The following is a 143,411-nucleotide window of genomic DNA, read 5'->3' on the forward strand; positions in this document are numbered from 1 at the left end:
CGTGCTGTGCTCTTTAGATGTTGATGTTTAAATGTAGGATACTACAGCATATAAAAGCTTTTCAGTTTTTTCTTTACTTCCAACATTCTGCAATATTTTCTCTTTGGTCAGCCATCTGGTGGCACCACAGTTTAGTCAATATTTCAGTTCCTTTAAAAATGTTCACACAAATTAAACAACTTGCAAGATAATTGAATATTCATCCAGACTATAAATCTGCCTTCATAAATACATTATTTATTATTACGAATTTACAGTTTAATCAGTCAAAGGAAAGGTTTCAGAATGGTCTTATCTGCTGCCATGTTATGTCCAAGAACTGTCTTTAAGTGCTGTGGGTCAATCAGGGTGACTAGGTTTGTTTGAAACGGCTACTCATTCTTTGCTGCCCAGTTCACGTTAATGAATGTTTTACTGTCCATGCGGTCAATGTATAGGACTCCATCCAAGTGATCCATCTCATGCTGTAGGATGCGTGCGGGCCAGCCGCTCACTTGCCAGGTCACAGGCTCTGCCTTCTCATTCAAGCCTTTGACACAAAAAATGTAAACATTAATAAAAAAAACAAACGCATGCCTAATTAATTTGATGTTGACCAGCCATGGGCCGAGAGATTTAGGTTAGATGGCTGTTTCGGGTACATTAAATCTGGGGTGTAATCATTACTCCAAACAGTTGCAAAACATAACTTGATTTTTTTTTTGCTGCTCTCTGGAACACGTTACTTATCTCACCTGAGACTTCCACAGAGAGGTAGCGTGGAACAGTGGCCGAGAACCCCGAGATGCTCTCACAGGCTTCCTGGAACAGAACTGTGCGTCCATCTAGGACTCGCAGCTGTGGGTTGATAAAGATCCGCAGAGGCACAGTGGTCAGACCGCGGGCTTCACGTGCAGCAGGCAAGCTGTCCTCCAACATGCGCTCTGGGAACTCCAGAGCTAAGATACGAAGTGGCACTCCAACTTGAGGTGCACTCAGTCCCACACATTCAAATTTCCGCATCACCTTTACCATGCTGTGGATCACCGCCTGAACCTCCGGACCCTGTACTGCCCCAGGGTCCACCGCTGCAGCCTTGGCTCGCAGCACCGGTTCACCCACTTGGCAGACATGGGGGTATGGAGGACTTGGTGGGGGCTTGATCTTCCGCTTCATGTACTGTAGGTAGGAACGAACCTTGATGTTTGTAGAATAAGACCGGTTGGGGGACATGCAGACAGGGACTACCCAGCCAATGGATCCAGTGGAATGGGGCCGTGGGGCTTTTGAAATACACATTCTGTAAGCACGAGTCAACAGCGCTGAAGAGCACACAGTTATATTCATGTCTGGGTTCAATCCTGGCACTAGTCAGTCTGCTACAGTCCTGCAGGAGACAAGGAAAAGACTGTAATGAAGGAAGTCAACAACTTAAATATGGTCAACAACAAATTGGTGTTGGGCAAAGATTGGTATAGATGCACATAAAAAATGGCCAGTTTACCAAATCAATATGTTGTGACCCGGGTATGACCAAAATAATTTCACATTATCACATGACAAGTTTACATGTTGAGCAGCTAACCTAGCTAGTAAGCTAATAGCTACAGCAGTTAGTTAGCTCACTGCACACGATACTGAAACCACGCAAATACAATGAACTCGAGTATCCTATCCCATGCAAGTGTTACACGTTTCCATAACATAAAACGTTTATTATATTGATTGCAGTAGCAACAGCGATGCCATTCTAATACTGTAGTTTATAAATTCATAAAAATACACACGAGCGTGTAATGCCTTGAAGATAATCACTTCCTGGTCAATTATTTCGTCAGGTCTTCAAAATAAAGGTTCTTTATTGTGGAAACGTGAATATATATATATTTTTAATCTAACCTTTATTTAACTAGGCAAGTCAGTTAAGGGGGTAAATATTGATTAACATATAATAATTTGTGCTGTATTGTACGCCTACCTACCATATTTTTATCGGTTGTGTTTTGTACATATGTAGCAGGTTCCCTTGAATACTTCATTTTGACAAATTCTTTACGGTCCTGGCCCGGAAGTATTTGGCCGTGTTTTATTGGCTGTCAGTATGTTGCGTTCAAAACAACTGGAAGGTCTGTCAGATCATGACGACAGTGACCTTCATTTCGGAACGTGATGACGCGTATGCCGACCGGCTTTTATGGGCAGACAAGGGATGCATTTATTTTATATAGTAAACATCCATCAATGATTTGGTTATTTATTATTTATAATAAAACCAACCGTTTTAAATGCACAGTGGTAATCCGATGTCTTATTCAAGCTCAGCTTGCAAGCCTATCATGATGTTTGCCCTTTTCATAGTTACTTGTCTTAACCAGTGGTTATTTAGCGTGTAAATGTTGGTGGGGCAAACTCCCCCAATTTTTTTTAGATGCATGCCAGCAAAGCCACTAAACAACACAACATTAACAATACGTTAATTGCACTATAACGGTGACAAACAGTGCCCACAAACTGTTAGGGCCTATGTAACAGGGTTATATTGGTGATTCCCCTTGCCACTTTATTGTTAAGCCAATGGGTTTTTGGTTTGAGTTTGTCTTGCCTTCACCTACTCAACATGGCATCTTATTGGCTGGTTTGCGTAGCTTGCTTACGGTTGGTTGCAAAGCACTGTACATCAAAAGTGATTTTTATACGCTCAGGTGATGATTTAAATGTACAATTTATATCAAATTGTTTGTAAATGTTATTCGAACATCACACATAAGATGCAGCGGTTTTTGGAGAATATTTGTTGTGCATTTTGTTGTAAAGAATTCCCGCCAGTACTAGCTAGCAACTTACTGTGTCTGGTGGGGGGGGTTCATATATTTTGTACAGTGCATGAGTGCAGAGTTGGATGGTGAGACGTGCATTGCATGACGTGCAATTTTGTGTCGTTCTTATCAGAATAAATCTACATGACTGGTGCTACATGTTGGAGTTCCGTGTCGATGACTGATTGTACACAACGCAAGAAGAGTACTGTTACACCTACATAAAACTGTCCCAACAGCAGAGCTTTCTTTTTTTTTTCACTACACCTGGCAGGCTTTTAAATATTGGATGTTTTACAGGAAAAAATACTTTTATTCATGGTTGTTTCTATTGTTTAAAAAAAAGCAACATGTACTTTAACTAATTTAAATGTAATATTCAAATGCTGTTTTTATGCTTTTATGCTGTTTTTGTGTATAAATGTTGTACAAATGTAAATGAGCTGTGTAATACAACTTTTCCACAAGGAAAAAAAAGAACACAGATACTGGGAAGAGGAACTCTGCCTAGAAGACCAGCATCCCAGAGTTGCCTCTTCACTGTTGACGTTGAGACTGGTGTTTTGTGGGTACTATTTTATGAAGCTGCCAGTTGAGGACTTGTGAGGGGTCTGTTTGTTAAACTAGACACTCTAATGTACTTGTCCTCTTGCTCAGTTGTGCACCGGGGCCTCCCACTCCTCTTTCTATTCTGGTTAGAGCCAATTTGCACTGTTCTGTGAAGGGAGTAGTACACCGCATTGTACGAGATCTTCAGTTTCTTGGCAATTTCTCTCATGGAATAGCAGTCATTTCTCAGGACAAGAATAGACTTGTCACGATATTCGTATGGAGGGGACCAAAGCGCAGCGTGGTTAGAATACATTCTTCTTTATTGAATGAAGAACACTTCATTAAACAAAAAAACAAAACAATAAAGACGAACGTGACCGCTATATAAACACTGTGCTAACATGCAACATAACATAGACAATAACGCACAAAATACCCAAAGAAGATGGCTGCCTAAATATGGTTCCCAATCAGAGACAACGATAAACACCTGCCTCTAATTGAGAACCAATCTAGGCAACCATAGACCAACATAAACACCTAGATGAAACCAACCCCATAAATCTACAAAAACCCCTAGACAGTACAAACACCCTAGAATAAGACAAAAACACACATATTACCCATGTCACACCCTGATCTAACCACAATAATAAAGAAAACAAAGAACGTTTCAGAAGAAATGTTGTTGTTTCTAGCCATTTTGAGCCTGTAATCGAACCCACAAATGCTGATGCTCCAGATACTCAACTAGTCTAAAGATGGCCAGTTTTATTGCTTCTTTAATCAGACAACAGTTTTCAGCTGTGCTAACACAATTGCAAAAGGGTTTTCTAATGATCAATTAGCCTTTTTAAAATTATAAACTTGGATTAGCTAACACAACGTGCCATTGAAACACAGTGATGGTGTTTCAAGTGATGGTGATGGTTGAGATGGTTGCTGATAATGGGCCTCTGTCTGCCTATGTAAATATTCCATTAAAAACCAGCTGTTTCTAGCTACAATAGTCATTTACATGAAAAATGTCTACACTGTATTTCTGATCAATTTAATGTTATTTGAATGGACAAAAAAACGTGATTTTCTTTAAAAAACAAGGACATTTCTAGGTGAGCCCAAACTATTGAACGGTAGTGTACATGTAGGTAGAGTTATTAAAGTGACTATGCATAAATAATAACAGAGAGTAGCAGCATCGTAAAAGGAGGGGAGGGAGGCAATGCAAGTAGAATGGGTAGCCATTTGATTCGATGTGTCGTATCTGTGACTATCATCAAATGTGAAGACTGTTATTTTATCAAATCAATTCTTATCAAATCAATTATTATTACGTGATTAAACTAATCATGTACATTTTTATTAACTATGAAGTCAGGGCACCACGGGAAAAGGTTTATAGAGTCTCTATTTCCCGAATCGACTCTTCAGATATTTTTATATCTTTTCGATTAGTCTTCAATTAATGTATCATTACTGAACGTCGCAAAACCTTGGATATCTGCACAAACCCTAGTCTCCATAATGAATCAGCGATCTACAAATTGGCGTAATTATTTATTTAAAAACTTACTAAACAAATCACAGTAATACATAAACAAATAATATTGGTTACGGACACAATGCATTGATAAATCCCTAGTGGGCTAAACCAGTATGATGGCTTGGTAGACAATGGAAAGGGTTGGGGACAGGAAAAGAGCAGGAAAGACAAAATGGATTCACTACACACAGTTGATAATTATATTGCACATGAACGGCCGCTCATTCAAAAATAATTGCAATATATATATTTACGCCCATATGTCGTTGTTGTCTCTCTGTTGGAATCGCCAGTCTGTCTGCTGAAGAGTCAGTTCATTAGAGAGTCTCTGGTTAACTTCCCCAGAAGTCACAATGTCTTTTGTGGTTGTAGCTTTCTCAGCAGCTCTGGATAGTGTCTGTTGTAATGGATATGTGAGTGTACAGATTGTTGTTGCATAGAATAGATGCTTCCGTGGTTGTCGGTATTCTCTTACTAGATTTATGTAATTTCCAGCTGCAGACTAGTAATTCTACGTCTATGATTTGCTCTTATTCTGTAGTGATTGATGGTCTCAGAGTTTAACCATTTCCAGCCGTGTAGCCAATGCAATACGCTGTATGGTCTCCATGGCCTATAGAGTTGTAGTTCTTAACCATTTCGCATGTAGCGTCAGCTGCATGTCTTCTAGTCCAATGGCCTATGGAGTTGTAGGCATTTCAACGTGGGGACTCGGTCAAGGCGTTCTCTGACTTAATGTACATTTTGTAGGAAGTGGGTTTTATACTCTGTGGAAGAAGGGGTGGTTCTATGATGCCTAATGTGATGTCTGGGCTCATTCTCAATAATATAAATATTGTTTAATTATTCAAACTTTTGATGTCCAAAGGTTGCTCTGTGTTCCACAGTTTACATTTCAAGCTCGAACACTAGAGAGCACGCTGTAGAGCAAACCCACTGTAACCTGATCCTTCAGATCGTCACAGGAGAGTTATGACAGATGTTCAGGAGTCTTATGGCTTTGGGGTAGAAGCTATTTAGAAGCCTCTTGGACCTAAACTTGGCGCTCCGGTATTGCTTGACCTGCGGTAGCAGAGAGAACAGTCTATGACTGGGCTGTGACTATGACTGGGTCTTTGACAATTTTTAGGGCCTTCCTCTGACACCACCTGGTGTAGAGGTCCTGGATGGCAGGCAGCTTATCCCCGGTGATGTACTGGGCTGTACGCACTACCCTCTGTAGTGCCTTGCGGTCAGAGGCAGAGCAGTTGTCGTACCAGGCAGTGGTGCAACCAGTCAGGATTCTATCGATGTTGCAGCTGTAGAACCTTTTGAGGATCTCAGGACCCATGCCAAATCTTTTTAGTTCCCTGAGGGGGAATAGGCTTTGTCGTGCCCTATTCACGACTGTCTTGGTGTTTTGGACCATTCTAGTTTGTTGTTGATGTGGACCCTGAGGAACTTGAAGCTCTCAACTTGCTCCACTACAGCCCCGTCAATGAGAATGGGGGCGTGCTCAGTCCTCCTTTTCCTGTAGTCCACAATCATCTCCTTAGTCTTGGCTAAATTGAGGGATAGGTTGTTATTCTGGCACCACACGGCCAGGTCTCTGACCTCCTCCCTATAGGCTGTCTCGTCGTTGTCTGCGATCAGGCCTACCACTGTTGTGTCGTCTGCAAACTTAATGATGGTTTTGGAGTCATGCCTGGCCATGCAGTCGTGAGTGAACAGGGAGTACAGGAGGGGACTGAGCACGCACCCCTTGGGAGCTCCAGTGTTGCGGATCAGCGTGGAATCCATGCTTCAAGATTGTTTTGATCATGAGGACTGGGATATGTCCCGGGTAGCCTCTGAGAATAACATTGACGTATACACGGACACGGTGACTGAGTTCATCAGGAAGTGTATAGGGGATGTTGTTCCCACCGTGACTATTAGAAACTACCCAAACCAGAAACCGTGGATAGATGGCAGCATTCACACAAAACTGAATGCGCGAACCGCTGTGTTTAATCTTGGCAAGGTGACAAGATATATGGTTGAATACAAACAGTGTAGTTATTCCATCCGTAAGGCAATCAAACAGGCAAAACGTCAGTACAGAGACAGTGGAGTCGCAATTCAATGGCTCAGACATGAGACGTATGTGGCAGGGTCTACAGACAATCACGGATTACAAAGGGAAAACCAGCCACCAACGTCTTGCTCCCGGATAAGCTAAACACCTTCTTCGCCCACTTTAAGGATAACACAGTGCCACCGATGCAGCCCGCTCCCAAGGACTGGCTCTCGTTCTCTGTGGCCGACATGAGTAAGACATTTAAGCATGTTAACCCTCGCAAGGCTGCCAGCCAAGATGGCATCCCTAGCCGCATCCTCAGAACATACGCAGACCAGCTGACTGGAGTGTTTACGGACATATTCAATCTCTCCCTGTCCCAGTCTGCTGTCCCCACTTGCTTCAAGATGTCCACCATTGTTCCTGTACCCAAGAAAGCAAAGTTAACTGAACTCAATGAATATCGCTCCATAGCACTCACTTCTGTCATCATGAAGTGCTTTGAGAGGCTAGTTTGGGATCATATCACCTTAACCTTACCGACACCCAAGACCCACCTCAATTTGCTTACCGCCCCAATAGATCCACAGACGATGCAATCACCATTGTGCACACTGCTCTATCCCATCTGGACAAGAGGAATACCTATGTAAGAATGCTGTTCATTGACTATAGCTCAGCCTTCAACACAATAGTACCCTCCAAGCTCATCATTGAGCTCGGGGCCCTGGGTCTGAACCCCACCCACAGGTGGTGAAGGTAGGAACCAACACCTCAACTTTGCTGATCCTCAACACAGGAGCCCCACAATGGTGCGTGTTCAGCCCCCTCCTGTACTCCCTGTTCACCCATGACTGCATGGCCACGCAAGCGTCCAACTCAATCACCAAGCTTGCAGACGACACAACAGTAGTAGGCATCACTGACAATCTGAAATGGTCCACCCACACAGACAGTGTGGTGAAGAAGGCGCAACAGCACCTCTTCAACCTCAGGAGGCTGAATAAATTTGACTTGGCCCATAAGACCATCACAAACCTTTCAGATGCACAATTGAGAGCATCCTGTCAGACTGTACCACTGCCTGGTATGGCAACTGCACCGCCCTCAACCGCAGAGCTCTCCAGAGGGTGGTGCAGCCTGCCCAACGCATCACCACGGGCACACTGCCTGCCCTCCAGGATACCTGCACCACCCGATGTCACAGGAAGGCCAAAAATATCATCAAGGACATCAACCACCCGAGCCACGGCCTATTCACCCCGCTATCATCCAGAAGTCGAGGTCAGTACAGGTGCATCAAATCTGTGACCGAGAGACAGAAGTTATTTTTCAATCTCAAGGTCATCAGACTGTTAAATAGCCATCACTAGTCGGCTACCACCCGGTTACTCAACCCTGCACCTTAGAGGCTTCTGCCCCATATACATAGACATGGAATCACTGGTCACTTTAATAATAGAACACTAGTCACTGTAATTGTCACGCCTGCTTCTGCTCTCCCTCTCTGGCGCTCAGGGGCGCCAGGCTTCCCTTCATTACGCACACCTGTCACCATCATAATGCGCAGCTGCTCAATATGGGACTCACCTAGACTCCATTACTTTGTTGATTACCCCCTCTATATCTGTCTGCTCCTCACTTTGTTCCCTGTGTCAGTACTGATGTCGTTATTTTTCCCCTGTCCATACTCTGTTCCTGTTCTGTTTCATGTCCGTTTTTCATTAAATGTTCACTCCCTGTACATGCTTCTCGTCTCCAGCGTTGATCCTTACGGTAAAATGTTTTACTCATTTCATGTGTATAACCTGTATTCTATTCTACTGTATTTTAGTCAATGCCACTCAGACATTGCTTGTCCTAATATTTATATATGTTTTAATTCCATTCTTTAATTTTAGATTTGTGTGCATTGTTGTGAATTGTTAGATACTACTGCACTGTTTGAGCTAGGAACACAATCATTTTGCTACACACACAATAACATCTGCTAAATATGTATATGTGACCAATGCAATTTTATTTTATCTGAAACACCATTTCATAAAGCTCCCGACTAACAGTTCTTGTGCTGCTTGCTGAGGCAGTTTGGAACTAATTATTGAGCATCCGAATTCAGATTACATTTCAGTAACAGTTTTCAATAGGCCCAATTTAACCCGGTGTGGTATAATAACCCTTTACATACCACAATACACACTCCAGATTCTTACTGACCTAGATTCTTACACAATAATGAGTGTCACCTCAGGAATGGTTGTATTTCATGCAGGGTTATGTTGAGGCAAAGAGGTGTCTGTTTGATGGCGTGACCCAGAGCTTCTGAGTGGACTGCTAAATCTTCTGACCAATCATTGTGAACCTCTTTTTCGATGACCAATCAATGACAATCACTTTATTGGAAATTGGGTACATCAATGAGTTAGCACCATGCAACAGGGTGATTCCATGCCAGCGGGAGCGGAACATATTTTTGGTATCTCAGTCAGATTGTTCTGGCAATTCTCACATAGGAACTTAAGTGGGAGGAAGGATGTTTAACATGTTTTTTTACATTTGTATCACAAACCATTTTTGAGAAAATCATGATGAAATTGACCATTTCAGTCCCATTGTTAGACCTGCAGTACCAATCAAAAGTTTGGACACAACTGATCATTCAATGGTTTTTCAATATTTTGGATATTTTCTAAATTGTAGAATAATAGTGAATACATCAAAACTATAAAATTACACATATGGAATCATGTAGTAACCAAAAAAGTGTTAAACTAATCAAAGTATATTTTATATTTGAGATTCCTCAAAGTAGCCACCCTTTGCCTTGATGTCAGCTTTGCACCCTCTTGGCATACTCTCAACCATCTTCATGAGGTAGTCATCTGGAATGCATTTCAATTAACAGATGTGCCTTGTTAAAAGTTCATTTGTGGAATTTCTTTCCTTCTTCGTGCATTTGAGCCAATCAGTTGTGTTGTGACAAGGTAGGTGTGGTATACAGAAGAGAGCCCTATTTGGTAATAGACCACGTCAATACAGAACATTTTAAAGAACTTTGAACATTTCTTCAAGTGCAGTTGCAAAACCATCAAGCGCTATGATGAAGCTGGCTCTCATGAAGACCGCCACAGGAAAGGAAGACCCAGAGTTACCTCTGCTGCAGAGGATAAGTTAATTCGAGTTACCAGCCTCAGAAATTGCATCCCAAATAAATTCTTCACAGAGTTCAAGTAACGGCTCCATCTCATCATCAACTGTTCAGAGGAGACTGCGTGAATCCTGCCTTCATGGTCAAATTGCTGCAAGGAAACTACTACTAAAGGACACCAATAATAAGAAGAGACTTGCTTGGGCCAAGAAACATGAGAAATATCAATCAATCAAATGTATTTATAAAGCCCTTCTTATATCAGCTTATGTCACAAAGTGCTGTACAGAAACCCAGCCTAAAAACACCAAACAGCAAGCAATGTAGGTGTAGAAGCACGGTGGCTAGGAAAAACTCCCTAGAAAGGCAAGAACCTAGGAAGAAACCTAGAGAGGAACCAGGCTATGAGGGGTGGCCAGTCCTCTTCTGGCTGTGCCGGGTGGAGATTATAACAGAACATGGCAAAGATGTTCAAATGTTCATAGATGGCCAGCAGGGTCAAATAATAATAATCACTGTGGTTGTCGAGGGTGCAACAGGTCAGCACCTCAGGAGTAAATGTCAGTTGGCTTTTCATAGCCGATCATTCAGAGTATCTCTACCGCTCCTGCTGTCTCTAGAGAGTTGAAAACAGCAGGTCTGGGACAGGTAGCACGTCCGGTGAACAGGTCAGGGTTCCATAGCCGCAGGCAGAACAGTTGAAACTGGAGCAGCAGCACGGCCAGGTGGACTGGGGACAGCAAGGAGTCATCATGCCAGGTAGTCCTGAGGCATGGTCCTAGGGCTCAGGTCCTCTGAGAGAGAGAAAGAAAGAGAATTTGAGAAAGGAAGAGAGAAAAAGAGAGAATTAGAGAGAGCATACTTAAATTCACACAGGACACCGGATAAGATGGGAGAAATACTCCAGATATAACAGACTGACCCTAGCCCCCCGACACATAAACTACTGCAGCATAAATAGTGGAGGCTGAGACAGGAGGGGTCCTTAAAACAGTCTTGATATGTTTGTCAAAAGAGAGATCAGGGTCCAGAGTAACGCCGAGGTCCTTCACAGTTTTATTTGAGACGACTGTACAACCATCAAGATTAATTGTCAGATTCAACAGAAGATCTCTTTATTTACAAATAGACATTAGACCGGTGGAAATCTGTCCTTTGGTCTGATGAGTCCAAATTTGCAATTTTTGGTTCCAAACCCGGTGTCTTTGTGAGACGCAGAGTAGGTGAATGGATGATTTACGCATGTGTGGTTCCCACCGTGAAGCATGTAGGAGGGAGTGTGATGGTGTGGGGGTGCTTTTCTGGTGACACTGTCAGTGATTTATTCAGAATTCAAGGCACATTTAACCAACATGGCTACTACAGCATTCTGCAGCAATACGCCATCCCATCTGGTTTGCGCTTAGTAGGACTGTCATTTGTTTTTCAACAGGACAATGACCCAAAACACCTCCAGGCTGTGTAAGGGCTATTTGACCAAGAAGGATAGTGATGGAGTGCTGCGTCAGATGACCTGGCCTCCACAATCACCCGACCTCAACTCAATTGAGATGGTTTGGGATATGTTGGACCGCAGAGTGAAGGAAAAGCAGCCAACAAGTGCTCAGCATATGTGGGACCTCCTCATTCCTCATGAAGCTGGTTGAGAGAATGCCAAGAGTGTGCAAAGCTGTCATCAAGGCAATGGGTGGCTACATTGAAGAATCCAAACTTTTGACTGGTACTGTAAGCCTTCTGTAAGGCCCTATGATCTGTGAGCCATGCATGACAGACAATTTATTGATGTCATTATACTCCGTATAATGTTTTCTCAAATATGGAGTATGTCTAGATTCTGAAATACACATACATTTATTCAACATAAAAAAATATCAATATTAATACCTCAAAACGACCCTTTTTATTTATTCTGAACAAAAATATAAATGCAACATGCAACATTTAATAGGTTTTCCTGAGTTACAGTTCATATATGGAAATCAGTCAATTGAAATAAATCAATTAGGCCCTAATCTATGGATTTCACACGACTGGGCAGGGGTGCCCCCACGGATAGGCCTGGAGGGCATAGGCTCACCCACTTGGGAGCCAGGCCAACCCACTGGGGAGCCAGGCCCAGCCAATCAGAATGAGCTTTTCCCCCACAAAAGGGCTTTATTACAGACAGAAAAAAAAACAATTTCTTGGCTCTCTTATTTTAGCTCATGAAACATGGGACAAACAGTATACATGGTGTGTTTATATTTTTGTTTTAGTGTAGTTTATTTTTAGACATTGTTTGTAACAATTATACTCTTCAAACATCTACAATTTCTCTCCAGTACTTTTAATGATATGACCCATTTATACATAGAAATTGACATTATAGGTCATTAACCAATCACAGCCCTCTTTTAGGATTGCACATTCAGCAAGTCACCAGCAGAGGGAGTTCGCTTTGAATCCATTTTCCCATTCACTGTGTTGGTGGTGCTCATAACATTTTTCCCACCTTCAGAGTTAGCAGAGTCCACTCTGGAAATGTGATGTACTGTTCCAAACAATGTCTTAAAATTAACAACATCAAAAGGGTTATTTTGATCTATGAACATATTTAATGTTGAATAAATGAATGTGAAAAATGTCAGAATCAAGACATACTCCATATTTTAGAGCACATAATAAGGAGTGTAATGACACCAATGTTTTCTGTATCACTTAGTGTTCACAGATCATAACGTCTTACAGGAGGCATGCATAGGTCTAAAAAGGGCCTAAAATGGCCACTTTCATTATGATTTTCTAAAAAATGGTTTGTGATAAAACTGTAAAAAGCATTTCAAACATCCTTCCTCTCAATGAAGTTTCTATGTGAGAATTGTCAGAACAATCTGCGATACCAAAAAATATGTTCCGCTCCAGCTGGTGTGGAATCGCCCGACAACAGATGGAGAGCTGTGAATCATTCCTGGCTGTGATGTGAGTGACATGTTAAGGGTCATCAAACTGTCAGTGCATACCCCCTATGCATTTGTGTTGACACACTCCCTTTAGAGGGGAAAGTACTGTTAGTCCATAATCATTTTGGGGTAGGTCAGGTGAGGACATCGATTTAGGGTATGTGTTTCAAGGTAAATGTTTTATTTATTCAGAATGTTGTGTATGTAGAAGGTGGACAGGAACCTGGTCAACATAGGTATGGAGAATGACAGGGTCCTTCACTGACTCAACCCCATCACACTGGCTGGTGCACGGGGCAAAGGGTCCTTAGCCAGATGATAAGGGGATGGTGGGGTACAAAGTTCCAGGGGAGTTTTGTGTGTTTTGGACTACTGCAAAATGTTCTTACTAGGATTCGTATTTATTTATCTTGAGAGAAAGTACATTCCTCTGTAAATGTTTCAGGACACAGCTCTCTCTTTATCAATATTGCACCACGAATCCTTCAGTCCCAGTTCACTGATTTACCCATCACGAGGGTAATCAACCCGAGTGAAGCAAAAAACAACAACAGTTATGCTGTAGGCTACCTGTTACATTACTGTTTTAAATAAAAATGGTCAAGTGTGAATTTAAAAAGTGTATAAATTGAAGTTTTATTTTCCACACATGAAGCAATTGCACTGTATCATATTCTACTTATCTGTATTTGACTGTATATACCTATTTAGCTTACTTGTACTCCTGTATACATACAGTACATGCTGTGGTCATTTGGGTAATTTGCCAGAAATCATAATTCACTTCAGAAACTGGATTGCAAAATAACCCAATGCATGGAGCATTGAAACACCACTGTCAAAACCAGTTCTAGAGAGACCATCGTGTAAGCAAGGTGTAGCTGTTCCATAGATTCGGGTCTATTAGCTTACTTACCCCCATTTTTACATTGTTTTTTTTTTTACAATGGAAAAAATCATGCTAATCCTAAACTGCACTCAAGATGACTGAGCCTCAACGCGTTTTTGAGAGCTCAGTTGTTAGAGGCTGAAATCAAATACTTTGATTCATCGAAACTGATTGATGCTTCTTTAGAAAAAAAAGATGTCCCATTCATGAAAATGTGCGCGTTGCGGACGAGGACAGCACATGGGGTCTCCTGTCACGAGTCTCGTATATATCCTTTGGAAAGAGTTAAATGATACAGTTAAACCCAAACCTTGAGGTGTTTCACATTTTTGGGAATGGTGTAACAGGCGTGTATGGCACAACACTCAGTCTCCACCAATGAAGTGATGGGCAGGGTTCAACACCCATTTTCGGGGGCTTGCTATAAAGCTGGTTTATAACAGACTTAAGTACATATAGAGTATTTTGCCTGAATTCCTTCATTTGGAGTGTGAAATTATTTTGAGATTGTAAAGGTATTTAAACATTATTTTGTCATTTAAATGTATGATTACGCATTTAACTACCCTTTGCAAGTAAATATCAAATGTATTAACAGGAAATTTTAAATCCTCTACGGGTCAAATGTATTATGACCAATTATTTAAGGTATAGCTCGCATGTTTATTATTACGCATGCAGAAACAAATATTACCTTATTTAAAAGAGATGCCTAAAGGCACTGTCGTTTCAGAATATTTGTTGTTTTTGTCTTATTTCAATTTTCTTATGTTTCTCATATTTTTGGGATAACTCAACGAGTTGATTAAATGATTAGATTTTATTAGGTTACATTTACGTTAATTAGGTTGATAATTTATTGTTCTTGCGTGATGTAAATGTGTTTTACTTCTTAGCGTATGGATTTTACAATGCATGTATTTATACTGGCTTGTGATAAGATAGCCATTGATAGACTTGTCCAAGTCCGATCAGTAGATGGCTCTTCATTAGGCCACCTTAATGTTCAACTGCGCGCATATCTTCATTTAATTTCAGAACAGTAAGCGCAGCGCGTTTGAGTTCAATCTGGATTTTATAGACATGGCACCTGTTGAATTTACATGGGTAATTGAACATCTGGGCTAGCCTACTTCTCTGCACTGATGTTTAATTATCCAACAAGTTTATTTGCAGTTTTCCAATGTATTATTTGTATATTCATTCATAATATTAGAATAGTATAGTATTTTATTTGTATGATATTTAAAAAAAAAAAATGCAATGCAGGAATTATTCATCGAAATCTATTTGTTTTCCCTATCCTTTTCTCCCAATTTGACTTTTCTTCCTATCACCTCCATCTGGAGCTGCAGTTGCAACATGGAGGACAATTCCTATGTGGTCAAAATGAATGGGAATGGTGTCAATGAGAATAATTCTCTCAATGGCGTCAATGGAAAAGGTCTTAATGGGAATGGTATCCAACATAAGACTGTGAAAGGCAGTGTTTATAAATCCAAGCAGAAGAGCCGCAGGCAGAGATGGAACATCCGGCCCTCAGAGATGTCAATCAACACATTGAATCCCATCCGTGCCATTGTGGACGGGATGAAGCTCACACCCAACCCCGAGAAGCCCATGATTGCTCTATCCATTGGTGAGATGCTACACCACTATCTTATTTGCATATACTCCGTGTGTTCACTTGTGATGTGCAGTTGTCCAGAATTATGTTTCTTATGTACTCCTTTGTCTTCCTGTCACACCATCAGGGGACCCTACAGTGTTCGGGAACCTGCCTACCGATGAAAAAGTTACCCAGGCCTTGAAGGATGCCATTGACTCAAACAAATACAACGGCTATGCTCCGTCTGTTGGTAAGACTCATGCAAACCCTTTATCACAGCACCAACACTTCAAAAAGCTTGTCAAGTGCAAAAAACTAAGGATAGAGTGAGATGTTGTAAAATTATAATTTTTTTGTAAAGAAAATTACATGGTAATTGAGAAGATATGAGATGAGGCACAGCTAAAAGGGGAGTTGGGTGACTTGCAAGGGGTTGAGAGGTTGGATGTTATTAATGGAATTTCGGTCAGGGAAGTTAAGAGAGCTAGGTGAAATAGGGACATTTACCTGTCTGCAGATGAACTGAATAGGTTCCCCGCAGTGATTGATGATGATTGTAGCTCTAATGACGTATGCATGCGAAATCTCCCTTTGTCCCAGCAGACTACTGAATACAGTATACAATACAAAATATTAGCTGTTGTCTTCTACTCATCGACAGGTTATCAGAAGAGCAGAGATGTGGTGGCAAACTTCTACAGTTGCCCCGAGGCCCCCTTGGAGGCAGAGGTGCGTTTACCTGACTCATCCTTTATCTGCTTTTCCTCGTTTAAACTTTATTTTTCTTCACCATATATTCACTTCTGTCTCCCTACTGTAACTTTTCCCCAGAACTAGAGGACATACAGACCTCTAAAAATCTCTTGTTATCTTCCTTGCAGGATGTGGTTCTGACCAGTGGCTGCAGCCAGGCTATAGATCTGGCCATCACGGTGCTGTGTAACCCTGGAGACAACATCCTAATCCCCTGCCCTGGATTCTCCCTCTACAAGACTTTGGCTGTGTCTCTGGGCATCCAGGTCAAACTGTACAACCTGCTGGTGAGTACTGGAGGGAGAGGGGAGGGATTCAAATGGGAGGAGGAGTGACAAAAATAGAGGGAGAAAGAACAAAATAGAGGGAAAATAAAGCAAACAAAGAAAAAGCGGGTTGATATAGATTTTTTTTGTGAAGAGAAAGAGAGAGGGAGAGAGCAAGGGCGGGTCAAAATATATTGTTGAAAGCGAAAGAGAGTTCTTCACCAGTGAGTTCTTCCTCACTGCAAATCTGGCACTTATAAATCACATTGGATACTTTCTTTACTTTAGGCTTACACACACACACACACACACACACACACACACACACACACACACACACACACACACACACACACACACACACACACACACACACACACACACACACACACACACACACACACACACACACAAACCACATACATACAAATACATAAATACTTGGAGCTGCATATCATTTTGAATTTAATTACATCCATAACAAATATGAACAACATTTATAAACTGAATTCAGGTCACTCTGGGACACAGTTGTATGTCGTGACTCTTGAGGTCATTGTGTTTACATGACAACTGCACACAATGTAAAGAGCTGCTGCTGAGCCACCTTACAGAGCTCCCATTAAACCAACCAACTCTCAAACCAAATGAGTTTATAGTCATACTACTCGTCTCAGGGTGCAGTCCTAGCTTCCGTCATTAGCGTTTTATGTCTAGTCATGGGCCTCTGCTACCTGCCACCGCCCGAGACAGAGGTATGTGTAATGAGGGAACTAAGAGATCAAAGGTCAGTTGAGATAGTTAGGGCAGTGCAGAATCTGCAGATAGGTTTGTGTGTTTTCAAGTGCATGTGCCTGCTCTCTGCCTCATAGTGGCTTTGTCTGTCCTTGCAGCCAGAGAAGTCTTGGGAGGTCGATCTTCAGCACATGGAAAGCCTGATCGATGACAGGACAACCTGCCTGATCATCAACAATCCTTCCAACCCTTGCGGCTCTGTCTACAGTAAAGAGCACCTAAAGAATGTCCTCTCTGGTGAGCTCTGTTCATTCACCCCCTGAGCCACAGTGTTCCCTCTCACTGTAGCAAAATATAAGGATTTATTCTAAAACAAGTGTGACTGTGTCTATTCTCTTGTCTAGTTGCCTCCAAAAATTGCATCCCAATCCTGGCTGATGAGATCTATGGTGACATGGTGAGTTCAAGACACACACAGAAGCCTTCTCAGAAACAAACACAACACAGACAAACACTCATACAGACTAATAGAGAACTGCCATTGTGTCTGCTGCATAAAAGGAGAGGATAATGTATTGTCTTCTGGCATTGAGGAGATATTGAGCTTACTAGGGTCTAACACAGGGTGGATTGGGTTATGGTGGTCTATGGAGGTGTGGTGGAGTACAGTAATAGCCAGGTCAATCATCCAGGAGGAGGCTTCTAGTTCTGGGGTATGGCCTACGTGCTGGCCACTGGCCCTCATGTAATACATATTACCAGCGAGGCACATTCTTTAACATTCTGTAACAGGGAGGTTTTCCCTGGCTCAGCTCTGCTGGGTATCCGAGGAGACCTGCCTGACACGTCCACATCAGCACTGGGGGGATTAGGGGTGTCACAGGCTGAATGCAGGGCTGGCAGTGGCAGGGCAACAGTGCTGGGGTTAGGTCAGCCAGGGCAAGTGAAGGATGAGCCACAGAGGTAATACTGTAGTAGTGCTGAGGGATTAGTGCTTTTTGAGGACGGTTCGGTTTCGTTTAAAAAAAATAATAATTTCGGTTTCAATTACTTCTTTAAACATTAAAAGCACTATGTGGGTTGAATGCTGTAACAACACAGAATAAAACAGTGAATCAAAGTTCCATGATGCTTATCACATATAAACCATCATTTATTCACATTACTTTAATCAAATATTTCAGTTGATTTGTATATTACATTTGTTTTATCTGATAACTTTATAATTTAATTCCAAGTCATCATCTCATCTCTATAGAGCTGCTGCTGACAAAATCACTGTATTGTAGTTCTTCAAAGTAAATAAGGCATACTTTTATGCCTGCTGAATACCAACTATCAATCACTTAGATCATGTATTTTCAGGTAGAGATACCTCGTAAAGCAGCAGGTGTACCACCTCAAAATTGTCAGTAGGCACTCCTCTGCTCTGCTTTGAGGGTTGGAATTAGTTTAGTAATTTCCGAGAGTTGTTTTAAGATTTTATGGGGATAATTTAAGGTATTGGAATTTGTTTTTACCATTGTTGGGTGTTAAACAGCATATCTTTTTTAAATTGACATTCTGTAAGGTGTTTTAAGATGTGTTTAATAGGAGAACAGTATTTTTGCAGTATTGCTTGATGAGATTTACAAGAAATCTGTGTTTTTCATGATTAGTCCCTGTGAGAATGGAGAGAGGTGGTTGGGGTGATTTGTGAATCCTTTAGGGGGGGGGGGGTGATTGGGGTTGTTGAGTGCATAAATCACATGAGCTCTGAATCCACCAATGTCTCACTCAGTACAACAGAAGAACTCAGAATAACTGTGCACTTTTTCCACGTGTTTGCGATTAATGCAGATGTGAGGGTAGTATAGTACGAGAGCGGGTGAGAGGGTGGGGGGTGTTTAGGGGCTTCGTGGAGGCATGACGTGTCTGGGCAGCATCAGTTCCATCTCACGGTTAGAGGGGAATGTTTGGCAAGCACCAGGCTCTTTCCCTAAGGGCCCCTGTGGGCTCCTCTCTGTGGAAAAAGCCTATCGCTCACGAGAGTTTAGAGTGGTGCCAAAAATGCTCTGTTTGTAAATTAGGTCTGAGGTGAGGTTTAAGATGAGCTTTTTCTGAACTGTCAGTCACTGTGCTCTGACCAATAGGATGCGGGACGGATCCCAAACGCGACGTCAAGGCCTCATCTCTAATGAAAGCCAGCTTCTAACAATTACTGTACCAGCCCATCTGGAGTTATTTAACTTCTTAAAAAATGTGTAATTGGATTACAGTTACATACTCAAAAACAGCTTAATACATTTTGAATTACCCAATTTAAAATCAAGATGAGGGCTGCAAGTGTTTGCCTCAAACACACTGAAATGGCAGATTTTGAACATCTTTGAAAGTTGTGCTGAGCCACAGATTTCCCCTCTATTCTGATCTATTTGAATCTACAAAACTGCCAAATTTGCTTTCCTTGGTTGCTTTTCGCAGAGAGGTATTTTAATCAAAAAGGTCAGTCCCACTAAACATCAGGGTCTTTGTGTCAAAAGGACATTTTTGATTAGTCGACACAGCTCTACCATTTTCCCTTCCCAAGCTGGCCTTCAATCAGATTTATCTTGGATCCGTCTCATCTGTTGCATTTCCTTTTTTACTGGCCACAATCTGCTTGGTGGCTGGGTGTATTTTTCAAGACATTTGCCCAACCCTGAGTGTACTGCTCTATAGTGTGGATAGACTATACATGTATCACTATGTAAAAACACTTTCCCTTTAGTGTAAACTAACACTGATGATTTGACATTGTCCTCTACAGTGCTTTGTATTGATATGAGCGTTTACTGTATCTCCATTATCAGGTGTTTCCAGGTTGCAAGTACCAATCTATGGCGTCCCTCAGCAGTGATGTACCCATCCTGGCATGTGGCGGTCTGGCCAAGAGATGGTTGGTTCCTGGCTGGAGGATGGGCTGGATCCTCATTCATGACCGGAATCAAATCTTCGGGAAAGAGGTAAGTCCTTCAGCCTCTCACTAATTGCATATGTAAGGTCCAGTTTATCTATACACATACAATACACTACACCAGTGTTCCCTAACTGATAGGGTGATGTTACGTGGTCCCAGAGGTTTTCTGAGCAAAATCTTTATTTATTTTTATTCACATTTTATTGTTGGACGTAAAACACTGTAAAAAACGCCAACAAGTCAGGTCCAAGTGATTTTAATTTTGGAAATCTGTTCCAAAGTATTCCCACACATCATAGAGAGATATACACTGAGTATACAAACATTAAGAACACCTGCTCTTTCCATTGACATGGACTGACCAGGTGAATCCAAGTGAAAGCTATGATCCCTTATTGATGTCACTTGTTAAATCCACTTCAATCAGTGTAGATGCAGGGGAGGAGACAGGTTAAAGAAGGATTTTTAAGCCTTGAGACAATTGAGACATGGATTGTGGGAATTCTGAGAGTGTATGGGCTGGACAAAGTATTTAAGTGACTTTGAACGGGGTATGATAGTAGGTGCCAGGTGCATCGGTTTATGTCAAGAACTGCAACTCTGCTGGGTTTTTCAAGCTCAACAGTTTCCCGTGTGTATCAAGAATGGTCCACCACCCAAAGGACATCCCGCCTACTTGACACAACTGTGGGAAGCATTGGAGTCGACATGGGCCAGAATCCCTGTGGAGTGCTTTTGACACCTTGTAGAGTCCATGCCCAGACGAATTGAGGATGTTCTGAGGGGAAAAGGGGGGAGGGGGTGCAACTCCATATTAGGAAGGTGTAATTTTTGGTATACTCAGTGTGTGTGATTGTACACAAATGTAAGCAAGGTTTGAAATTATTATTTTAGTCAAATATTAGATCTGTTTGGGCTTCTTGCGGTCAATTTGCAGTCTACAAATTATTTGTAATTTAGTTTCGTCCCCCTGACCATCTGTTCAAGAAAAGATCGGCCCGTGTCTGAATCTGCTTGATGTTCCCTGCACTACACCAACATTCACACAGTTTAATTAGTCTGTGCATGTCCTCTGGGGTTTGAATCACTTCTTATGTATCTAATGTATTTCTCTTCTGCGTTTAGATTCGTCAGGGTTTGGTTAAGCTTAGCCAGAGGATTCTGGGAGCCTGCACCATTGTCCAGGGGGCGATAGAGAGCATCCTGAACGACACGCCCCAGGAGTTTTACTACAGAACCATCAGTTTCCTCAAGGTGAGTCCCCCTCCCTTGAACCTTCCCCAATTACTTTATTTACAGATGGTAGTAGTCTAATATATTGACATATCTGGATATCTGTCTGTAGGACTGTCCTACTGACTTGTCTATTGACTGGTTTCCTGCTTCTTTCTCAGTCAAACTCAGAGATCTGTTTCTCTGAACTGTCCACTGTTCCTGGGCTGACCCCTGTGCTGCCAGCAGGAGCCATGTACCTCATGGTGAGTCTCACGTGTTCAGAATTCTTGGTGTGGAGTTGGTAGGTGGGGAGATAATAGAACAGACCAGGATACTTAATGTGTGTCTTGGCATTTATAGGTGGGGATTGAGATGGAACACTTCCCAGAGTTCCAGAATGATGTGCAGTTCACTGAGCATCTGGTGACTGAGCAGTCCGTCTTCTGCCTGCCTGCTACGGTAAAACATCACACACATCTATCCATCCATCCATCCATCCATCTAATGGTCTCATCCATCCTTTTTGTCCACCAAAGGTGGAGAAATGTCCTTGTTCTGTCTTTTACAACTCTTCTCTCCCTGCAGGCATTTGAGTACCCAAATTACTTCCGGATCGTGGTGACCGTACCAGAGGAGATGATGGTGGAGGCATGTGCACGGATCCGGGAGTTTTGCCAGCGCCACTACAGACCCTGCAGCCAAGACAGCAACGAGCTGGACCAATGAGAGACAGCCTGAGAGAGAAGGAGGGAGACCAGAGAGTATGGATGTAGTAAGGGACAAAAGTGAATGTGAAAAAAAGAGAACGGGAAGAGAGCGGGTGAAAGAAAGAAGAGGAACTAGGGAAGAGGAGTGAGAAAATTATGTTGCACTGCAGGAGCAAAGGATTTAGTAAGAAAGAAGAGGAACTCGGGAAGAGGAGTGAGAAAATTATGTTGCACTGCAGGAGCAAAGGATTTAGTAATGTAATTGGTGGTCGTCCATCTTTGGTAACTTCAATTTATGAGCAGACCTGATATTTATATTTTGTACGGCCATTTTATGTTAAACTTACTTTGACTAATTATTTGGCTTCATGGTTGTACCAATTCTCAAGGCTCCAATGTTACTTTATATGTTGGGTCGACCAAAACCCCATTGGGCCTATAGAACCAGGGACCGGGGTTTTACCCACCCCTTTGTTCAAACCATGATGGGGTTAATGGTTGGGTTGATCCTACCAGGAAAACAAATGGAACTCAAGCACCAGCAGATTACATACAGTGCTTTCCATAGTCTGTGTTACATACTTTTTCTTGCTAGGATTATGATGCTCAACCAAAACCTTTGCTATCTACTTGTTAATCTATCTTCATGTAATATTGAATGTTATTTTTTTTATGTGAAAAAGTTATTTAAACCAAAGTAAAGCTATGAAATACCTGTTTGTTTGTTGTGACTCATTAGCTCATGGTAATATAAAAACTAAATCAAAGGATGTATCCACTAATTTATTGATTATAGTTTGTTATTGAGGCCTACACCCAATCCAGACATGGGGATTTGACCTGAGCTGACCTGTCCATCAGTAAAGTCATGTAACAGCTTAAGGGTTGAATCAGTCCAGAATGGGGATGGACATGGTTAGGGTTTCACTCACTGGTCCTTTGTCTTTGACACGCCTGCATGTACCCAGTGTTTATGATCAGGTGTACATCTTCAAAAGACTTCAAGATAATTAAAACATTAAAACATGAACACGATGTTGAATGACTTCAGTCTTGAGCTGTTGTCATTTCATACATTGTTTATTCAGTACTCTTATAGATTTTCTGCCAGAACTTTCTCTTACACTAATGTTATACCCCCTAGAAAGATCTCGAATCACCTTCAGTTTCAAAGCGCTATGAAGGCTCTCTTGGATTTAAAGAAAACAAACATCCTCGCAAATAATACATGTTACATTGGAATACTTCCCATCTTACTACACACAGATACATTTATCAGTTTGACTATTTGTACTGTAGATACACTTGTGGTTCAATGGTATGCTTCTCAAGATGATTGTAAAACATGAAAAATCAGTGTGATGACTGACTAGCATGAAATCATTCATTGCTGATACTAGAGCACAATCTACTGTTTGATATATGAATTGCATCCTCGGACCATACTGAGCAGATTCAACATGGTCACATTGTTTGTCCTCCAGGACCTGCATACCGGAATGTATTTGCATTACACTACCAAAAACTTTAAATTTAATCGACACTATTGTGCAATATCACATATATCGCACAGTGCATCTGCCTATGTAATCTCACACCTTTCCTACCACATATTGTTTGGGCATGAGGATCCTGTAGTCTAGGTCTACAGTGTTTCCCCTCTGAAGAAAATGTCCCTTAGGACATTCCCCTGAGTCTTTACAACAGCCCTCGTTTCCCGAGTGTACACAAAAATACACAATAGTGGTGAAGTACTTCTTACATTGTTCAATTGTAACTGGAATGATAAGGAAGCGAGAGAGCAAGAGAAACAAGTCCCCGAGTGACCTGCAGCTGGACAATCTGGACCTGGTGCACTTCTCTGTAGGACTGAAGGTGGGATTACAGTACATTTACATTTTAGCAGACACTCTTATCCAGAGCAATTTACAGTAGCGAGTACATACATTTGAATACTTTTTTCATAATGGTCCCCCATGGGACTCGAACCCACAACCCTGGCACTTCCCATGCTCTACCAACTGAGCTACACAGAACCACATACACATAGACACTGGCACAAATAATCACATGGATGATACAGGGACTAATGGTCTCTACTGATACCGTTCTTGACATTTCAATAACAAATCTCTGTGTGAGTTCACATCTTTTAAATTGCTTCTAGAAAGTGTGTGATGAGCCCTATGACAGGTGGAGAAATGCTCACCACTGACACTATCTGGACCTGTGGAAGGTCAGAACATTATCTTATCCCCTTCTCTTTATCAACATCATTATACTGTATCTCATTGCAGCAAAACAGTTTGTCTTTCTTCGTGGTCTATGTTTGGTATCTTCAAGTGTGGAGTATTGCCATGCCTGTCCTGTAATGCTGTGCAGGATGGAGGCCTTGCAGGCCTCAGGGAAGGTGAAGAGTATTGGTGTCCAACTTCAACATCCTCCAACTGGAGAGACTGTTCTCTGTGGCCAAGGTTTCCCCTGCAGTTAACCAGGTACTCACAATAAGACTTTAACCTGCTACTAAAGCAACATTCTGATATTATGAATACCTTAATAATGCATTATACCTCACTTCTTTAACCAGCTCATGCATCCAGCACAATGTACAGTTAACTGTGTTTATGCATGGATGCTACATGTGTGGGTGTGTGTTTACCTTGCTGAAAGAGTGTGTGGGTGTTGTTAATGGGTCCGAGGGGAGGAGACAAGAATGGACAACAGCCGAAAGAGCGTTTTGACAGCTCTGTCATATCATCTCTCTCTCCTCTCCTGCAGGTGGCGCTGCATCCCTATCTGGTCCAGTCTAACCTGGCGGATTTCTGCAAGTCTCGCAACAATACCCTCAACGCCTACAGACCCTTTGGTTCCCCTAGGCCTAGAAGACCCAAAACATGTGAGTCCTCCTGATAATAACATGTATAGGGGAGAGTTTGGTAAATTGAGCCATTTTTTACATTCAGCATCACTCCGTCAAGGCAAATATAGTATTCTTTCTAACAAATACTCAACATGTGTATCCTAAGAAATAACCAGAAATCATGTAAATGTTAGTTTTGAAAACCCAGCTTGTACCAAAAAAGTGGTCTCTTAGCGCAACTTACTCCAGGTATGAGGTGAGTGGAGCCGAGCACAGGGTAAGTTAAGCCGCCTACAAATTTCTGTACTGAATGAAATATTACCACCATTCTTTTTAAAACCATGTCTATCTTTATTTCCCAAACACAATTCAACACAATCACAATCACTTTTTTTGTATTTGAATCATTTTGAGCATCTTTGAACACAGGGTTAACACCTAACAAACACTTTGTACTTTTTAAAAACACTTTCAACATATACCAGGCCCTGTTGTTATCTCATATCCTAGCGATAATGCCTTACATTACACCTGGGAAGAAATCACTTCAATTTGCTCAACTTTCAATTTGCTCACCTTACGCCAAGGCAAACATTTTGACTATATTAGCCAACACAGCTACAAGGATGTACTTTCATGCTAGGTTTAGGGCCTCATATTTATGGATAGAAAAATCTTAAAACTATCTAATTGATTTAGATACAAGCATCATGAAATCTCTTAACACAATACATTTTTTTTAAATTTAACTTGCTTTCAACTTATTCCATGTAGTTTCTTCCTTCACAGACTCCATGAAATGATGACCTCTTCTTAAATATTTGGTCAAATGATACATTTCATGTACGGTTTCCCAGAAACAAGGGAGGCTTAACTTCACCCCATTCTCCCCTACAGTAGCAACTTTACTATGATCCTGCACTATATGACTCTATCCTGCACTTTTTGACACTCAGTAATCATCCCTCTCTACCTTTCAAAAGTTGATTGTGTCAATACTTCCTGCAGTCACTGTGGAGACACTGATCCCGAGAAGCTGCTGAAGCACCAACGGAGCCCTGCTCAGGTTAGAATAGAGTTCTGGTAGAAACCCAAATCTGAAGTGTATGCGTCTTCAGGGAGTGTGTGTGTGTGTGTGTGTGTGTGTGTTGTTTCAGGTGGTGCTGAGGGATCATATGCAGCAGTGTATTGCATTGATGCCCAAGAGTGTCAAAACCAACCACATTCTGGAAAACACTAAGGTGAACTTTCTCTAACCCAATATAGATTATATTTCCTTATTTGACCTACATATGGCTCTTGCTGAATCATACTATGAGTTCATATCAAGTTCAGTTTGAGCAATATGACTGATTAAATTAGGAATCAGTCTTTGTGCTATAGTTTGATCAATGTCAGGTCAATGTCTTGGTAGATCAATATTGTTATTAACTAAACTTTCACACACACAACTAACTCACTACATAAATCTATGGAGATGTATTAATTCTGACAATCATTGAAAAAGGGTGCAGTGAGAAGTCAAATGGGAAGTGTGTTGTCTGCAGATCTTTGACTTCTGAGGACGACACTGAAAAGACTGGATTGAGGCTAGAAGTCCTGCATCAGACATGTGAGACAGGGTTCACCCTTCCTTATACAAATACTTAATGCTCTTCTACACATCAATAATTCCATGTAGAGAACAACTGCTCCTACCCTGACATAATGCTTCGGTTCTTCAGATTGAAGTATCATCCAATGACAGTCCCTGAGGATCAGCCATTTGAGACAAGAGACAGAGAAGTCACTTGGGGATAAGATAACTGCTTCTCAACCTGATGTTAACAAGGCCAGACTACTATCCAGCTCCTCATCAACATCAGCAGCATACAACTGCAAATGGTCGTCTACCAGTGTTAATTGTTTCCCTGTAAGGTGACACTTTGATGATAAATGAAAACGTTGCACTTAAGGTAAAGAACAGATGTTGCTGTTGTTTTTTAGCTGGCTTGATTTGAATAAGTGTGTCAACACTTCCCTTTCTGCCTGATTCTGATGGAACTCAGTAGTTCTTAATTCATAACTCAAACAAAACGTTTAGGTTAGAACACATAGATTATGCTTTAATTGTAATACTAAGCAAATCAAAGACATTTTTCACACAATCCCCAGTGTTAGGCATGTTGGAAGCCTTCACAAACCAGCTGATACAGAACCAGTCCTATTGTGTGCTTTTGTGCTTTTAGAGATGATATTATATGTAATCCACTGACAGTTCCATTGGTAGTTACACAACTCTTTTCACCCCTTCCATCCCCTGCAGTCCTCTGTATCCTCTTTAGTTGGGTTGGGTGGGGTGATGCCTGCCTTTCCCCTTGTGTCCTGCCCTCTTCCTGTCCGGGCTGCAGGGCTGGGGTCTCACTGAGCACACACAGGCTGAAGCCCCTGCGATGCGTTTTGGCAGGTCTGGTCCCCGCACCCACTGGCCCTTGTCAGGGTCAAACACCTGTGTGGCCTGTGAGAACACCATGCTCTCCCAGCTGTAGCCTCCCAGCACATATATCTTACCCCCCCAGACCCCACAGCCCGCCTCACTGTTAGGCTGGAGGAGGGGGGCTATACGGGTCCACTGTTCACTCTGGGGGTCAAATGCCTCCACTGCCAGGATGTCAAAACGATCAATGCTCTCCTCGTGGTCATCACTGCCCCCGACTGCATAGATGAGGTGGTGAAGTGACGTCATGCAGTGCCACCCCCGTGCCGATGACATGGCCTGGCGCTCCACCCAGATGTCTCCTCCTCGGGGGTCGTAGCTCAACACGTCTCGCCGGTATGGCCCAATCTGATAGTCATGGCCACCTGAGATATAGACCACTCCTTTATCAGATGTGCCTGCATGGCCATAGGTGAACCTGCAGAGACATGGAGAAGAGAGGAACAGGTGAGAGAAAGGGCTTTGATATGAGCTGTGCCAGTCTGCCAGCTAAGGCGGCATAATAGTTATTGTAGGTCTATTGGGAACCGTGACATAACATTGAGCTGTCCCTAGAGGTAGAGTGTTGTTCTCATTACTCTGTTGTCTTGCTGCTTAACAGGTGGAATTAATATCAGATGGACAGGAGTACAGGTAACCCTTTGGGAGATCATTATAGAGAAATAGTGTTAGTTCGCACCTGGGCAGTCCTGCTACGTATGTCCAGCAGTCGTCTGCAGGGCTGTACACCTCCACTGACGACAGAGCCCCATTATCATTACGCCCTCCCACAGCGATCAGACACTCCCCAACGGCTCCCAGGTAGAAATCCACACGCCGCTGATTCATTGGGGCACTCTAGAGTAAAGATGACACATAATTGGAGACATTTTCGAAATGTTAGGTTGGGTTGCAGCAAAGCTGGGATAACTATAGTTTTAACTATGCTCTGGAGGTGACTACAACTATTATAATACAGATCCCCCAAAAATTACTACTTTTTAAAACTATTTGAATACAGATCTGAGAAAGAAACTACTTTTTAAAACTATTTGAATACAGATCTCAGGAAGTGACTATTTTTCAGAAACTATTGGATTGGCTGCCTTCAACTAATAGCAGGGTTGTATCTAGAACTGCATGTGGAAGATAAAAATAGAAAGAATAAAACACAAATCTCCTATACTATTCCAATCTGACAGTCATAGTTGATCTAAACAATACATGCCTATCTGAACATTCTGTAAATGTCATTTATCTTGAATGTCCATTGCCTCAGATGTACATAATCAAACAAAATGCAACTATATTTTGTACAGATACAAAATAAATACGTTGTGATGTTCAACTACTGTATGAGTCTTTCGACATGCCACTGAAAAGGTGGAAAACTGCAATTCATGTTATAATACAGCAGAGAAATTCAAAGCCGTAGGCAAACATTGCAAATGGCAAGTTGGATGCTTAGCAAAAACAACTTCGAAACTCTGTCCATCTGAGGGGAAGTGTTCTTGTCTCAAACACACTACAGTCGTGGTCAAAAGTTTTGAGAATGACACATATATTAATTTCCACAAGGTTTGCTGCTTCAGTGTCTTTAGATATTTTTGTCAGATGTTACTATGGAATACTGAAGTATAATTACAAGCATTTCATAAGTGTCAAAGGCTTTTATTGACAATTAAATGAAGTTGATGCAAAGAGTCAATATTTACAGTGTTGACCCTTCTTTTTCAAGACCTCTGCAATCCGCCCTGGCATGCTGTCTTCTGGGGCTCATCCTTCTGGGCCTCATCCTGACTGATGGCAGCCCATTCTTGCATAATCAATGCTTGGAGTTGGTCAGAATTTGTGGGTTTTTGTTTGTCCACCCGCCTCTTGAGGATTGCCCACAAATTCTGAATGGGATTAAGGTCTGGAGAGTTTCCTGGCCATGGACCCAAAATATCGATGTTTTGTTCCCCGAGCCACTTAGTTATCACTTTTGCCTTTTGGCAAGGTGTTCCATCATGCTGGAAAAGGCATTGTTCATCACCAAACTGTTCCTGGATGGTTGGGAGAAGTAGCTCCCGGAGGATGTGTTGGTACCATTCTTTATTCATGGCTGTGTTCTTAGACAAATTTGTGAGTGAGCCCACTCCCTTGGCTGAGAAGCAACCCCACACGTGAATGGTCTCAGGATGCTTTACTGTTGGCATGACACAGGTCTGATGAGAAGACAAGGTGAGCGCTACCAAGACAAGCTTTTTTTGGGCTGCCCCAAACAATCGGAAAGGGGGTTCATCAGAGAAAATGACTTTAACCCAGTCCTCAGCAGTCCAATCTCTGTACCTTTTGCAGAATATCAGTCTGTCCCTGATGTTTTTCCTGGAGAGAAGTGGCTTCTTTGCTGCCCTTCTTGACACCAGGCCATCCTCCAAAAGTTTTCGCTTCACTATGCGTGCAGATTAGCGGTTGACCGATTAATCGGAATGGCCAATTAATTGGGGCTGATTTCAAGTTTTCATAACAATCGGAAATCGGTATTTTGGGCGCCCTTTTTATTTTTTTGTACCTTTATTTAACTAAGCAAGTCAGTTAACACCACATTCTTATTTTCAATGATGGCCTAGGAACGGTGGGTTAACTGCCTCTTTCGGGGGCAGAACGACAGATTTGCACCGTGTCAGCTCGGGGTATCCAATCTTGCAACCTTACAGTTAACTAGTCCAACGCAATAATGACCTGCCTCTCTCTCGTTGCACTCCACAAGGAGACTTACCTGTTACACGAATGCAGTAAGCCAAGGTAAGTTGCTAGCTAGCATTAAACTTATCTTATAAAAAACAATCAATCATAATCACCAGTTAACTACACATGGTTGATGATATTACTAGATATTATCTAGCGTGTCCTGCATTACATATAATCTGACTGAGCATACAAGTATCTAAGTATCTGACTGAGCGGTGGTAGGTAGAAGCAGGCGCGTAAACATTCATTCAAACAGCACTTTCGAGCATTTTGCCAGCAGCTCTTCATTGTGCGTCAAGCATTGCGCTGTTTATGACTTCAAGTCTATCAACTCCCGAGATGAGGCTGGTGTAACCGAAGTGAAATGGCTCACTAGTTAGCGCGCATTAATAGCGTTTCAAACGTCACTCGCTCTGAGCCTTCTAGTAGTTGTTCCCCTTGCTCTGCATGGGAAAATCATAAATCGGTCGACCTCTAGTGCAGATGCACTCACACCTGCCTGCTGCCATTCCTGAGCAAACTCTGTACTGGTGTTGCCCCGATCCCGCAGCTGAATCAACTTTAGGAGACGGTCCTGGCGCTTGCTGGACTTTTCAGATGTCTGTACAAACAATTGTACGCAAGCATAAACACCATGGGACCCTGCAGCCGTCATACCGCTCAGGAAGGAGACACATTCTGTCTCCTAGAGATGAATGTACTTTGAGGCGAAAAGTGCAAATCAATCCCAGAACAACAGCAAATGACCTTGTGAAGATGCTGGAGGAAACAGGTAAAAAAGTATCTATATGCACAGTAAAACGAGTCCTATAAATTCGACATAACCTGAGGCCGCTCAGCAAGGAAGAAGCCACTGCTCCAAAACCACCATAAAAAAGCCAGACTACGTTTTTTTTGAGAAATGTCCTCTGGTCTGATGACACAAAAATAGAACTGTTTGGCCATAATGACCATTGTTATGTTTGGAGGAAAAAGGGGGAGTCTTGCAAGCCGAAGAACTACATCCCAACCGTGAAGCACGGGGGTGGCAGCATCATGTTGTGGGGGTGCTTTGCTGCAGCAGGGACTGGTGAACTTCACAAAATAGATGGCATCCTGAGGGAGGAAAATTATGTGGATATATTGAAGCAACATCTCAAGACATTCGTCAGGAAGTTAAAGCTTGGTCGCAAATGGGTCTTCCAAATGGACAATGACCCCAAGCATACTTCCAAAGTTGTAGCAAAATGGCTTAAGTACAACAAAGTTAATGTATTGGAGTGGACATCACAAAGCCCTGAACTCTGTCGTATAGAAAAATTGTGGGCACAACTGAAAAAGCATGTGCGGGCAAGGAGGCATACAAACCTAACTCTTACTCAAGCTCTGTCAGGAGGAATCAGCCAAAATTCACCCAACTTATTGTGGGAAGCTTGTGGAAGGCTACCCGATACGTTTGACCCAAGTTCAACAATTTAAAGGCAATGCTACCAAATACTAACTGAGTGTATGTAAACTTCTGACCCACTGGGAATGTGATGAAAGAAATAAAAGCTGAAATCGATCACTCTCTCTACTATTATTCTGACATTTCACATTCTTAAAATTAAGTGGTGATCCTACCTGAACGAAGACAGGGCATTTCTACTAGAATTAAATGTCCGGAATTGTGAAAAACTGAGTTTAAATGTATTTGGCTAAGGTGTATGTAAAGTTCCGACTTCAACTGTACAAACTAACATGATTTTCCACCTTCCTTGGCTGTAGTTGATTCAAGACTGCAGTTTTTTGATATTTTGTTTCCTTTTGACACTTAATAGACATATTTTGTTACCGTTAGCATTTTTAGTAACCCTTAACATTAAACTGTTCTTGTGCAATAAAACTGTAATTACTTTGAGCAATTTCATTAGCATGTTATTACATAAAACTTTGGTAATTGCATTTTAATTGCATGGCAATGACCTGAGTTGTAACTACTGTACACAAGTGGAATTGTCACTGTTCCTTATGCTACATATGTAATAACTCATTATGCAATTATAAAGCAATTTACAAAGTCCAATGTAACAATGTTGCTATTGTAATAAAAGTTATTACACATGTATAACTTGATGTAAAGTGTTAATCTATTACCTCATCACTCAATTAAAATAAATAATATTTGCTAGTCATTTTGTAAGCTGCAAAAGGGGTCTACTTTAATGTTGAGGTGACTGATTCCATTGCCTACTTTAATGTTGAGGTGACTGATTCCATGGTCTACTTTAATGTTGAGGTGATTCCATGTATTATAGGTTATATTAAGATTCATATCCGAGAGCCCTCCAAACCAAGCGCTAATGATTATATATTTAGACTAATTCAACTAACCGTTGTAGTTTCTGGTTCTTCATAAAATATTTGGCAGCCATCAAATATATGTATTTTCAGTTTTCAAATAACTTGCATATATTCAAATACCTTTAAAAAGTACTTGTTTTTCTGAGACCTGTATTTAAATAGCAAATAAAATAGTTGTCTTTTAGTTGAAAAAATAATAATACTATATTCGACACACACACAATTCACACAGTAGGCCTTCCCCAACAGAAATCAGTCAATTGAAATACATTTATTAGGCCTTAATCTATGCATTTCACATGACTGGATATACAGATATGCTTTTGTTGGTCACAGACACCTTAAAAAAAGGTAAGCGTGTGTATCAGAAAACCAGTCAGTTTCTGGTGTGACCACCATTTGCCTCACACAGTGTGACACATCTCTGTCGCATAGAGTTGATCAGGCTGTTCATTGTGGCCTGTGGAATGTTGTCCCACTTTTCTTCAATGGCTCTGCGAAGTTGCTGGATATTGGTGATGACTAGAACATGCTGTCGTACACGTCGAGTCAGAGCATCCCAAACATGCTCAATGGGTGACATGTCTGGTGAGTATGCAGGCCATGGTAGAACTGGGACATTTTCAGCTTCCAGGAATTGTGTACAGATCCTTGCGACATGGGGCCATGCATTATAATGCTGAAACATGAGGTCATGGCAGTGGATGAATGAAACAACAATGGGCCTCAGGATATTGTCACGGTATCTCTGTGCATTCAAATTGCCATCGATAAAATGCAATTGTGTTAGTAGCTTATGCTTGCCCGTACCATAACCCCACTGTCACAAATGGACACTCTATTCAAAACATTGACATCAGCAAACCGCTCGCCCACACGTTGCCTGCTATCTGCCCGGTACAGTTGAAACCGGGATTAAACCGTGAAGATCACATTTCTCCAGCGTGCCAGTGGCCATTGAAGGTGAGCAGTTGCCCACTGAAGTCGGTTATGACGCCAAACTGAAGTCGGGTCAAGACCCTGGTGTGGACAACGAGCACGCAGATGAGCTTCCCTGAGACGGTTTCTGACAGTTTTTGCAGAATTCCTTCGGTTGTGCAAACCCACAGTTTCATCAACTTTCCGGGTGGCTGATCCCAGACGATCCTGCAGGTGAAGAAGCCATATGTGGAGGTCCTGGGCTGGCGTGGTTACACATGGTCTGCGGTTCTCTAAAATGACGGAGGCAGCTTATGGTAGAGAAATTAACATCACATTATTTGGCAACAGCTCTGGCAGACATTCCTGCATTCAGCATGCCAATTGCACACTCCTTTAAAAAACTTGAGACATCTGTGGCATTGTGTTGTGCAACAAAACTTGACATTTTAGTGGCATTTTAATTGTCCCCAGCACAAGGTGCACCTGTGTAATGATCAAACTATTTAATTAGGTTCTTGATAAACCACACCTATCAGGTGGATGGATTATCTTGACAAAGGGGAAATGCTCACTAACAGGTTTGTACTTTTTTTTTTAAATAAGCTTTTTGCGCATATATAACATTTCTGGGATCTTTTATTTCAGCTCGTGAACCATGGGACCAACACTTTACAAGTTGCGTTTATATTTTTGTTCAGTGTACATGCAAGAACGAGCCAATAGGATCGCACCAACTCGTGCTTGGCTCTGCCCACCTCTTTGTTTGTTCAGCCCACTATGGTTAATTTGCTCTGATTGGAAACAATGCAGATAAGATATTTTAGTTAGTTACCAGTATCTTTGGCTTTACCTTGATCCACTGGTTGTCGCGGGGGTTGTAGCGGTACAGCAGGTTGCTGGCAGCATCACCTCCATTATCTCGTGATGAGCTGCCTCCAGCTGTGAAGATGAACCCCCCCAGTACAGCGACACAGTGGTGGCTCCTCTGTGCCGGGATCTGGGTCTCTACCATCCATTCACCAGAGTCTCCATCCAGCCAGCTAACATCTGCAGTCAGCTCCTCCCCGCGCTCTGACACTTCCCCACCCACCAGTAGGAGGCGCTCCTCCCCTCCTCGCAGCATGGTGCGGCCCGTCTGCAGCCCGGGCTGGGCGCTGGCCCTGTTGTGGTAGTTCAGAGCCTCCTCCACCAGCACCTCACAGTCAGCCTCCGGGGGCAGCAGGGCCTGTACGGCCGGGAGGACGCGCCCCACCAGATCACTGGCTGGCATTAGGGGGAAGCGTATGTGGGAGAGCAGCTGGCGGGCGTGTGCAGGGCGGTCAGGCATGTGGCTCAGCCACTGGAGAGCAGCCTGGAGCAGAGCCTGCTCATTCTCATGCTGGACCTGCCCGCTGGCCAGGTAGGAGCTGAGCTTGGGCAGCCGGACATCCCTCAGGAAGCCTGGTGTGAAGGAGAGGGTCGCAAAGCGTTCCAGGATGAAGTGGTCAATGTAGGTGTCTAGTCTCTCCAGGCTGTAGAGCAGAGCCAGCTCCTGCAGGTATAGATAGTTCTCCTCACTCACCTCCTTCTCTAGGTACTGGCAGCAGAAGTCCACTGCCCTCCACACCTGCAGTAGGTGGGCTGTCTCCAGAACATTGTCAATGTTCCCTCCATCCAGAGGCAGCTCCCCACTGTAGAGGAAGTCCACCACAGCCTTAAGGCCGATGTAGGAAGCCCCCACCAGCTCCACCTCTGCCTGACGCTCCTCCCTCATGCCCAGGGTGAACATGGCCTGGAAGTAAGGGCTGGAAACAGCCAGCAGGGCGCGGTGGGCTGGGATACGCTGCTCATCAGCCACCAGCACCATGTCACACAGCTGGCCGTGCTGACGCTGCTCATTCAGACCCTGCAGGAGGAAGTCAGCTTGCTCAGCCCAACGGTACACCTGAGACACAGAGCAACAGGTAATATTACATGAAAAGTTAAACTTACTTAAAGGAAGTTGGTCAGGTAAGACAAAACTAACACCAGCTTGATACGTCACATCATGCAACTAACCTTGGATGACTCAATTATCTGTTGAGGCCGTGAAACACGGCTTTGTCGTCCATTATCCATTGCGTTCTATCAATTCAACACTATCTGAAAGACAGTGAAATTTGATGACGAATCGATATAATTCAGAGAAACCACAAGTGGAGTCACAACTTGGACTACACTAACTTTCGGGTTGTTTGTCAAAAAAATTAGACTGACATCATGCTACAAGGTATCACCTCACTTTGACGTGTAAGGGGAGGACGCTGGGAGACGTTGACTTCTTGTTACATTGTAGCAGCTATTCAACAACAGCAACTTTGAGATCCAACAGTAGGCTACATGTAGACAAGCAACGATCTACACGAGACGCTTTTATGTTCGACAGCTAAATGTATCGAGAAAAAATTAAATTGTGTTTAAATGTAGCACAGCATCACCCGTTGTTACAGCTTGCTTGACTCAAAAGCAGTTTTAAAATATATTATTTAGTCGTTCAGTCGCAGCCATGATCTCATCCAGGAAGTAGCCGTAGACTGTCTGTGAATCCAACCAATCACAGGGCTAGTGCATGGGGCCCACTGATGAAAACGTCAAGCTATTGAACACAGATTTAAAAGGTTAGTTTGCGCGCTGCACTGCTAAAAGTGTTTCTCACCGCAAACAAATCCCTCAGTGCAGAAACGTTTAGTTTATATGCACCACTTTGATGCCTTTTCCAATTTGTCCTTATGAGACAAGTGATTTTATTCTATATATGTTGGGCTCATCAATTCATGGAGGGATGTGGTCATGCGGGTCCATTCTGGGGGTGTAGGGTGTAACTCAGGTTCCTGAAAATAGCAGATTTATGAGACAGCCATTGTAAAATGACTGTTTAGCGAGCCTATCACGCACGCGCGCTCTCTCTCTCTCTCTCTCTCTCTGTTCCACATATAGCTTGAAATAAATTACCTCTATCACTGTGTGTTCTAGGGCTATTATGGTTTATTATTTTATTATATAATTGTATTTAATTAAATGAAATGTTATTTGTTATTGGAACGTTTCATTTTGGTTGATTGTGTTGCAGCAGGCTATTGTTCTCATGCATCGATTACATTAACATACCACAAGATGGCAGGATAGTGCAGTAAAACGGCAACAATAAAAAAGGGTGGATTTATTTGGCTGAATCCCTCAGTTGACCATTGGGAGGATGTGAATGCTGCGTATGGGGACATCGCCGCTCTAGTACGGCAACCTGATTGACAAACATCACCAACGCCCATAAACTGGATATAGGAAATGAATCGAGTAGTGAAAATAGTCTATTTCTCTGATAATTGAGAAAAGATACACCCTTTTCCGCGCACTTCTCGTGTAATAGCGCATGTTCAATAGGGGCGAGTGATTTCAGACTATTGAGTCGTCTATTGTAGAACTCACGTTCTGCTCATTTTGGATTGTTCTTTTCTCGGTGTGCTTTCTTTCATCTCTAGGCTACTGTCCATTTGCGTCCACCCAAAATGGCAACAAGAATCGATAAAGAGGCTTGCAGGGAAGCGTATAACCTCGTCAGAGACGATAACACGGAGATAAACTGGTGAGTGTGTTTAACTTAGTTGTGCATAGGAAATTGTAAATCTGAGATTTTACACAGCATCCTAAGAATTTAGTTGAGTCTACATTTATAAAATCCATAACAATGGGTGGATGATCAAAGTGTGCACTTTTCATTCATTCACCCAGTGTTCAATTTGAATCATTGTTTCTCCCCTCCCTAAAAAAATACCTATCTTAGTCTAATAATTCAGGGTACCGGGGCATGACTAACTTCCTTTGTCTATCGAAGAGGTACAGTGATAGTGACACGTATATGTTGACACAACACCGGACATGTCTGCCCCGCATTTGACACATCGGTTTTTGAATGATTAGCCTACTTTAGACTGGTCGTTACATTGTAATCCCATCCGATAGATGTTTTATGATGGACGTGGACACGCATTAGTGGAGTAGACTGGCATAGAGAATCCCTGATCTTTTTGACAGACCGGGCCCAAATATTCAATTTGACATGTCTGTAAGGTCAGTGCATTTTAATTAATGTCGTGTGCATTTTATGTTCTTTTAGGGCAGCGTTTAAATATGAGGGCCATATGATTGTGCCGGCGGGCCAGGGGACTGATTATGAAGAATTCAAGAGTCAGTGCACAGGTAAGGCCAGGATTTCATTCATTTTTGCGCCTATGCGGTTATTTCAAATTGACCACAATGTTTCTGCATAACGGCAATAAGCGCTGTAATAGATCACACACAACATTTTCACGACTTGTTGAAAAAACATGTTGACACACCCTACTTGTAGAGAAATGTCAATGCCATCCTCATCTCTTTCATGTTGCTGAAATGGTCTATGACTCTGTCATACAGTTGCATACCTTTTTTTAAGTGTTTGTTGTCCTAGGCTACCCAGCCAAAATGCTTGCTCGCTGGACTAACTTCCTTTCATGGTTAATGATGAGCCAGTTAGCTAACATTAACCTACTACTGTACATCTAGCTACATATTGAACTTCCATCCTCTACAGGCCAGGGGCACAATGTATGGTTGGATCAGAATTGCAGTTATAATCATTGGCCAGTATAGAGAAGTAAAACCACAAGTCCAAATCCCTATCTCCATCCATGGTTAATTTAGTAAAGGGACAATGTTAGCTAGCTAGCTATCTAGCCAGCCACCGGAAGACAACACAATGAGATGCAACAATGTGATGTGATTGGTGTGAAGACAAATCCAAACTGGCTTCCCTTGATGCTTTTTTCTGGTGCGCCAGGACCATTTACAGTTGAGCTCACCGCTGATTTGCTATTATTTTTTTAACCAAGGGAGGCCAAATACTCTCTGGCTTCCCTTGCATTCAACGCTACGGGCGGCAACAATATAATACTATTTTTGACTAGACGGCATCAGATAGATGGGCTACACATACAGAGACAGAGGGGCCCTGTTTCTCGTTTCCACTGCTCTAGAGTCCAATGGTGGCGAGCTTTACACCACTCCAGCCGATTTGTATTTATCTTCATTTAACTAGACAAGTCAGTTAAGGACAAATTCTTATTTACAATGACGGCCTACCAAAAGGCCTCCTATGGGGGCTGGGGTTAAAAATAAGCTATAGGACGAGACGCACATCACGACAAGAGAGACCTAAAACAACAACCTAGTGTGGCAGCAAAACATGACAACACAGCATGGTAGCAACACCACATGACAACAACATGGTACAAACATTGGTAGGCGCAGACAAAGGCAAGAAGGTAATCAAATCAAATCAAATGTTATTTGTCACATACACATGGTTAGCAGATGTTAATGCGAGTGTAGCGAAATGCTTGTGCTTCTAGTTCCAACAATGCAGTAATAACCAACGAGTAATAACCAACGATCTAACTAACAATTCCAAAACTACTACCTTATACACACAAGTGTAAAGGGATAAAGAATATGTACATAAAGATATATGAATGAGTGATGGTACAGAGCGGCATAGGCAAGATGCAGTACATGGTATCGAGTACAGTACATACATATGAGATGAGTAAGTAAACAAAGTGGCATAGTTTAAAGTGGCTAGTGATACATGTATTACATAAAGATGCAGTAGGTGATATAGGGTACAGTATATACGTATACATATGAGATAAATAATGTAGGGTATGTAAACATTATATTAAGTAGCATTGTTTAAAGTGGCTAGTGATATATTTTACGTCAATTCCCATCAATTCCCATTATTAAAGTGGCTGGAGTTGAGTCAGTGTGTTGGCAGCAGCCACTCAATGTTAGTGGTGGCTGTTTAACAGTCTGATGGCCTTGAGATGAGAAGCTGTTTTTCAGTCTCTCGGTTCCAGCTTTGATGCAGCTGTACTGACCTCGCCTTCTGGATGATAGCGGGGTGAACAGGCAGTGGCTCGGGTGGTTGTTGTCCTTGATGATCTTAATGGCCTTCCTGTGACATCGGGTGGTGTAGGTGTCCTGGAGGGCAGGTAGTTTGCCCCCGGTGATGCGTTGTGCAGACCTCACTACCCTCTGGAGAGCCTTACGGTTGTGGGCGGAGCAGTTGCCGTACCAGGCGGTGATACAGTCCGACAGGATGCTCTCGATTGTGCATCTGTAGAAGTTTGTGAGTGCTTTTGGTGACAAGACGAATTTCTTCAGATAGAGACAACAACCGATGCTTGGCATTGCCCATGGTGATCTTAGGTATGTGTGCGGCTGCTCTGCCACTTGGAAAGGTGGTATCTCATGATGGTGGTGCCACGTTGAAAGTCACTGAGCTCTTCAGTAAGGCCATTCTACTGACAATGTTTGTCTATGAAGATTGCATGGCTGTGTGCTCGATTTTATACACCTGTCAGCAACGGGTGTAGATGAAATAGTCAAATCCACTAATTTGAAGGGATGTCCACATACTTTTGTGTGTGTATATATAGTGTACATTCAGCCTCTTGCAAATTGAAGAATAATTATGAAACACAGGGATACGAAATATTATAATTTAAAAAAAAAACGTTTTATTGGTCATTCTTTTGGGGGAAGTCAGGCTTCCCTTGGCATCCATGAATACACGCCACTGCAATATTCTACTTCATCCAGAAATAGGCTACTTGGTCGTAACTAGTTAACACAGCCACAAAGTCTTATTTATGGCTAAGCCCAGCCTATTTATACAATGTCTGTTCTTAAAATCTGATTTTAAACCTAAACTTAACCGCACTGATAAGCTTTTGCCTAACCCTAACCTTAAATTAGGCTATGACCAGAAAGCTAACCTTTGTTTTCATGAATTTCTACAATAGGCCTATAGCCAATTTCGACTTTTTGGCTGTGGTAACTAGTGACAACAGAAGTACTGCGATCCCAAAGCCTACAATATGAAGATAGGCAGAAACGGCGTCTCCAATCAAATCCCCGATCACACTTGTAGGCGATGTCATTGCGACGTTGGCTACTAAGCTCATGCGCAGAAACATCATCAGGTCTAAAGGTGGTCTTGCACGCACCAAACTGCGCATGTGCAGGCGGTCAAATCAAAGACGCTCATTCTATAAAGTATTTTATTTTTTACGAAAATGAAAACGTGTCAGTTTATCACTTTCACGACGTTGGAGTAATAACATGTTCAACTACTTAAGATATTGGCTCGAATCTAGGTTGTGCCTTTAGATTTCGAGAAAATTAACAATTAAGTTTTCATTTTTCTCATCGACTTCTTAAACCCCAAACCCTGGCCTGGTGTGCTTGGTCTGTTCCCGGAATCTGTCCCGTGACTTCATCATATTCATCGTATCCCTTTCTTAGTTCTTAAAGTATGTAGGCCTATAAGCTTAAAATATCAGTAATATTGAAGTTGTTCCAACTGTTTCTTGTGCGCAGCGCAGGGTCTTATTCTACTCAGGACATGGGGTATGGACACCCCTAGTGAGCAAATCATGCTGTCGTCACCATATCAGCACCCTCCCCTCCCACACTCTCATCCCTCTAAGATACGATCCTTGCTATCTGGGATCCTTGGGACGGCTCTACCCCATTGAAGTTTAAATGTAAATTTATAAGGATAATGGTAGGGTTTAGGGTAGGGATGTCCTAAAGATTCCGGATGGCACTGACCAATTAGATGCTGGAGTGTTGGGCGTTTAAAAACTCCTGTGCTGTTGCATGCCTGTATTTCCCCAGGCTGTAGTTTTGTTTCAGGGCTGACATTCCAGTGATGAAATACAATATTACGATGTAATACAATGTATTACAATCTAGGCCTATTACTGATTTATATTATTTTAAAGAGAACTGATGTTTTGCTATACTAACTACCCAAATGGTAGGCCTACACCTGGCTGTCCAACCTGGTCTCAGAGTATTTTGTATTATCCTGTTTTCGTAAATACGAATCCTCCATTTAGTATGATATGTATGGTTTGTATAAATTTTTGGATGTTCATTATCCATTTCATATGATATGTTATGAATTACAGTTTGTATGATATGTTACAAATTTGCTAAATGTTCAATATGTTATGCATTTGCAAAAGGTATATGTCACGAATTTCAATTTGTTGTGGCTAACGTTGGCTAGGTGGCTAACGCTAACATTAGGTAGCTGGCTAACGTTAGCTAGGCTAGGGGTTAAGGTTAGGAGTTAGGTTAGAGGAAGGGTTAGCTAACATGCTAAGTAGTAGCTAAAAAGTAGTAAGTTGTTGAAAAGTTGCTGAAATTCAAAAGTTTTTGTGTTGAGATTTGAGATTATCTATGCATAAGTCACTTAAATAACTCTACCTACATGTATATATTACCGTGACTAACCGATGCCCCCGCACATTGACTCTGTACCAGTACCCCCTGTATATAGCCCCGCTATTGTTATTTTACTGCTGCTCTTACTTATTTGTTACTTTTATTTCCTTATTATTTTTTGTTGTTGGTATTTTTCTTAACTGCATTGTTGGTTAATGGCTTGTAAAAGTAAGCATTTCACCTGTTGTATTCGGCGGCATGCGACAAATAAAATTTGATTTGATAGACATTTTGCGTTATACGCTCACCCATTCAAACCAACCACCATCCTTTTGTGTTTGCCTTAAAGATGCACTATGCAGAAATTGCTCCACCATTTCCTGGTTGCTAAAATTCAGATAAATGGAAATTGGGCAAACTATGTGACAAAACAAGCAACTATAGTGTAGAGAATAATTTTACCATCTAAACCGCTGTGAAATATATTTTCCATAACCTGAAATATTGTATTTTCAGCTGTTTGAAGCTGGTGTACAAAACCGAAAGTAAAAGGGTACGGGGAAGCATATAAATAATATAAATAATGCTTTAAGTAACCTTCTGTCTTATGTAACCATACCAAACGTAACTTATCATTCTAATTTCAGTGTTCCGGATTTACATTTGCTATGTTATGTTTAGTCTTGGAGACCAGGCTGGGCTGTCCCATACTACTATAGTCTCTCCTCACTCTGGTCCTTGTCTTTGCCCAGATAATAGTTTTTCTCTAATCTTACTGTATAAAACATGATATACATTCTGATGAATCTGCTTTAACAGAAACTGTGAAAGTCTCATCCTGTCTGAGGGCTTGGCCACAGACTGCTGCACTAAGAAGTTGACAGGCTGAGTGTTCTAAAAGAAGCATCTGTCTTATCAACTAAAAGGTCTAAACTCAAGCGTTCTATTGGTCTTTTTGCGGCATCATCATAGTCACAGTAGTGCAGCTGTTTTCTGGACTGTTGTCTTAACAGCGTTGTCAGCATAACTAAAAGAGAAGGCTTTCGAGGGAAGAGATGTTGACACACCAGGAAGTTTACAACAGGGGAAGTCAGGCTTTAGCAAAATTAATTAGATTTTTTTCAATATGACAAATATAGAAACAAGTACAACAAAAGTATTTGTAAATGTTTTTATTTAAGTGCTAGAAACATTGGTTGTTATACAGAGAAACAGTATAGGCCTTTGTGTGGTCTGGTGGATATCACAGTTCAGTCTGGTGACATGTAGGGTGGGGACTCTTGTATGGGGAGGTGTTGAAACTAGCGATGGCCTTTGACACCATGCTGATCATTTTAACACTGATTCTTGTTAATGCACAACAGAGCTTTTCGAGGTCTGATAGACGTATGCTGCTTCTGAATCAGTAAGGCACAGATAAACATAGAAATCATGCCTAGATTGTGCCATCAGTGCACTATTAAGGGTAATGAATGGACAGGGGCTAGTCCAGAGCAGATTAATGTCATAAATGTGTTATTACATTTACTATAATCTACTTAGAGATGTGAATTTACACCTATTTGGTGTGCTGAACTGTAGAGAATAAAACTGCTCTATTCCAAGACAATGTAGCTAGTGATGTAAGGCTAACATGTGATATGAATGTGTGAGGAAGAGACAGAGTGAACCCAGAATCACTGCCTCCCCAATCCCCTCGGTATTGCTCACAACTCCAGACCCCTTTGATTGAACCTGTTGTTCTGAATACCTTCCCTTTTCTCTTGTACTCACAGATTTATCCCACTTTTGGATTTGGCAGTGTCGCCATAATAAGCCAATATTCCCTGCCTGTGTTCATACTTCATACAGATCAAATCAAATGTATTTATATAGCCCTTCGTACATCAGCTGATATCTCAAAGTGCTGTACAGAAACCCAGCCTAAAACCCCAAACAGCAAGCAATGCAGGTGTAGAAGCACGGTGGCTAGCAAAAACTCCCAAAACCTAGGAAGAAACCTAGAGAGGAACCAGGCTATGTGGGGTGGCCAGTCCTCTTCTGGCTGTGCCGGGTGGAGATTATAACAGAACATGGCCAAGATGTTCAAATGTTCATAAATGACCAGCATGGTCGAATAATAATAAGGCAGAACAGTTGAAACTGGAGCAGCAGCATGGCCAGGTGGATTGGGGACAGCAAGGAGTCATCATGCCAGGTAGTCCTGAGGCATGGTCCTAGGGCTCAGGTCCTCCGAGAGAGAGAGAGAGAGAGAGAGAGAGAGAGAGAGAATTAGAGAGAGCACACTTAAATTCACACAGGACACCGAATAGGACAGGAGAAGTACTCCAGATATAACAAACTGACCCTAGCCCCCCAACACATAAACTACTGCAGCATAAATACTGGAGGCTGAGACAGCAGCATAGAAACACTCTCACAAAGCTCAATCAACTCGCAGTACACAGGAATCAGGCCTTGCCAATTGCTGGCTCAAACATTGTGACAAATCAATTTATTTAAGAACTATACCATAATTTTCTGTCATATGACAGATGGGAATGGAAATGGTCTGCGGGGTCATCAGTCTCTGCAGGTTTCTGCCTGTCTGATGGTCAGTCTCATCTCTGACTGACTGCTGCTGTCTCATCTCTCTCTCACTCTCAGATGATGTGCGTCTCTTTGGCTTTGTGCGGATCACAACGGGTGACGCCATGAGCAAGCGGGCCAAGTTCACCCTCATCACCTGGATAGGGGAAAACGTAAGTGGCCTGCAGCGTGCCAAGATCAGCACTGACAAGACACTGGTGAAAGATATTGTCCAGGTTAGTGACTTTCAGTTCTCACCCATACTCACATGCTTTTTTAAAAACAAATAATATTTTTAATTAATGTGCTGTTAAAATACAGTAAATTGATTGCCAAATAAAGTACGACACAATTTTGTCTGTGCCATCTCTCTAGCTTCCTTTGTCTTCCTTGTCTAACACTCTCTCACATTCATTTTCTGTCACCTTCTCCCCTCTCCTCTTTGTCTCCTGCAGAACTTTGCTAAGGAGTTCATGATCAGTGATGCTCGTGAGCTGGAGGAGGACTACATTCGCACCGAGCTGAAGAAGGCAGGCGGGGCCAACTATGACGCCCAGGGAGAGTAGAGCAAAGTCCACAAGGGCAGGGGAGGGGCTGCTACCTTTTGGGGGAGGGAGGGGTCTCTATGCCTGGATGAGAGAGAGAGGGGGATATACACACATACACACATGCACAAACACACACACACACACAGAAACACAACAACAACAACAAAAAGCACATTGATACACACTTAGACATATGCCTACAGTCCTATCCTCAGCCCTCTTACCAGTTAGGTCATGGTTGATTATCTACTGTACTGTGCATCATCTCACTCATCTCAGCTGCGCCACAACGTTTAGAACTATCTCAATCTGTGGTGCTGTGTTTGTTACAACTGGAAAAGACACGTTACTGTACTGTATATCAGAAGGGCAGAATGATTCTCTTTCTCTCTCTGATTGGACTTATCATCATTGTGCTTTTACTGTATCTTCCTCTGTGGTTGTAGTCCAAACATGCATCATTGGCTAGTAGAGGTCTTTCCTGCCCAGCAGTCTCGTCTCCCAATCCACCCCCAAGGTATACCCCACTGTGTTTACTGCCTTAATCTCCCATGGAGAGAAGGGCATCATGGGAGTTGTGTTTGTGGACACTACACTGTTATTGGCTATCCTCCACTCGGGGGTGGGACTAAGATTCGCCTATGGAACACAAACCAATAGGGCAGGGCTGTAGCACTGTCAGTCGGCCCAACCCAGGAGCAGCCATCTCTCTGTTGTAGCCTCTTTTTATTTGGATTAAACCCCAAAAATGAATGTTTTTATTTTCTCTAAGAGTTTAACCTTTGATTTATTCTTGAGAGCAATGTTATGTAGGAGATTTACGGAGACATTTAAAAACTGAACTGGGCACACGATCAATCATTTCTGAATAAAACCGTTGTTTTTTTTCAAGCTCGCTGGTCTCTTTGTTTGTGTCTAAAGCGCTCATTGACATGGAAAGGAGGGCTGGGTGATTGTGCCGCCCTAGTCTAGAGTACACATAGTAACTGTCTCTGGGGGGCTTATGGGAGTAGCATATGTTGTCATGGTCACTACTGTCAGGCTCAGCCAATCACATTCTCAGGACAAGCTTTTCTGTTCTAAAGCTTGTCAATAAGAACCCCTCCCTGCTACTCAATCCCTCTTGGCTAACCCCTTTTCTCTCCTCTCCAACAATTTTATATTTGCCTCTATTCTCTCACCTCCCCCATCCCATACCCCCTTTCCCCCGCCATCGGTAGTTTTGTTCAACAGATGTGAACTCGACTGCCTAATTACTTAATCTAGTAATCTATAAGCCTCTAGCAGTCTGCTTTTATGACTTGTAGTTTAGTTCAGTTTATAGTGGGTAAGAGACTGATAGAGGGGTAAAGACCGATTTCATACAGAGCCTTAACCCTATGTGTAATTTGAATGTTTGTTTGAATGAGTGTTGAATGTTGTTTATATTAGGTCAATCAATCGCCTCCAGCAGTGCTGGTTCAGGTCCAGACAAGCGGACCGAGTGGTGGAGTGAGGGCAGGGGACTGAGAGACTGGTTACAGTGTTCTGGGTGAGGCCGTACTAGTCAGGTGAAGATAAAGATTCATGGCTCAGTATTAAGTCACAGTAAGGGCTACAGACTCTAGTAATTGAGGATGCAGGGTGAGATCAAATCTTTAAACTGTGCTTATTGTGATGTTTGTGTGTGTGCCCGTGTGTGTGTGATCTGTTAGGGTAATCTCGTGTGGGATGTACTGTGTGAGTATGTGACTTAGCCCAGTTGGAGCTGAGTGGAGGATGGGTGAGACAGGTGTTGTGTGGTGTCTATGGGGACCATATTAATTAGATTAGCGACTTTAGGGAGTTAATTTGTATCCTTGTCACACCGGTGGACAGACTGCTTTCTGACTCTAACATAATTTAACCTGAGATGATCATGCTCACAGGAAAATAGACACTCACATACTTATCTGCTAGCCTGTTTACAGTATCATTAAGGTGTGCATGTTTTGACAGCTCCACAGCAAGGCCAAAGGTGAAGCCAGGTTTTCTACCTTGTGCTGTGGGAGTGTAACTAAACAGTACTTGAGTATAAGCTTGAGGGAGAAAGAGAGGGAGAGTGTAAGTACATGTGTATTACAGTGAGGGAGAGTTGCTTAAGAAGTGAGTTCTAGGAGTGTTGTTCACTCTGGGATTCACAAGTGTGTTCCTGGATTCCAGAGGCCTCCCATATCCAGCATATTTCACATCCCACACATCGCTGCAGAGTCGTGTGTGTCTACGTCAGTGAGTGTTTGAATGCCTGTGCGATCCATCTTATCCCAGCAATGTTCTTCCACACTGACAGGGAGGCTTTTTCTGTTGTTCTTTTGTTTGGCAACATGTGTAATTCAAACCAGATATCACATTTGACCAAAAGACCAAGAGATATAAAGAGTATGGAGCCTGTTGTAACATCTTGCCAATATCACTGAAATATCATTTAACTGTATTATTCACTGCAGCAGTTGACATTATCAAGATCCCTCCCTGGATTCAAAGAAAAATGACAGCCCCCAGTCACTTCCCCAAATATCACAACATGGGCTAACAAAGTGACTAGCACGGCTGGATTGTGTACTTAAGGGATATTTAACCAACCCCTCGCTGTGCAGAGGAGCTCATCACTTTCTTCTATCATGTCCCCTGAAGCGCGAGAAGGGGGGGGGGGTGGCGAGGGGGGCCCTTTCTGCCAGTGTGAATGGGTCAAATCAAATCAAATTTATTTATATAGCCCTTCGTACATCAGCTGATATCTCAAAGTGCTATACAGAAACCCAGCCTAAAACACCAAACAGCAAGCAATGCAGGTGTAGAAGCACGGTGGCTAGGAAAAACTCCCTAGAAAGGCCAAAACCTAGGAAGAAACCTAGAGAGGAACCAGGCTATGTGGGGTGGCCAGTCCTCTTCTGGCTGTGCCGGGTGGAGTTTATAACAGAACATGGCCAAGATGTTCAAATGTTCATAAATGACCAGCATGGTCGAATAATAATAAGACAGAACAGTTGAAACTGGAGCAGCAGCACGGCCAGGTGGACTGGGGACAGCAAGGAGTCATCATGTCAGGTAGTCCTGGGGCATGGTCCTAGGGCTCAGGTCCTCCGAGAGAGAGAAAGAAAGAATTAGAGAGAGCACATGTGGGGTGGCCAGTCCTCTTCTGGCTGTGCCGGGTGGAGATTATAACAGAACATGGCCAAGATGTTCAAATGTTCATAAATAACCAGCATGGTCGAATAATAATAAGGCAGAACAGTTGAAACTGGAGCAGCAGCACGGCCAGGTGGACTGGGGACAGCAAGGAGTCATCATGTCAGGTAGTCCTGGGGCATGGTCCTAGGGCTCAGGTCCTCCGAGAGAGAGAAAGAAAGAGAGAAACAGAGAATTAGAGAAAGCACACTTAAATTCACACAGGACACCGAATAGGACAGGAGAAGTACTCCAGATATAACAAACTGTCACATCTCAATGCTTCTGTGTGCCACTCTATCATTGTCACAGAGCAGCCATTGTCAGGGCTTAACGAGCTGAGCTGAGCTGCACTCCATCCAAATTCATGCATCTGTCTCCTCAGTACAGTGGCAGTCGGTCCACTCAGGTCACTGTCCACCAGATCAAACCCTCCCCTATCTCTGTCATCCCTGACATATCAACACTCCAATGACTCAATTTGGGAAATTATGAAAGCAGTTATTTTCCACAAGAAAAAAAAAAAAGTAAAAAAGATTATTTGTCATCATGGCCAAAGAAATGAGGAATATGATCGAGTAGTTTAATTTTCTTAGAAACATTTGGTACAGTTTCTCATCTATTGCCATTGTCACGACTTCCGCCGAAGTTGGTTCCTCTCCTTGTTTGGGCGGCGTTCAGTGGTCGACGTCACCAGTCTTCTAGCCTTCGCCGATCCACTTTTAATTTTCCATTTGTTTTGTCTTGTCTTCCTGCACACCTGGTTTACATCTCCTACTAATTTACATGTGTATTTAGCCCTCTGTTCCCTCCATGTCTGTGTGGGGTGTTGTTTATTGTCAAGGTTGGTATGCTTCCGGCTGGTTTGCGCCGGGTTTTGTTTTATACCCGTGCTTTGTGGCAGCCAGTACTTTGTACTTGGGTTTTGTACCTTGTGCTGCCTCACTTGTTCTTTGGGCATTTGTTTTGTGACGCGTTGAGTTCTGAATTATGATTGCCCAAGTAAAGGGCTTTGTCCATTCATCTCTGCTCTCCTGTGCCTGATTTCCATGCACCAGCTACACCCACCATTGACATCAAATCAAATTTTATTTGTCACATACACATGGTTAGCAGATGTTAATGCGAGTGTAGCGAAATGCTTGTGCTTCTAGTTCTGACAATGCAGTAATAACCAACAAGTGAAGGGATAAAGAATATGTACATAAAGATATATGAATGAGTGATGGTACAGAACGGCATAGGCAAGATGCAGTAGATGGTATCGAGTACAGTATATACATATGAGATGAGTAATGTAGGGTATGTAAACATTATATTAAGTGGCATTGTTTAAAGTGGCTAGTGACACATTTTTTCCATCAATTTCCATCAATTTCCATTATTAAAGTGACTGGAGTTGAGTCAGTATGTTGGCAGCAGCCACTCAATGTTAGTGTTGGCTGTTTAACTGATCTGATGGCCTTGAGATAGAAGCTGTTTTTCAGTCTCTCGGTCCCTGCTTTGATGCACCTGTACTGGCCTCGCCTTCTGGATGATAGCGGGGTGATCTTTATGGCCATCCTGCGACATCGGGGGTGTAGGTGTCCTGGAGGGCAGGTAGTTTGTCCCCGGTGATGCGTTGTGCAGACCTCACTACCCTCTGGAGAGCCTTACGGTTGTGGGCGGAGCAGTTGCCATACCAGGCGGTGATACAGCCCGGCAGGATGCTCTCGATTGTGCATCTGTCGAAGTTTAGGAGTGCTTTTGGTGACAAGCCAAATTTCTTCAGCCTCCTGAGGTTGAAGAGGCGCTGCTTCGCCTTCTTCACAACGCTGTCTGTGCGGGTGGACCAATTCAGTTTGTCCGTGATGTGTACGCCGAGGAACTTAAAACTTACTACCCTCTCCACTACTGTCCCGTCGATGTGGATCAGCGGGTGCTCCCTCTGCTGTTTCCTGAAATCCACAATCATCTCCTTTGTTTTGTTGACGTTGAGTGTGAGGTTATTTTCCTCCCACCACACTCCGAGGGCCCTCACCTCCTCCCTGTAGGCCGCCTCGTTGTTGTTGGTAATCAAGCCTACCACTGTAGTGTCGTCCGCAAACTTGATGATTGAGTTGGAGGCGTGCATGGCCACGCAGTTGTGGGTGAACAGGAAGTACAGGAGAGGACTCAGAACGCACCCTTGTGGGGCCCCAGTGTTGAGGATCAGCGGGGTGGAGATGTTGTTACCTACCCTCACTACTTGGGGGCGGCCCGTCAGGAAAACCAGTACCCAGTTGCACAGGGCGGAGTTGAGACCCAGGGTCTCGAGCTTGATGATGAGTTTGGAGGGTACTATGGTGTTAAATGCTGAGCTGTAGTCGATGAACAGCATTCTCACAAAGGTATTCCTCTTGTCCAGATGGGTGGTTGCGATTGCGTTGTCTGTGGACCTATTGGGGCGGTAAGAAAATTGGAGTGGGTCTAGGGTGTCAGGTAGGGTGGAGGTGATAGGGTCCTTGACTAGTCTCTCAAAGCACTTCATGATGACGGAAGTGAGTGCTACGGGGCGGTAGTCGTTTAGCTCAGTTACCTTAGCTTTCTTGGGAACAGGAACAATGGTAGCCCTCTTGAAGCATGTGGGAACAGCAGAATGGGATAAGGATTGATTGCATATGCCCGTAAACACACCAGCCAGCTGGTCTGAGCATGCTCTGAGGACGCGGCTGGGGATGCCGTCTGGGCCTGCAGCCTTGCGAGGGTTAACACGTTTAAATGTTTTACTCACGTCGGCTGCAGTGAAGGAGAGTCCGCAGGTTTTGGTAACGGGCGGTGTCAGTGGCACTGTATTGTCCTCAAAGCGAGAATTTTTTAAAATGTAGTCTGTCTGGGAGCAAGACATCCAGGTCCGCGACGGGACTGGTTTTCTTTTTGTAATCCGTGATTGACTGTAGACTCTGAGACATACCTCTTGTGTCTGAGCCGTTGAATTGCGACTCTACTTTGTCTCTATACTGACGCTTAGCTTGTTTGATTGCCTTGCGGAGGGAATAGCTACACTGTTTGTATTCGGTCATGTTTCCGGTCACCTCGCCCTGGTTAAAAGCAGTGGTTCCCGCTTTCAGTTTCGCGCGAATGCTGCCATAAATCCACAGTTTCTGGTTTGGTAATGTTTTAATCATTGCTGTGGGTATAACATCGTCAATGCACTTTCTAATGAACTCGCTCACCGAATCAGTGTATTCGTCAATGTTGTTGTTGGACGCAATGCGGAACATGTCCCAATCCACGTGATCGAAGCAGTCTTGAAGCGTGGAATCAGATTGGTCGGATCAGCGTTGAACAGACCTGAGCCCGGGAGCTTCTTGTTTTAGTCTCTGTCTGTAGGCTGGAAGCAACAAAATGGAGTCGTGGTCAGCTTTTTCGAAAGGAGGGCGGGGGAGGGCCTTATATGCGTCGCGGAAGATAGAATAACAATGATCCAGGGTTTTACCAGTCCTGGTTGCGCAATCGATATGCTGATAGAATTTAGGGAGTCAGATTAGCCTTGTTAGCCTTGTTTTCAGATTAGCCTTGTTAACTTGTTATGGCTGCAATCCCGATATCGGGAAAAGTGTCATCAACAACCGCTGAATAGCATAGCGCTACATTCAATAAATATTACTACAAATATTATATTCATGAAATCACAAGTGCAATATAGGAAAACACAGTTTAGCCTTTTGTTAATCCCCCTGTCGTGTCAGATTTTGAAATTATGCTATCAGCGAAAGCAATCCAAATGTTTGTGTAAATTTATCGATCGCACTACAAAACATTAAGTACACTTAGCATCAGGAAGCTTGGTCACGAAAATCAGAAAAGCAATCAAATTAGTAGTTTACCTTTGATGATCTTCGGATGTTTTCACTCACGAGACTCCCAGTTACACAACAAATGTTCCGTTTGTTCCATAAAGATGATTTTTATATCCAAAATACCTCAGTTTGTTTGTCGCGTTATGTTCAGAAATCCACAGGAAAGAGCGGTGACGACAACGCAGACGAAAATTCCAAATAGTTTCCATAATGTCCACAGAAACATGTCAAACGTTTTTTATAATCTATCCTCAGGTTGTTTTTAAAATATATAATCGATAATATATCAACCGCAAATGTCTTTCACAGTAGGAGAGAGGAAAACAATGGCTGTCCAAATTCTGTTGTGCGAGCAAAACTCATGTGACCACTTGACGCGATGTTATTGTTCTGGCTCATTTTTCAAAATAAAAGCCTGAAACTATGTCTGAAGACTGTTGACACCTTGAGGAAGCGATAGGAAAATGAATCTGGTTCATATCCCTTTAAATCCAGCAAAGGGAGGCTATGGAACATGGAGTTTTCAAAATAGAAGCCACTTCCTGTTTTGACTTTCCTCAGGGTTTCGCCTGCAATATCAGTTCTGTTATACTCACAGACAATATTTTGCCATGTTCGCCATATTTTTGACATGTTCGCCATGTTTCCGTGAAGCAAAGAACATTACAGTCTCTGATGTCTCTCTGGAATGCTACCCTTGCTCGAATTTCATCAACCTTGTTGTCAAGAGACTGGACATTGGCGAGTAGTATGCTAGGGAGTGGTGCGCGATATGCCCGTCTGACCAGGAGCCTGACCAGAAGACCGCTTCGTTTGCCCCTTCTACGACGTCGTTGTTTTGGGTCACCGGCTGGGATTCGATCCATTGTCCTGGGTGGAAGGCAGAACACAGGATCCGCTTCGGGAAAGTCATATTCCTGGTCGTAATGATGGTGAGTTGACGTTGCTCTTATATTCAGTAGTTCCTCCCGACTGTATGTAATGAAACCTAAGATTACCTGGGGTACCAATGTAAGAAATAACATGTAAAAAAATTAAATACTGCATAGTTTCCTAGGACCGCGAAGCGAGGCGGCCATCTCTGTCGGCGCCGGAAGAACATGCCTGGTTACAGAATTGTATGTCCTAACATACCAACTAACAATACCAATGAGTGGGTGTAACGTGATTTTTATTGGTGTGCAGTGTATTTGGGGTTAAGGAAAGACACTAATCTGCCTCTGTGCTACAGAAAAAAGAAAACTATTGGATCCTGTTTCAAAGGTCATCACATGGAGCTTACACGAAGACAGAAACAGAACAGGAAGTGATGAAGATGGAATAGAGTTTGACAATCTGATTCAGAACAGACTCTTCTTCATTGAAAACCCTCAGAATGTTACGTTGTCTAGATATACAGTGGGGCAAAAAAGTATTTAGTCAGCCACCAATTGTGCAAGTTCTCCCACTTAAAAAGATGAGAGAGGCCTGTAATTGTCATCATAGGTACACTTCAACTATGATAGACAAAATGAGAGAAAAAATCCAGAAAATCACATTGTAGGATTTTTTATGAATTTATTTGCAAATTATGGTGGAAAATAAGTATTTGGTCACCTACAAACAAGCAAGATTTCTGGCTCTCACAGAACTTCTTTAAGAGGCTCCTCTGTACTCCACTCGTTACCTGTATTAATGGCACCTGTTTGAACTTGTTATCAGTATAAAATACACCTGTCCACAACCTCAAACAGTCACACTCCAAACTCCACTATGGCCAAGACCAAAGAGCTGTCAAAGGACACCAGAAACTACATTTTAGACCTGCACCAGGCTGGGAAGACTGAATATGCAATAGGTAAGCAGCTTGTTTTGAAGAAATCAACTGTGGGAGCAATTATTAGGAAATGGAAGACATACAAGACCACTGATAATCTCCCTCGATCTGGGGCTCCACGCAAGATCTCACCCCGTGGGGTCAAAATGATCACAAGAACGGTGAGCAAAAATCTCAGAACCACACGGGGGGGACCTAGTGAATGACCTGCAGAGAGCTGGGACCAAAGTAACAAAGCCTACCATCAGTAACACACTACGCCGCCAGGGCCTCAAATCCTGCAGTGACAGACGTGTCCCCCTGCTTAAGCCAGTACATGTCCAGGTCCGTCTGAAGTTTGCTAGAGAGCATTTGGATGATCCAGAAGAAGATTGGGAGAATGTCATATGGTCAGATGAAACCAAAATATAACTTTTTGGTAAAAACTCAACTCGTCGTGTTTGGAGGACAAAGAATGCTGAGTTGCATCCAAAGAACACCATACCTACTGTGAAGCATGGGGGTGGAAACATCATGCTTTGGGGCTGTTTCTCTGCAAAGGGACCAGGACGACTGATCAGTGTAAGGAAAGAATGAATGGGGCCATGTATCGTGAGATTTTGAGTGAAAACCTCCTTCCATCAGCAAGGGCATTGAAGATGAAACGTGGCTGGGACTTTCAGCATGACAATGATCCCAAACACACCGCCCGGGCAACGAAGGAGTGGCTTCGTAAGAAGCATTTCAAGGTCCTGGAGTGGCCTAGCCAGTCTCCAGATCTCAACCCCATAGAAAATCTTTGGAGGGAGTTGAAAGTCCGTGTTTCCCAACAACAGCCCCAAAACATCACTGCTCTAGAGGAGATCTGCATGGAGGAATGGGCCAAAATACCAGCAACAGTGTGTGAAAACCTTGTGAAGACTTACAGAAAACGTTTGACCTCTGTCATTGCCAACAAAGGGTATATAACAAAGTATTGAGATAAACTTTTGTTATTGACCAAAAACGTATTTTCCACCATAATTTGCAAATAAATTCATAAAAAATCCTACAATGTGATTTTCTGGATTTTATTTCTCATTTTGTCTGCCATAGTTGAAGTGTACCTATGATGAAAATTACAGGCCTCTCTCATCTTTTTAAGTGGGAGAACTTGCACAATTGGTGGCTGAATAAATACTTTTTTGCCCCACTGTAGATCATTCACCTGAGGCAATAAATGTTCTCTCTTTCTTTTGTCTCCCTCTCATACTCACTCGCCAATATGTCCAGCTTATCTTTCTTGCTGGCGTCACTATTTAATTAAACTAATATTCAACTCCATGGATGAATAACCCTGGTAAAATAGTTATTCATTTATTGATCCTGTTCAAGTTGCAAACAGACTAATAAGATATGAAACATGGTCGGTAGACAGAGGTTATAAAGAAAGGTCATCTCCCTCTATAGCATGACTGGGGTCTGTGAGTGCCTTTTAATTGGCCTTTAAATAACCCATTCGGCAAATACGATTTGATGTGTAATAACCCCACTACCAGCCTATGTAATAACACTGTCAATCACCAATGGGTCAACATGGTAACTATTTAGAACATTATCTATCGTCTGGCTTTTTCAGAGGCAACACTTCAATATTATTGACCATTGGAAAAATATAATTATACCTGGCTATAGCTTGATATACAGCTAATTGCATAGACTGATGTTGCATTAGATATTACATTTAAAATGTTCTGTGAGTTTTCTTTCAATACTTTTTTCCTGCATTGGGGAGTTTGGCATTTACAACTTGGATTAATTTGTCAGGAACATTCAAGGTCAACCCAGGACATTTTAAAACACACGAGCCAAATAAACTACACAAACATAAATCAGAATGAGGAAGTGGTCTGTGCCAGCACAGCAGCTTAAAGGGATACTTTGGGATTTTGGCAACGAAGCCCTTTATCTACTTCCCTAGAGTCAGATGAATCCATGGAGACCATTGTTATGTCTCTGCATTCAGTATGAAGGAAGTTAGAGGTAGTTTTGTGACCCAATGCTAATTAGCATTAGCATAATGCCCAGAAGCCTATGGCATCTACTAGCATGATAGCAGTTACCATAGACTTCCAGTCATTGCACTAATGCTAGTTAGCAATTATGCTAACGTTAGTTAAGAACTTCCTTTTTTTTCAACAATAGAGTGACAAACTGTGCACTTTAGTCTACAGATGATTTATATGTATTACAAAGGTATACAAACCAAAATAATTTTGGGGTCAGTACTGACAAAACCTGAAGAACGATCTGAGTGTCTAAGCAGGTCATACACTTGATACGATAAATATCCAATGCTTTAAAATAAGTTACCTGTGATTCAAAGTCTTATGAATTGCATATGTGCACCAATGTCCCCAGGCTTTGGCGATTCAAGGTGGTTGTGTGCACATATGTTCTTCAACTTGATTGTGTGTTTGATAGTGATATTATACAGTATGTTCAATAATTAACAGTGCCCTAGGGTGATTAGTCTGTAACCCATGCAATGAACTCCAAACAAGAGCACAGAGTTTTCAGAAATGTTTTACCCCAACAAAAATAGTGAGTGATACTATTATTATAATGTACAGGTAACTGACAAAATAAAAGAAATACCATCATAAAGTTTCTTAATAGGGAGTTGGGCTACCACGAGGCAGAACAGCTTCAATACACCTTGGCATAGATTCAACAACTGTCTGGAACTCTATTGGAGGGATGCGACAGCATTCTTCTAAGAGAAATTCCATCATTGTTTTGTTGATGGTGGTGAAAAATGCTGTCTCAAGCACCGCTCCAGGAAACGGCCATGGCATATGGTTTACATCGTTTCCATGCTCATCAAATCATTCAGTGACCACTCATATGCACTGTAGATGGGGGCATAACCACGGTAGCCAGAATAATGGCCAAAATAATGGCCTGCCCAATATTTTATACATGACCCTAAGCATGATGGGATGTTAATTGCTTAATTAACTCAGGAATCATACTTGTGTGGAAGCACCTGCTTTCAATATACTTTGTATCCCTCATTTATTCAAGTGTTTCCATTACTTTGGCAATTACCTGTATGTTCTTGTGTTTGCAGATGTTTAAGTGATACATTTCCTGTGCTATCAGTCAACAGTAAATATTTTACCATATAAGGCTGTGAGTAGAAGGGGGCAGGCAGGGGAAGAGGAAAGAAGAACTGTCAGAGTGGGGAGAGAAAAACCTCAAGTCTCAACTTGCAGCAGTGAGGAACAAATGAGTGACTGCAGAGATACCTATCATGTCAATAAACTTTACTGGAACATCTATACGTGCACTCAGTTTCAGAGAACTTGTTTTCCATTCTGCCTTTGTCTCTACCTGCATGAATTTCCCAGGAGCCAGATGGAGAGAGAGGATGGTAATTTCATTGTGAAACCTTGGCCTTGTTTATCATGACAATCTGAACGTAATGGCATCCAAGCACATCAAGAGCTTGCTTTAACATGGATGGAATGACACATTCACTGCCTAATCATGCCCTTGGTATGACCTACACTGCACAACTGAAAGATAATCATCAATCTTATTCTGGAGTAATGCTCGTTTTCAGATGCCCCAAAAGAGACACGGTGTATAAAAATAAAATATTGATATCAGAGAACAAGAAGTTCCCTTCAGACTTACAGTATTAGGTGATGACTGAACTGTATCTTCACTTTCATCCTAGCTTACTTCTTCACATGCTTCTGTGCACTTTCAATTTCAATGGGCATGGCACATCTGTCATAATCTATGTCAGTTGCTGTTTCCATAGTATTCCAATATAGTAGCAATAGTCAGACTTGCTGCAATAACACAGAATATCTAGGAGTAGGAGAACAGCCTACACACACCATCAACCCCTGGAAAAGAATCACTACTACTTCTATGTCCTTTAGTGTCTCAGTCCTACTGTATGTGATGGCTCACCAAAACGGAAGCTCTTTGTGTTTCTCATTCTATAATAATAGTGCGAGGTTATGAGTCTTTGTGAGATATCATTTTGCACCCTCCAGTTTAGGCCTACAGCTTTGGTACCAACCATGACCTTTTCAACACACCCATCAAATGTACACACATTAAAATGAGCAGAATAAACAGAGAGCATTTATATACGGTAATTGAGAAATCAAGTTATATCATCATCTTTAACATTTATATTAAGATATAAATGGTCCCTGAACCTGATATAACTTGTCCCTAATATAGATGAATATCAAATACAATGCTGTACTGTCATTTTTATCCGGGGAATAAGCTTTAGTCTACAGATTGGCGCAAGAGACACCTGGCGACGTAACCTACACAAATGGAGCGAGACCGGAGCAGTCGTCTGTGGATACGTTTAACACACCCAACTCCCTCAACACGGTAAATCTTATGCCCTTAAAAGGCGTTTTTCATTGCCGACTGTTTCAATATGAGCTGCTGCAAAGCACAGTGGTTCGGTTTTTACTTCATCCTTTGCGCACTCTTCTGGCGAACAAGGGAATAGTAGTGGACGTTCAACGGAAACAAATCTGCTCTTCAAAGAATGTTCTGTTAGTTTGTCCAATTATATAGAATACATGTATCGAACATGTTTGTTGATGGCTGAATAGTGATACATGTTGATAGTAAAGTAATGTATCTAAACTGTGTAATTACTATAATTTAACAAAATGCAAAAATATTCCCCACTTCGATCATGCATCATAGACTATAATAATATTCAGCAAACATCCCACAAGGCACATACGTCAACTCAACGTCTATTCAGCGTTGTTTCAACGTAATTTCTTTGAAATTAAGTGGAAACAACTTTGATTCAAGCAGTTTGTTCCCAGTGGGATATTTGACAAAAAATAGTGCTATATGTGTTTAAGAAATACAGATCTTATTTAGTACCTGCCCTAGGCCTATCTCAAGGATGGGATGTTCAAAACACATTTCTAAGTTTCCAACTCAAAGCTTGGAAGGTTACAGCCAGAGGATTTTGTGGTGGGAGTTTAGCCTACAATAAAGCTGCTTAATTTCTCTGAAGCCCTTTGTACAGTAATGACCACCATACTCTGCACTTTATTACGCTATAAGAAAATAGCCAATGATAATTATAATACAATTCTAAACATTATTTAAGCATTTTTTTATGATCAGTTTCACTAATAATTATTCAGTGCCTAGCAGATACACCATCAATTTACCTTTATAGAATTTTACCAAATTGTGCAAACAGTTCTTGATTGTACTAGTTTTCGAGATGATTGGTCCCTGACGAGGGAGGAGCTGGTTTTTACATATTGTGAACATTTATTTATTCAGAACACATTTCTGTTTGTTGGCATTGTCAAATCTAGCAAATATTTTCCACTAAATACTTCTATGTTCGCTAGCTAGACAGGCAAACGCTGCCAAGTACTAAACAGCAAACAAATCAAAACTTGTGTACTATCCAGGTTCCATTTCTATATCGTGGAGCTCCGCCCCATAGGGGAGCTCTGCTCCTAGTGGTTTACCCCGCTGCCTAGGCAGAGAACAGCCTGAGAGAAAATTATACACACACCTGCAGCCAATAGGGGTACAAGTGTCCCTATATAAGGGGACGCTTCCCTCAATCAGCCTCCCATTATCTTCAGCAACAGGACTGGACTGAAGGACCCTAGAAGAGAAGAGAGAAGACTCAGGCCTCAACGTCATCGTCTCGATGTTGTCAAGAGCACGCCCTTTCCACCCCGAAAAGCTCTTTTAAGAGCTCAGTGTCGCTTCTTCACTATGGTGGCTACGGACCCACATTACTTATGTTTTGTGTGTTTGGGTTTGCAGCACGCTAAGGACGGCCTCACAGATCCCCCAGAATGCCCTAGCTGCACCCTCCTTTCTTTAAAGGAGAGGTAACAGCGGTGGGTGTTTTTCAGGGTAGATCTGCTTCTGGAGGACGCCATGTCTGTGTTAGCCTCAGGTTCTGAGGCATCATATGATGACGGCGCCTCCGGAGATGACGAGGATGTAGGGAAGTGTCTGGGTTTTTCTCTGGAAAAACTGAAATGACCCCCTCCCTAGGGAGAGCGAGGGGAATTTCACATCCTTGGGTGAGGAAGAGACGGGCTCTGAGTTCTCAGCAGCCCCCTCCTATGCAATGGCCTCTCTGCGCTCTGACTTTACAGGGCTCATTGAGCGGGCCATGAGCTGTCTAGAGATTGCACTGCCCCCATTCCCCCCAGCCCAGAGGTGGATATGATGATGGGTGACTCTTACTCTAGACCGAGACGGGCGGCTGTGCCTTTGGCACCTGCCATACCCTCACTCACAAAATGTGTGGAGGGTGCATGGGATTCGCCTTTAACAGCCAGGGCGCCGGCGAAGGCGTACATCCCATTGGCTATGAAAAGCCAACTTTACTTCTGAAGTGCTGACCTGTTGCACCCTCGACAACCAATGTGATTATTATTATTTGACCCTGCTGGTCATCTATGAACATTTGAACATCTTGGCCATGTTCTGTTATAATCTCCACCCGGCACAGCCAGAAGAGGACTGGCCACCCCACATAGCCTGGTTCCTCTCTAGGTTTCTTCCTAGGTTTTGGCCTTTCTAGGGAGTTTTTCCTAACCACCGTGCTTCTACACCTGCATTGCTTGCTGTTTGGGGTTTTAGGCTGGGTTTCTGTACAGCACTTTGAGATATCAGCTGATGTACGAAGGGCTATATAAATAAATTTGATTTGATTTGAACCAACAGTGAAGCCACCGTCAGCAGGCCGAGTAACGTTAACTGTTGGGACTCTAACACCAACATTGCTCGTCCGAGCCGTAAATGGCTGAGGTAGGATAGGATTTTGTTACTCTCACCTGAGGGAGACGTGCCCTCATGAGAGTCGAGTCTATGTATATCCCGAGGTAGATCACCTTCCGTGAGGGGTCAGGTGACTTTTCTCCTTGTTTAGGGTGAGGCCCAGAACTCTAATGTGATTCAAGACGTCCTTGTGTCCATTGTGGTCTTGTTCCTGAATGGGGCAGACTATCCAATCGTCCATATAAGGCAGTTACTCCTCCAGTAGAATGTACCACCACAGCAAAAGGCAAAGGCCGGTGGGCCAGCCGAAATGCTGCAGTATAGGTGTCCACCATGCAATGTGAGAGTCCAGTCGAATAGGCCCTAGCCCAGAACTCTCTTACCATAGTAAACAGAAACTGATAAAGATTTTGAATTGCCTGCACAACACACTGGGGGAAGCCCTTAGTTCACCCACAACAGCAAGAGGGGCGTATATGGACAACTGTAATGACAGGTTAAGTGTCTGTCAGACAGAATCCTTGGCCAGAATAAGGGGCTAAGATGTAGGTTGACACCCCTTCATTTGAACTCATTGGGAAACATTCAGTCAACCAGGGCGTCAACACTAGAAGACCCTGGGACATTTGAGGCGCCAGAACTATAGCGGTGGCCAGCATCGGAACTGGAGTTCGTAGCCTTCCATCACTGTATTCAGTAGAACTATAGCGGTGGCCAGCGTAAAGTAATGTAACATAACTATAGTTAACCCAGCAATATACTGAAACCCTCAGTGTAATAGAGCTGAGTTGTGAGTTTCCAAGGGAAACAAACTAGGATAGTTACTGTATGTACTATAAAGTAGCGTAACAGAAACTATCGAGCACCAACCCCGCTACGCATTGTGTGAAAAACAGCAGTGTAATAGAGCTGTAATGTGAGTTTCCAGGGGAAACCAGGATAGTTACCATCTTAACTGTAAGTACAACAGACTAGCTAGAATACACTGCTGGTCTTTCCAAGGGAAACTAGGATAGTCACTGGAAACTAGCATAGTTTCTGTATGTAACCTACTGTAATTAGTGCAACATAAAAACGAAGGTAAACCCAGCTACACTCTGTGTGAAAAAAAACAGTAGTGTAATAGAGCTGTCAGTGTCCAATTAAGGGATAGGTACTGTCTGTACTGTAAAGTAGTGCAACAGAATTATAGTAAACACAGCTACACACCGAAACCCTCAGTGCAATATAGTTTCCATGGGAAACTATAACTGTCTGTACTGTAAAATTGTGTAACAAAAACTATCGCAACCCAGCAACTGTGTGAAAAAAAACACCAATGTAATCTAACTATGGTTGGGCTAACATAAACTCAGCCCAATACTGGAAAATGAAGCCAACTGTAATATTACTGTGTCTAGTACACACTGGGCAATACTGTATAGAATAAAACCTACAGCATCATCCTTCGTCTCATACACTATCTGAAGGTGAGGAGACGTGAATGGCTGTACCTTTTCATTTTGGAAATAACTAAGCCATCAGTGTAATGTACTATGTTTATAGTATATACTGCATAAAGGTAACGATTACTATGGACCCACAGTATCAGTCTTGGTCTCATGCACTATCTGAATAAAGGAGATGAGACATGAATGACTGTAGTTTTCCTTGTGGAAAAATAATTAATCCAACAGTGTAAATTGCCTGTGCTTACATCCTAGATAGAAGCAGGCCATTGGCTGGCTTCATCACAAGGGGTTTGTACGGAAGTTCTAATTGGTTCCAAGTTTATCAGTTCGGCAAATTTGCTTGAGTAGACAGTGTTAAAATATACCTTTTATGAGAATATGTGCAAGAATGGAAGGTGCCAACACATTTTATAGTCATCATAAGTATGCTTTACTATCATATACAAAAAACAGCTCCTCCCTCGACGGGGATCGAACAACTTCACGTTTTTCGGTTTCGGCCCAACACCCATTCCCCTAATTCCAGATTGGAGGAAACTCATATGACGTTGGACCAATCATATCATTATTTTGAACTACCAGCCAATATAATTGGAGTCTGTTGATTATCGGGTATTTCGATTGGTGTTTATCTTCGCCCCCTTATTTATACCAGGAAGTGTATTGTGTTTACATAGTGCCCCTGGAATGAGATAATTATCCTCTTTCAACAAGGTTAGCTAGATGTTTCATATTAATTTAATTGCCACGTTTTTTGTTAATAGATAAGTAAATAGCTATAATCATCATCTCGAGCTAGCTAACGTTAGGTAAATTATGTCACCGACACCTAGCTAGCAGTCACGATAGCTAACTTTACATCAGATCAGAAGCCCTGGATGCTTCAAGCCTTCAGACAGTTTCAACTCGTGCTCGTTTTATTGTCGATGGCTACCGACCTATCACTGATAGTGTTGTCCAATGTGCACACAGGGCCATGGGGAACACCGAGAGTGTTGTGGTGCAGAAACGGCTGGCCCGTTTTCGCCCAGAGGAGCGGCCCGTTGTGGAGGGAGTGTTCGATCGGCTTCACGGCGCCAGTCCAGCAGGTGGCGCTGGAAAAGCAGGGAAGGTTTTAACGCTGGGCATGTTGAAGGTGAGGGTGGAGTTACTATGATGATATTACATTTTATTTATCAAATCGAGGATATCTAATCAGTTAACCTCCAGAATCAAAATCTTGTTTAAAATATTGTAATAATAAATAATAATACAAATATAATAAATAATACAAATATAATAATATAAATAATAATACAAATAATACAGAAATATGTAAGTTCTCGCGTTGCAAGAAGGTTAAGATATGTAATAACTGTAATAACAATGTGTAGGAGGTGTAATAACACATATATATGTAATAACTGTGGTTATTATTTTGCAGATATTTAACAGTACCAGTATGGGAGATATAACATATCTTCTGTCCTGTAGCCCTGTATGGGAAACATTGCCTCAGACTCTATGATAAAGAGGGTCTATGCTGGGATGTGTAGCATGGACCCCGGAGTGGCCCCTCCTCCCCCTGGGGCTGGGGTGAGTCGGGAGCAGCTGGTGGTCTTCTTGGCCGATGTCCTGCGAGGCACTGCAGAGGAGCGAGCGCCCCTTTTCATGGCAATGGCTCAGGGGACAGGGACAGGTGTTGCCACCTGTGACCAAATAATAGAGGTTAGTAGACCCGCAGAAGGTCTTCTGCAAGTGCTCCTGTGTTCTTAGCAGAACATGCATTTTTAGCTCTGAACTCAAATTAATTTGGCTCTGATTTCAGTTCTTGCAGGACCTGGTTTCTGCTGTAGTGCAGATCATCATCCAGAAGAGTCGTTTGCAGGGCTGGAAGCCAGAGCGTATGGCTGACGGTTCCATTGGTGTTAAACTATTGGCTGAACAGATGAGCTCTGAACTAAAACCCTCAGGTAAAGGGATGGAAGGATAATTTACTGATGAGGTTTTCAGAATAGAGTGAATAGGAAAGGAGATAAATCTTGCTCACCCAGATTTCATATTTTTAATAATTTATACATATTATTGTATCAACAACAAAACCTGACATTCTGTCCTTCCCTCCTCTCAGACCAGCGTACCTGTGACGTCCCATGTTTGGAGGACTGGCTGTTCAGAGTTTCCAATGTGGCCATGTACATGGACCTTCTGATAGGTGAAGGCCTAAACGTGGGCTTAACCTCCCGTCCCCCTCCCACCCTACTGCCCCCATGCTGGGAAACCCCTTGGGAGAAGCTGCGCTGCCTGCTGGACCTGCCCGTGCTGATGTTCCTCACACCACAGTTACCTGATGGGTACAACATCCCCTGGAAGCTGCTTTTCTCCACTCAGCTGCACGGGGAGAGCTTCACCAAAATAGTAGGCAGCTGTAAAGGCCGCGGGCCCACCGTGCTCCTGATCAAAGACACTAAAGGACACATCTTTGGTGGCTTCGCCTCCCATGGCTGGGAAGTAAAGCCTCAGTTCCAAGGTGAGAGTGGTGGTGGATGGAAGTAGCAATCGGGAGAAACAGGCTCACGGCCTACTGAGATTGCTGCAGAGATATTTAAGCCCTTTTTTGTAATGTATGCTGACATATACAGTATGTTGTCCATCTCTATAATCAGTGCTCATCTCTGGATGTGTGTGTTTGTGACTGGATTGTCTTGAGTGTAGGAGACTCCAGGTGCTTCCTGTTCTCAGTATTCCCCTGTCTACGGGTGTACACCTGCACAGGATACAACCAGCACTACATGTACCTCAACCAGGGCCAGCAGACCATGCCCAACGGCTTGGTGAGACACCCCACTACTACACACATCTCAACTACACAATCTCACCTGAACATTTTATTTTACAATCTGTTACTATAATTCTATGTGAAGTACCACACAAGTAACTACATCATATTAACTACCACATGCCTCAATAGTATTTTATCTTAACCCAAACAATGTCATTTCTGTAATTTGCTTATGATCAGGGCATGGGTGGTCAGCATGGGTACTTTGGCCTGTGGCTGGATAGTGATTTTGGCCGTGGGCATAGCCGGGCACGGCCTCGCTGCACTACCTATGGCAGCCCTCAGCTCTCTGCTGAGGAGGACTTCACCCTGGACTCTCTGGAGGTGTGGGGGGTTGGGAAGCCCCCTGAGGAGGAAGAGGTCAGTATCAACCTGGACAACCACTGCCTTCTTACTCCTTTGATCCCATTTATTTCATCTAATATTTCATGAATTCTTTCTCTTTTAATGCTGTGCCTGTATCAGTGTGTTCCTTATTTTTACCTGCAGGTGGAGATAGAGGCACATTCAATTAATTATAGGAAGTAACTTACCACGTACACCAAACATTAGGAACACCTTCCTAATATTGAGTTGCACCCCCACCCTTTTTCAATTCATCTGGGCATGGACTCTACAAGGTGTCGAAAGCGTTCCACAGGGATGCTGGCCCATGTTGACTCCAATGCTTCCCACAGTTGTGTCAAGTTGGCTGGATGTCCTTTGGGTGGTGGACTATTCTTGATACACACATGAAACTGTTGCGTGTAAAAAAAACAACAGCATTGCAGTTCTTGACACAAACTGGTGCGCCTGGCACCTACTACCAGTGATGGAAAAAGTATTAAATTGTCATACTTGAGTAAAAGTAAAGATACCTTAGTAGAAAATGACTCAAGTAAAAGTGAAAGTCACACAGTAAAATACTACTTGGGTAAAAGTCTACAAGTATTTGGTTTTAAATGTACTTAAGTATCAAAAGTAAAAGTACAAGTATAAACCATTTAAAATTCCTCATATTAAGCATGGTTTTCTTGTTTTTTAAATTCACGTGTAGCCAGGGGCACACTCCAACACTCAGACACCATTTACAAACGAAGCATTTGTGTTTAGTGAGTCCGCCAGATCAGAGGCAGTAGGCATGACCAGGGATGTTCTCTTGATAAGTGTGTGAATTTGACAATTTTCCTGTCAAAATGTAACAAGTACTTTTGGGTTTAAGGGAAAATGTATGGAGTAAAAAGTATATTATTTTCTTTAGGAATGTAGTGAAGTAAAAGTTGGCAAAAATATGAATAGTAAAGTAGAGATACCCCAAAAAACTTTGAAGTATTTTTTTAACTTTACACCACTGCCTACTACCACACCCTGTTCCAAGGCACTTCAATCTTTTGTCTTGCACATTCACCCTCTGAATGGCACACGTACACAATCCATGCCTTAAGGCTTGAAAATCATTCTTTAAACCTATCTCCTCACCTTCATCTACACTGATTGAAGTGGATTTAACAAGTGACATTAATAAGGGATCATAGCTTTCACCTGGATTCACCTGGTCTGTCTGTCTGTCATGGAAAGAGCAGGTGTTCTTAATGATTTGTACACTCAGTGAATATTCATTGATTTATTGTATTCATGACTTGTCATGAGGACATCAGTGATGTTGGGGTGTTTTGTTGCAGGGAGCGACAGAAGGCAAGAGGAGTATCCTGGATGCAGACCCTGAGGTTCAGGCCATGATGGAGATGGCAGGGAAGACCCTACACAGCCAGGGCCTCCGAGAGCCAGAGGAGAACAATGGATAATGAGACATGTAGACATGACATAGATTTGTCACAGTTTCTTCTCAGACAAGACATGTCAAGAAGACATTTTGTAGAAAAGAGTGCACTAATTACCTAGGGGCCGATTCTGACCCGAGTTAAGCGAGCGTGAATCCCCTTTTTCTCTACACTTATTCTGACCTTGAACTTAAGCATGAGAATAGCATGCTATTCACCCACTATTATTTTGGGTTGGAGATCGAATAAGTGTGTCTACAGGTATGCTGTATTTTGACCTTGACTTAATTCCCAAATAATTTCACCACCTTTACGCCCAAAGAACCATGAATAAGGTCTAGCGAACCTACCGCTTCCAAGTGGAGAAAGCATCTACTCTAGCCATAACAGTATGAACCCGACACATGGCGCAATACTTGGTTGTGTCATCACACAGTTCCATGGTTAGTGCAGGCAATAGATTAGGGTATAGAACTCTATTGTACACTTTTCTCCCTATTGTAAATCTATGTACAGTACACTAATCTTCCAAAATCACAATGGGTTGAAGACCTGAATGTGGCAATTTTCAGAATGAATCAAACCACTTTTCTTTCGTGAGTAAAGGCTCTCCTAACCTGTTCTTTTATGATTCATAAATACTTTCCTAAGCCTAAATAACCTACAAGATCAGAGTATTTTTAAAATCTACTAATTGGTGTTGAAACGGAGACAAATATGTATATATTTAGAGCGCTTTCTTTCATGATCCCTAATATTCTGAACCCGTTCTCTTGATCCATTTTAGTGAGTCTGTGGACAAAATTCTAACTAAGGGGTACACCGTATTTAAAGGGATGGCTTAAGATAAACGTACTGAACCCTATTGAATGAAAACTCCACACGAAAATCTGTTGGCCAACAAGTGGGAGGGTTGTCAGCGGTTAACCACACCGGCAAAGCTCGTTCGTTACAGTCTGAATACCAACTACTGAGAAGTGTGTAAAAAAAGGCATGTGTAAGGAAGGAGTAATTTCCTAAATTGGAATTGGGCACCTAACCCCATAAATATTTGTTTTGTTTATCTTTGTGTGTGTGTGTGTGTGTGTGTGTGTGTGTGTGTGTGTGTGTGTGTGTGTGTGTGTGTGTGTGTATATGTATATGTGTGTGTGTGTGTGTGTGTGTGTGTGTGTGTGTGTGTGTGTGTGTGTGTAGATGGTTAAGTCAGATTTTTTATCTGTGTGAACTACAGGTACTATTGGCTACATTAACTGAACAGGACACCAGGTGTTGCCCACTCACATCAACCTTTATCTTCTCAAATCAAATTTTATTGGCCACATAAACATTTTTAGCACTTGTTATTGCGGGTGTAGCGAAATGCTTGTGTTCCTAGCTCCAGCAGTGCACTAGTATCTAACAATTCACAACAATATACACACATCTAAAAGTAAAATAATGGAATTAAGAAATGTATAAATATTAGGATGAGTCTGTCTGAGCTCATGTGAACAAGTATTTAAAGAAATATTATAATTGATTAATAATTTGTATTGTCATAAGTCATTGTTTAGCTTTGATGGCTTTTTATTCCAAAGTGTTTAGTAAGGATCCTATATGTAAACATTGTTTTTCACCTATAACATGAATGGTATGTAAAACCTTTTTATTTTTAAGTATGACACTAGATAGACATACTGGCTAATCTACTTCTTTACAGCACCAATAAATGTAAACTTCCAGGAGGCAACTTACAGTAATGAAGCCTACATAACCTACTCTGGCGGTTCTCTCATTCACTGTACTGCCTCGCTAGGTTTAGTACTCTGGTTGGCTGATCTCGCCTCTTCATATTTTTATGCAAATGATGAGGGAAAGTGACGCTACATACGCAAATCAGCAGTTTCATTTCCATGTAGACGCAGTGAATGGAATAGAACAAGAGGGTGGCTTCATAAAGTAAAATAAATAATAGATAATAGATCATAGATCAGACATTTCCACAACAAAAAAGGCTTATTGTAGTCACTGAGCATTTGTTTAATATTAGATATTGACTTCAGTATGTAATGGTGTGTATGTAATGGTAATAATAATATTTACGGTTCATTGGTAAATACATTGAAATTATGAAACTATTAAATAAACTATCAGTTGATGTTTCTCAAATTGTTATCTCTGATAGCGGTGCAGTGCTAGCCTTGTACAAACCATCCTGCTCTCGCAAGGATTATTTAAGATACTCTCAATACTTTGAAGAGGTAGGGTTTCGGAAGATGGGCCCGGACTGTTGTCCTAGCTTCATGGGGAAGCTGGTTCCAACTTCCACCAATGCGGTGCCAGCTGGCCAGAGGTGGCAAAACGGAGTACTTGGATTGAGGTATAGGGTTTGAGCAGAGCTTGGAAGGTAGGGAGGGGCAGTTCCTCTTGCTGCTCCGTAGACAAGTATCATGGTCTTGTAGTGGATGCGAGCTTCTACTGGAAGTCAGTGGAGTGTGCGGAGGAGCGGGTTGACATGGGAGAATTTGGGAAGGTTGAATGCCAGCGTTCTTGATACATTGCAGGGGTTTGATGGCACAAGCAGGAAGCCCAGCCAACAGTTACAGTAGACCAGACGGGCGATGACAAGTTCCTGGATTAGGACCTGCGCCGCTTCCTGTGTGATGTATGGTGGTACTCTATGGATGTTGTAAAGCATGAACCTGCAGGAGCGAGTCACTGCTTTGATGTTGTAAAGAACGACAGGGTGTTGTCCAGGGCCACGCCAAGGTTCTTTGCACTGGAAGGGGGACACCGTGGAGTTGTCAACCGTGATGGAGAGGTCTTGGAGCGGGCAGGCCTTCCCTAGGAGGAAGAGCAGCTCTGTCATGTCGAGGTTGAGCTTGAGGTGGTGGGCCAACATCCAAGCTGAGATATTTACCAGGCACGTAGAGATGCATGTCAAGGGGGGAAGGAGAAAAGTAGTTGAGTGTCATCCGCATAGCAATGATAGGAGAGACCATGTGAGGATATGAAGAAACCGAGTGACTTTGTGTATAGAGAGAACAGGAGAGGGCCTACAACCGAGCCCTGGGGGACACCAGTAGTGAGAGTACGTGGTGCAGACAAAGATCTTCTCCATGTCGGCTGGTAGAAGTGGCTTGCCAGGTAGGATGCAATCCTAGAGTGTGCAGAGCCTGAGACGCCCAGCCCTGAGAGGGTGGAGAGGAGGATTTGATGGTTCATAGTGTTGAAGGGAGTGGATAGATCAAGGAGGATGAGAACAGAGATAGAGTCAGCTTTGGCAGTGCAGAGAGTGACCCATCCCTGGTTAGGGCCAAGTACATCGTTCTGAGAGAGATAGCAAGAGAGTTGGTCAGAGAAGGCACTAGTGTTTTGGAAAGAAAATAAATAGTTTTTTTTTTTTTTTACGTCAGGGGTTGAATTTTGGTTTCTTGAGGAGGGTTTCTAGTCACAGGATTTCATCTGGAGAGAGAAGGGAGAAATAGGTCAAGGTGTAGGGTAGTTATGTGTGAGTGGGACCAGTGGACTCAATAGGCTGAGTAAATGAGGAGCGGATGTCATCAACCTTCTTTTCAAAGTAGTTGACCATGTCGTCCGCAGTGAGCGAGGAGGTGGAGGATTAAGGAGGGAGGAGAATGTAGAAAATTGTTTCCTAGGGTTAGAGGCAGAAACTTGACATTTAGAGTGATAAAGTAGGTTTAGCAACAGATACAGACGAAGAGAACGTAGAGAGGAGGGAGTGAAAAGATGATAAGTCCTCTGGAAGTTTAGTTTTCTTCCATTTTCACTCAGCTGACCGCAGCCCTATTATTTAAGCTCAGAATGAGTCACTCAGCTACGGAGCAAGAGGGGAGGGCCAAGGCAACCGGGAGGAAAGGGGACAGTGCAAGTCATATGATGCAGAAAGGGAATATAGTAATGTCAAAGAGGCAGAATCAGCAGACTGGATGAAGAAGGATTTAGTAGAAGGGAGAGATGATAGGATAGAAGAGGAGAAAGTAGTAGGAGAGAGAGAGAGCGAAGATTGCGACTGTGCATGACCATCTGGTTAGGGTCTGAGTGGCTAGGCTTGGAGGAGAGGGAGACAGAAAAGGAAAACAAAGTAGTGATCAGAGACTTAGAGGGGGGTTGCCATGAGATTAGTAGGCAAACAGCCTCTTGTAAAGATGAGGTCAAGCGTATTGCCTGCCTTGTGAGTGGGAGGGGACTGGGAAAGGGTGAGGTCAGAAGTGGCAAGGAGGGGAAAGAAAGAGTTGAAAATAAATTAATTGAAGGCAGATGTCAGGAAGTTGAAGTCTCCCGGTACGAAAGAGCGGTGAGCCATCGTCAAGAAATTAGCTTATTAAGATGTCAAACTCATTGAAGAACTCTCTAAGGGAACCTGGTGGGTGATAGATGACAACAATGTTAAGCTTGAGTGGACAAGTGACAGTGACAGCTTGAAATTCAAATGAGGAGATGATCAGGTGAGTGAGGGAGAAAAGAGAAAATCTCCATTTAGGAAAAATTAGCAGCCCTGTGCCACCACTGCGACAACCAGAGGCTCTCGGGAATATAAGAGACGAGATAAAGAGAAAGCAGCTGGAGTAGCAGTGTTCTCTGGGCTGATCCATGAACTCTGCATTATTGACCGCAGATTGGCAGTTCCAAACACTGCCAGAGACCAGGAATTTCACATGGGTGGTGCGTGCAGGGTACACCAAATTAGAAGCGTTGCAGCCAAGGGGCGGGGAGTTTCTGTAAAACCCACAGAGAGAGGAGCGAACTGGGATAGAAAACACACATACTTGCTAACACTACAAAAGAGCAAAATGAGATAATCTGACAATAAATAGGTAAAATACTCAAGTGAGACAGTGGTGTGGAGCCTTCCTCCAATAGGTCGATGGAACCGTCTTTAATTCTAGCTAGGTTTTCTTCCAATTTTTGACAGATTTTTATGTGAATATTCTAAAATCTGCATAAAAACAATATGCACATTTTCCCACCAGAGATGTTTCTATCAAATTGACTTGTTGCAGATAAAAGGCTGTGCGTGATGATGTAGCACACACAAAAACATTTTTTTTTAGGGTAAATTCCCATGTACCAAATAAAAAATACATGGTGAATGGCTTTCCATCACATTTCCAACACTACTGATGGTTTTCCCACAAAAGATGTTGCGTTAGACACCGAGTGTGCCCACTCCGGTATTGGCACGTGCCCATGTATGGCCAACATGATGAGATTAATATGGAACAAAAATACATTTTGATATTCTGTCAAATGACAGCCAAGCATTGATGATCCTGTCACCAAAATAAGATCCTCGATATTTACTGGAAAGAAGCATCAAGCTCATCACCGTGCACTTTCACCACCCTGCGAAGTTCATCATAACTTATTTCATCTGTAGCCTAATTTATAGAAGAGGCTACTTTACAGCTATAGCACTGATTGTTTCATTTATTGTGTAAGTCTTAAAACGTTCCATTTTTTTGTAGCTGTGCAAGTGGAAAGCAAAGTGACAGAGAGTGACAAGGGGGAAATCTGCTTTTAGGTTCAACTGGAGCGCAAAGGTGATGTCTTTTGTGCACCTGTAATAGTCTCTGGCGGGGGTCTTGTGTTAATATTCCTAATAGAATTGGCAGACGAGACAAAACACCGGTTGCACATCCGAATGTCGATCTAATTTCTAATCTATTAGTATGTGCATTTCCAAAATTTCCATTTGAATATTAATTTCCAATTCAACCAAGTGCATTGCACGGCTCTACCATAATGACAAAGCGAAAACAGGTTTGTAGAATGTTTTGCTAATTAAAAATGAAATTTCACATTTACATAAAGTATTCAGACCCTGTACTCTGTACTTTGTTGAAGCACCTTTGGCAGCGATTACAGCCTTGGGTCTTCTTGGGTATGATGCTACAAGCTTGGCACACCTGTATTTGGGGAGTTTCTCCCATTCTCTACAGATCTTCTCAAGCTCTGTCAGGTTAGATGTGGAGCGTCTCTGCACAGCTATTTTCCGGTCTCTCCAGAGATGTTCGATCAGGTTCAAGTCCAGGATATACTCAAGGATATTCAGAGACTCGTCCCGTAGCCACTCCTGCGTTGTCTTGGGTGTGTGCTTAGGGTCTTTGCCCTCTTGGAAGGTGAACCTTCGCCCCAGTCTGAGGTCCTGAGCGCTCTGGAGCAGGTTTTTTACAAGGATCTCTCTGTACTTAGCTACGTTAATCTTTCCCTCGATCCTGACTAGTCTCCCAGTCTGCCACTGAAAAACATCCCCACAGCATGATGCTGCCACCACAATGCTTCACCTTAGGGATGGTGCCAGGTTTCCTCCAGACGTGACGCTTGGCATTCAGGCCGAAGAGTTCAATCGTGGTTTCATCAGACCAGAGAATCTTGTTTCTCATGGTCTGTGAGTCCTTTAGGTGCCTTTTGGAAACTCCAAGCAGGCTGTCATGTGCCTTTTACTGAGGAGTGGCTTCCGTCTGGCCACTCTACCATAAAGGCCTGATTGGTGGAGTGCTGCAGACATGGTTATCCTTCTGGAAGGTTCTCCCATCTTCATAGCGGAAACTCTGGAGCTCTGTCAGAGTGATAATTTAGTTATTGGTCACCTCCCTGACCAAGGGCCCTTGTCCCCTGATTGCTCAGTTTGGCTGGGCTGTAACGAATCTCTTCGCCGTCTGAGGAGGAATAGGAAGGATCGGACCAATATGCAGCGTGGTAAGTGTCCATGTTAATTTATTAGACTGAACACACAAAACAAAATAACAAAGTGAAAGGAAGAAACGAAACAGTTCTGTCAGGTGAATACACAAAACAGAAAACAACTACCCACAAATCATAGTGGGAACACAGGCTACCTAAGTATGGTTCTCAATCAGAGACAACGATTGACAGCTGTCTCTGATTGAGAACCATACTTAGGCAGCCTGTTTTCCCCCTTGAGTTCTGGGTAGTTGTTTTCTGTCTCTGTCTCTGTAACAGAAGGGCTGTTTCGTTTGTTCTGTTTATTATTATTATTTTTGTTCTAGTGTTCAGTGTAATTAAAAGATCATGAACACGTTGCACCTTGGTCCTCTCCTTCTTCCACCTATGCCAGCCGTTACATGGGTGACAAGCTCTAGGAAGAGTCTAGGTGATTCCAAACTTCTTCCATTTAAGAATGATGGAGGCCACTGTGTTCTTGGGGACCTTAAATGCTGCACAATTTTTTGGTACCCTCAACACAATGCTGTCTCGGAGCTCTATGGACGATTCATTCAACCTTGTGGCTTGGTTTTTGCTCTGACATGCACTGTCAACCGTGGGACCTTATATAGATACAGTGGGGAGAACAAGTATTTGATACACTGCCGATTTTGCAGGTTTTCCTACTTACAAAGCATGTAGAGGTCTGTAATTTTTATCATAGGTATACTTCAACTGTGAGAGACAGAATCTAAAACAAAAATCCAGAAAAATCACATTGTATGCTTTTTAAGTAATTAATTTGAATTTTATTGCATGACATAGATTCCGGCTCTCACAGTTGAAGTGTACCTATGATAAAAATTACAGACCTCTACATGCTTTGTAAGTAGGAAAAGCTGCAAAATCGGCAGTGTATCAAATAATTGTTCTCCCCACTGTAGGTGTATACTTTTCAAATCATGTCCAATCAATTGAATTTGCCACAGGTGGACTTTGTTCAAGTTGTAGAAACATCTCAAGTATGATCAATGGAAACAGGATGCACCTGAGCTCAATTTCAAGTCTCATAGCAAAGGGTCTGAATAATTTCTGTAAATAAGGAATTTATTTTCATAAATGTGCAAACATTTCCCAAAAACCTTTTCTTGCTTTGTCATTGTGTGGTATTGTGTGTAGGTTGATGAGGAAAATAATTAATTTGATCCATTTTTGAATAAGGCTATAACATGACAAAATGTGGAAAGGGGAAGGGGTCTGAATACTGTCCGGATGCACTGCATGTATAAAACAAAAACATACATGGTCCATCTCCCTTTTTTGTTCCAGGAAATTGGAGCAAGGAAAGATGTCCTGGACTTTGAGCAGTTTCGTACATTTTACAATATTCTAATGTTTGATCAGAAAGATGTGTCAGAATGTTCCTGTACTAATCTCAAAGTACAACATGCTGAACATATACTACGGTTTCACCACCATTTACCGACAGTTTTACTCCTCTTCCAGTTTATGTACTGCATGTGTTGATATTGAAAGTGTTAGCTAGTATATCACATTCTGCATGTTTAATAATATGATGAGACAGATTTGTGCTGTCAACCTGGCTGTGTGTGTGACTGTGTATTGACTTGTGACTTGTGTGTATGTGTTTCATCAGATTCTCGAGGAGTTTAAAAAGGGAGTCGTGTGCTTTCATCATGGGGTGGGTCTTTCTATTTCTTTGAAATACTGTATGTAGTTCTACAATCACAATCAATCATTTTCTCAGCTTGTCTTGTTGGTGGTGTGTTGTGGTTCTACCCTACTGTAGTAGTAAAGATAAACCATATGCCTCTGCAGTTCTTCTCCATGATTTCCAACGGTTTCTTCTGTACCAGCAGAAGGTAAGAATCAAGCTATCTTTCAATTATAAAATTGGTAAAACTGTAATTTTCAGTCAGTGTTTAATCTACCTTTTATAATTCCCTATATTGTACTTTTTTCTCTCTTTTTTCCTCACTCTCTCTGCTCCTCTCTCTCAAGAGTCGTGAACCAGGTCAGAGAGCTGATGACCATCTTTATAGACAAAACCATGAGGAAGACCAACGATCCAGAGTTCACTGTCAGCAAGGTGGGACACGGTGTGTGATTTGTCTGTATGGGGAGTGGAGAATAGTGTGCTATGTTTGTCACAGCGCTCTCGTTCTCTCTCTCTTCGCTTACTTTAGCTCCTCAGTTTCCTCTTCTCTGAGGAGAACTCGATTTGGGATGAGAAATACTCAGATGTGCAACTTGGACACAAACAACCCACTGTCCCTCTATTGGATCAACTCCTCACATAACACGTCAGTACCGCCATATAAAACAGAAATACACGACAACACTATGAAAGACTACTTCACTTTTTTTTAATCAATGTTTCACACCAAGTGTTAGTACAGTTGTCAGCACAGTAAAGAATGTCAGCAATACTGTAAAACGATGTAATGAATAGGCTGTGGATGATGTTATAATAAACACACAAATTATGTTAATGATTTGCCTGCATTTTGTATTTCTTGTTGTGATGTTTTTCCTTCAGGTACTTGACTGGAGACCAGCTGCGGAGCGAGTTATCCACTGAGGCCTATGTACGCTGCCTGCGTCTGGGATGCTGCTGTGTTGAGTGTTAGTAGTACACCTTAAACTCCATAAAAAGTCCCTCACATATTTCAATTTGGCCTCATTACATTATCCATTTACTTATATAGTTCTAAAGGATTGTATTCTGTTGTGTGGGCCTGTAGTGGACTGCTGGGAAGGGCCAGGTGAGCCCATCATATACCATGGCTGGACCAGGACCACCAAGATCAAGTTTGAGGAAGTGGTGAAGGCTATCAATGACCATGCCTTCGTCACATCTGAGTGAGTCTTTTTCTGTCTGAGAAAACACACCCAAACTAACAAACATACCCACACCTGAAGTGCTTTACAACTGAGGACTGTAAATGTTTCTAGAACATTCCACCTGTGTTGACTGAGTGTTGTGGTGCTGTTGTTGTCAAATACCCTGTGGTTCTCTCCATCGAGGAGCACTGCCCCATAGAGCAGCAGAGGCAGATGGCTCGTCTCTTCAGAGAGGTATTCCAGGACAAGCTGATTGATGGAGCCTGTGGAGCTGATGGCTGAACAGTTGTCAAATTAACTCATGGATACCATTTGATTTATTTTCTTGCATTTTCAAGGAAGTTGCTAACTATCGCAAGCGCAATTGCTAACTAGAATTATCACAATTAGTGGAAGTCTATGGGTATCTTCTAGCATGCCTCATTGCTAACATCCCGAAGTATCCCTTTAACATGTTTCCCTAAATTGAGGTAATTTTTATAGATTTTCTCAAGCAATTTCAAATGTAGTGTGTTTGTATGTGTATTAATGTATGCATCTACCTGTTGATATACTGTATTTGTAACACCACAAGCCTAAGAGCACAGTTAAAGCGTACGACTACAGACCCATGAGACCTGATGAACTGAGTAAGCTTCTGCAAGGGGGCTCTGATCCACAATGTGTCCAAAGACAGTGATGGATGGAGAGGCCCAAGAACACACACACGTCAGATTAGGAACATACAAACCTCTGTCGGGTGCTCCCTACAGGTGGAAAGGGGACTATGGAGGAAAACTGCAGCTATTTTTCCCTGACAACTTTTTTGAGGAAGTGTTCAACAATATCAAATCTGAGACAAAGGATCTGGTAGGAGGAGTGATCAGTATTTTGCATGGTGCTAATGTGATTGCAAAACAACAGAATTTGCAAAACAAATGGCAACTAGATTGATGTAAATAATCATGACATCATTCTGCCATGTAGGCCTATAGGCGACTTTGTAGTTAACATTTAATTGAGAAATATTTTTGGAAGGACAGTTACATTAGCATCATCGTTAACGGCTACATAAAGTGTAGAAATACATGTGCATCGCACACACAAACGGACTGTTGCATTCATGTGCCGTTTCCCAAACATTTCAGGAATTTACGAATCACTAATGCTGACTGACTGAACTGAACAGGCTACACAACTCGAATTAAAATGTTGCATGTCAAAACTGAAAGAAGTTTTCACACGCAACAAAAAAACAAACACGTTTTCCCCTTCAGACTACGCATCAAATACATCTACCCCACAGGTGTCAAACTCATTCCATGGAGGGCCAATGGTCTGCAGGTTTTCACTCCTTCCTTGTACTTGATTGATGAATTAAGTCAAATCAAATTTATTTATATAGCCCTTCGTTCATCAGCTGATATCTCAAAGTGCTGTACAGAAACCCAGCCTAAAACCCCAAACAGCAAGCAATGCAGGTGTAGAAGCACGCTAATTAGTAAGGTACTCCTCACACCTGGTTGTCTAGGGCCAAATTGAAAGGAAAAAACAAAAACCTGCAGACACTAGGCCATATGGAATGATTTTGGAATAAATGGAATGGTATCAAATACAGTGCATTCAGAAAGTATTCAGACCCCTTCACTTTTTCCACATTTTGTTATGTTACAACCTTATTTTAAAATGGATTTTAAAAACATTCCCTCATCAAGCTACACACAATACCCCATAATGACAAAGCGAAAATGAGTTTTTCGAAAAAAACTGAAACATCACAAAATTCAGACCCTTTACTCAGTACTTTGATAGCACCTTTGGCAGCGATTACAGCCTTGAGACTTCTTGGGTAAGACGCTACAAGCTTGGCACACCTGTATTTGGGGTGTTTCTCCCATTATTCGCTGCAGATCCTCTCAAGCTCTATCAGGTTGTCCTTCTGGAAGGTTCTCCCATTTCCACAGAGGAACTCAGGAGATCTGTCAGAGTGACCATCGAATTCTTGGTCACCTCGTTCACCCGATTGCTCAGTTTGACTGGGCTAGGAAGAGTCAAGGTGGTTCCAAACTTCTTCCATTTAAGAATGATGGAGGCCATGTCATGCTGGTATAAAGGATTTTGGAGACAAGTGCAGGAATACACAATATGGGTTTTTAATACACCCAAACAAATATACCCAAACAAAAGAGCGAGAGTAAACCTTGTTGACGCCACGGGACGATACACGTAATACACAATATATAAAGTACGTAGCATACCAGCTGCATCATGCATAGGTACTCACACCACCAACGGACATGGGAACAATAACCGACGAAGACAGAGGGAACATTTATAACATACTAATCAGGGGAAATGGGAACCAGGTGTGTGTGATCAGACAAGACAGTCCGGGGTTGATGATAATGAATCCCGTTCAGTGAAGCCGGTGACATAGACTTCCGGAACTGGTGAACAGAATGAGCATTAGTACCGGGGGGATCCATGATTGGCCAATGTGTTCTTGGGGACCTTCAATAATGCATAATTTTTTGGTGCCCTTCCCCAGATCTGTGCCTCAACACAATCCTGTCTCTGAGCTCTATGGAGAATTCCTTCGACCTTGTGGCTTGGTTTTTGCACTGACATGCACTGTCAACCTTTAATATACAGCTGATGATGCCGTTGCATTTGCTCCATTCCAGACATTATTATGAGCCCTCCTCCCCTCAGCAGCCTCCACTGGTTTGACACCCCTGATCTATTGTAATGTTATTAGGGGTGTAACAATGCACATCAGTGTTTCTTCTTCTTTCCCTACTCTCGCTCGCTTCGCTTGTTGATAGCTTGCTTGAAAAGATCATTGCCTATTGATTTATCATAGTAACAGCAGGCTACATGATCAGACTGAAACATGCGATGAGATGTGATCGGGTGAAATATGAAAGGAGTAAAGGGAGACAGCTTCGCTCTATCCAGTCAGAGCAGCCCTTCTCTTTACAGACAGACAAACTAGCCAGTTGCGTTATAAAGAGCACAATCCTGAGAAGGAGGACGATGCACTGTTGCCTTAGCTGCCTCCTTATAGCTGGTTTCTTGGTGTTCACAATTCTTCATCATCATTACAATATTGTTCTAAATTCAATCACCCTCCTCATCATTTTTGCCTGCACTGCCCCGTTCGCTCCTCTGCCTGTGTGAGTATCCATAGCAACAGCTCAGTTTGGGCTGCTCAATGAGGAGACATGGGAGTGCTGTTAGCTGACTTAGCTAGCTACTTTTTTCACTCTAAACCCTGACAAGCAGCTGTAACGTTTGATTGGTTGTAGATAATTATGTTCTGAATCCAGATGTGAATAGCAGAAATGCCCTCTAAGTTGTTGTCTAAAGTGTTGCAAAAGTTGTACATATTTCAGTTGTTCGGAAAAAAGTTAGGATTTTCATTTATGTGGTTACTAAAACAGCTGTACCTTCAAATTTGTAGCATATATTATTGTTTCGATTTGAATAGCAGAGAAGTAGAGGACGATTTCATACAATCTTACTTTCTGTCTAACTTTTTGTTAAAGTGGTCAAAATGTAAAGTTGTTTATAAAAAGTTACAGGAAATTTGGTTGATGCCGTTAGTAAAACAGCTGTATAGTTTACAGTTTTAAACTGTAAACTCTACACACATTTCCCAAAACTGCACACACAAAATGCAAAATGCCTCACATCTCCTTCAAAATGACATAAACACATGTCAGAATGAAGCATTTGCATCAAATGGCAAACACTGCTTTCATAATAGTACATTTTTGGATATACCATGTAAACACTGCTGTTCTAAATCTTAAGCTCTTTGGTCTTTCATAGGCTTATATCTACATTTCAATACAATGTTTTACAGTGAAAGTAATCTGCTGAGAGGGGTAACAAGTACACTGTAAACACCATCCAGCTCCAATACTCTCTGTAACAGACAAAAGGATATACAGATGAGTAAATATGGTATGTCTGAAGTACTGGAAGTAGTGTTGCATACATATCTCTACAAAGTCATGTCGCATTTTCTTGACTCTGTCAGAGTTTCTCTCAAATGGCACCTTGTAAAGTTGTTTCATCGTCACTCGGTGCCGTTGGAGGATGCGTTGTATGGTCGACAGGCTTACAGCATTGATGTTGTTAAATATGGTGTCATTATTCAAGATATGCTCTCTTATCTCGCGAATCCTAATTGCATTGTTGGCCAAAACCATATTTATAATAGCAGTCTCTTGTACATCTGTAAACAAGCGTCCTCGTCCTCCATGATGTCTTTGCCTTTCCACTCTGGACAGAATTCAAACACAGTATGTGTTCAGCATAGGAACTGTAAACAATGTACAAAAAAATGTAGTACAGCATGATAACCAACCTCATTCATTCAATGCAGTGCAGTAAATGGATGGCTTAGAGTTACAAATGTTTATGCAATACTATGCAGTCATACGTATTTTACAGTACATTACTGTAATGCTAAAATAGTAATTAGATAGTTGCATACCTGTTCTCATTTCTGAAGGTTCGAATTATGGACGCCACTGTAAATCGACTCAAGTTGGGCTGGACTCTCAGTCCAGCCTCTCTCATGGTCAAACCGTGGTTGATCACATGATCAACAAGTGTTGCCCTAATCTCATCAGAGATGGCTCTCCTTCCTTCTCTTCTTTGCTCTCGTCCTCTTCTTGCTCTTCCTCTCCCTCCTACTCCTCTTGCTCTCTGTCCATTGTTGGCATCCATAGTTCAAAACAGGTCATCTGACCTTTGACCTATTTATAGGCCTATACTACAGTAAAGCAATGATTGGTTAGTGGTCAGTTAAGCTATTAGTGTTTGTACATGTGGGGAGTGTGTGTGTGACCTGGTGAATAAGTGTAGCATTTTGATTGGTTGTTTTTGGAAAAGGAAAGCAAGTCACTTCCTGTTAGATTTTTGTGTTTTAGGTAGAGAATTGTGTGTAGTGTTTTGAAAAAAGTGTTTTATGCAATTGACAACTGAGTCAAAGGCTGAGAAATAGCTTATGGTTTTGGATATTTGGTGTGTAGTTTTGCACTTTGAGTGAGAGGTTTCAAAAATCGTGTGACATGAAAAGATTTTGTGTGTAAGCAGTTAGTAAAAACTGTAATCGGTAGAATATGTTTTTGTTCCGATTTCGTATTTGAATAGCAGAGAAGTAGAAGAAGATTTCATTCCCTCTAACTTTTTATCACATTTTTGGGCAAAGTGGTCAAAGTAGCTAATTTGTGTAAAAAGTTTCATTATTGCATTTACAGTGAATGAAATGTTGGAAGTCATGATGTCACAATGGGACCTTTATGTTGCTGAAATAAGTCCCATGAAAGTGAATGAAGATGGACATCAAAAAGGACAAAAAGCTTAATAGTTTTAAAAGTATAAAAGTTGAATACAAGCAACTCAAACCACCTTAAACTGTGTAAGGAGTAGTGTGCCTGAATAGGGATGTGCATCTCTCCTTTCATGAACAATTTGATACGCATCTAGATAGATACATGGGCTCCGAAACATTATAGGAACGATACATTTCAGTTTGAAAAGATTCCATGAGATTTGGTTTGATTAGGGGAACGAATTGATGCGTGTGTGTACCTGAGCTGAGTCATAGGGAAGACTGAGCACCTACCACCCCACTATCAGATTAGTGGTGGGGACAATTTATGCTTTTTCTTTATCTTCTCCCTCTTCCACTTGCCTCCTCTATTTTTGCTGTAATGCATCAATCCGTTGGTGGTAATTTTGCATAGAGCAGACATTTCCATATGTTTTTGTTAGCTGCATGTGTGACATACTGTAACTCCACCAGTCCTATTTATGATATCACAAAACAAAATATATATTTATTTTTTAATGTTTTTTTTCAATCAATTAGTATATTCGAGTTTAACCATAATATGTATTGTTATATTTGTTATGTATTTTCTGGTGGATTAAACTACAATTGCAATCAGCTTTCTATGGCTTTAAAAACAAAATAGAGATCTTTTGGAGATTATTTCATTTTCAAATAACTGAAAGTAAAGGTTGAAATTTGAACGCTGAGTGAGTCTTTCTTAGCATTCTCCTGGAAAACCAGTTTGGATTTAAGTATAACTTTTGTATGACTGAAATAATTTTTCCACAATTATACATTATACCTTTCCTTGGTAGCAAGATCTTATCTATTTTTGCTAACTTTAATTTATTTATTTGGGGATATGAATACCATGTATGTCCACTTAACAGTCAGACCATTTTTATTGGTAAACTACACATTAATGTGAAACTTTTTTTTTAGCGATCCAATACATAATTTGGTACACCTTTCATAGTTTGATTGTAATCTAGAGAGGTTAGAGAAATTATCTAGCTCCTCTATGAGACTGTCCGGGGATCCAAATTGCGGATTTAAAAGAAAATATGAGTCGTCAGCGTACAAAGACACCTAGTACATATATATGACACTAGCAGACAACCCTGTTTTACTCCTCTTGACAATGTAATACTTTCTGAGAAGTAGCCATTATTTATTATTTTACACCTGGGGTTACTATACATAACTTTAACCCATTGTATAAGAGATTCTCCCAAATTAAAGTAGTCCAGGTATTTATATACACATTTTTGTTGTACTTTATCAAAGACCTTTTCAAAATCAGCTATGAATACCAGGTTTGGTTTCCCAGATTTTTCATAGTGTTCTGTTGTTTCCAGTACTTGTCTTATATTATCTACAATGTAATCGTTCATGTAAAACCTGTTTGATTATAATGAATAATATGCATTTTGCTAGAATTTTGGCATCACAACACACTGAACTGTAAGGGGTCTTCAGTTTTTTAGGTGGACTGGATCTTTATGTTTACCACCTGGGCCCTGTTTCAGTATAGTGAAATCAGACCTTCATGCTGGGTATCTGATAGTCTACCATTTTTATAGGAGTGGTTAAAGCATGCTAAAAACAGACCTCTGAGTACATAAAAAAAGGTTTGATATATCTCTAGTGGTATGCCATCCAGGCCTGGAGTTTTCCCCGACTTAAAGGCTTTAATTGCATCAAGAAGTTCCTACTCTGTAATTTGGCCTTTACATGAATCTTTCGGTACAGCTGTTAATTTTACACTATTAATAAATAAAACATTCTTACAATTAACTTCAGTTAGTAGAGATGGCGACTATAATGAAAACATATGCTTTAAGTACTTTCCTTCCTCTTTCAAAATATCGTTTGGTGAATCATGGATGACGCCATCATTTGTAACACGTAAGTTCTGTAAGTTCTTTTTGGTAGCATTTCTATGTTGGAAATAAAAACATTATTTGGTGAATTTTTTTCCATATTCCATCCAGTTTGCTTTATTTTTTATCTTTCTTGAATAAGTTCCTCCAGTTCTTTTTGTTTTTCCAGTAACTTATTCTGTGCCTTTATGGTCCAGTTTTTTTATTACTATCTACAGTTGAAGTCAGAAGTTTACATACACTTAGGTTGTAGTCATTAAAACTCGTTTTTCAACCACTCCACAAATGTCTTGTTAACAAACTATAGTTTTGGCAAGTCGGTTAGGACATCTACTTTGTGCATGACACAAGTCATTTTTCCAACAGTTGTTTACAGAGAGATTATGTATCTTATAATTCACTGTATCACAATTCCAGTGGGTCAGAAGTTTGGTTCATCCTTGGGAGCAATTTCCAAACGCCTGAAGGTACCACGTTCATCTGTACAAACAATAGTACGCAAGTATAAACACCATGGGACCACGCAGCCGTCATACCGCTCAGGAAGGAGATGTGTTCTGCCTCCTAGAGATGAACGTACTTTGGTGCGAAAAGTGCAAATCAATCCCAGAACAACAGCAAAGGACCTTATGAAGATGCTGGAGGAAACAGCTAAAAAAGTATCTATATCCACAGTAAAACAAGTCCTATATTGACATAACCTGAAAGGCCGCTCAGCAAGGAGGAAGCCACTGCTCCTAAACCACATTAAGAAAGCCAGACTACGGTTTGCAACTGCACATGGGGACAAAGATCATACTTTTTAGAGAATTGTCCTCGAACACCACCCCACCATGAAGCATGGGGTGGCAGCATCATCTTGTGGGGGTGCTTTTCTGCAGGAGGGACTGGTGCACTTCACAAAATATATGGCATCATGAGAAGGAAAATTATGTGGATATATGGAAGCAGCATCTCAAGACAACAGTCAGGAAGTTAAAGCTTGGTCGCAAATGGGTTTTCCAAATGGACAATGACCCCAAGTATACTTCCAAAGTTGTGGCAAAATGGCTTAAGGACAACAAAGTCAAGGTATTGGAGTGGACATCACAAAGCCCTGACCTCAATCGAATAGAAATGTGTGGGCAAGACTGAAAAAGCGTGTTCGAGGAAGGAGGCCTACAAACCTGACTCACTTACACCAGCTCTGTCTGTCAGGAGGAATGGGCCAAAATTCACCCAACTTATTTGTGGGAAGCTTGTGGAAGGCTACCCGAAACATTTGACCCAAGTTAAACAATTTAAAGGCAATGCTACCAAATACTAATTGAGTGTATGTAAACCTCTGACCCACTGGGAATGTGATGAAAGAAATAAAAGCTGAAATAAATAATTCTCTCTACTATTATTCTGACATCTCACATTCTTAAAATAAAGTGGTTATCCTAACTTACCTAAGACATTTAATTTTTACTAGGATTAAATGTCAGGAATTGTGAAAAACTGAGTTTAAATGTATTTGGCTAAGGCGTATGTCAACTTCTGACTTCAACTGTATCTGTACTGTTAGTTCATCTGTTTCCTTTCTTAACTCTTTTGACCTAAATAGTTTTTGTTTGAAAGATGAGTATTGAATTGCATTGCCTCTAAAGATACATTTAAAAGTGTCCGATACAATAAGGGGATCTTCTGCACCTATGTTATGTAGGAAAATGTCCGTTATAAATTATTCTGTCTTGGTTAAAAACAAGTTGTCATCCAGTAGGCTTTGATTATATTTTAAATATCCTTGTCCATGTTGAAATGCTGTAAAATAATGTGTATGCCAACTATTTAATGGCACTGAACTGAAGGAGAGGGCACATCAATTCAGTCACAACAGATAAGAGGTATTTTGGGAGTAAAACAATGAGTAAAAAACATTTGTGAATCGTCGATTCGTAACGTTTGAATCTGTTTACTGACCGATGCATGCTTAATTTGGATCGGTTTGGGCTCCCACGGACTGATGCATTCATATCTTAAACATTTGAACCGGGACCGATGCATATCGGTGAATCCCTAGTGTTAAATAATAACAATAGTCAGAAGTATGTTGAAGATTTAAAGTGGGGACTCTTGCTTCGCAAGTCACGTTAATGATGGAATTTCTCATGGAAGAATGGGGTCGCATTTCTACTATAGAGTTTCAGACACTTGTAAATCAATGCCAAGATCTATTGAATCTTTTCTGACCTGTGGACGCCCAACGCCCTATTAAGACACTTTAAGTTGGTGTTTCCTTTATTTTGGCAGTTATCTGTATCTTGTGTTTCAAGATTGCATCCATTTCTGCCTGTGTGTTAACATAACCAGTATACATTTAGAACTCTACAGTGTACATATTTGTCTTATGGGTCATGGAGGACAATCCTTTGGGGGATAGGTGAAAATGAGTTGTTGACATTTCCAAGTGTAACGTTTGTGAGTACAGTATTTCTATTACATCCATTTTACATACTGTCCAAACACACTACAGATTGCGTGATCTAAATGTAAAGGTAATTTCCGTTTGCGCCGTGAATGCAGTCTGTGTGACCGCTGGAACATTGCTTCTAATTGTCAATCATGCTATAAAGCAGGTCTTCAGCGCTACGGATTGAATAGAGTCCATAATCTATTCATAAAACATGCTATCTTCACATGACAAACACACTACATACCAAAGCATCCAGTCCTTCCACACAGCACATGCTCATCACACTGACTGCCCATACCACATATCAACAGGACACACAACTGCACAAGTCCAAAGGGATCGTTTTAAATCTCCACACCATACATTGGCTAAATATACAATTTACTGTACATCACATAAACACAGCTTAATCCTGTACCCAAACACAACACTCTGTATTCTATTACAGTACATTGCACAGAGTAAATATTCAACTCGCTCTTTCCTATGTTTCCTCCATCCATTTCTCTTCTCAGTGAGATCGGGAAAGAATGGGGAGTCCCATGTCATGACACTTGAGTGATTATGACAGTAAAATACAGTTTGACTTTGCGGCTGAGTCACTGGAAGACTTGTTTGAGTGGTACCAGGTGGCCTGGGACATCACCCAGAGAGAGATCACCAAGCAGCACAACAAGCAGTTAGAGGCCAGTATTATAATATTCCATATAACCTATCTATAGTTAAGAGGCTATGAAATAATTATATCTTCCATTCTAAAGGTGCTCAGCCCAGCGTCTTCAGTGATGTCATGCTGACAGGAAGCTGCTGTGCGTTTTTTGTCCTACAGATCAAGCAGCAGGAGGAGGTGGAGAAGAGTGAAGAGGTCACCATTAAGATGTCTGACCTGGTGGTGTACTGCCAGCCTCGCAGCAAGGAGAAGGACCACTTTGGTATGATCCTCAGCCCTACCACCCTGACCAAGACAAACCTTCATACCATAACCGCTAACAGCTACACAGCCTACATTGTTGCCACCATATTAATGTTATAGTCAACAAACTAGAACTAACTTGTTACTAAATCCAAAATCCAATCCATGTGTACAATCACACTGTACGGTATACAGCAAACAGTTCAGCAGTTACACCGGCGGGCCCCGTGGCAATAAATAAATGAAACCCGAAAGCTTACCTTGACTTGGAAGAGTTGCAGTGTTGGATAGCCAGCTAGCTAACATAAATAGCATTCCTCTCTGTTTGAGTCAGGTTGTTGAGAAGGCTAAATTAGCTGCATTAGCTAAATAAGTGAATCTAAAAAATATATGTAGCTAGCTTTCTCTCTCTCTCTGCTCCTTCTCCTTCATTTTTAAAGAAATTAATTTGTTAAAAACTGTTCAACTGTTGTCTTTCTCTCTGAGTCAACTTCCCACCACACGTTATGCACTGCAGTGCTAGCTAGCTGTAGTTTATGCTTTCAGTACTAGATTAATTTGATTGGATGGGCAATATGTTGGTTCATACGAAAAGTGCTCTGATAGGTTGGAGGACGTCCTTCGGAAGTTGTCATAATTACTGTGTAAGTCTATGGAAGGGGGTGTACCCAGACGAGGACGGAAAATAGCTGCGGCTACACCATGCTACTCTAGACCTTCTTTGCAAGACAGTGTTTCAATCAGTTATTTGGTGACAGGAATATGTTTAGTATAGTTTTTTCTAAAAAAGGATCACATTTTTTGTTTAACTTTTTATTTATCTGAAATTCACTGAGTAGGATGGTCCTCCCCTACCTCCTCTAAGGAGCCGCCACTGTATGACATGCACTGCAATACACATTGAAAGATTTCACATTTATGTTTTCAAATGAAATACAATCTATTCTTAACTCACACTCTTATGATTATTACCAGAATAAGTCTAACTCTCCACAACAATCACATGTGGTGGACCCCAGGAAGAGTAGCAGCTGCGAAACAGGATCCAAATAAATAAACAAATATCAGACTTCCTGAGGTATAACCGCAAGGCCTTGAGCCGCATCTACCCCAAGGGCCAACATGTGGACTCATCCAACTACGACCCTTACCCTCTGTGGGCCTGCGGCTGCCACATGGTGGCGCTCAACTTTCAGATTGCAGGTGGGTTTGACAAGCATGTGTTAAAGACGGAGGAATGAAATAACTAGTATTCTGTGTAAAGTAGACCTAAACTATAGAGTGAGTGCCTCCTGAATTGTGTTCACAGAGATGAAAAAAGTGCTTTCTCGGTGTACCCGTGGTAATCATTTGTTTGTGTCCCCAGATAAATACTCAACTCAACAGTGCCCTCTTCAGTCCACATACAGGCAACAGACAGAAATGTTGTGCTCTGACAGCTATGATCCACAGCTGGAGAAGAGGAAAGTCAAATTCACCCTTACTGTCAGAGTAAGGCTCTCCTTATTGTCCAGAATTATTTATTTACAATGACATATCCCTGATAATCTTTCACATGGTAAACAAACTGGTTACTGTTGAGCACTGAATCTGTTGTGCTGCCGCCTGTAGGTGCTAGCTGCCAGACACCTGCCGAAGCCAGGCCGTAGCATCGCCAGCCCTTTTGTAGAGACGGAGCTGTGTGGACACACAGAGGACAACAAGTTTAAGACCGTTCTCTCTCGTAAGGAGTGGGAGCAGGGGTTTGAGTGGATGGAATTACTTTCCAGTTTATTAAAGAAACTCAGCTTCTGTGTGTTGTTTCAAAGATGATTGTGTATTTATTTATGTTGGTAACTGGACTTGTTCAGGTGACAATGGGCTGAACCCAGTGTGGAAGGCCCCTCCAGAGCCAGTGACTTTCCTAGTGCATGAGCCAGAGCTCACCTTCCTGCGCTTCGTGGTGAATGAGGACATGTTCTCAGACCCAAACTTCCTGGCTCAGGCTACCTTCCCTGTGAAGGGCATCCACTCAGGTAGGATCCACACACTAATATTCAGTGCATGAACCCATAGGCTCCTCGTTTACACATTAACACTGTTCTCTGTCTCTTAGGGCACCGTTCAGTTCCTCTGAAAAATGGTTTCAATGACAGCATAGAGCTAACTAGTCTACATCAATGTGCAGCAGGTGGACACACACTGCATGTTGACTGGAATCAGCCTTTGATGTGAGTTACTGGTGGTGTTTGTGTGTCTGGATGGTGAGCCTGTGCCATTCAGAAGCAGAGGAGCTATACTCATCAACTAGCCAACTGCGGAGGAGGCAGGCGGAGCTAAGCAACAAGCTTTTCCTGTACGACACCCACGCAGCCAGCAGAGCTCCGACCCCCCACAGCTCCGCAATGACCTCATGAGAGTTCAGCACCAATGAAAAACTGAGAAGATCCAAGACACCTGCAAACAGAAGTAGGCCGAGTTATGCTCCTTTCATGTTACAATAAAATGTCATAATGGGCATACATTAATTCTCTCGTCTGGTCCTCTGCTCTGTCCTAGGATACAGGAAAAGGAATCAACAGTAAATTATATTCCTGAGGTCAGCTAATCCTGAGCCTGTGGGGTTGCCTCCCAAGCTTCAGTCTTTCAAAGCCAATGCCAAAAGAGAGATAATGTGTGACATACCTCTGTTTTTTTGAATGAATAGGTAAATCAGATGAACAGTGAAAGGTGCACTATGCAGCATTGAAATAAGTACAATTTCTGAGGTTTTTGAAGAGTACAGCTGAAAAGTACCTGCAGGGGCAGGAATTAGTGTTACGCGTAAATTGTTTATTTTCTTATGTTTTCCTTTCAACAAATGCATTTCTTTACTACTGATATATCAGACAAAAGGGCTATGTGCAGGTTGAATTGTTGCATAGAGCACTGTTTTTTCCAACATTTTAATTATGTTGCTTTGATAATCCTTTGTTTATATTTTTGTTTAGGGTTCCTCTGCATCATTTTGTCAAAACATGACCTCTGCTGACTAGCTTGACTTCATTTTATGAGGTTTAACTCTGGGATGTTTGACATCCCAGTGAAATTTACAGTGATCCTATAAATAACTATGCAGCACTCACATTTGAAACATATTCAGACAGTTTATTTTGATTGAAATTATTTCACATCATAGTTCTTATTTTCCTGTAGAAGGTCTTGTATTTGTATTACAACAGCCACAGAGCAGCAGCAGTAACCCAGCTGTAGAAGCAGATAACACAGACAAGAGAAAATGAGGGCAGCGTTTGATCTGCAAAAATTACAGGAATCATGGGAAACCTAGTTTATGTCCATGACTGAGCCAGCGGGGGGGTGGGGGGGGGGGTGGGGGGCACAGCAGCAGGCACCCCGCTGTCAACCACATTAAGACTCAAGCCGCAGTCACAATTCTAATGAAAAATCTTTACAAATTCCCGAAAAATTAGAACAGGTAATATCACCTCTGGATAGAGAGGAATGAGAAGAGAGAGGGAATTAGGGAGAAGAGGAGACATAAACCCAAGCAAAGCACAGTGAGCTCCACAGGATAGCAATATAACAAATTAATATATTTTTTAATAACAATCACAATTTCCTCTACAGTAATAAAACCCTCCACATTCCCACCTCTAGGTCTCCCTCTTTAACTATACATTTGAAATGTTAAAAACTAGAGGAGCATCAGGGCTACAAAAAAAAAAAAAAAAAAAAAGTTCCCACTGCCCCCCCTCCACCCCACCCACTATTACCACATCAATAGAAATGGTCCAAGAGCAGATTCTGTCAACGGTTACAAAAAAATAATTCCACATATTGATTCTCTCTACTTATCACACAGTATCTCACCAGTGTACAAACAGTACAGTAACCAGTAAACTCACTGGCATACATACTATGTTCATATCTTTATACACAGTATTTTGTGCACAAGCTAATGTATTCCAGCAATACAAAAGGTCTGTAATCACACAAAGGTGATTCAGTCGCTGGTCTACGACATGTACTGCTCATCATTGCGCTTCGATCAGAACATCGTGGTAACCCATGGACAAAGGGGGTAGGGCGACTGCAGAGCTAGTGATCTGACCCTTTTCATATTCAAAATCGTAAAAAATAAAGTTAAAATAAAAAAAACATCAGCTGATATACCAGTCAAAAGTCTGGACACCTACTCATTCAATGGTTTTTCTATACAATTTTCTACATTGTACATTGTAGACATCCAAACTATGAAATAACAGATTTGGTATCATGTAGTAAAAAAAAAAAAAGTGAAACTAAATCAAAATATGTTTTAGATTCTTCAAAGTAGCAACCCTTGATGACAGCTTTGCACACACTTGGCATTCTCTCAACCAGCTTCATTTTATTTGACCTTTATTTAACTAGGCAAGTCAGTTAAGAACAAATTCTTATTTACAATGTCGGCCTAGTAACTTCCTTGTTCAGGGGCAGAACGACAGATTTTTACCTTGTCAGCTCAGGGACTCGATCTAGCAACCTTTCGGTTACTGGCCCAATGTTCTAACTACTAGGCTACCTGCTGCCCCATGAGGTAGTCACCTGGAATGCATTTCAATTAACAGGTGTGCCTTATGAAAAGTACATTTGTGGAATTTCTTTCCTTAATGCATTTGAGTCAATCAGTTGTGTTGTGATATGGTAGAGGTGGTATACAGAAGATGGTATTTTACCAATAGGACTAAGTCCATATCATGGCAACAACGGCTCAAATAAGCAAAGAGAAACATGGTCAGTCAATCCAGAAAATTTCAAGAACTTCAAAAGTTTCAAGTGCAGTCGCAATAAACATCAAGCACTATGATGAAACTGGCTCTCATGAGGACCGCCACGGGAAAGGAAGACCCAGAATTACCTCTGCTGCAGAGGATAAGTTCATTAGTTACCAGCCTCAGAAATTGCAGCCCAAATAAATGCTTCACAGAGTTCAAGTAACAGACACATCTGTTCAGAGGAGATTGCGCAAACCAGGCCTTCATGGTTGAATTGCTGCAAAGAAACCACTACTGAAGGACACTAATAATAAGAGACTTGCTTGGGCCATGAAACACGACAATGGATATTAGACTGGTGGAAATCTGTCCTTTGGTCTGACGAGTCCACATTTGAGAATTTTGATTCCAACCGCCGTGTCTTCGTGAGACGCAGAGTAGGTGAACGGATGATCTCCGCATGTGTGGTTGCCACCGTGAAGCATGGAGGTGGTGGTGTGATGGTGCTTTGCTGGTGACACGGTCAGTGATTTATTTAGAATTCAAGGCACACTTAACCAGCATGGCTACCACAGCATTCTGCAGCTATACGCCATCCCATCTGGTTCACCCTTAGTGGGACTATTATTTCTTTTTCAACAGGACAATGATCCAACACACCTCCAGGCTGTGTAAGGACTATTTGACAAAGGTGTGATGAGTGCTACATCAGATGACCTCCACAATCACCCGACCTCAACCCAATTGAGATGGTTTGCGATGAGTTGGGACCGCAGCGTGAAGGATAAGCAGCCAACAAGTGCTCAGAATATGTGGGGACTACTTCAAGACGGTTGGAAAAGCATTCCTCATGAAGCTGGTTAAGAGAATGCCAAGAGTGTCCAATGCTGTCATCAAGGCAAAGGGGCTACTTTAAAGAATCTCAAATATATTTAGATTTGTTTTTACACTTTTTTGGTTACTATATGATTCCATGTGTGTTATTTCATAGGTTTGATGTCTTCCCTATTATTCTAAAATGTAGAAAATAGTAAAAAGAAAGTAAGTGTCCACATTTTTGACTGGTACTGTATATACAAAACAGATGACAAACACTTGATTAAAGTGATCAAATCAAACAAACCGTTGAAACAAATACAAAATCAGCCATAACAATTACCATGAAAACATAATGGAAGTTAGATTACAGTGCACTTTGTGTGAAAATTAAAGTAATGACCACACGCACACATCCTGAAGATGAAGGCAACAGCCTCCCTAACAGGGAGACTAAGAGAAACACAGAGCGGAGGGGAACATAGAGAGGGACAGAAAATGATATACACTTGTATTTACATTATACAGGATGTGACAGCATGAGGTCCTAAGCCTGGTGGCCATATACAACAACATTTAGTGCACCGAACCGTCGTGGCACTCAAAATAAACATAGCATTGAAATCTTATTGGACGGTGTCCAACTGTGTCCTGAAAGTTCTGCCAAAACTGAATGGAAAGAATTCTTGAGCATTCTGGAGAAAACAAAAGTGGAAGGAACCAGAGTCGGGCATACAGAATAACGCTCCGATTGTGTACGAGACGCCCTGAAAGGGCACAGAGAAGGAACAGATTCATCAAAACCACCTAAAGCAGAAGAGACAGAGGGACAACTCTTCTGCAGTTTGTGTGGGCCAAGTTACCACATACCTGAATGCTGTAATATCACATTCCTTGGTAATAATATAGGAAATCTATTCAGAACTGGTGGTATTGCCCATGCAAACAGTGTTCTCATGATTCCAAATGAAGATGGAGGAATGAAACATTTTACCCCAGCTACATGTACTACATAAATGGGTGAGCATACTCCAAAACAGTGCCCTCTCTCCATGCTTGATGGGCAAAGGGAAAGAGGGATACCTAGTCAGAGTAGAGATAAATGTGGCTCTGTGAACAAATGATTAGCACGTTGGAGTCCACGTGATTCTATGCCACTGTATCAGATAGTACTGATGTATGATACAATATATTTGTGTTTGAAGTGCAGTATGGCAACAAAAAAAAATGGATTGAAACAGAAATGAACTTGTTTGGCTTTCCACTCTGGTACTGACCGACCAACCACAAAGGTCTTATTCTAGAGACTCTGGGCAGGTTATGTGCTGCTTTTTTAAACAGGGTCATCTATACACCATGCTGTTGCCTCTACAGAGTCTGTTCACTCCTGACATTTATCACAAAATACTCCTAAGGATGACCATGGCCTGTATATCTACAGCTAATATCAAAATGTATCCCATATTTATCTTTAGAAAAAAAAAAAAGTCAACATTGAGAGGTTGATGCAAGGTGCACATAGGGCTTCAGTTTAGGCCTCCGCATGGATAAGAATGTTAGGCAACATCTTGATTGATTGTGTGATGAAAGTCAACTGCGGTATGCCTGGAAAGTGTCTTAACATATGAGAAAATAATGGGAGGCAGAAAGAGGGATATGAAGTTGAGAAATCATAAATACAAGGCAGTCCCAGACCACCTACTACACAATCATTCTATTAAATATGGGAGTTATGTACATTGAAAACACAAATTAAAAGGAAACATTTCTTCCTTTTAATAGTGTTGCAACCACAGAGCAGAGCTCCTGAAATGTCTGCTTAAATGTCACACACAATATATGAATGCAGAGATGTCTGGAAAAATATGTTCATTCAAGTTGATAAAAATTGATTGAGTGTCATATGAGGAATTAGGCACAGTCTTGCAATTTTTATTTTGTTTGAGGTAGCACCTCATCCCCAATAAAGGACTGGAAAGGCCAGAATCTGAACCTGAAAGAACCCAAACAAAAAAAAACAAGACCGAAATGACAATTGGACACATCTTTAGAGCTACATTTGGATTGAACTAGAGGCAATATCAAAAGTGTACTGGAATGTGACCTGGTTATCTAACCTTGATCAGACAAGGATAGAAGAGCTCCCAGTAAATGGAGGGAAGAGTGCATTTAAACATAAAGGTCCTCAGAGAGAGTGGGAGAGAGGGAGGGGAGAAATATCCACTTGTTTACTTGGTGTTCTGTGTACATTTGACACAACACTGAATAAATCTATGAGGAGTCTATTGAGGGCAAATAGGATGATGTGGACAGGAACAGAGTGAGAAACCACGCATGAGAGAGAAAGATAAGGTCCCTTGTGTCACAAGAAAGTGGGTCCTTGCTTTTTTGATGATGTCGCTAAAAAGGAGCTCCTTGTATTTTGACGATGTCACTAGAAAGATAGTAATTCTCGCTTGACATGATGTTACTAGAGAGGTCCAGGCGTTCTGATGTCATCTCCAGATAAAAAAAAAAAAAAGGTCCTCGTCTGCAGATGGGAGAGGATCCTCTTGTTGTTGATGTAAGAGAGACTATGTGTTCTGTTGATATCAGGTAATCCTCATGTTTGGATGGTGTGGGAGTTGGTGTTCTAGTGATGTCACACAGGATGTGTTCACCAGGCCTCGGTGTAGCGGACATCCACCTCCGTCAGATTGGGGAGTTTGGCCTGACAGGAAGAGAGAGGAGAAAAGATACCAAACTATAATTCGGTGTTCTTATCAACAGAGAGGGTCTCACGGTTCATCTTACCTTTAAGTCCTCGTATGTGTCTGCTGTGAGCTTTGTGCTGTTCATGTTCAAACTGCACAGGCTCTTCATGGCTGGAAGAGACACGCATAAACATGTCACCTTAACATATGTATAGATCTAGGAGGCTGTGTGGAAGGCCTGTTCTATACTGAATGTATGAGGTTGTAGGGCAGGTGTGAAGTATAGTGGGGCAAAAAAGTATTTAGTCAGCCACCAATTGTGCAAGTTCTCCCACTTAAAAAGATGAGGCCTGTAATGTTCATCATAGGTACACTTCAACTATGACAGACAAAATGAGAAGAAAAAAATCCAGAAAATCACAAGACCACTGATAATCTCCCTCGATTTGGGGCTTTCAGCATGACAATGATCCCAAACACACCGCCCGGGCAACGAAGGAGTGGCTTCGTAAGAACCATTTCAAGGTCCTGGAGTGGCCTAGCCAGTCTCCAGATCTCAACCCCATAGAAAATCTTTGGAGGGAGTTGAAAGTCCGTGTTGCCCAGCAACAGCCCCAAAACATCACTGCTCTAGAGGAGATCTGCATGGAGGAATGGGCCAAAATACCAGCAACAGTGTGTGAAAACCTTGTGAACACTTACAGAAAACGTTTGACCTCTGTCATTGCCAACAAAGGGTATATAACAAAGTATTGAGATAAACTTTTGTTGTTGACCAAATACTTATTTTCCACCATAATTTGCTAATAAATTCATTAAAAAATCCTACAATGTGATTTTCTGTATTTTTTTTCTCATTTTGTCTGTCATAGTTGAAGTGTACCTATGATGAAAATTACAGGCCTCTCATCTTTTTAAGTGGGAGAACTTGCACAATTGGTGGCTGACTAAATACTTTTTTGCCCCACTGTATACCATATGCGAGTAGCATATAGTCAAATGATTTAGATGAGTTCTTACAGCTGAGGGACAGCAGGCCGGCGTCGGTCACGGGTGTCTCACACAGATTCAACACCTGCAGACACGCCAAGTGTTCAGACAGCAACCGCAATCCTGTATCTCCAAACTGAAGGAAAGACAGAAACAGGAAGAGAGGATTTGTCTTTCAAAGTCATACAGAGTATTACTCATAAAGTTCAAATAAAAACAAAAAATGTGGTGTGTGTGTGTGTGTGTGTGTGTGTGTGTGTGTGTGTGTTCTGACCTGGGTGGACCAAAGGTTGAGCTGTTTGAGAGAGGGCAATTTGATGAGCTGTTCCGCACAGGCACTGGTGACGTTGGTGAAGGCAAGACTCAGGTTCTCCAGGTTCCCAAAGGAGCCAGAGCTCAGCAGCCTGGCAAGGTCTGCATCCTACTCAGAGATACACAGAGACATGGTCAGATACAGAGGCAGGGAGCGACATCATGTTTTTCAAATTGAATTGAGACATGGAGAGTCAGGTCATCTTTCTCGCAAAATGTAACAGTTAAATTTGAACATTTTGTATAAAAAAATATCACGTTCGGGTGAAAGAAAAACAAATAATGCTTGAGGAAATGGCAGTAGTGTAATAAAAGCCAATCTCACTGTAGACTTGGAGGGCAGAGTGAGTCGGGTGGGGCCTCCTTTTCTTTGCTGAGGGAGAAAGGAAATAAAAAAAAATGGCGACTGATTACAGCAGTTCCCTATTCAGACAGCAGGTGGTGTCTATGAGCAATGTGCCAATGATGAAATAGGAGGTCTCTTAAATGAGATAAAGGGTTCATATTTGCATGAAGTAACAATACAGAAACACTAGGTAACACGGGATAATGAATAGATAACTCTAGCAGAGTGGACAGTGTAGAGTAGTAACAGTTTTAACTGAGCAGATACTACAGTTGTCCGCTGACAGCCCAGACCTTGTGTATTTTGAGAAGACATTACAGTAGAATTGGGAATGCAGTGTGAGGTTGAGCGTGTCGTGTTCGAGCCTTTGTTTGTGCACAGTGCGGTATTAACTCACCAGCTCTTTGAGCTCCCTCTGCCTGTCACACAGCTGCTCGTACATGTGAAGGCCCACCGGAGTGCTCTCCAGGGTGGAGATGATCTGCAGCTGGGTGTCCTTGTTCTCAATGATGTTGTACTCCAGCATCAGGCACAGGATCTGAAACAAACACACACACACACACACATCACCTCTGCTTCCTGTGCACTCACACCTCTAAAAACACACAGTAATAAAAACAAGTCAGCTCTGTACATAGGGCACACACACACACACCTCAACCATGGTCTGGTTCCCACGCAGAGCCAGGAGCATGCAGGGCCCCAGCTTGTTTTCAGCCAGGGACAGGAGAAACTTCTTAGTTTTGTAACAGGAGCCCATAAGAATGTGAACCTGGAGGAGAGAGTCAAAGGTCAAGTCCAGCCAATCAGAACAGAAGGTAGGTATGAGGGTCAGGATTATTAGGGTAATACCACCAATCACTCACCATGCTGGCAAAGAGCTCCCCATCATCATCACAAGCCACACCCCCTGGACTGTAGAGCTGGAACCAACCGTCCTTTCCTGAGCGCACACTGAGCAGACAGGAGTGGACCTGCAACAACCACACAACAATGACTACCACACACACACATCCAACACTGAACTAAGGCGAAACAGTGATGTATGGTCAGAGATTCACACACACACACTAACCTCCTGTCTGGGGTCCTCTGCAAACCTCTGAATAACATGTTTCAGCTCTCTGTTCAAAACAGACAGACAAGTCAGGCACAATCCTCATGCTTTCCTTGTGGGATGGTAACTGAAATGTAAGATTTGTTAACTAGAAGTCATGGCTGTAGATACTTACTTTGTAAATTTGGCATGTGCAAGGGCCCTAAAGAGGTGGTAAGAATACACATTAAAAACAAGATGAAATACAATAATTATGATTAAATGGAGAATAAAACATGTTTAAACATGCAGTAAGATGTTGAACAGATTGCAGTTGGATCGCATAGGAAACACATCCCATTTTTTTATTGGTTTGAACATATCTGAGCAACAACACACAAATACATGTCAATCTATCGGAAGTTGGGGGTGTGTGTTTTCTGTCTGACTCAATCCCTCTAGGAGTTGTGTCGGAGTGTTGTTGCCCTTTCTAATGACGCCTGAACGCTTGGATTAGGCTCTGGTGCGCAGGTGAGCAGCAGGTGAGTCTGCCGGCTGTGACAACAACATCCCTCTGTAGGTGACTGGTAATGAGGGCCCGGACTGAGGAGCCAATTACAACAGCCACTCAGGGGGGCGCCTCATCCCCAGCAGGGCACCTCAGCAGCACAGCCACGTCAACACCACTCCCAGGCCACTACACGGCAGAGACAGGCCCTCACCCAAAGTCCCAGCCCTGACCACAAAGCCTGGAGGAGGAAGGGTGGAGGGCCGGGGAGTGACCAGGAAAAGGTGAGGGAGCACAAGAGGTGGAAGTGGATAGGTGTAGAGCCAGGGCAGTATACTTACTCTTTGGGGAATGGGATGGGCTGCAGCAGGCTAGCCAGGGCGGGTCTCCAGTCATCGTAGTCAGACCTGAATGGTTGCAGAGAGAAAGAGATAAGAGTAAGAACAGAAAGGTGGACACATAATGAGAGCAGGGGGCTGGGCACACAGGGAATCACGAGAGGTAACCCGAGTGTCGCCCTATGACACCAAACAAACCCATCAATTCAATGGGACGAGGAGAGGATCAGATTCCTGTCTGTTAAGTGTCACAGTTACAGTCATTCCCCGTTCCCACACACATAATAGAACCACTTGTGCCACTTCCCTCTTGCAAAACATCGTCACGCCCATGTCATCCATCCATTCAGAGACACACTAGCAGACACTCCTTCCTTTTGAATGATTCTCCAGTAGGAGATCAGAGGCAGCAGCTGTGTTATGCTACTCAGCACAGCCCACACAGATAGTGCCAAACATGAACCCTTGTTAACATTTAAACACACACAGTAAGGCAGACAGTAAGGCAGAGGGGATACAGTAATAGTAGTGGTAACTCACAGCATTTTGAGGATGAGTGCGAAGCAGCCAAGCACGCGGTCGGCCTGGGCAGGCAGCTGGATTGACAGGGCGTTGAGGGCGGGGCTGACCAGCAGACAGTCGATCAGGTTGGGCTCACTGTCGCCTCCCCCTGGGCCCTTCCGCCTGGCGTTGGCAGTGTTGTTGTTGCGTTCCAACTCCACCAGGATCTCACTGGAGTTGACGATGGAAGGCGGAGGAGAGAGGGGCAGTGTGGGGGGAGGGGGGAGGGGAGCTGAGGGGGGAGGGGAGAGGGACAGCAGACCTGTGGGTGCGGGTGTCAGGGGCTCTGGGCGGAGTAGGCGGAGGGGCAGAGGGGGTTTACGCTCATTCTGTTGCTGGCAGCCGTTCCTTATCTCCTTCAGACTGGGGGAGTTGTCCCGGCTGCACAGAGAGAGAGATTTTGTTGGGGAGATGGAGAGACCATTTTGTGTAATAGAAGAATGGAGAGTCATTGTATCACACATTACATAATCGTCTCAAGACTAACACTCAGAAGTCCATAGTTAGAATACATCGTCATTCTGCTGGGGTTGTAGCCAGGCCTCTGTTACAACGGCATTAGCCCCTGTATACTTAGAGGGAGCGTGTTGAGGGTCATGTATCCGAGCAATGATTCTCTGGGGTGACAATGCAACGGAAATCCAGCAAATGTTCTCCTCCAGGGGCTGAGGACCCAGGGGTGATGATATAATGATAACTCATTACTCAAGTCAACACCTCTGTAAATGTTTAAAAGGGAAGGTGACTAACCTAAGCTAACCAGGGATGTTCATTGGGCCAGAGAGTCGAGTCTGTGTGTTGGATCTACAGTACAGCAGATCACTCACCTGTTGATGAAGTCCTCGTAGCAGGAGTAGATGGCAGCCAAGCACACTGCCACCAGGTTGGGCAGGACACGGGGGTGAGGGCACTGCCCGGTGGGGCCATGCATACTGAAACACAGCCACACACACAATTAGCACCCAATAGACTCCATGGAACAGGGAGAAAGCAGAGTAAATCATGGAGTACTATTGAAAATAACTAGGGCCTGAGCTTTTCCTGGTTGGTGGAAGAAAAAAAAAAAAATCACCATCCTAAAAACATGTCACTGACTCACCTGTGAATGAATTTCTTGACGACCTCCATCCCAGCGTTGAGCTCATTTAGAGCCAAGATGTACTCCTGAGTGAAGAGACGCAGTCTGGGGCACTTCCCAAAGTCCTGGCACAGACAGAAAGGAGGCAGAGAAATAAACACGGGGACAGAGAGAGGACAAGAGGCGGCACAGTGGGCTTTGACACTCCAATATATAACCACAGAAGAAAAGAAACAAACTGAGTGTGAACCTATACAGGGAACAAGACGGAACGCTTAGCTCACCATGTTGTGTTTGAGGATTCTCTGGACCACAGGGGTGAACACTTCAATCACAACCATGGACCGCGGACGCTCCCGACAGTGCTGCACAAAACAACCATTCACTCAATCATCTTAACAATAATGTGAATCTATTACCTAGGCCTGGATAAACTGTACATGGGCTGTTAATGACAGCCATGGTAGCAAAGTGGTTCCATCTTCCGCTCCAACAACGGCCCTAGTGTGAGGGACGTCACAGTGCTTGCTTAACAGTACAGCTTCCTTCTCTTACCGGACCTTGATCTGTCCTTTGTCCTCGCAAACACACGTGACCACCCTCTAGACAATGCCTTAACCAGCTACGCCACTGAAAAGCTAACTATTCGATGGCGCAGGTGGAGGCATTTCAAGCGGAGTAGTGAGGTTACCAATTCAACTCTGTTACACAAGCATGAAGGGCCAAGGCAGTTATGGGGTTTGATTTTGACAACAGGTTGAAGTGGGGCCCATCTTTACCTTGCAGAAGAACTCACACAGGTCCGGTGGAGGGTGGTTATTTTCCAGGAGAGGAGCGATGGCCTAGGGACACACAGAGATACCAGAGACAGGACTGATTAATATAACCTCACAATTTCCCCAGCCATGTGATCTTCTATTTACAATTACCATGTGCATGAGGTCTGATAAACAGGCTCAGAGACAGTTTCTACTAGATCAAATGAAAGTTTATTGGTCACGTACACAGATTTGTAGACGTTATAGCAGGTGCAGCGAAACACTTGTGTTTCTAGCTCCAACAGCACAGTAATACCTAGCAATTGTTTTTATAATAAGTTATATAGTATGAGCCATGACTAGAATACAGTATACATCAATTGGGTGAAACAGTACTAGCCGGGCCTCCTGAGTGACACAGTGGTCTAAGGCACTAAAGACCTGGGTTCAATCCCGGGCTGTGTCGCAGCCGGCCACGACCGGTAGACCTATGAGGCGGCGCACAATTGGCCCTGAGTCGTCTGTGTTAGGGGAGGGTTTGGCTGGCTGGGATGTCCTCCTCCCATCGCACTCTAGCGACTCCTTGTGGATGGCCCGGGCGCATGCACGCTGACTTCGGTCACCAAATGTACAGTGTTTCCTCCGACACATTTGGCGCGGATGGCTTCCGGGTTAAGCGAGCAGTGTGTCAAGAACCAGTGCGGCTTGGCAGGGTCGTGTTTCAGAGGATGCATGGCTATCTACCTTCGGCTCTCCTGAGTCTGGGAGTTGCAGCGATGGGACAAGACTAACTAACATTTGGATATCACGAAATTGGGGATGAAAAGGGACAAAAGTACAAAAAATAAACTAAAGTACTACAAGCTATCTGACTAGTGAACAAGATAACTGAACCAACCACCTGCTCTGATTCTCCGCACCAAATCGCACATGCATTCTCTCACGCACGCACCCGCACAGACATGCACACTACACACACACACTCTACAACTGCTACTACCAGACTCATATTATTATTGCTAAATACCACACAATTTAAACATTTTGCCCCCAATACCCCTTCCCCAAAACATGTGTAAATATTGGACTATAAATTGTGCCCATCTGTATTGTACTTATGCTAAAATGTGTATTCTATTCTACTGAGCCATTTACTTTATGTTCGTATTCTTATATTTTCTTATTGTTGTTGCATTATCGAGAAGGAAGCTGTAAGTAAGCATTTCGTTGGACAGTGTATTCCAAGTGTAGCCCGGGCATACAGCTGATAAACCTTCCATGGGTGCATAAAGAGAGTGCTAGCCTAATCTCGGTTAAGCCTGAACTAAAATCTTGCATAATTTGGTCAGATGCTCAACCATTGATGTTTACATAATATGTCCACGAGAGCTTAAGCCTAGCCTGTAATTCCCAAGAGTTACTGCAGAATTCACCCTAAAAATACACCGGTGTACCTAGAATTCTCTCATCATCTTAGCTCGTAATTCACCCCAAGGCAGGTAAATGAGGTGAGCAACTTCTCCCATGTAAAAAAAAAAGTGTACATTAAACTGTACCTCAAGAGCTGCAACATCCCATATCTAGTGGCCAGGTCCCATGGGGTTAGGGACACAAACACATCCCGATGAATCCACCATTACACTATAACAGCAACTTCAAACTCACCACAATGATGTTCTCATGGTCCTGAGTGCTGAGGTTGGTGTTCTGAGGAGGAAGGGGACAACAGAAATAAGACTGGTATGATCAGCAACAGAGAGCTCAGACGAATAAATGTAATAGAGACACTCCCAAACAACTTTTATTCTGCCAAACAGCAGACATCTGTGGGTTTTGAGCTGACCTCCCAGTAGCAGGTGTGTGTGTGTGTGTGGTCTGCAGATGGGCCTACCTCAGCCAGCAGGGTGGAGATGATTTGCAGGGGGGCCTGGTGGATGGACTCATCCTGCAGGGGAGAGGTCAGGGCCATGTCCACCAGCAATCTGATCTCCTTCAGAACCACCTCCCAGCGACTTGGGTTGTTCAGAACCTTACGGTACTTATAGATCTTTTTCTGGTTGGAAATAAAGAGGCACACATACTCACATACAGATACAGTTTTATGTGCTTATCAAACCAACGCAAAAATGCATAAAGGAAATGTATGCAGCGTTCTGTGTAGACTACAGATAAAATCTCTGCCCAAAGTGCTGTGAATCTTGTTGAACCCCCATGAACGCAAACCAATGAATACTTCAACTTAGTAATCCTACCTTCCACTGTAGAGAATTAAACCACTGGTCCCGCAGATAGCTGTTGGCTGCCTGTTAGGGCACATAGTCAAGTAAAAGATACGATTGGCACACACACACACGTGACATGAAGAGGGAGGGAGGGGGACAGAACATACCTGCAGGAGGACGGTGCCCCCGGGGAAGCTGAGCTGCACACAGTATTTGGGGGCGTTATCCCAGGAGAGCAGCTGCAGGTCCTCTATGGTGCTGTAGGACAGGGCAGCCTCCATGTACCCCGTGGGCTAGAGACCAGTAGAGGAGAGAAATAATGTCAACCACTCATTCATATAGGTTACACACTTGTGAAGACGAATACAAGACCAACACAGACAGGCAGTGTTAAACAAATCGCTCATTGGTAAATCACAATGATCACTGTATTGACAACTTGTACAAGGCAGTATTCAACACCCAACAGAGATGGCCTTATAGAACTATGAGAAAATACAGGACTGTGTGAAAAGGCCTACTTCTGCATTTGGGTCATGCATTGAGCCATCCTATGGTTGCTCGAATATCACATTTGAACCGGCTGCTAGTTTTTCCATCACTGACCTCAAAAGGTAGTCAAGCAGTTTACTTTATTGTGACATAAATCCTTGAATATTTGGGAATTGATACTAGTAAAGGAAAGTTAAGGGGAAAAAAGAACAAAAGATAGAACGAGAGGGGTAAAGCGAGGGAGAGAAAAAAAAACACATTTTTCAGCTGCACGACTGACTGTTGCATTTCTGGTCACATGGCCTGAAATGTCAACAGGCTGTTCTGCGTCTCCATCCCTCTGTTCCGTTATTAGTGACACCTTCCCTCCAGTCAAATCAACAAGCTGTTCCTTTTACTTCTGATGCCCTCTCTCTGCACTAGTACACCAGAGCCATTTCTCTGTAAATTCTAATTAACGGGGTTCCTTAGCTTCAATGAGGGCGACAAACAGGCTGTTCGTTTATTTGCATCTCTCCTTTTCTGCCTCTCCTGTCTAATAGAACAAATAAGCAGTTCCTCCCTGTATCTCCCTCCCCCTGTAAAAGAACAAACAAATTCCCTTTATTTACATCTCGCTCTCTAGGTGAGAGTAAGCTAGCTGTTCTTCATCGCATCTCCCTCCTGAGATGGAGATGCTTGAAATGTAGTAGCCATATTGTGAAATCAGGAGGGTTTTCATTACACACTATTTCTACATCACATATTTATCTTGAAAACAAAAGTAATTATTCAAAACCATTTTTAATTGAACGTAAAGTGCATGTACTTGGACGGACACACACAAATAAAACACAAAACACGAAATTCACAATAGATAAGGGGAAGTTTGCATCTCTAAGAAACTCAAACGACAAAGTCAATATAGAACAGGAGCAAACAGATTAAAATAACCATCAGAAGTCATATCCTGCACAACACCTTGCTGTGGTAACCCGCACCAATCTATCTTCCTCTAGCATTCACTCCTCATGTTTTCCTCCATCTATTTTGCTCACGGTCTTTCTTCATCTCATTCTGTCCTTTTTAATTATGCTTTTCTTAAAAGAAAAGTGGAGTAGAGCTCTCCTCCCCAAAACAGCTATGTTGCCATGGAAACTAGTAGGTGAAATCAATACTTGTTTTTTGTGTTTCCAGGGAGAACCAGGTGGACAAAGATGTGCAGAAAGAATCTCTGTATTAAGCTGCACTGGCAAACTGATCATATGAACGATAAAGAAAATCTGTTGATCCTGCTCAATTAATACTCACAGCAGGTCTCAGTGTTCATGATCAAATCTGTAGCTCTAGTAATAAACAATTCCTATTTCAACACAAGGCTTGGGCGGTATCCAGATTATACCGACCTTATACCATCCCGGGATATTCTGTAATAGCAACACTAAACACAAGGAGGGCTATTTTCAAACCCCACTTCACCTATGTAATCCAAATGTTAGCAATGCTAATAAGTACATGTATAATCCCATAGAGAAAACTAACTAAATGCTAAAGAGCGCATTGCACACAATCTCTGCTCTAAACCATTTGCAGGACAGACATCCCAGCTCAAAGTTATACAAGTAACTCAAACATGCTACTCACAGTTTGTTGCACACAAAACAATTATTAGAAAAAGGCGCTTGATCGAGGGGGGGGGATTCTCTGCTGTTTCCAAGCGAAGCTTGATTTTGGAAGAAGCTAACCACTTAGCTACTAAATTTGCAAATCAAAATGGCACATTGCAGAGCATTTAGCACATTTTAGAAAGTTAGCTTAATAGTTATGAGATATCTAGCAGGCAAACATTATTCTGGCTCCGGACTCTCCTTATTGTGTGCTTGTAAACAAACACCACGTGACTGGGGACTAACGGTAAGCTTCATAATTAACAATTGTGACAGGTAAAATGAAGGCAATCTTCTAACATTGCACAAGTTGACAGCAGGTATTTACTTAAAAAGTAGCAACAAATATTCAAATTATATTTTTTTTAATAATCAAAAGATGGCGTAGCGGTCTAAGGCAATGCATCGCAGTGCTTGAGGCGTCACTACAGACCCGGATTCGATCCCAGGCCGTGACTGGGAGTCCCATAGGGTGGCACACAATCAGCCCAGCGTCATCCGGGTAGGGGAGGGTTTGTCCGGGGGGCTTTACTTAACTCATCACTCCTTGTGGCAGGCCAAGTGCCTGCAGGCTGACTTCGGTCGTCAGTTGAATGGTGTTTCCTCCGACACATTGGTGAAGCTGGCTTCCGGGTTAAACTGGCGGGTGTTAACCTCTCTGGGATATGTGGGACACTAGCGTCCCACCTCGCCAACAGCCAGTGAAATTGCAGGGCGCCGAATTCAAACAGAAATCTCATAATTAAAATTCCTCAAACATTCAAGTATTATACACCATTTTAAAGATACACTTCTTGTTAATCCAGCCACGGTGTCAGATTTCAAAAAGGCGAAAGCACACCATGCGATTGTTAGGTCAGTGCCTAGCCACGGAAAACCATACCTCTCCTTGGTTGGAAAATGGCTGTGTCACAAGTCAGAAATAGCATTAAAATGAATCACTTACCTTTGATGATCTTCATCTGATGGCACTCCCAGGTCTCCATTTTAGACAATAAATGTTAGTTTTGTTTGATAAAGTTTCTTTATGTCCAAATACCTCCCTTTTGTTTGTGCGTTTAGTCCAGTTATCCGAATGCACAAAGCGCACTTACAAAGTCCAGACGAAAAGTCAAAAAAAGTTCCATTATAGTTTGTAGAAACATGTCAAATGATGTATATAATCAATCTTTAGGATGTTATCATATATCTTCAATAATATTCAAACCGGACAATTCCTTTGTCATTAGAAAGAAAATGGAACGGAGCTCATGCTCACGGCCGGGCGCGACAAACTCGAGGCTTTCAGCCTGACCACTGGTTGAAACAGCTCTTATTCGCTCCCCTTTCACAATAGAAGCCTGAAACAATTTTCTAAAGACTTGACATCTAGTGGAAGCCTTAGGAAGTGCAATCTGAACCCATAGACAGTATATTGGATAGGCAATCACTTTAAAAAACTACAAACCGTAGAAAAATCCAACCAGGAAGTGGGAAATCTAAGGTTGTGGCTTGCCATATGAGTTCTGTTATACTCACAGACATTATTGCAACAGTTTTGGAAACTTTTGAGTATTTTCTATCCAAATATACTAATTATATGCAGATTCTAGCTTCTGGGCATGAGTAGCAGGCAGTTTACTCTCGGCACCTTATTCATCCAAGCTACTCAATACTGCCCCCCATTTCCAAAGAGGTTAAGGAGCACGGTTTGGCGGGTCATGTTTCGGAGGACGCATGACTCGACTTTCGCATCTGCGATGAGAGAAGATCGTAATTGTGTCGCAATTGGATATCACGAAATTGTGGAGAAAAATAGTCTAAAAAATATTAATAAATACCCGGTCTATACAGTGGGGCAAAAAAGTATTTAGTCAGCCACCAATTGTGCAAGTTCTCCCACTTAAAAAGATGAGAGGCCTGTAATTTTCATCATAGGTACACTTCAACTATGACAGACAAAATGAGAAAAAAAATCCAGAAAATAACATTGTAGGATATTTAATGAATTTATTTGCAAATTATGGTGGAAAATAAGTATTTGGTCACCTACAAACAAGCAAGATTTCTGGCTCTCACAGACCTGTAACTTCTTCTTTTAGAGGCTCCTCTGTCCTCCACTCGTTACCTGTATTAATGGCACCTGTCCACAACCTCAAACAGTCACACTCCAAACTCCACTATGGCCAAGACCAAAGAGCTGTCAAAGGACACCAGAAACAAAATTGTAGACCTGCACCAGGCTGGGAAGACTGAATCTGCAATAGGTAAGCAGCTTGGTTTGAAGAAATCAACTGTGGGAGCAATTATTAGGAAATGGAAGACATACAAGACCACTGATAATCTCCCTCGATTTGGGGCTCCACGCAAGATCTCACGTCATGGGGTCAAAATGATCACAAGAACGGTGAGCAAAAATCCCAGAACCACACCTAGTGAATGACCTGCAGAGAGCTGGGACCAAAGTAACAAAGCCTACCATCAGTAACACACTACGCCGCCAGGGACTCAAATCCTGCAGTGCCAGACGTGTCCCCCTGCTTAAGCCAGTACATGTCCGGGCCCGTCTGAAGTTTGCTAGAGAGCATTCGGATGATCCAGAAGAAGATTGGGAGAATGTCATATGGTCAGATGAAACCAAAATAGAACTCATCGTGTTTGGAGGACAAAGAATGCCGAGTTGCATCCAAAGAACACCATACCTACTGTGAAGCATGGGGGTGGAAACATCATGCTTTGGGGCTGTTTTTCTGCAAAAGGGACCAGGACGACTGATCCGAATGAATGGGGCCATGTATCGTGAGATTGAGTGAAAACCTTCCATCAGCAAGGGCATTGAAGATGAAACGTGGCTGGGTCTTTCAGCATGACAATGATCCCAAACACACCACCCGGGCAATGAAGGAGTGGCTTCGTAAGAAGCATTAAGGTCCTGGAGTGGCCTAGCCAGTCTCCAGATCTCAACCCCATAGAAAATCCTTGGAGGGAGTTGAACGTCCGTGTTGCCCAGCAACAGCCCCAAAACATCACTGCTCTAGAGGAGATCTGCATGGAGGAATGGGCCAAAATACCAGCAACAGTGTGTGAAAACCTTGTCAAATGTTTTCTGTAAGTCTTCACCTCTGTCATTGCCAACAAAGGGTATATAACAAAGTATTAAGAAACTTTTGTTATTTACCAAATACTTATTTTCCACCATAATTTGCACATAAATTCATTAAAAATCCTTCAATGTGATTTTCTGGATTTTCTTTTCTCATTTTGTCTGTCATAGCTGAAGTGTACCTATGATGAAAATTACAGGCCTCATCTTTTTAAGTGGGAGAACTTGCACAATTGGTGGCTGACTAAATACTTTTTTGCCCCACTATATCTCCCAAGCCTATTCAATACTGTGCTCACCTTGTTAAATGATCATATCCCATGTGTCTTGATAGGATGTTTATATCAACGTATCTGTCGATGCATGTCATTTGACAAAACAAAAAAAACTGACAATTCATTCATTGTGAATTCAAGAATGTATAGATAATCCAATATTGCCAGGTCCTTTTGCATTCTGATGCAACTAAAAGATGCATGAAATCACCTATTCACAATATGCAGCATCACATCTCTCCTTCCATTATATAGCCATTATGGGTATTGCTAGCCAAGTACTCTCCACCATTTTCTAATTAGCACATGTTATAAACATTCTAGACCAGTAGATGGCAGTTGCCTCTGGGTAGCTTGTATGAAGGATATACAATTAATAAATTCTCAATTGCAGCCTGAAACTGAGTGATTTAGAGAGGACACAGTGGTTGAAAGGCACATAACTTTGTAACACAGCATCAGTCTGCAGAAGGTGAGATATTGGAGGCGCATTATCAGGCATGACCTAGTGGACTGAAGGTGAATCAATTCAAGCTGTGACTGGTGTATGGGGACACCTCCATATACTGATTGTGACTTGCACAATGTGTGGTTTGATCTAATCAGAGATACACCAGAGACAAGCTGTAGTGGATGTGCACGTGTATGCAACCTTTACCCTGTTCTCTTCTCTCACCCAATAAACATTTGACACTGTGGTTTCCTCTTTGCCAATTCCTTGATCAACTTTACACCGACTGTGGTTCTGTTGTACTAGTAATACTAGCAGAGTACTTCAGGAAAGTACTTTCAACATTCGGGCTCCCGAGTGGCGCAGCGGTCTAAGGCACTGCATCACAGTGCAAGAGGCGTCACTGAGATGCCAAGTTAAAAGGTGGTCAAAAAAATAAAAATAATAAATTGCACAAATGTAACAATTTATAATACATATCAAAAAATATTAAATACAATTTTTTGGGGGCATTTGGAAGATAAGATCAAAGTGGAATAGATTATGGGATACAGATCAAATTGATCAAGCATTGCATTATACAACGCTGGAAAATAACCATTACATAACTAATGGAAATATATGACACTTGGCTTAGATGTATTTATCCTGAACTAGGCAAGTCAGTTAAGAACCAATTCTTATTTACAATGACGGCCTACCCCGGGCCAGCTGTGCGCCGCCCCATGTGACTCCCAATCACGGACGGATGTGATGCAGCCTGGAGTCGAACCAGGTACTGCAGTGACGCCTCTTGCACTGAAATGCAGTGCCTTAGACCACTGCGCCACTCGGGAGCCCTTGATAACACATTGATTACATTTTTTTTTAAGAATATGATTGTGCAAACATGACTTCCCAAATTTCATGCAAATGGCCACTGTACTGTGTCAAAATGAATGATGCAGAACTGTGTTAAACAGCTGCACACACAGTAGAGCTACTGTGACAAAACAGGTTACTATTATTACTACAGTAACTTCCCTCCATAATAATAAGGAACCAAACAGTAGGTTGTAAATGACCCACCAGGCTGCTGTCTCAAACAAGCTATTGTGAAGGACTGAAGGACCCTGTAACTGGGATTTCACTATGAACATTACAAAACAACAAACACAAAACTAAATAAATCTAAACGGTATCACGTTGGGACATGTACTGTGAGATCTGTGACAGAGACAAAATAGAGCCCAGTCAGGACCTCACCACAGCTGCGTTTCCAAAGGCTCTCATATGATGAGTTCTCCTCATGCCACATTAACCAGCTTACTGTCCTTTCTTTCACCCCTCTGTTACTCCCTCACTTAGAAATACCAAGGATCCCATGTACTGTATTGTGTCAGAGTATTGGATACACAAATACATACTGAACAAAATATAAAATGCAACAATTTTGAGTTACAGTTTATATAAGGAAATCAGTCAATTGAAATAAATTCATTAGGCCCTAATCTATTGATTTCACATGAATGGAAATAAGCCCACTCACCTGGGAGCCAGGACCACCCACTGGGGAGCCAGACCCAGCCAATCAAAATGAGTTTCTCCCAAAAAAATGCTTTATTACAGAAAGAAATACTCCTCAGTTTCGTCAGCTGTCCGATTGGCTGCTCTCTCACAATCCTGCAGGTGAAGAAGCTGGATGTGGAGGTCCTGGGTAGGCGTGGTTACACATGGTCTGCGGGTGAGGCCGGTTAGACTTACTGCCAAATTCTCTACAACGATGTTGGAAGCAGCTTATGGTAGAGAACATTAACATTACATTCTCTGACAACAGATTTGGTAGACCTTCCTGCAGTCAACATGCTAATTGCACGCTCCCTTAAAACATCTGTGGTAGGCCTCCCGGGTGGCGCAGTGGTCTAAGGCACTGCATTGCAGTGCTAGCTGTGCCACCAGAGATTCTGGGTTTGAGTCCAGGCTCTGTCGCAGCCTGCCGCAACAGAGAGGCCCATAGGGTGGCGCACAATTGGCCCTGTGTTGTCCGGGTTAGGGAGGGTTTGGCCAGCAGGGATATCCTCAAACTAACAGGGATATAACAACTTTGTGCACAACATTTGAGATGAATAAGCTTTTTGTGTGTATGGAACATTTCTGGGCACTTTTATTTCAGCTCACGAAACATAAGACCAACACTTTACATGTTGTGCCAAGCACACGCACTGTCGTGGATGCAAGGTACGATCACTTCTGACACCAATGTAATGAAACAGCAGGGAGCAGGTCTCGAACCCATGACCTTCGAGCCCGAGGTCCGGCGCGCTATCGACTGTGCTGTAAAAGCATGCTCGTGCGGCAGAGTCGATTTCTGCGCTTATAAACCCAGGGTCGTTACAGTATATTTGCTAGCACCTGCTCCAGTGTTACTGTACAGATTGGGTTACAACAAAAAAGGTGGCAAGCTCAAACTTACAGTAGTTTAGTACAAGATGGCACAGACAGACACGTCACCCGGTTTCTAGTTCCTAGCCACGTTTGCATTAAAACATTTTTTTTTTAAATTAAGTATTATTTCAGGGTAGCCTAGTGGTTAGAGCGTTGGACTAGTAACCGGAAGGTTGCGAGTTCAAACCCCCGAGCTGACAAGGTACAAATCTGTCGTTCTGCCCCTGAACAGGCAGTCATTGAAAATAAGAATTTGTTCTTAACTGACTTGCCTGGTTAAATAAAGGTAAAATAAAAAAATAAAAAAAAAATTATTTCTTACATTATTTGCTCAGAATGTTTCCTACAGCCAAAAACAACATCTGGACATCAATCCGCGGTCACTCACCAAAATGTTGACTTCCTTGCCCTGGATCCTTTTTGGACTTACGCGGTAGCCTCATTCACCCCGAGAGCTAAACCAAAACGGCAATGCCGGAGTAAAACACATTTCACTGCATCTATCCGGTGTACACTACATTTCAAAAGTTTGGGGTCACTTAGAAAATGTCCTTTTAAAAAAAAAAAAAGCACATTTTTTTGTCCATTAAAATAACATCAAATTGATCAGAAATACAGTGTAGACAATGTTAATGTTGTAAATGACTAATGTTGCTGGAAACGGCAAATTTATGGAATATCTACATATGGGTACAGAGGCCCATTATCAGTAACCATCACTCCTGTGTTCCAAGGCACGTGTTAGCTAATCCAAGTTTATCATTTAAAAAAGGCTAATTGATCTTTAGAAAACCCTTTTGCCATTAAGTTAGCACAGCTGAAAACGGTTGTGCTGATTAAAGAAACAAAACTGGCCTTCTTTAGACTAGTTGAGTATCTGGAGCATCAGCATGTGGGTTTGATTAGATTTCAGGCTCAAAAATGGAAACAGAAACAGATCTTTCTTCTGAAACTCAGTCTAATCTTGTTCTGAGAAATCACAGCTATCCCATGAGAGAAATTGCCAAGAAACCATGTCGCAGACACTGACACCTCACTCAAACACTAACCACATTCTTTGCCCGCCTTAAGGGAAAAAAAAGAGCCGCAGACGTGACCCCTAACGCTCGCGAGGTTTGTGTGATCCCCATCTCCGTGGCCAACGTGAGTAAGATATTCAAGCAATGCTGTTCAACTACAGCTTAAACTTCAAAACCATAGAGCCGTCCAAGCTCATCACTGAACCCCTCTCTGTGCAACTGGGTCCTAGACTTCCTGAAGGGCCGACCCTAACTAAGTGTTGAAGATAGACAACAACACCTCCGCCACACTGATCCTCAACACAGGGGCCCCCCGAGGGGTGTGTGCTTCTACCCCTCCTGTACTCCCTGTTCACCCATGACAGTTTGGCTACTCATGTCTCCAACTCAATCATCAAGCTCACTGATGACAAGTGGTAGGCCTGATTACCAACAACGAGACAGCCTACAGGGAGGTGAGATACCAGGTGGAGTAGTGCCAGGAACCTCTCCCTCAATGTCAACAAAGCGTAGGAGCTGATTGTGAACACGCCCCATTGACATAGACGGAGCTGCAATGGAGAGGGTCAAAAGCATCAAGCTCTTTCACGTGAACAAAAACTGAGGACCTGAAATTGTCCCTCCACACATTGACAACATGCATCACCGCCTGGTATTGCAACTGCACCGCCAACAACCGCAAGGCTCTCCAGAGGGTGGTGCAGTCGGCCCAAAGCATCTTTTGATCATCTTTTCTTTCCTGCGAAGGGTGCTGTAGATGTGCTGGAGGGCGCACTGTGATGCTTTGGGCCGACTGCACCACCCTCTGGAGAGCCTTGCGGTTGTCGGGGGTGCAGTCGGCCCAAAGCATCACAGGGCGCCCTCCAGCACATCTACGGCACTATCCCAAAGCCTAGGACCAAAAGGCATGGAGAGGCTGCCTTTAGTCATTACGCCCCCAGCCTCTGGAAAAGCCTGCCAGAGAACCTGAGGGGCTGAAAATGTGGACATATCTAAAAGAGATCTTAAAACAGAATTGTAGCTTAGCTTTTTCTTAGGGTGCTTTAGTTATTCAGTGCGTCTTTCTTTAGATTTTTATATTATGTTTGTTGTATAATAAATATTTCAGCTTTTATTTACATTGTTTTTTTCCCCTGTAAAGCACACTGCATTGCATTCCATGTCTGAAATGTATAAATAAAGCTTGATTTTATGTATTATCATACTGTTCCATCTCTCACCCCGGGATATACGGTATTACCGGTTTAATACATAGGGGGGTGCCAAAAACTCAAAGCCCATTGGGTGTCTATTACCAGAATACTAACAACTTTTGCACATTTCCATTGAGGCTGCTAGCTTGATATGCTAACGAGCACAAATGAAAATAAACAATCCAGCTCATACATATATTAGGTAGGCACTAACGAATGTAGTTTATGGTGAGTTTGGACATTCACAAGAAAATGTGAACGAGAGACATTGTGCAAATGAACAACGTTTTGAAAGGCTGGGCATGGCTCACAACACCATTATCCCAGAAACCCTAGACCCACTCCAATTTGCATATCGCCCTAACAGATCCAGAGATGATGCACTCCACACTGCCCTTTCCCACATGGACAAAAGGAACACCTATGTGAGAATGCTATTTATTGACTACAGCTCAACATTCAACACCATAGTGCACTCAAAGCTCGTCACTAAGCTAAGGACACTGGGACTAAACACCTCCCTCTGCAACTGGATCCTGGACTTCCTGTCAGGCCACCCCCCAGGTGGTAAGGGTAGGTAACAACACATCCTCCTCAACACAGGGGCCCCTCAGGGGTGCGTGCTCATTCCCCTCCTATACTCCCTGTTCACTCATGACTGCACGGCCAGGCACGACTCCAACACAATCATTAAGTTTGCAGGTGGTAGGCCTGATCACTGAAAACGACGAGAGAACCTATAGGGAGGAGGGCAGAGACCTGGCTGTGTGGAGCCAGGACAACAACCTCTCCCTCAACGTGATCAAGACAAAGGAGATGATTGTGGATTACAGGAAAAAGAGGAGCGAGCATGCCCCCATTCTCATCGAGGGGGCTGTAGTGGAGCAGGTTGAGAGCTTCAAGTTCCTTGGCATCCACATCATCAATAAAATAACATGGTCCAAGCACACCAAGAGAGTCATGAAGAGGGCACGACAAAACCTATTCCCCCTCAGGAGACTGAAAAGATTTGGCATGGGTCCTCAAAAAGGTTCTACAGCTGTACCATCGAGAGCATCAGGGTTGCATCATTGCCTGGTATGGCAACTGCTCGGCTCCGACTGCAAGGCACTAGAGGGAGGTGCGTACGGCCCAGTAGATCGCTGGGGCAAAGCTTCCTGCCATCCAGGACCTCAAGACGAGGCGGGGTGTCAGAGGAAGGCCCTAAAAATTGCCAAAGACTCCAGCCACCCTAGTCATAGACTGTTCTCTGCTACCGCACGGCAAGCGGTACCGGAGTGCCAAGTCTAGGTCAAATAGGCTTTGAAACAGCTTCTACCCCCAAGCCATAAGACTCCTGAAATGACTACCCAGACTATTTGCATTCCACCCCACCCCCCTTTGACACCGCAACTACTCTGTTGTCATCTACGCATAGTCACTTTAATAATTCTACCTACATGTACATATTACCTCAACCACCCGGTGATCCCGCACATTGACTCTGTACCGGTACCCCACTGTATATAGTCTTGCTATTGACTGCAGGTATTTACTTATATTGCTACAAATATTAAAATAAAAAGGAGTAGTTTCAAAGGTATTGATGGTATTGAAAAAACATCAAGTGGCTATTTCCAAACACCCCGGTATATGGTACAGTGGGAAGGTATTCAGATCCCTTGACTTTTCCCACATTGTTACATTACAGCCTTATTCTAAAATTGATTTTTTTTAAAGAATAAAGTCCGCCAATCTACACACAATACCCCATACTGACAAAGAGAAAACAGGATTTTATAAATGTTTGCAAATTTATAAAAATTACTAAAACAGAAATAGGTTATTTACATAAGTATTCAGACTCTTTGCTAGGAGACTGGAAATTGAGCACAGGTGCATCCTGTTTCCATTGATCATCCTTGAGCTGTTTCTACAACTTGGAGTCCACCTGTGGTAAATTCAATTGATTGAAAATTATTTGAAAAGACACACACACGTCTATATAAAAAGGTCCCACAGTTGACAGTGCATGTCAGAGCAAAACCCAAGCCATGATCAAATCAAATCAAATCTTATTTGTCACATACACATGATTAGCAGATGTTAATGCGAGTGTAGCGAAATGATTGTGCTTCTAGTTCCGACAATGCAGTAATAACCAACAAGTAATCTAGCTAACAATTCTAAAACTACTACCTTATAGTTACAAGTGTAAGGGGATAAAGAATATGTACATAAAGATATATGAATGAGTGATGGTACAGAGCGGCATAGACAAGATACAGTAGATGGTATTGAGTGCAGTATATACATATGAGATGAGTATGTAAACAAAGTGGCATAGTTAAAGTGGCTAGTGATACATGTATTACATAAGGATGCAGTCGATGATATAGAGTACAGTATATACATATGAGATGAATAATGTAGGGTATGTAAACATTATATTAGGTAGCATTGTTTAAAGTGGCTAGTGATATACTTTACATAACTCCCATCAATTCCTATTATTAAAGTGGCTGGAGTTGAGTCAGTGTGTTGGCAGCAGCCACTCAATGTTAGTGGTGGCTATTCAACAGTCTGATGGCCTTGAGATAGAAGCTGTTTTTCAGTCTCTCGGTCCCAGCTTTGATGCACCTGTACTGACCTCGCCTTCTGGATGATAGCGGGGTGAACAGGCAGTGGCTCGGGTGGTTGTTGTCCTTGATGATCTTTATGGCCTTCCTGTGACATCGGGTGGTGTAGGTGTCCTGGAGGGCAGGTAGTTTGCCCCCAGTGATGCGTTGTGCAGACCTCACTACCCTCTGGAGAGCCTTACAGTTGTGGGCGGAGCAGTTGCCGTACCAGGCGGTGATACAGCCCGACAGGATGCTCTCGATTGTGCATCTGTAGAAGTTTGTGAGTGCTTTTGGTGACAAGCCGAATTTCTTCAGCCTCCTGAGGCGCTGCTGCGCCTTCTTCACGATGCTGTCTGTGTGCGTGGACCAATTCAGTTTGTCTGTGATGTGTACGCCGAGGAACTTAAAACTTACTACCCTCTCCACTACTGTTCCATCGATGTGGATAGGGGGGTGCTCCCTCTGCTGTTTCCTGAAGTCCACAATCATCATCTTAGTTTTGTTGACGTTGAGTGTGAGGTTATTTTCCTGACACCAAACTCTCGTCGTTGTTGGTAATCAAGCTTACCACTGTTGTCGTCCGCAAACTTGATGATTGAATTGGAGGCGTGCGTGGCCACGCAGTCGAGGGTGAACAGGGAGTACAGGAGAGGGCTCAGAACGCACCCTTGTGGGGCCCCAGTGTTGAGGATCAGCGGGGTGGAAATGTTGTTGCCTACCCTCACCACCTGGGGGCGGCCCATCAGGAAGTCCAGTACCCAGTTGCACAGGGCGGGGTCGAGACCCAGGGTCTCGAGCTTGATGATGAGCTTGGAGGGCACTATGGTGTCAAATGCCGAGCTGTAGTCGATGAACAGCATTCTCACATAGGTATTCCTCTTATCCAGATGGGTTAGGGTGCAGTGTGGTTGAGATTGCATCGTCTGTGGACCTATTTGGGCGGTAAGCAAATTGGAGTGGGTCTAGGGTGTCAGGTAGGGTGGAGGTGATATGGTCCTTGACTAGTCTCTCAAAGCACTTCATGATGACGGAAGTGAGTGCTACGGGGCGGTAGTCATTTAGCTCAGTTACCTTAGCTTTCTTGGGAACAGGAACAATGGTGGCCCTCTTGAAGCATGTGGGAACAACAGACTGGGATAGGGATTGATTGAATATGTCCGTAAACACACCGGCCAGCTGGTCTGCGCATGCTCTGAGGGCGCGGCTGGGGATGCCGTCTGGGTCTGCAGCCTTGCGAGGGTTGACACGTTTAAATGTTTTCCTCACGTCGGCTGCAGTGAAGGAGAGTCCGCATGTTTTAGTTGCGGGCCGTGTCAGTGGCACTGTATTGTCCTCAAAGCGGGCAAAAAAGTTATTTAGTCTGCCTGGGAGCAGGACATCCTGGTCCGTGACTGGGCTGGATTTCTTCCTGTAGTCCGTGATTGACTGTAGACCCTGCCACATGCCTCTTGTGTCTGAGCCGTTGAATTGAGATTCTACTTTGTCTCTATACTGACGCTTAGCTTGTTTGATTGCCTTGCGGAGGGAATAGTTACACTGTTTGTATTCGGTCATGTTTCCGGTCACCTTGCCCTGATTAAAAGCAGCGGTTCGGGCTTTCAGTTTCACGCCAATGCTGCCATCAATCCACGGTTTCTGGTTTGGGAATGTTTTAATCGTTGCTATGGGAACGACATCTTCAACGCACGTTCTAATGAACTCGCTCACCGAATCAGCGTATTCGTCAATGTTGTTGTCTGACGCAATACGAAACATGTCCCAGTCCACGTGATGGAAGCAGTCTTAGAGTGTGGAATCAGATTGGTCGGACCAGCGTCTAACAGACCTCAGCACGGGAGCTTCTTGTTTTAGTTTCTGTCTGTAGGCAGGGATCAACAAAATGGAGTCGTGGTCAGCTTTTCCGAAAGGAGAGCGGGGCAGGGCCCTGAGATTGTGTCGCGGCACAGATGTGGGGAAGGGGACCAAAACAGTGCTGCAGCCTTGATGGTCCAAAAACAGTGGCTTCCATCATGCTTAGATGGTGGTTCCAAACTTCTTCCAAGACTCTTCCTAGAGCTGGCCACCCGGCCAAACTGAGCAATAGGGGGAGAAGGGCATTGGACAAGGAGGTGACCAAGAACCCGATGGTCAGTCTGACAGAGCTCTAGACTTCCTCTGCGGAGATGGGAGAACCTTCCAGAAGGACAACCATCTCTTGAGAACTCCACCAATCAGGCCTTTATGGTAGTGGTCAGAAGAAAGCCACTCCTCAGTAAAACATAACATGACAGCCCAATCGGAATGCGCCAAAAGGCACCTAAAAACTCTCAGACAAGAGAGTAAAGAAAATAAGAAAATTTAAGAAATAAGATAAGAAAATCTTGGGTCGTCCAACAGCCTTAGTTGAGCAGTAGACAAAAAAATATCACGGTGTACTAGACACCTGTCTGAATTGCTCCTGTCTGATTGGACTGATCCATTATGGAGGCCGTGGGGGTGGCATAGTCCATCAGTCCAAGACATGTTACTGAAATTGTATAGGATTATATTACATAATAACCATTGTGCAACACCAATAAAAAAATATTATTTTCTACCAAATGCAATCTCCCTCTTTGTGGTTAGCGGTCACTGTCCACGGTTCTGAAACACATCAGTGCGCTGTTGAATTGGCGCCTTTTCCTAGAACATGTTGCTATGTGCATAATAGCAAAGTTAACCAGCATATTGGTGTTGAGAACAATACCGTGGAGGCAGCAGCAGAATGAGGAGATGAGAAAACAGCCCTTGCCTTATTGTCTAAGAAAAGTGAGGAGAAATTAAACCCAAACATAATTAGGTGTATAATAAATATCTTAACTGTTAAATGTGCCTGGCTTTATAAATCGTCAATATATCTACAGAAATAAGACAGATCCTGCTTCTGTTGCCTGTTGAGTGTTTAATAGCCTACTGACTCCGTAAGCACCAAACCTCATGCAACGACATGTCAAGTAAATAAATGTACAAAGTTGGCTGTTTTTAAATCTTCGTTTTGCTGTAAAAGGCTTTACACTTTTTTCCCGTTAGAACAGCCTCTGTTCCAAAAATAATTAAAAATAATGATTATTTTTCCTTTATCTCCTTATTACTATTATATATATTTTTTTTAAATGTAATTTTCTTTTAATGAACTTCACCCCGTTTTCTCCCAATTTCATGGTATCCAATTGTTTTTTAGTAGCTACTATCTTGTCTCATCGCTACAACTCCCGTACGGGCTCGGAAGAGACGAAGGTTGAAAGTCATGCCCCCTCCGATACACAACCCAACTGCTTCTTAACACAACGCGCATCCAACCTGGAAGCCAGCCGCACGAATGTGTCGGAGGAAACACCATGCACCTGGCAACCTTGGTTAGCGCGCACTGCTTAGTATAGCAGCCTTGTATAACCACCATCGAGCTGTAGAAATTAGAGCACATCCCGTTTAGTCTTAATATCACCTATACTTCTATAGGCTACTGTATCAATCAATCATTGATTCATGTCATCAAAGCATACAAGTTAATCATTCATTTAGTTTTAAAATAAAATAAAGTGAGCCATGAATAATTACCTTAAGCAATAAATAAATCGTTCCATTTTGGGAAATAGCATTCATAAATATACTTGAAAATCTATGGCAAAGCCCGAAAATGGCTGTCCTAGCAAAGATCAACAACAAACTTGACGAAGTCCAATCCAGGTGTGCAAAGCTCTTAGAGAATTACCCAGAAAGACTCAGTTGTAGTCACTACCAAAGGTGATTCTAACATGTATTGACTGGGGTGTGAATAATTATGTAAATGAGATCTGTATTTAACTTTCAATAAATTAGCAAAAATGTATAACATGTTTTTATTGACATTATTGGGTAGTAAACAGTGGGGCAAAAAAGTATTTAGTCAGCCACCAATTGTGCAAGTTCTCCCACTTACAAAGATGAGAGGCCTGTAATTTTCATCATAGGTACACTTCAACTATGACAGACAAAATGAGAAAAAAAAAATCCAGAAAATCACATTGAAAATCCTACAATGTATTTTTTCGCAAATTATGGTGGAGGTGTGTTGGGTCATTGTCCTGTTGAAAAACAAATTATAGTGGGACTAAGCACAAACCAGATGGGGTGGCATATCACTGCAGAATGCTGTTAAGTGTGCCTTGAATTCTAAATAAATCAGTGACACCAGCAACGCACCCCCACACCACCTCCCCCATGCTTCACGGTGGGAACCACTCATGTGTAGATCATCCGTTCACCTGCTCTGCGTCTAACAAAGACTAGGTGATTGGAACCAAAAATCTAAAATTCGGACAAAACTGACCAAAGGACAGATTTCCACCGGTCTCATGTCCATTGCTCATGTTTCTTGGCCCAAGCAAGTGTCTCTTTATTGGTATGCTTTAGTAGTGGTTCCTTTGCAGCAATTTGCCCATGAAGGCCTGATTCACGCAGTCTCCTCTTAACAGTTGATGTTGAGATGTGTCTGAACTCTGTGAAGCATTTATTTGGGCTGCAATTTCTGAGGCTGGCAACTCTAATGAACGTATCCTCTGCAGGAGAGGTAACTGAGTCTTCCTTTTCTGTGGTGGTCCTGAGAGCCAGTTTCATCATAGCGGTTTATGTGACCACACAATTTTCCAGATTGACTTCATGTCTTAAAATAATGGAATGTTATTTGGCTTCGCTTATTTGAGCCTTTCTTGCCATAATATGGACTTGGTCTTTTACCAAATAGGGCTCCCTTCTGTACATCGCCCCTACCTTGTCACAACTCCACTGATTGGCTCAATCGCACTAAGAAGGAAAGAGATTCCACAAAAGAACTTAAGAATCTCCAATATTACATATTTTTTTATTTGTTTAACACTTTTTTGGTTACTACATGATTCCATATGTTATTTCATAGTTTAGATTTCGCGTAGGTATCCAAACTTTTGACTGGTACTGTATATATTTAAGAAAATGCAAATAGTCTGGGTAGCCATTTGAAAGCTGTTTAGAAGCCTCTTGGACCTAGATTTGGCACTCCGGTGCCGCTTTCCGTGCAGTAGCAGAGAGAAAAGTCTATGACTAGGATGGCTGGAGTCTTTGGCAATATGTAGGGCCTTCCTCTGACAACGCCTGGTATAGAGGTCCTGGATGGCAGTGATGCAACCGGTCAGGATGCTCTCGATGGTGCAGCTGTAAAACCTTGAGGATCTGAGGATTCATGCCAAATATTTTCAGTCTCCTGAGGGGGAAAAGGTTTTGTAATGCCTCTTCACAACTGTCTTGGTGTGCTTGGACCATCTTAGTTTGTTGGGGATGTGGACGCCAAGGAACTTGAAGCTCTTAACCTACTCCACTACAGCCCCGTCGATGAGAATGGGGGCATGCTCGGTCCTCCTTTTCCTGTAGTCCACAATCATCTCCTTTGGCTTGGTTACGTTGAGGGAGAGGTTGTTGTCCTTGCGCCCCACGGTCAGGTCTTTGACCTCCTGATAGGCTGTCTCATCGTTGTCAGTGATCAGGCCTACCATTGTTGTGTCATCAGCAAACATAATGATTGTTTTGGAGTTGTGCCTGGCCATGCAGTCATGAGTGAACAGGAAGTACAGGAGCGGACTGAACACGCACCCCTGAGGGGCCCCCGTGTTAAAGGATCGGTGTGGCGGTGTGTTGTTACCTACCCTTACCACCTGGGGGGTGGCCCGACAGGAAGTCCAGGGTCCAGTTGCAGAGGGAGGTGTTAAGTCCCAGTGTCCTTAGCTTAGTGATGAGCTTTGAGGGAACTATGGTGTTGAATGTTGAGCTGTAGTCAATAAATAGCATTTTCACATAGTTTGTCCATGTGGGAAAGGGCATAGTGGAATGCATGCAATAGAGGTTGAATCATCTGTGGATCTGTTGGTGCGGTATGCAAATTGGAATGGGTCTAGGGTTTCTCGGATGATGTTGATGTGAGCCATGAGCAGCCTCAAAGCATTTCATGGCTACAGATGTGAGTGCTATGGGTCGGTAGTCATGTTCAGAGACGGGGACTATGGTGGTCTGCTTGAAACATGTTGGTATTACAGTCTCAGAGAGGTTGAAAATGAGAGAGGTTGAAAATGTCAGTGAAGACACTTGCCAGTTGGTCAGTGCATGCTTGGAATACACGTTCTGGCCCCCAGGTCGTCTTACCAGAGGCTGCTGTTCGGTCCTGCCGATGGAGTGTATAACCCGCCAGTCGTATGTTCTTAATGTTGTCGTTCTTCCACGACTCGTTAAACATAAGATATTACAGTTTTGAATGTCCCGTTGGTAGGATATACATACTTTCAGTTCGTCCCATTTATTTTCCAGTGATTGAACGTTAGCTAGCAGAACGGAAGGCAAGGGCAGATTAGTCACACGTCGCCTGATCCTCACAAGGCAGCCGGATCTCTTTCCGTGAAACCGACATTTCCTTTTCCAGCGATTCACGGGGATCTGGGCCTGGTCAGGTGTCCGTAGTATATCCCACGCGTCCGACTCATTGAAGAACTCTTCACCCAATTTGAGGTGAGTAATCCCAGTTCTGCTGTCCAGAAGCTCTTTTCGGTCATAAGAGATGATAGCAGCAATATTATGCACAAAACATGTTACGAACAATGCAAAAAAACAAAATAGCATGGTTGGTCAAGAGCGGATAAGACGGTAGTGCACCCTCCGGCCCTAATCTATTGATTTCACATAACTGGGAATACATATGCATATGTTGGTCATAGATACCTTAAAAGAAAGGGGCCTCAGGATCCCATCACAGTATTTCTGTGCATTCAAATTGCCATCGATAAAATGGAATTGTGTTCATTGTCTGTTGGTTATGCATGCCCATACCATAATCCCACCACCACGGGGCACTCTGTTCACAATATTGACATCAGCAAATTGCTCGCCCACATTACGCCATACACATAGTTTGCGGTTCTGAGGCCGGTTGGACGTAATGCCAAATTCTCTAAAATGAGACAACATTAACTCGGGCAACCGCTCTGGTGGACATTTCTGCAGTCAGCATGCCACCATTGCACACTCCCTTAAAACTTGAGACATCTGTGTCATGGTGTTGTGTGACAAAACTGCTGATTTTAGAGAGGCATTTTATTGCCCCCAGCACAAGGTTCACCTGTGTAATGATCATGCTGTTTAAATCAGCTTCTTGAGAGGGCTCCCGAGTGGCGCAGCGGTCTAAGGCACTGCGTCTCAGCGCTTGAGGTTCGAATTCAGGCTGTGTCACAACCGGCCGTGATTGGGAGTCCCATAGGGCGGCACACAATTGGCCAGCGTCGGCCATCATTGTAAATAAGAATTTGTTCTTAACTGACACGCCTAGTTAAATAAAGGTTAAAAATCAAATATACCACACCTTTCAGGTGGATGGTTTATCTTGGCAAAGGATAAATCCTCACTAACAGGAACGTAAACAAGTTCATGCACAACATTTTAGAGAAATGTTTTTTAGTGCGTATGGAACATTTCTGGGATATTTTATTTCAGCTCATGAAACATGGGATCAACACTAGAGGTTGACCGATTATGATTTTTCAACGCCGATACCGATTATTGGAGGACCAAAAAAAGCAGATAACGATTAAAATCGGCCCATTTTTATATATGTAATAAATAACAATTACAACAATACTGAATGAACAATGACCACTATTATTTTAACGTAATATAATAAAGAACATCTATTTAGTCTCAAATAAATAAAACATGTTCAATTTGGTTTAACTAATGCAAAAAGTGTTGGAGACGTAAAAGTGCCACGTAAAAAAGCTAACATTTAATTAAGTTCCTTGCTCAGAACATGAGAACATATGAAAGCTGGTGGTTCCTTTTAACATGAGTTTTCAATATTCCCGGGTGAGAAATTTTAGGTTGCAGTTATTACAGGAATTATAGGACACTCTCTCTCGATACCATTTGTGTTTGATATACCTTTGACTATTGTATGTTCTTATAGGCACTTTAGTATTGCCAGCCTAATCTCGGAGTTGATAGGCTTGAAGTCATAAACAGCGCTGTGCTTCAAGCATTGTTAAGAGCTGCTGTTTGAATGAACGCTTATGATGCCTGCTGCTGCTGCCTACCACTGCTCAATCAGACTTAATTCATTATAATAAATACAGAAATACGAGCCTTTGGCCATTAATATGGTCAGATCCGGAAACTATTATTTTGAAAACAAAACGTTAAGGAACTAAATATTACTGTTACATTTAACAACCTAAAATGTTATGTCATAATTATGTACAATTCTGGCAAATTAATTAGTCTTTGTTGGGAAAAAAATTGCCTTTCAGTTTGCAACGAGCCAGGCGGCCCAAACTGCTGTATATACTCTGACTCTGCTTGCACTGAACGCAAGAGAAGTGACACAATTTGCCTAGTTAATATTGCCTGCTAACATGAATCTTTTAACTTCATATGCAGGTTAAAAATATATATAATTGTGTTTTGATTTTAATTAAGGCATTGATGTTCATGGTTAGGTATATTATTGCAACGACTGTGCTTTTTTCGCAAATGCACTTTTGTTAAATCATCACCCGTTTGGCGAAGTTGAAGTAGGCTGTGATTCAGTGATGAATTATCAGGCACCGCATTGATTATATGCAACGCAGAACAAACTAGTTAACCTAGTAATATCAACCATGTGTAGTTAACTAGTGATTATGTTAAAATTGTTTTTTTATAAGATAAGTTTAATGCTAGCTAGCAACTTACCTTGGCTCCCTGCAGCCACAAGGTCCTTTTGATGTTGCACTCGCGTTACAGGTCAGCCTGCCACACAGTCTACTCGTGGATTGCAACGTAATCAGCATCCAAAAAGGCTGATTGTCAAGTTCTCATAACAATCGGTAAGCAGCCATGCCAATTAATCAGTCGACCTCTAATCAACACTTAACGTTAATGTTTTTGTTCAGTGTATATTTAAAACCCATATTCTTAGAAATAACTTTAATCTATGAGCTACGCTTTTTGACGGAAAATGAGGCGACCACTCGTGCTAATTAGCTATCTAGCACACCCCGAATACTAGTGTCAGCATCCTCGGGAAGTGTAGCGGAAATGTAGTTTCATCGGGTGGAGACACCCATAACCTAGCTGTATGGATCTGCGCAAAACTGCCAGTTAGCATCTTTTTTTATTTGAAGGATTCCTTCTCACTTATGAAAGATAAGGCTTTTGAAGGATATGGCCCTTATCCCAAGCAATGATTATTGAGGTTTCTAAATGTTAAAAGGGTTGTAGTTCACGAGGCAGTCGTGGAAGAAGCTAATGGCATAGAACTGTAGGGTGAAGGCAGAATGCCATCTAGAGTTTGAGAGCTAGGCCTACACCCCCTAAATCACAGTTGGTGTCAATTCAGTGAATTCAGGAAGTGCATTGAAATGTAATGCCTTAATTGATAAGTGCATATTGTTTGAGTATTTTATACATGAATTGGATTTCAATTAACTTATTGAATGTACTAAATTAAACTAAATTGACCGCTGACATGCTACACTATTCTAGGTGACAAATCCATAGGCGGCAGCTGTTGGGAGATCAATAACAGTAGACCCAATTCAGCTTCCATAGCCTATAGAAAACGTAATCAAATAAACTTACGAGCGTGCTAGCCATCTCGCTGCTCACAAAACAATGTTATATATACACACACACACACACCACAATTTGCGCTCTTATCAAATTACACGCCAGTGCTTGCCTATGTAGCGCAACAGTAGGACAGCCATGTTTGATTAAACAAATAGTCCTAGAGATTATCAAATGGTATTTGAAAAACGTAGCCAGCTAGAATAAAAGCACAGCAAATAGTCGTCCGAGGATGCGTATAGGTGTAGCGACTAAACTGTCACGGAGGAGGGAAATAAAGCAACAATGTTGTGATCACATTATCAGCTGAGCAAATGGAACATGGAAGGTAACAAAGGAAACGCTACATGTTCAACAAATATTGGCTACATTTCTGCTGTTAGTGACATACAAGTCAGTCGTCGTGCTTAATCGATGATCCCAAGTGAAAACAATGTCACCCACCCCCTCAAAAAATACATTAGGGCCTTTGGAAACAGTTAACTACAGTAGCAACTCACCGTCGCAGACGCCAGGCTGCTGTCTGTCAAGGTGAGGTGGTGCGGTTCCCATCTCCGTAAGAATTTTGAGGTTAGAATTTTGCTGAGGAAGGTCCGAGGGTGTTTGACCACACACACCTGGATGTCCCCCTCCTGTAGTAGTTTATATCGCATCCCGCTGCTGCAATGTTGCAGGGTTCTCTTGCACGGCCCGGCGCATAATTTATTATTATTCCCCTCCAACGGCACAGACATCTCTCCAAGCAAAGGCTTGCTCTCCTCAGATTGATAGAATTGGTTATTATGTAGCTCGTTTCCCCCACCGCTGCTGTTAAAATCCATATTTATTTGGTCGCAAAAATTATCTTAGGAGGTAACTATGTATTACTTTTAGTAGTTAAAAAAAAAATATATATATATATATATATATAAAAAGGAAAGCCGGCGGTGTGTAGATTGTAGGGCTTGGGAGCAAAACTACAGCGATGCGACCTCAATAGTTAAAATGGTGTTGCGAGCGGAAAACAGACACGGCGGAGACACTGACAGAAAAGCCATGAACGAATCTTTGGTGGGGGTATTTCACGACGGAGCAGTTATTGTGTAGGCAAATAATCCTTTATCCGTACAAAGCCCACTACAACGTCGCGTTTTGCTCCCCCAACGATCTATTCAATATGTTTGGGCCATTGCCAGCCCCAGTTCAGCTAACATAATCCATAGATTTAACTCATACTAATCACGTAGCTCTGATACAAAAGACCCAAATCCAAAAGGCGACGGTTTTTTGTCTTTAAATGTTCATTGGTAAGGTTCCCTTTTCGGTCTTCCTCTATCTTCGCAAAATAACTTCGATAGAGCCACTTGGATTGGTCCTTTCTCGTTCATGTGATACCAAAGTGACGTCAATGGGGAGGCAAGCGGATGCGCTGTAAGTCTTTTAGCTCCACTGTCTGCTGTCTGTGCGATAGGAGGGCAGTTTCCTCAATACAAAAATGGAGGACGTACGACAAATGCTAATTATCTCTCGTCTAGCAGTGCCGTCTCCATTTTTGTTGAAGACGGCGTTTGACACAAATCTATCAGTCTATTCAATAAATGTTGCTGGGATCATGGGCCTTAAGAATCATAAGACCTGATATGATACTGAGGGCAACATATGCGAATATTTAATGTGAGGAAGTCGTCCTATTTAATTAGTTGTCGGTACAGTTTAAATTGCAAACAGAAAAAGGCTTATTTTCCATTTTATTGCTAAATATTTTGCATTTTGATGAACACTAGGCTACAATAAGCATGAACCACAAACAGTTTCCCTTTAACTGTGACCTCAACGTTGGTACTTTGCAGAAATTATTGATAAGCATCCAAATTGTCTGGTTGGGGAGTGCACAACACACCCCATTAAAACTGTTTCAGCAGTGGGTCAGAGACTACCAGTATCCATGTGTCCAGATTTCACCTAAGAAACAGTTGTTACAAACCCACTGAATATGACAGTCTATGTTGACAAGACTAGGGGCATGCTGAAGAGCATATTGAGTAGAATAAGTATTGCAGAGATAGAGTAACCATACACTACTGTCATGAGCAATTGTACCTGTTCTCTTCATTAAGTCAGTCTTTATACAACATTTTCAAACTGTTCTATTTGTGGGGACTCAGTAGAAAGAGCTTGAGACGTACTGTATCTTGGGCACTCATTATCTCATGGGTCACACTGTCGAAAACAAGCTCTAAGATCGCCTGACCACTGAGTTTGATGCTCCAACTGGGAGCTGAACACATTTCTCAGAAAGTTTTTCCATTCCAACCACTCCCATTACTTAACTTGACCACGACATTGCAGATGTGCCTCAGCCGCTCATGCCTGAATGTTAAGTAAAGCTGAAAGTGAAAGAAAAACAGTGACTGTCATGATGCAGTTTTGAAATGTCAGATATGAGGAACTTTAACCCCATATGTAGTGTCTTTTAAAATGATCCACCACACTGAAATGCAACGATGAAGGCCTACAAACAAGCTCAACACCTTATGGAATAACATGAGGTTTCTTAATGTCTGTGGAATTAATTACTTTACAATCTGCATTATTATTTTAAAAAAATATTATGCTCAATGTAAATCTCAAACAGGTTTTGTCAATGCAGTGTAGTGCGCTGGTGGCTTTCTGATAGGCTTCCCTTCACATGCCACAAGTCTTTTCTAGTGGAAGTTCAGTGGGCAGTGCTCCCAGCTGAATCCCAGCCTAAATCCTGTGTCCAAACTGCAGCAGAAGCAGTAGTCTCTCAGGGCTCAGTTTAACATTAGCCACTCGGTGTTGAGTCACAAGACTATAGTTAAATTGAGAAAGTCATGAGAGCAGCTTGGTTAACTCCATCCTGATTATCTTCAGTAAACTTGTTGTCTTAATCCGATGCTTGCCCCTCATCTAAGACACACACAGTTACAAGTCAACAGTGTCACTGAATCTGTAACAGTTTACCAAGAAAATCTGTTTCCGAGAGATTAAAACAAACAATTACCCAAATATAATGGATTATTTGAGGAATACCTCTTCATTTTCTCCTGAATCCTCTGAAACATAAAAACAAAACTCCAACACCCTGAATGCTACTTGATTTAAACCAGGGCTGAAGTCACAGAGGAATAACTACTGAGTTGGCCAGTGTTGTTTAATCATCTTGTTAAACTGAAGACTCATAATTGAGCTCTTTCCATGACACCTTCCTTGCTACCCCACAAAATTGAATACAAAAATAAACAGATTTGAATTCATGGTCCTCTCACATCCCAACTTTGGTTAACAACCACTTGATGGTACTATTGCAGAATTCCTCAAAGAACAATGCATAAAGCGCATATCACAGTGTTCTGATAGTTACACAATGGGTGAATGTTTTGTGAAAGCACTGTTTGGACCACTAGAATGCAGATAGTGTCACTCTCACAGTTTACACTAAAGACTATGGAATGTTGAGTCTCTCAGCAATACACTAACATGCTGCAAGTATACAGTGTTAATTGTAAATTGTGATACCCGTTCTTACATTTGTTCTTGGTGCTTTTCAGAAGTGTCCTGAGCTCTGTTGGCTTCATAAAGGCGTGTGAATGAATTTTAAAAATATGTTTCTGTGAGTTCTGTACCGTGTGAGAGACAAGTTTCCCTTCAAATGGGATGGACAGCAACAGCTGTAACTCACACAGAACAAATGGGGTTAACAGATGCCAAGAAAATCATCCACAATGACTGGAAAGCCAGTTCAAAAGTCATCAGCAAAATACATCCAGCAACTTAAGAGTGACACCAGTAACTCTAAATCCATTTCTGGCCCACACAGTGCCTAGAGTGCTTGGTTAAGGGGAAACCAATGGAAGGAAGGGGCTTAACTCAGCTTTACATTCACTAAACACGCACGTCCCAAAGAGATTTCACTTAAGATACAGTAACGTTATATAAAACCTGTTACCATTTCAATACAAAGTATGCTCCAGCTTCTGGCATTACTCATTCAAAGCTGTCCATTTAAAAACAGTCTAAGTTAAGTTTGTGGGTAAAGACAACATTTTGCTTATTTTATAGGCTACAAGTCCCTTAGCTAAGGGAACAAGTAAAACCACATCTGTTATTTTAGAAGTCTCCTCGTGTATCTCTAGTTGTCATGATAAACCAGAAAAATTATTGCCACCAACCAAACCCACCACCGAGGACATCTTACTGATATCGATAAGTAGTCTATACTAAATAAATGTGAAGTTTGAAACGAAATAAGGCTGCTAATATGGGCGAATGCTAACAGGACAAGTGATAACTACTACTTTGAGTGTTGTACCTAAGGATAATGTAAAAAGTAACCGATGCACATTAATGTTATACAATAAATGTATCATTATCGTGACAATTCAGTCACAATATAATTATGGATTTGTCCATAGCGCCCAAGTCTATTCAAAGGCCACGAATCCCTTAGCTACTATAAGGTAACAACGAAAATGGGATGTCTCGTTGTCATTCAGCGACTGATCTTTAACAAAAAAATGCAGTGTTAGACATGGGTATAGATTTTCCTTAAAAATGACTACCTATGCTATAATGAATGACAGTACTATGGCATTCTTGCTTTTCTCCCCTTAAAATTTGTGTTAAATTCTTTAAAACCCACCAAACAGCAGCAAGAACGTAGTAAACAAAAAGCAATGGGTAAATGGTCAGTAAAACCTATTTACAAATCATACCCATTGTTAAATTGCATATGAAATAACATCATGTTTAAAAAGCCATCCCTCTTCAAGCAAGTACCCACACATAGAATAATACCCTGATGGAACCTAAGAAAGCCACCAAAATATGCAGATAAATACTCCAAACGTCCCCATTGGGTCATCCCTTCAACCTCCATTCTCATGTTCCATTGCTGTGAGTGTGGAGACAGAGCACCTAAATGAGCTCCATCTAGGAGGTCGGGACCCTGAGTCTAAACAGGCCCTGCTTCAGCTGCAGACGGAACAGTTTGCAGTTAGCGATGCGCAGGGCTGCACAGCCAGTCTTGCACAGATCAGATGTCAGCATGGGCTTGGTGCGGTGCCACGTCCCCGAGCTGCGACGGAATTCTCTCACATAGTCATAGGTTGTACCTGCACAGAGACACACAGACCTTTAGAGATCGATGTATACATTACACAGTGCACGCATACAGTAAGATGTATTTGCCAATGCTTGCCAAGTAGTGGTAATTTACTTCAGGAGCCTGCCTTTAACTCACCAGTGTCTAAGTCTCCCACTACATAGATGCTGGCACCAATGGGGACAGCGCCATACACAAAAGAGGAACTGGTCTGAACACAGAGAGTCTGGTCATCAAGGTACATCCATCTGGACAGAGCGTGGTTGGGAAAATAAACACTTTAAATATTTTTGATCAACTACAAATACAGTAAACAGAGACCACATACATACAGTTGAAGTCGGAAGTTTACATACACCTTAGCCAAATACATTTAAACTCAGGTTCACAATTCCTGACATTTAATCATAGTAAAAATTCCCTGTCTTAGGTCAGTTAGGATCACCACTTTATTTTAATAATGTGAAATGTCAGAATAATAGTAGAGAGAATGATTTATTTCAGCTTGTATTCCCAGTGGGTCAGAAGTTTACATACACTCAATTAGTATTTGGTAGCATTGCCTTTCAATTGTTTAACTTGGGTCAAATGTTTTGGGTAGCCTTCCCCGCAAGCTTCCCACAATAAGTTGGGTGAATTCTGGCCCATTCCTCCTGACACAGCTGGTGTAACTGAGTCAGGTTTGTAGGCCTCCTTGCTCACACACGCTTTTTCAGTTCTGCCCACAAATTGTCTATCAGATTGAGGTCAGGGCTTTGTGATGGCCACTCCAATACCTTGACTTTGTTGGCCGTAGGCCATTTTGCCACAACTTGGGAAGTATACTTGGGGTCAATGTCCATTTGGAAGACCCATTTGCGACCAAGCTTTAACTTCCTGACTGATGTCTTGAGATGCTGCTTCCATATATCCACATAATTTTCCTGCCTCATGATGCCATATATTTTGTGAAGTGCACCAGTCCCTCCTGCAGCAAAGCACCCCCACAACATGATGCTGCCACCCCTGTGCTTCACGGTTGGGATGGTGTCCTTCGGCTCGCAAGACTCCCCCTTTTTCCTCCAAACATAACGATGGTCATTATGGCCAAACAGTTCAATTTTTGTTTCATCAGACCAGAGGATATTTCGCCAAAAAGTACGATCTTTGTCTCCATGTGCAGTTGCAAACCGTAGTCTGGCTTTTTTTATGGCGGTTCTATAGCAGTGGCTTCTTCATTGCCGAGCTGCCTTTCAGGTTATGACGATGAGACATGTTTTACTGTGGATATAGATACCTTTGTACCCGTTTCCTCCAGCATCTTCACAAGGTCCTTTGCTGTTGTCCTGGGATTGATTTGCACTTTTCCCACCAAAGTACGTTCATCTCTAGGAGACAGAATTTTCTGGCATTTTCCAAGCTGTTTAAAGGCACAGTCAACTTAGTGTATGTAAACTTCTGACCCACTGGAATTGTGATACAGTGAATTATAAGTGAAATAATCTGTCTGTAAACAATTGTTGGAAAAATTGTGTCTTGCACAAAGTAGATGTCCTAACCGACTTGCCAAAACTATAGTTTGTTAACAAGAAATTTGTGGAGTGGTTGAAAAATGAGTTTGAATGAATCCAACCTAAGTGTATGTAAAAACTTCCAACTTCAACTGTACATACATCTTTAGGTAACAAGGATGTACCCAGTCCAACACATTCTGGCTGAAGCATAAATTCAAATAAGTACGTTCTTGATCAAAGTAACAAGCCCTATTATTGACCTTTTCATCTCATCATGGAAAAACTCAGACTTGCAGGTGGTCATGGTGCTGGATTCTGGGTTGTCTGAGTCACGGCTCCTCACGCCTCCAAACACATAGAGTTCCTGACCCACACCACATGCCACTGAGCCAAACCTGAAGGCAGAGACATTCACACCATAACATCAGGGGTCACCCAATGACAACATATCAATAGCAACACCAACAGTAAACAAATCCTTCACAGGGGATTTCTTCATAAAATGTTCCATCTAAATGTGGACAATAACGGCGTATTCTATTCTAAAGTCAAACCTGACACACACGTAAAGTATTAGTCCCATGTTTCATGAGCTGTGGAAAAAAAACGATGCAACATTTTTCCATATGCACAAAAGGCTTATTTCTCTCAAATTGTGCACAAATTTGTTTACCTCCCTGTTTTTGAGCATTTCTCCTTTGCCAAGATAATCCATCCACCTGACAGGTGTGGTATATCAAGAAGCTGAATAAACAGCATGATCATTACACAGGTGCAACTTGTGCAGGGGACAATAAAAGGCCACTCTAAAATGTGCAGTTTTGTCACACAGGGATGTCCATCAGAGCTGTTGCCAGAGAATTTAATGTTTATTTTTCTACCATAAGTCGTCGCCATCATTTCACAGAATTTGGCAGTACGTCCAACCAGTCTCACAACCGCAGGCCACGTGTATAGCGTCGTGACTGCGAGAGGTTTGTCTCATGGTGGCGATGGGGTTATGGTATGGGCATGCATAAGCTACGGATAACGAACAGAATTGCACAGAGAAACCGTGATGATATTCTGAGGCCCATTGTCATCCCATTCATCCGCTGCCATCACCTCATGTTTCAGCATGATAATGCACTGCCCCGTGTCGCAAGGATCTGTACACAATTCCTGGAAGCTGAAAATGTCCCAATTCTTCCATGGCCTGCATACTCAGACATGACACCCATTGAGCATGGTTGGGATGCTCTGGATAAAAGTGTATGACCGTGGTCCAGTTCCCGCCAATTTAATCCATTTTAGAATAAGGCTGTACCATAAATCCATAATGTCAAGTACTTTCGGTAAGCACACACACACATTCAAAAGTTTGGGGTCACTTAGAAATGTGTTTTAATTTTTTTTATTAGACTTCTTTTGTCCATAAAAATAACATCAAATTGATCAGAAATACAGTGTAGACATTGTTAATGTTGTAAATGAATATTGTAGCTGGAAACGGCTGATTAATGGAATATCTACATAGGCGTACAGAGGCTCATTATCAGCAACTATCACTCCAGTGTTCTAATGACACGTTGTGTTAGCTAATCCAAATCATTTTAAAAGACTAATTGATCTTTAGAAAACCCTTTTGCAATTATGTTAGCACAGCTGAAAACTGTTGTGCTGATTAAGGATGCAATAAACTGGCCTTCTTTAGACTAGTTGAGTATCTGGAGAATCAGCATTTCTGGGTTCGATTACAGGCTCAAAATGGCCAGAAACAAAGACCTTTCTTCTGAAACTCGTCAGTCTATTCTTGTTCTGAGAAATAAAGACTATTCCATGCCAGAAATTGCCAAGAAACTGAAGAGCTCGTACAATGCTGTGTACTACTCCCTTCACAGAACAGCACAAAGTGTCTCTAACCAGAATAGAAAGAGGAGTGGGAGGCCCTGGTGCACAACTGAGCAAGAGGACAAGTACATTAGTGTCTAGTTTGACAAACAGACACCTCACAAGTCCGCAACTGGCAGCTTCATTAAATAGTACCCGCAAAACACATCTCAACGTCAACAATGAAGAGGCGACTCCCGGATGCTGGCCTTCTAGGCAGAGTTCCTCTGTCCAATGTCTGTGGTCTTTTGCCCATCTTAATCTTTTCTTTTTATTGGCCAGTCTGATATGGCTTTTCTTTGCAGCTCTGCCTAGAAGGCCAGCATCCCGGAGTGGCCTCTTCACTGTTGACGTTGAGACTGGTGTTTTGCGGGCACTATTTAATGAAGCTGCAAGTTGAGGACTTGAGGCATTTCTAAGTGATCCCAAACGTTTAAACATTAGTGAGAGTGTGTACACACACACACACACCTACTCATTCCAGGGTTTTTCTTTAGTCCAATTTATACATTGTAGAATAATAGTGAAGACATCAAATCTATGAAATAACACATGTAGTAACCAAAGAAATGTTAAATCAAAGTATATTTTAGATTCTTCAAAGTAGCCACCCTTTGCCTTGAAGACAGCTTTGCACACTCTTAGCATTCTCTAAACCAGCTTCATGAGGTAGTCACCTGGAATGCATTAATTAACAGGTGTTCCTTGTTCATTTGTGGAATTGCTTTCCTTCTTAATGCGTTTGAGCCAATCAGTTGTGTTGTGACAAGGTAGCTGTGGTATACAGAAGATAGGGCTATTTGGTAAAAGATCAAGTCCATATTATGGCAAGAACAGCTCAAATAAGCAACGAGAAATGTCAGCCCATCATTACTTTAAGACATGAAGGTCAGTCAACACAGAACATTACAAGAACTTTGAGCATTTCTTCAAGTGCAGTCGCAAAAAACCCATCAATCGCTATGAAGAAACTGCCACTCATGAGGACCGCCATAGGAACGGAAGATTCGGTTACCTCTGCTGCAGAGGTTAAGTTCATTTGAGTTACCAGCCTCAGAAATTGCAGCCCAAATAAATGCTTCAGAGTTCATGTAACAGACATCTCAACATCAACTGTTCACAGGAGACTGTGTGAATCAGGCCTTCATGGTCAAATTGCTGCAAAGAAACCACTACTAAAGGACACCAATAAGGGAGACTTTATTGGGCCAAGAAATATGAGCAATGGACATGAGACCGGTGGAATTCTGTCCTTTGGTATGATGAGTCCAAAGTTGAGATTTTTGGTTCCAACCGTTGTCTTTGTGAGACGCAGAGTAGGTGAACAGATGATCGCCGCATGTGTGGTTCTCACCATGAAGCATGGAGGAGGTGGTGTAATGGTGTGGGGATGCTTTGCTGGTGACACGGTCAGTGATTTATTTAGAATTCAAGGCACACTTAACCAGCATGGCTACCACAGCATTCTGCAGCTATACGCCATCCCATCTGGTTTGCGCTAAGTGGGACTATTATTTGTTTTTCAACAGGACAATGATCCAACACACCCCTCCAGGCTGTGTAAGGACTATTTGACAACAGAGAGTGATGGCATGCTGCATCAGATGACCTGGCCTCCACAATCACCCGACCTCAACCCAATTGAAATGTGTTGGATAGCAGAGTGAAGGAAAAGCATTCCAGGTGAAGCTGGTTGAGATAATGGCAAGAGTATGCAAAGCTGTCATCAAGGCAAAGGGTGGCTACTTTGAAATCTCGCTAAGATATTTAGATTAAAAAAATAAATACAAAAATGTTACTACATGAAAAGACAATGTAGAAAATAGTAAAAATGAAGAAAAACCTTGGCTAGGTGTGTCCAAACTTTTGACAGGAACTATTTTATTTTAACTACTGAGTTGATTCTGTACCTTCTCTCTTTCAAAGGGCAGATTGCAGTCCACTGCTTGGTCTTCGGATCATAGCATTCTACTGAGTCGTACAGCTTTCCATATGACCCACCACCCATTGCATAGATCTTCTTTTTCATGGTGGCATAGCAGCCAATCTGAGGAGAGATCGTTGGGCAAGTGGTGAGAGATTTGGAGAGGTTGCAATTTGTGAATGTGTTTATAGCAAGCTGGATGTGCTCATGTCTCACCTTGCGGACCATTGTCATGCTGGTTTGGGTTGTCCAGGTGTTAAAGTGAGGGTCGAAAACCTCCACAGTCAGGAGCTCTATGTCCTCATCCTCTCCTCCCAAAACATAGATCATCCCATCCAGCTCTGCAACACCAAAGTTCTGCCTCGCCTGACCAAACAAAGAGCAGAAGCCTTTAATAACAGTGGGCAATACTGTCCCCTGGTGGCATTACTCAGAACGATAACGCTTTAGAAGGATAGATAGGAACATTAAAACATGGCTACCAGTGAGTAGCCTATACAAGTAAAAAGGACACATGGAGCGTTTGATGGATTAAATTACTTGGTTCAGTGTAAGACATTTGGTCTATATAACCAATTGAAGTAACTTCAAAATGGCATCACTTGAAATGTCTATGAAACAAGTGGGTTGAATGTTGCTACTGACAGGTTAGAAGGATTGCAAAGGGAAAAAAAGTTGCAGTTTCTATGTTGTGTGCAGTATTATACAACGGGTGTGTCCAATCCTGAATGCCAATTGGTTAAAACCGCATTCCAGAAGGTGTCAATTCCACAAGTTATCACCGGCTAAATCTATGACGTTAAAATTCCTATTTACTCTGTTCCATCTGACTGCGCAATCCAGTCATCAGTCCAACCAGGCAATTTATAAACTTGATATCAACTATAAAAAGCATCTAGACATTATCTCACATTTCTTTTATACTAACATTTAGTTTTCAACAGCGGAGATTTGTATAAACCTTGCCGCCTGCCTCTCCGACAATTGCAACATTGTTTCAATATTCAAATTTGATCTCCAACTATCCTATAGTAATGAACGTGTCGGGAGTCGGGATGAGCCAGACAGGCAGCGTTTCTCAGCCAGTCGAAATCATGAATCAGCTGGCATCATTCTTATGGATGTGTCCAAATAAATGTCACTAGAAAACAGCTTGCATAAATGCAAATGAAGGTACTATTGTTATTCTGGCTACACTGTTTGACGTGACTAAGTTAGCCATAGTTGGCTAGCTAGCAAGCAAGGGATAAGAACGTTGCCAGCCAGTATGGCAATGGAACATTTAGAAGGAACAACTGGGTTGCGTTCATAGATACAGAATAAAAAGACAGACGTGACCTAGTCGTTAAATGGCAAACGAACAACCAGCCGGCTTAGGTAGCAACCCTAGATTTGTGTCAGAACTATATATCTTGTGGAAGGATGACATGGCATGAATAAAACCAACATATGAAAATATGTCAATCATTATATGAATATGTTGGTAACCCCATTGTATTAAAAAAGTGATAATGCCCTCAAAGCCAATGTTTGGAGGATATATTGGCATGTTTTGTCGAGGGCCGGCAAACCACCACCCGTGCCAATATATCCTCCAAACACCGGTTTCGAGGGCATTATCAATTAAGTAGAATACCTGTTTCATGGAAGGAATTGGGGTCCAGGTGTTTGTGTCTGGGTCATATTTCTCCCCACTGCTCAGGACCATCTTAGTTTCATCCATACCACCCATCACAAAGAGGTAGCCCTCTGAGAGGACAAAGAATGGTGTTAATTCATGGTTGATCCCTTACACTGGGTTGGGTTTGACTTACATGAGAATTGTGGGATCCATAATTATAAACTGCCATGAAGACTCCACTGGTACAGTACCAGTCAAGACTGGACACACCTACTCTTTTTATTTTTTACAATTTTCTACATTGTAGAATAGTGAAGACATCAACACTATGAAATAACAAACAACATGTGAAGTATTAGTCCCATGGTTCATGAGCTGAAATAAAAGATCCCCAGAATTTCCCAGAAGCACAAAAGGCCAATTTCTCACATTTTATGCACAAATGTATTCTACATCCCTGTTAATGAGCATTTCTCCATTGCCAAGATAATCCATCCACCTTGATAGGTGTGGCATATCAAGAAGCTGATTAAACAGCATGATCATTACACAGGTGCAACTTGTGCTGGGGACAATAAAAGGCCACTTGAAATGTGCAGTTGTCACAACGCCACAGAGGTCTCAAATTTTGAGGGAGTGTGCAATTGACATGCCGACTGCAGGAATGTCCACCAGAGCTGTTGCCAGAGAATTTATTTCTTTATCATAAGCCACCTCCAACATAATTTTACAAAATTTGTCAGTACGTCTAACCGGCCTCACAACCACATGTATGGCGTTGTGAGTGTGAGAGGTTTTGTGATGGCAACATTGTGATTAGTGTCCCTTGGTGGCAGTAGGGTTATGGTATGGGCAGGCATAATCTACGGATAACGAACAATTGCATTTTATCGATGGCAATTTGAATGCACAAAGATACCTTGACGAGATCTTGAGACCCATTATCGTCCCATTTATCCACCGCCATCACCTTATGCTTCAGCAAAATATATTTTGATTTGTTTAACACTTCTTTGGTTACTACATGATTCCATATGTTATTTCATAGTTTTGATGTCTTCACTATTATCCTACAATGTAGAAAATATTAAAAATAACAAAAAACCCTGGAATGAGTAGGTGTCCAACTGTTTGACTGGTACTGTACACACACAGTTCGTTATCCGTAGCCCTTGCCGCAAGGATCTGTACACAGTTCCTGGAAGCTGAAAATGTCCTAGTTCTTCCATGGGCTGCATACTCACTAGATATGCCACCCATTGAGCAAGTTTGGGATGCTCTGGATCGACAGCTTGATCCAGCTCCCGCCAATAAAAATGTATCTAATACATTTTAGAAAAAAGCTGTAACATAATGTGGAAAAAGGGACCGAAATACTTTCCGAACACACTGTATATACTGTGTGTGTACAGTACCAGTCAAACAGTTGGACACCTACTCATTCCAGGGTTTTTTGTTATTTTTAATATTTTATACATTGTAGGATAATAGTGAAGACATCAAAACTATGAAATAACATATGGAATCATGTAGTAACCAAAGAAGTGTTAAACAAATCAAAAAATATTTTGTGGATTATCTTTCCTTCTTAACGCATTTGAGCCAATCAGTTGTTGTGACAAGGTAGGGGGAGTATACAGAAGATAGGGCTATTTGGTAAAAGACCAAGTCCATATTATGGCAAGAACAGCTCAAATAAGCAACAAGAAACAGTCCATCATTACTTTAAGACATGAAGGTCATCCATACGGAACATAAGAACTTTGAACGAGCACTGATGAAGAAACGGATTCTCATGAGGACCGCAAAAGGAAAGGAAGATCCAGAGTTACCTCTCCTGCAAAGGATAAGTTCATTACAGAGTTACCAGCCTCAGAAAATAAATGCGTCAGAGTTCAAGTAACATCAACTGTTCAGAGGAGACTGCATGATTCAGGCTTTCATGGTCGAATTGCTGTATATAAACCACTACTAAAGGACACCAATAATAAGAAGAGACTTGCTTAAGTCAAGAAACACGAGCAATGGACATTCAACAGGTGGAAATCTGTCCTTTGGTCTGATGAGTCCAAATTTGAGATTTTTGATTCCAACCGCTGTGTCTTTGTGAGACGTAGAGTAGGTGAACAGATCATCTCTGCATGTTTGGTTCCCACCCTGAAGCATGTTGGTGATTTAATTAGAATTCAAGGCACACTTAATCAGCATGGCTACCACAGCATTCTGCAGTGATACACCCTCTGATTAGCGCTTAGTGGGACGATCATTTGTTTTTCAACAGGACAATGACCCAACACACATCCAGGTTGTGTAAGGGCTATTTGACCAAGGAGAGTGATGGAGTGCTGCATCAGATGACCTGGCCTACACAATCACCCGACCTCAACCCAATTGAGATGTTTGGGATGAAAAGTGAAGGAAAAGCAGTCAACAAGTGCTGAGCAAACTTTTGACTGGTACTGTAAAAATAAAACTAGGTCTGGATTCAATACCAACCTGCAGCCAGCACCCCATGCCCTATTCGGCCAATGCTCATTGGTTCCAGCTCGATCCACAGCTGACGGTTTGGATCATAGAGTGGACACATGCAGCGTGCCATGGCTGACGGCTTCCTCGTTCTAAACAGGAACCAGAGAACAGGAAGTCAAGTGAGTTATATCCTGTTGGTTTTATCTGACACACTGGCTCCCTCTCTAACATCATCCTCTCTCTAACATCATCCTCTCTCTGTGTCACCATAAAAATCTCTGTCACCTCAAATCTCTCAGTATATCAACCACACTATTCTTACGGCCCTTAATAAATTCTCATCTTGCTTGTCATAAATTTCAGTTCTCTGAATGTTTTGCAAGAACTTCCATTGCAAACTGTTTGTATAACAAGCATACGCACACAAAACCACAGCATTCTGCAAAATGTGAATTAATGCGTTATGGCCACATTGTATGATTCATATACACATTCAACAGAATGTAGACATCTTATGCCTGGACATCCTCCCAGAGTAAGAGTCAGCAAATACTCACCCTCTCTCCTCCCCTCCTACAGTGACGATGCACTCCGAGTAGCCACGAGGTTTGAAGGCGGCTAGAAGAGCCTCACCCTGCAGTGCAGCACCCCCCAGTGGAGCGTTGCAGTACTCCCTGATCACCTCCCTCATCAAGGGCTCTCCCAATACCTGCTCCCTCAGGTAACCTTGGTCCAGGCCCTGGATCCACACTGATGACATCACCTCTTTCATGTGCACCTGGGGAAGGATCAGAAATAGGTTACTCGGGATGAGCTGAGAGGCCAATAGTAATGGATAGGCAAATAGTGTGCGAAAAAAAGTCCTTCAAATGATGTAGTAGTCTCTGAACATAATTGTAGTTGTAATTCTACTTTTGTAGCCATGGAATACTACACAGGTTGTTTTCTGACAGACAGAAACAAGGGCAGAACCCCCACACCCCTAGTAGTAAAACAAGGTCCTCACCCTCCGTTCCTCCAGGTCATGACCGAGCCAGCGCACCACAGCCTCCAGGACATGCTTCTCATTGCCCACGTTGAGCTTCTCCATGGACAGGATCTCACACAGCCGGTCTGGGGGTAACTCCCTGAACTCGTCCGTGGCAGCCACATCACGGAAATGTGTCTGGAGGAAATCTGTGGCAACATGGTGAACATGGTGCAGACAGTAATGTAGAGAGAAGAGCCGGATCCCAATGCAGTTCTCTGCAGCAATGCAGCTCTCTAGGAACTGGCAGCACAGGGACTTCAAGTCTGTCAGAAGCAGCAGGTCAGCAGCCTGCACCATGTCCTGAATGGTGTCCTCACTCAGACTGATCTACACACATAACAATGAGCAGGACGGAAGATCAGGGTTGTTCAAGTAGGGAACATAAGATTCAAAAACTGTAAGCTACAAATAGGATTATGGATTCCCTCAAAAGAGTTAGGAAGTACAGGACAATATTGTTATAGGCAATTTAAAAGCCAGTAAAATAATCCCATTTATGTTCACATTATTCTAGTCCCATTTACACATTATTCTAGGCCCATTTACAGCATTGCACACTACTCACCTCCCCACTAAAGATGTAGTCCAGGATCTGCTTCATGATAGTGACAGAGATTCCCTGAAGCTCAATGGTGTACATGGATCCATCTTCCTTTGGAGGGTTGTAGTTCAGTTTTGTTCTATGGAATATGTCAGAATACGGTATGTGTCGCATTCTAGTATTTCTTCATTCCTTTTTGTTTGGTTTTGAGTGTATTGTTAGGTATTACTGCACTGTTGGAGCTAGGAACATAAGCATTTCTCTACACCCGCGGTAATGTCTGCAAAATATGTGTACTAAACCAATACAAATTTGATCAGCATGACAGGTAAAAAAATCTGACAGTCTACCAGCATCGAGTGGGACACTGCGGGAGACGCCCTGTTGACAGCTGGAAACAATGTCACATCCCCAGCCGTATCAAAGTTATAATAACCATCGAATGGATTTCATCAACAGTTCTGCAAAGGTAAAGCAAGACATAACTAACGGATTACCTGATGTATGGACTAGCCGCAGCCAAAATGTTTTTCTGGACTGGAATCTTTTCCCCGTCCAGTACTAACACTGCGTCTTGGAAGCATTGTTCTTGCCAAAAGGAGCGAAGGGCCTTGAGAAGTTTCTGAGAGTGTTGAGGGTCTGACACCACCGAACCTGCAACGCTAACCTCGGACTCAGTACTGGACATTGTGTTCCTACAGAGAAAAAACATGTCATTAGCACACCAGCCCGGCTTGCGAACTAGGAATAAAGCAATTTACCATGCCAGAGTTACCTTCATGCAGAATTAGCCGACCGTAGGCTAGGCTAACGTCAGCATGCAAAATTAGCCAGCTGCCTATACGAAATTATTGGACTGGATTTTGGGCTGAATATTAAGTGGCATAGGTAGTTAATCATCTAACGTTATACTTGGCAGGGTCAAACATTTCAATACAACCACACAGGCCCATGTGACATTCATAACCATAATAGTACGCTACTTTACCTAGCTCGCTAACTAACTAGATATAAACAAATAACAGGGAGCGTCCCAAATGGAATGACATAGTCATTGGCTTCGTCCCACTTCACTGTAGCCTACCTTGCATGGGCCACACAAGTCAGAAGCAGAACGCGAGATTAATATTTTTTTTTTAAAGAAGCGTTTAGCACACTTTTTCTATTTTACAAGCCAGGCTCCGTTAAAATACTTTTACATTCCTTCCCCTGGAACAATCACATTTCTGAGATAAATATGGATACGTGGCAACATTGTTTCCCGCTTTCATACAGTTTAGTGTATGCACGAGGAAGAAAGGGTGGATACATCTTCAAAGTAATCGAACACAGCCCCCATTGTGCTGTATTTTCGACGCACACATGTTACGCCCACAAACTCTACGTGGTAAACGTCATTCTCCCGCGACTAAAGTTTTTTGTTTTCTCTTTACTAGTTTACTATGTAGGACCAAACCTGTCATAATGACATAAATCAATAAAATCGACAAATGAATGAGCAAGGAAATACAAAAAATACAAAAATACATATCTGTATGTATTTTATTATTTATCTAATTCAAACTTTAATTCATTTTTTGTCATTTCTGTATTTCTTACTCCAATA

The 143,411-nt window shown here is 42.4% G+C and overlaps 7 protein-coding genes, 1 long non-coding RNA gene and 1 pseudogene across 18 annotated transcripts; 4 read left to right on the forward strand and 5 right to left on the reverse strand.

Moving 5' to 3' along the window:
- Nucleotides 1-217: 217 nt before the first annotated feature.
- pdf (peptide deformylase, mitochondrial) lies at nt 218-1,844 on the reverse strand. Of its 2 annotated transcripts, none has more exons than XM_021569328.3 (3): nt 1,767-1,844; nt 735-1,366; nt 218-529 (listed from the first exon to the last, which is right to left on the reverse strand). In XM_021569328.3, the coding sequence occupies exons 2-3, from the start codon at nt 1,324-1,326 to the stop codon at nt 372-374; spliced, it is 750 nt and encodes a 249-aa protein (XP_021425003.1). In that variant the 5' UTR covers nt 1,327-1,366; nt 1,767-1,844; the 3' UTR covers nt 218-371. The 2 variants fall into 2 exon arrangements, with proteins under 2 accessions (XP_021425003.1, XP_021424987.1); XM_021569312.3 differs by having other exon boundaries at nt 1,484-1,824.
- Nucleotides 1,845-8,929: 7,085 nt separating this feature from the next.
- On the reverse strand, nt 8,930-14,031 carry LOC149985192 (uncharacterized). Its single transcript, XR_016487961.1, has 2 exons — nt 13,932-14,031; nt 8,930-10,868 (listed from the first exon to the last, which is right to left on the reverse strand). It is a non-coding gene; the product is annotated as an uncharacterized LOC149985192 (long non-coding RNA).
- Nucleotides 13,822-22,842, forward strand: LOC110494358 (tyrosine aminotransferase). Of its 2 annotated transcripts, none has more exons than XM_036953800.2 (12): nt 13,822-14,419; nt 15,260-15,543; nt 15,659-15,763; nt 16,175-16,242; nt 16,395-16,553; nt 17,426-17,564; nt 17,672-17,724; nt 20,099-20,251; nt 21,331-21,459; nt 21,600-21,683; nt 21,781-21,879; nt 22,006-22,842. In XM_036953800.2, exons 2-12 carry the CDS (start codon nt 15,267-15,269, stop codon nt 22,144-22,146), a joined length of 1,407 nt encoding a protein of 468 aa, XP_036809695.1. In that variant the 5' UTR covers nt 13,822-14,419; nt 15,260-15,266; the 3' UTR covers nt 22,147-22,842. The 2 variants fall into 2 exon arrangements, with proteins under 2 accessions (XP_036809695.1, XP_036809701.1); XM_036953806.2 differs by having other exon boundaries at nt 14,272-14,419; nt 15,254-15,543.
- Nucleotides 22,843-23,909: 1,067 nt separating this feature from the next.
- On the forward strand, nt 23,910-25,037 carry LOC149985193 (aldo-keto reductase 1B-like; annotated as a pseudogene).
- A 280-nt stretch (nt 25,038-25,317) lies between these two features.
- Nucleotides 25,318-35,984, reverse strand: klhl36 (kelch-like family member 36). 5 transcript variants are annotated; one of them, XM_090205656.1, is made up of 5 exons: nt 35,679-35,979; nt 35,456-35,539; nt 34,269-35,342; nt 28,143-28,300; nt 25,318-27,881 (listed from the first exon to the last, which is right to left on the reverse strand). In XM_090205656.1, the coding sequence occupies exons 2-5, from the start codon at nt 35,513-35,515 to the stop codon at nt 27,308-27,310; spliced, it is 1,866 nt and encodes a 621-aa protein (XP_090061782.1). In that variant the 5' UTR covers nt 35,516-35,539; nt 35,679-35,979; the 3' UTR covers nt 25,318-27,307. The 5 variants fall into 5 exon arrangements, with proteins under 5 accessions (XP_090061782.1, XP_090061775.1, XP_021425038.1 ...); XM_090205649.1 differs by having other exon boundaries at nt 35,674-35,978; XM_021569363.3 differs by having other exon boundaries at nt 34,251-35,342; nt 35,674-35,978.
- Nucleotides 35,985-36,785: 801 nt separating this feature from the next.
- On the forward strand, nt 36,786-45,717 carry LOC110494385 (coactosin-like protein). Its single transcript, XM_021569393.3, has 4 exons — nt 36,786-37,019; nt 37,551-37,633; nt 44,357-44,514; nt 44,734-45,717. Exons 1-4 carry the CDS (start codon nt 36,943-36,945, stop codon nt 44,842-44,844), a joined length of 429 nt encoding a protein of 142 aa, XP_021425068.1. The 5' UTR covers nt 36,786-36,942; the 3' UTR covers nt 44,845-45,717.
- Nucleotides 45,718-62,516: 16,799 nt separating this feature from the next.
- Nucleotides 62,517-68,609, forward strand: meak7 (MTOR associated protein, eak-7 homolog). Of its 2 annotated transcripts, none has more exons than XM_021569405.3 (8): nt 62,517-62,600; nt 62,859-63,021; nt 63,360-63,593; nt 63,694-63,838; nt 63,997-64,395; nt 64,581-64,699; nt 64,888-65,067; nt 66,369-68,609. In XM_021569405.3, exons 2-8 carry the CDS (start codon nt 62,863-62,865, stop codon nt 66,489-66,491), a joined length of 1,359 nt encoding a protein of 452 aa, XP_021425080.3. In that variant the 5' UTR covers nt 62,517-62,600; nt 62,859-62,862; the 3' UTR covers nt 66,492-68,609. The 2 variants fall into 2 exon arrangements, with proteins under 2 accessions (XP_021425080.3, XP_021425086.3); XM_021569411.3 differs by having other exon boundaries at nt 62,535-62,695.
- A 21,059-nt stretch (nt 68,610-89,668) lies between these two features.
- On the reverse strand, nt 89,669-127,097 carry LOC110494415 (C-Maf-inducing protein). 2 transcript variants are annotated; one of them, XM_036953831.2, is made up of 21 exons: nt 126,255-127,097; nt 103,125-103,250; nt 102,988-103,038; nt 102,627-102,788; nt 102,401-102,442; nt 100,757-100,819; nt 100,262-100,342; nt 99,999-100,102; nt 99,727-99,831; nt 98,879-99,280; nt 98,342-98,407; nt 97,689-97,715; nt 97,532-97,580; nt 97,323-97,430; nt 97,112-97,228; nt 96,854-96,994; nt 96,436-96,483; nt 96,073-96,219; nt 95,829-95,934; nt 94,909-94,979; nt 89,669-94,825 (listed from the first exon to the last, which is right to left on the reverse strand). In XM_036953831.2, the coding sequence occupies exons 1-21, from the start codon at nt 126,573-126,575 to the stop codon at nt 94,772-94,774; spliced, it is 2,391 nt and encodes a 796-aa protein (XP_036809726.1). In that variant the 5' UTR covers nt 126,576-127,097; the 3' UTR covers nt 89,669-94,771. The 2 variants fall into 2 exon arrangements, with proteins under 2 accessions (XP_036809726.1, XP_090061819.1); XM_090205693.1 differs by lacking the exon at nt 126,255-127,097 and adding an exon at nt 124,879-125,288.
- Nucleotides 127,098-128,890: 1,793 nt separating this feature from the next.
- On the reverse strand, nt 128,891-143,209 carry LOC110494421 (gigaxonin). 3 transcript variants are annotated; one of them, XM_021569450.3, is made up of 12 exons: nt 142,890-143,209; nt 142,303-142,500; nt 141,830-141,944; nt 141,241-141,591; nt 140,792-141,012; nt 140,262-140,383; nt 137,781-137,893; nt 136,361-136,510; nt 136,131-136,267; nt 132,612-132,746; nt 130,997-131,106; nt 128,891-130,868 (listed from the first exon to the last, which is right to left on the reverse strand). In XM_021569450.3, exons 2-12 carry the CDS (start codon nt 142,491-142,493, stop codon nt 130,687-130,689), a joined length of 1,827 nt encoding a protein of 608 aa, XP_021425125.1. In that variant the 5' UTR covers nt 142,494-142,500; nt 142,890-143,209; the 3' UTR covers nt 128,891-130,686. The 3 variants fall into 3 exon arrangements, with proteins under 3 accessions (XP_021425125.1, XP_021425116.1, XP_021425131.1); XM_021569441.3 differs by having other exon boundaries at nt 142,581-142,905; XM_021569456.3 differs by having other exon boundaries at nt 142,794-142,896.
- Nucleotides 143,210-143,411: the final 202 nt, after the last annotated feature.

This window comes from Oncorhynchus mykiss, chromosome 2 (genome assembly GCF_057628025.1).
Source record: "Oncorhynchus mykiss isolate SJ-2025 chromosome 2, ASM5762802v1, whole genome shotgun sequence".
NCBI lineage: Eukaryota > Metazoa > Chordata > Actinopteri > Salmoniformes > Salmonidae > Oncorhynchus > Oncorhynchus mykiss.

Coding starts and splice junctions, on each gene's coding strand:
- klhl36 (XM_021569363.3), bottom strand. CDS start 35,515: ATGGATAATGGACGACAAAGCCGTGTTTCACGGCCTCAACAGATAATT. Junction 35,343..35,455: donor AGATAATTGAGTCATCCAAG/GTTAGTTGCATG, acceptor TCTGTGTCTCAG/GTGTACCGTTGGGCTGAGCA. Junction 27,882..28,142: donor TACGTAGCAGGACTGCCCAG/GTGCGAACTAAC, acceptor ATGTCTCTGCAG/GTTCACCTATGGCCATGCAG.
- LOC110494421 (XM_021569450.3), bottom strand. CDS start 142,493: ATGTCCAGTACTGAGTCCGAGGTTAGCGTTGCAGGTTCGGTGGTGTCA. Junction 137,894..140,261: donor GCATGGGGTGCTGGCTGCAG/GTTGGTATTGAA, acceptor TTGTCCTCTCAG/AGGGCTACCTCTTTGTGATG. Junction 136,511..137,780: donor CAATTCCTTCCATGAAACAG/GTATTCTACTTA, acceptor TTGTTTGGTCAG/GCGAGGCAGAACTTTGGTGT.
- LOC110494385 (XM_021569393.3), top strand. CDS start 36,943: ATGGCAACAAGAATCGATAAAGAGGCTTGCAGGGAAGCGTATAACCTC. Junction 37,020..37,550: donor GATAACACGGAGATAAACTG/GTGAGTGTGTTT, acceptor ATGTTCTTTTAG/GGCAGCGTTTAAATATGAGG. Junction 44,515..44,733: donor TGGTGAAAGATATTGTCCAG/GTTAGTGACTTT, acceptor TGTCTCCTGCAG/AACTTTGCTAAGGAGTTCAT.
- meak7 (XM_021569405.3), top strand. CDS start 62,863: ATGGGGAACACCGAGAGTGTTGTGGTGCAGAAACGGCTGGCCCGTTTT. Junction 63,022..63,359: donor TAACGCTGGGCATGTTGAAG/GTGAGGGTGGAG, acceptor TCTGTCCTGTAG/CCCTGTATGGGAAACATTGC. Junction 63,839..63,996: donor CTCTGAACTAAAACCCTCAG/GTAAAGGGATGG, acceptor CCCTCCTCTCAG/ACCAGCGTACCTGTGACGTC.
- pdf (XM_021569328.3), bottom strand. CDS start 1,326: ATGAATATAACTGTGTGCTCTTCAGCGCTGTTGACTCGTGCTTACAGA. Junction 530..734: donor CCTCTCTGTGGAAGTCTCAG/GTGAGATAAGTA, acceptor TTTGTGTCAAAG/GCTTGAATGAGAAGGCAGAG.
- LOC110494415 (XM_036953831.2), bottom strand. CDS start 126,575: ATGGATTTTAACAGCAGCGGTGGGGGAAACGAGCTACATAATAACCAA. Junction 97,229..97,322: donor GGGAGCTCTTTGCCAGCATG/GTGAGTGATTGG, acceptor TCTCTCCTCCAG/GTTCACATTCTTATGGGCTC. Junction 96,995..97,111: donor GGAACCAGACCATGGTTGAG/GTGTGTGTGTGT, acceptor TGTTTGTTTCAG/ATCCTGTGCCTGATGCTGGA.
- LOC110494358 (XM_036953800.2), top strand. CDS start 15,267: ATGGAGGACAATTCCTATGTGGTCAAAATGAATGGGAATGGTGTCAAT. Junction 21,684..21,780: donor CAGGAGCCATGTACCTCATG/GTGAGTCTCACG, acceptor TGGCATTTATAG/GTGGGGATTGAGATGGAACA. Junction 21,880..22,005: donor TCTTCTGCCTGCCTGCTACG/GTAAAACATCAC, acceptor CTCTCCCTGCAG/GCATTTGAGTACCCAAATTA.